Source organism: Euleptes europaea, chromosome 2, assembly GCF_029931775.1.
Source record: "Euleptes europaea isolate rEulEur1 chromosome 2, rEulEur1.hap1, whole genome shotgun sequence".
Taxonomy (NCBI): Eukaryota; Metazoa; Chordata; class Lepidosauria; order Squamata; family Sphaerodactylidae; genus Euleptes; species Euleptes europaea.
Window position 1 is genome coordinate 83,030,184 of NC_079313.1, and position 126,664 is coordinate 83,156,847.

A 126,664-nucleotide genomic window follows, 5' to 3' on the forward strand; every position below is an offset into this window, starting at 1 on the left:
TATGTTCCATATGTCACACTAATCCTTTGATCCTAAATATTTGTGTTGGAATAACTGGCTGTTTATCTAGTTATGTTCCACTCAAGCTAAAAAAGACCTCAAAATCTTCTTCAAGTTTTTCTTAATGTTAAGGAGAAAAATCTACTGTGATGGCTCATAGGAGAATGCCAGCTAGGGCTGTCGATTCGGTTCCATCCGAACTGGAAAACTGCCGTATTTCACCTGATCCGGCGGTTTTCAGTTCAGATGGAGCCGAACCGCAAAAAAGGCGGGAAACCCCAAACCTGCCTTTTCCCGCCTTTAAAGAGCTCTCTGGAAGGCAAGCTTGCGGGGGACAGGATCGCCTTCCCTCCCCCCCAATCTCCCCCCCCCAATCTCAGCAGAGCAGTTCAAAGCCCCCCTCGCCCCCCTTCCTGGGGCTCCCAGGAAAGCGGGCGGCTGGCTCTTCGAACTGCTCTGCGCTACCAGGCATGGCAGCATGGAGCAGTTCAAAGAGCCAGCTGCCCGCTTTCCCAGGAGCCCCAGGAAGGGGGGCGGTGGGGTGTTTAAACTGCTCCATGCTGCCAGCCCAGGCAGCGGGGAGCAGTTCAAAGACCTACCGCCCCCCTTCCAGGGAGTCCCGGGCTGGCAGCGTGGAGCAGTTTAAACACCCCACTGCTCCCCTTCCAGGGACTCCCTGGAAGGGGGAGGTGGGTTTTTGAACTGCTCCCCACTGCCTGGGCTGGCAGCACGTTGCAGTTCAAAGAGCCACCTGCCCGCTTTCCTGGGTGCCCCGGGAAGGGGGGCGGGTTATTCAGCCGAAATTTTCCCCCGAACTCAAATATCGTGCTGGATTCCATGGAACCGAAGCAGGGGAGTTCGGACATCAGCATTTCCTGGATCAAAACGGGATTTTGCCGGATCCGAATTGTACCGAATTTTTTCCCCCAACTGCAATTCCATCCCTCTCTCAGCTCCCAGGCAGCCTTTAGTGTCTTCTTAGGCAAAAATCAATCAGTTTTACCTAGTCTCTGTGGTACACCATAAGAGAAGTAGAAGTCCTAGAGCATCCAACTTCTGTACCCACTCTACGACTTCCATTTCTCCTGGACACTATGGTAAACTGCTATTTCTTAAAGCACTGATCTCTATAATCTGAAGAACAGTTGTAGTTCCAGGAAAACTCCAGGCTCCACTATGAGGTTGGTAACCCTATTGCCTTCCTTTTTTGTCTTAAATGCCCTTTGGTATTTCTACCAGGTTTCTTCAGTGTTGAAGGCCGGCAGAACTATCAGTCAACAAGTGCTAAGCCACAGAAAATGCCACCTACCTTAAGGGAACACTCCTGGTTCTCAGCTGCTTTATTTGCACAACGAGCCAGACTTAACCCACTAGCCCTGTGGCAACATCTGCTTGTGCACTGCTCACTCCGGAGACATAATTCTCCATTAGCCTATAACAAAAACACAGTTAAATTAGATGCAATCCATAGGAGAGGTGTGTGCGCGCGCCTTGCTTCTTTCATCTCCCAGGTGGATTTGTGAGATTGTTTTTAGTTAGTAGGAATGCCATCAACTGTTTTAATGTTTGGATGTAGCGACCAATTTATCAGCAGCATGCCATTACAGCAACTGTTGATATCCTGGTTTTAACACTTGGCATTTGGAAAGTTAGTTAATTTATTGTCATAATTCAATTATGTTTTATATAAAGGAAAACTTCTTGTTATATAACCCTTTGGCACCTCAGACCCAGGTGGGCCCTACTATTCCCCAAACTAGCTTTCACTTGCCCTTTTTAGGGCATCAGGATGCAAACCCCAACTGCTTTGAAATATAGTATAAGCAACCTTTCTTCAGGCTGTTAAGAGCTTCTTATACCCTGGGGAATCACAAGACTGGATACTAATTCCTTGTTTGCACTTTCTAGTTCCTTATTTGCAAATCCAACCACAAATATTGATCTTACTTAAAAGCTTGGCAGCTCCCAAATAAGCTTTGGCCTATCATAAATCATGCACCCCCAAATTCATGGGACTGTGTCCTACAAGGGGACTTGGGTTGTTCCACTGTCTAAAGCCTGGTTTTTGCTTTAACTGCTCCAAATTGGGGTGCTCCTAGGAGAAATTAAATTGGGGGAGCTGCTCCCCAAATAAACTTTGAAGCACCCCCAGTCATACAACCCAAGGCTCCCCAGACCAAAGCCTGGTTTGAGGGCGAAGGCCGGCCTTCATAGCTGAGTACCCCCAGCAGTTGTTTTTATTTGCATTGCTAAGACATCTTCTAAGAGTAGAGGAAATTCATAGAAACCCCAGTCCAGGAAACCGTGCCATCCTTGGGAAGATCTAAACTTCATTTGTGCCCCCTTCCAATGAAATAAATGGCTGGTGACCTTGTAACTCTCACTTGGTGCCAATGATGTCCTGAGTAAGGTAATACAATATATGTGCATACCGTTGCTAGCGTAGTGTGCTATTGTGCTGAAACTAATTTGATTCATAAATTGAACCACTAGTGTGTGTGGTTTGCCTTGATCCCATTAGAACTCTGACAAAACCCTTGGGGGTACTGTGATCTATTCAGGGCATTTGCACATTACAAAGTTCATTATGTCCCCTTCATTGATTTTTGACAGATGGGTTTTGGGAGTTTCCTGCTTGGAACTTAATTCCCATGCATGTGGGGGCTAATTCAACATACATGAACACATGAAGCTGCCTTCTACTGAATCAGACCCTTGGTCCACCAAAGTCAGTATTGTCTACTCAGATCAGCAGTGGCTCTCCAGGGTCTCAGGTAGAGGTCTTTTACATCACCTACTTGCCTAGTCCCTTTAACTGGTGATGCGGGGATTGAACCTGGGACCTTCTGCATGCCAAGCAGATGCTCTACCACTGAGCCACAGCCCCTCCCCAGGCCCAAAGCATACAGAAATAAAGGGCTTAAGCTGCCCCACCCTGTGCTGTTTTTTCAACCCGAAATGGCCCCAGGGAGCTGCTACTTGCTCCACTGGGGAAACTTATACATAGTGATGACTACACATTGGTTTCCCCAGTGGGGGGAATAGTGGCACCCTATGGGTTTAGCTTTTCCATCGTGTAGGAGTTGTGTCTAGTTTGTAAGCGAAGGAATAAATCTTTATGTTTAAGCTAACACTAGCATCTGTTATTATTTACTCTGCTAAATGTAATGTATAATAAACCAACACTCTGACATACTGATGTCTACATAAACTAGCTCTACAAATATTTTGTTTCCCCGTATAGCTAGAATTGTACCTTGTGCACCTTGTTTTTCATGTTGATACCCTTGAGCACTGCAAAGTTCCAAGCAAAATCCTCCTCCTTTTTGTTCGGGTCTCCTATTCCTGTAGCAAGCTGGAGTATCAAAATGTCTCTGAAAGAACGGTCTTTTTCTTTGGTCTATGTAATTTTTGTTATTGTTGTTTTGTTTTTGTTTTTTGGTCTATGTAATCTATGTATTGGTTTCCCCCCCCCCTTCTTAATTTCTGATGTTCCTGGGGTTTTTTGCACTTTCTAACTCAGGTCCATACAGTGGGCTTACTCCCAGCAAAACGTTCTTAGGATTGATTGCATGGTAATAGTTCTCTCTTACCAGATTGAAGATTAATCCCTTTTGGCTAGGAATGGGCTCTGCCAAGGCAAGTGGAAGCAGCAGCAAAATCAAAACCCTTTCCATGCTTTCTCAGGTGTCCACTGAATCAGTACATCTGATGCTCTCAGGAGAAGAATTATTGGTCTGCTGGAAACTTATAAAGATTGCCAGCAAAGTCACATGAACTCCGCCTTCCAATAGCATATGAACACATGTCCCGGTGATTACAAAAGTCAGGGTGAAAACAACCCTCTCAAGGTCATAAAAGAGCTTAAAAGGTAAGCAGCAGAAGTAATGCTTCTCATCCCATTGACTTCAACGGATTTGCAAAGGCCAGTGCTCCAGGTTTCATGCACACATACTTGGAAGCGCATCCCATTGAACTCAGTGGGAGTTTGGAGTGGAGATGGGTTGTGTTCAGCAGATGGTTCAATGGTGTGGTTGTTCCTATGCCTGCATCCTGCAACTCCCCCGCACCCACCCAACAACAACAACAGTGTAAAGCTGCTGAAACTAATTTATCCTTGCTAAGACTTCAGTGGCAGAGCAGGGAAATTCTACAGCCTGGCCTGTGCAGACACCCAAAGTTCAAGGGGAAATGTACTAGTGGAGTGTTCTAATATCCTGTATGTTACCCCAGCTTCCCCAATAGACAATGGGTACTATGCAAAGCTACATTCATTGAAGAGAATATACCTGACCGATTGCAAAAATGTTGCCAAATGTGGAAGTTCTCTGAATCTTTGTAAAGAAATCCACGGGCTGGAGATTACCAAGCACTATCATGGGAAGGGGGAGGTACTGCAAGGCAAGGCAGATTCTAGCTCCAGCTGCTGACTCCAGCATAAATCTAAGCAAGCTGGCTCAGCCTCTCCAGTCTCTCCTCCTGCTGTTCAGGTCCAGCATCCTACCTTCCAGTCCCCCATGTTCCAATCCAAGATGTCCCATTTCGTGACAACTCAGTGTAGCTTCCTCAGGAAGAGGCATGGGAGTCAGCATGCCTCCCATTTATTTTGGCACCACAGACTACTTGCAGCTTTTGAATCTTGTGTGTGTGTCCATGCAAAAGAACTGCGAGTCTCTGATCCTTTTCCTTAAGCTTTATCTTCTTGGAAAGAGTTAGAACAGGGGTGTCAGACTCAATTGTTGCGAGGGCCGGTATGATATAAATGTCACATGGTCAGGCCGGCCCATGCCTCACCAGCCCAGATTGAGTGTGGGTGTGGGTGTGTGGCTGCCTCGGTTGGTTCGCGGGCAGGATAAGAGCTCTCAAGGGGCCTTATGTTTGACACCCCTTAGTTAGAGGATTCATTCAGAGGGTATTACAAGCCCTCTCCTATCTTCTGAGGATGGGGGTGGCTTATACCACCAGATGCAAGGGTTATGTAGCTCTAAGTAAAAACAACAGAGTGTACTGGAGGATTTAGAATCTTTCCTCATTACTCATTTCACGGTGCTTTTATCCAACAAGTCTATCACGGCTGTCAACATCATGAAAAGTGGCTGAGTATAGCAGCAAGTGTTATATTCTTGCTCTTTCCCAGAGATGTTATGCAGACAGCCAGAGATAGGAGATGATCTTGAGCCAATAACAGGTGCAGTCTTTTGGAAGTTTCTCAGGACAAGAGTGTATCTCAGTAACACCACGATCTGCTTCGTGTACAAGGCCAGCGGCGGATGACCAGTGAGAGGACTCGCTGACTGAACACTCCTTGCAGCCCAATGAGTTTCAATGCAGATACTTTGTGTTCTTACCCCAGGCAGGGGAGGACTTGGGCAGCTTATTGGTAGTGCCTCAGTGCCCTCTTTCAGCAGTGCTTTTAAATGGAGTAAAAAGTGCTCTGATTCTCTGATGTTCAAAGCATGAGTCTCTCCACAAGGAAAGGTGAGAGTAAACATGTTTTAATTGATTAATAAATTAACTAAAACTCCCAATATAGCCCAGCCAGATGCCATTTTAGAAACTATTCATCTCACTTGTCTAAGAGGTAGTAATGCAACAATGGACCAAGTAATGTTTCTCAAGCCCTGACCAGACCCAATTAAAAGTGAACACATGAATACATGAAGCTGCCTTATACTGAATCAGACCCTAGGTCCATCAAAGTCAGTATTGTCTACTCAGACTGGCAGTGGCTCTCCAGGGTCTCAGACAGGGGTCTTGCACATCACCTACCTGCCTAGTCCCTTTAACTGGAGATGCCAGGGATTGAAGCTGGGACCTTCTGTGTGCCAAGCAGATGAGCCACTGAGCCACAGCCCCTCCCAAGTGAGATTGGGTATATGAAAAAACAAGAAACCACATTACCTTTGTGGGACATCATATGGCAGGCATCACATCCCAATCAAGTCCACTGTTCCTGCCAGAGATATGCAAAAGGGTTTTGGTCATTTGTCATTTTAGAAACTTAGGATTTGATCCCACAAATGGATATCCACTGATGCAAGGGGCTCTTCCGTCGGCAGATGGTGCCTGCCATTGGAAGGAAGTGGCATCGTTCCCATAACAGATCTGCAGGACGCAACCCCAAAGTTGAATTCTTTAATGTTGAATTCTAAGCTAGTTTTATAAGGAAATCAATCAGACAGTTATTTGTACTGGACTGAGAGGGAAACACAGCTTTTGGGTGTCACTCCCCCCATTGGATAAAATCCTTAGGAACTATACTCCTCACCCAAAAGACCCTCCCTCCCAAATTTCAAGCAGATAGAAAAGAGCATCCCTGTTCTCTGAGCAATTAAAATTTCACTTGCCAACACCAAGGCAGGCATGACAACATTGGCATATGCATGAGTGTTTCTTCCTTTCTGGGATTCTTAAATTGAGCGAGGGTGGTGTTTTTAGACAAGACAAGAGCCTGTGGGCAAAATAAATCCAACTCCCTTCTGCACCTGACCCTGGTGGGTGGTCCAGCGCTTTCTGCATTTTTCTCCCAGACCTGCTGACTTCCCTATTGCATCTTAAGCCCTTTGAAATCATCCTTCAAACACTGAATGCAGAAAGGTAAAAGGGGGCAGGATTAACTCTCCATCCCTATGAACCTGGCTTTGTTTAAAAACAGAACTTCCCATTTTTGAAATGGACATGTGAACACAGGAGTATGCCCCCCTTCCATGTCAGCAGCGTTTCTAAATGCAATAAAGGTATCTGCAAGATTTCAGACCCTAAATTGACAGTAGCCCTCTACACACACCCATCCCATGAGCTGACTGAGAGCCCAGAGAGTAGGCCCCACCTCCCACCTCCACATGACCGCTGGATCACGAGCACTGCACCTATACACAGAGGAAGCACCCACATGTATGCTCAGGAACCCCTGATCATGGGGGAGGGGAGCATCTGCTCCTGCTCTCTGTACATTCAGACATGTGGAGAAGTAGTATATAGAGGCCTATTGTTCTTTTGCATAGAGAGATGATCTGATCCTTCATCATTACTGATCTCTTTTGCATCTCCTAAATGTGTCTCTGTGTTTTCTTTTTCTTTTTACTGTTGTTGGCAGGGGACAGAGTTAAACCTCTATCCTGTACAAGTCTACAGAGTGGGAAGGCTGCCTTTCATTGCAGGGGGGGATAGCCTTTCCTCTATCTTTGCAGCACTGGCTACCTATCAGCCTGTGCAAAATAAACCCTTGGCTTCTTTCCTCTGCTACAGGTGAGCTTGCTATCACTGGGCAGGGGCCACCTGGATCCACACCATGGTAACATTGAGAATAGACTTCTGTAATGTTCTCTACATAGGTCTCCCCTTGAGGTCAGTCTAGAGACTCCAGTTGGTACATAGTGCTGCAGCTTCGTTATTATCAAGACCCCGATGGAGCGCACGCCGCACACATTACTCCCATTCTGCAGTCATTCCATTGGTTGCCCATCAGTTACCAGGTTCAATTTACGGTACTCGCTATCACATGCAAAGCCCTCCATACATGTCCTTGGTCCCTCACATCTGTGTGAATGCCTGTCCCTCCATGCTCTGCCATGAGAGCTTTGCTCATCTGAGCAGGGCCTTTAACTGGTGCCACCCTACAAATGGGCAAAATCAACAACTGCCTGCACATGTGCATTCTCTGTTGTGGCCCCTACCTTATAGAATGATCTGTTTGATGTCAGGAAGGCTCCCACACTCCTGGCTTTCTGCAAGCTATGCAAAGCTGAATTATTATGCTATTCTGTCTGAATTGTTGTGCTGAATTGTTGTGCTATTGTTGTGCTATTGTTGAATTGTGCTGAATTGTTGTGCTATTCTGTCCAAGGCCAGTCTATGCCCTGTGTTTAGTCTTCATAGATTCCCATACTGTGGGAATCGCCAAGTACTCCTTCCTGCCTCTGGGAGGGGGGTTGCCTGGGTTACCAGTTATCTCCTTTTGCTCTTCCATATATGCTGTGTACCTTGTTTTTGCCCCTTACTAGTGTCCTTTTGAATATGGCTTCTGAAACCTGTCGATTCTAACCAATAAAACTGCACTCGTGGATTTGTCGTCTGCTGAAATCTGTTTATGGGTTTGCCGCAGGGCTAGAGCTTACAGGAGGGCTTTTTACCCAGAAAATAGGGCTGCACTGTAACAATATGGTTCAGAAAGAAGCTTGGTGTAAAGGGTTAGGGGCTGTATATTTTGTACTGTTGCTGTAAGTAGGTTCCAACCATATAATTTTTGCTTTAAAGGCATCATGTTAATACTTATGCTTTACATCCCCTCTGGTCTGATGATTGTATTGATTTATTCTGTGTAATCCACCTTGAGTCCCAGTGAGAAAGGCAGACTATAAATAAGGTAAACATTAAATGAAGCCTGAGGCTAGGCCTCTCTGTCCTCCCTCCTTTGCCTTGCCTTAAACAGTGTCTGCAAACAGTGACTCTGCCCCTGCCTAGCAGGAACATCTCTAGATGACAAAATAGCTCATGCAAACATGGCCTGTACTTATGTAGAGTAAGAAACCCTCCCAGAGCTAATGAGATACCACACTGACTGGCAAAACATGGAAATGTTGTGCACAGAAATGCCAATCAGGGTGATTTTCTTTGATGGGAAGATGGGCTAATTTTTCTGGTTGGAAGAAGTCTCTGTCAGGCAAATCTCTCTCCCCAGCTGTCCTTCTCACCTCCCACCACCCAGGGAATTTGAAATCAGTCTGTGAAGCGCCAGAATAACCAGATTTCATGTTTCAGAAATAATTCTGTTTGAATTCAGAACACTTATAATATTTATGCATGAACACTGGGCTGGATTAGCACATTTCTGACCACATATCCCTAATTCATACACCTCCAGCATCAGCATGCTAGCATGGTATACATCTGGATCATGAATTCCCGTTTGCTATTGACTGCTGAAATACAACAGTGGCGAAAACCGTAGCACTGTGACTAAATGAAGTTTACAATGAAATACAATCAAGGAATCCATGAGCTATGAATCTTCTATACATGTTATACAGAATGAAATTACTGACAGGTTGCCGTGTGTTAGTTACAAAATTGTAAGAAGATTCATAGCTCATGGATTCTTTCATTTGTAATAATACCTCATTTTAGTAAAGGTTTGTAATTTTGACATTGCAAGCATAAAATATTTGATTGTATTTCAGTGTAAACTTCATTTAGTCACAGTGCTGTGGTTTTTGCTACCCTTCTATTTAGCACGAGGTTTCTCTTTTGAAATACAAGAGTGGACAACAGTGAAGTCTTCTGGCCATGTGTCAGTAGGATGGCACTAGAACCCACCTATATTTTTACAAGATTGATCGGAATGATTCTAAACCCACTGTTTCTCTGGGTTCTGGCGTTAGCAATGCTCAGCTGCTCATGTGTATCTTTTATTTGGCTGGCTGAGCACCTGGGTGCCAACACCGTATGAAAGTAGAAGTAAAAAAGAATTATTGCTGCCTTTGGAACAATTCAGTTAATGAAAATCTATAGATGCAGTTCAGAACTTCCATTCTGAATTGCACGGTTTGTCCAATGAACACCCAAGACAGCTGTATACTGCACTAGACCATTGCACTCTATTCCATTATTGCTTACTCTGCAACTCAGGCTCAGGCAGAGATAATTCTGAGGTCTTTTTGAATGGAGACGTTTGGGGTTGAACCTGCATGGAAAACCTGTGCTGTCATGGAAATGTGGCCTCTGCTCTGAAGCCATATTGGCCTGAATATTGTTTCTTTTCTTCAGATTTAGGTTTCTTCAACGTGGGGAAGAAATCCTGATTAATCTGCTCTGTTGTCGTCCCCCCCACATACAAACTACAGTTTTTATTTTTGTATGTTTTCACTGTAAAGCATGTCTTCGTTGGTGGCAATGGAATGTATACAAAGCTGCCTGGTAACAGCTGGAGTAAAGTGTGCTCTGTTTTGACACAGGAGCAGAAAACAAATTTCTTTTCAGTGAACAATATCCTAAGCAGATGCTGCTTAGGCAATAGTTATTTCACCAGCAGTTTGGTGAAACACAGTCTATAGAAATTTTGGGGAAGGCTTATTTATTTCCAGATCAGACCACCTGTTCCAAGGATCACTCCCTAGGAAAAACTAACCAGGAACTCCTGGGAGGCTGTTGAACAGGTGTGGAATTTCCCAATACACTCAGAGATCAAAGCAGAGGAAGGCTTTTGTCCTCAGACTGCTTAATCATTTACCTTTGCATTGAGAAGGAGGGGACATGGCTGTGTGGTAAAGCATATGTGTTGCATGCGGAAGGTCTGAGGTTCAATCTCTGTCAACTCCACAGGATCTCAGGAAAAGACCTTTCTCTGTCTGAGACTCAGGGAGCTGCTGAGCCAGATGGACCAATTTGTCTGATGTTCTATCACATTAAAGATGGTAATTGGGGAAGGGCCGTGACTCAATGGTACAGCATTTGCTGGGCATGCAGAAGGTCCCAGGTTCAGTCCCTGGCATCTCCAGTTAAAGAGACTAGGCAAGTAAGTGATGTGAAACACCTCTGCCTGAGACCCTGGAGAATGGCTGCCCGTCTGAGCAGACAATAATGACTTGCATGGACCAAGGGTCTGATTCAGTATGAGGCAGCTTCATGTGTTCATGGTTATATACATAAAGGAACACAAGCAAAACGACTGTCCAGCACTGCAGCAGATGAGTTTGGATCGCACGATGGAATCCTTGCTTTGATGAGCTGCCTCTTGAAGAGGGATTAATTTAAAGTAATAAATAAAATAATGGGTTAAGTGTATAAATTTAAGAAACTGCTTCGAAATACAAACTTAGAGAAAGCAGAACAGCTGCATATTTATGTAAGGGGTAATCATTAAAGGGAACTGAGACAAGATAAACAGAACTTTGATATTGCCAGGAGTAAATACTGGTAAGTCCTTTACTTTTGGGAAGATGTTAACCTAATGTCAGTTTAATCTCAATTTAATGTCACAGAAATCATATCATATCAGCATGTTCTTCTTGTTGGAATAATGATCTCATTTCATCATGTTATTCTTCTCAGCCTATAGTAAAAGGATACGTATTCTTAAAGAACTATATATTGTACTGATTCTGCCTGTATTCTTTGAGACATTAATCAGACCTCTCCATTTACCTTAGGTAAATAAATCTGTTGATTTGTTTTGCAAAATCTCTCTCTCTCTCTCTCTCTCTCTCTCTGTGTGTGTGTGTGTGTGTGTGTGTCCTAATCTCCAGTACAATGCTGTAATGAACTAAAGTGCAAACTCTCCCACTTCACTCTCCTTACTTAACTAAATTGGCGTGGTGGATTAGGAGCGAGGAGTGTGGCAGAATCCTGGGGAAGAGCACTGCATGTCCACCGTTTATTTGGTATTGAAAAGCTTCTGAAAAGATGACCTAATAAATGTTGTAATTATTGCTGAGACTAATGGATGTGAAGAGTTTGGAAGGCCCTAAAAGTGTTCACAATACTAAAGTTTTAAGTATTTAAAAGTCAGCTTGGAATGCTAAAATGGTAACGGGAATGTATGTCATCCTGACCTATTTGGACTGACAAGGCAATCAGTCTTAACTCCACAAGATTTTGAGTCCAGGAACAAAAATTCTAAGCTAGGAACGGCAGGAGCTCTTGCAAAATGCTTAACTGGTCTCCAGCAAGTCCCTGTCCCCATCGATTCCACATACACCCCAGGGCAGTTCTCTCCTGCCCTTTAACACCCCACGCAATGGAAACAGCCCCCACCATCTCCTCCCTGCTCCTCTCCCCTTTATTCTCAGTTCCCGGTTTCTCTGCCAGCAGCTATCCGTGGTGCTGAAACAGACCACACCGCCGAGGAAAGGAAACAGGCACAAGAAGTTGCTCTTCCCCAACACCCGCCCCCCTAATACTGGAGAAGGGATAAAGGCTTGTAGTGAAGCAAGAGGGGCTTTGTCTTGAAAGGGTGGTGGAGGAGGAGGAGGCGGCAGAAGCAGCTTCATGACAAGCGCCAGGGTCTGGGAGGAGGAGCCACGGCTAAGCACCCTCCAGGCTCTGGCTGCCTCTCAGGCAGCAGATCAGAATGCAAACAGACCAGCATTCTGGAGAGCCAACAGCTGAACCCGAGAGGCAGGTCTCAGAGCCTGGAGCTGCTCCCCATTACATCGGAGGCATCTGCCAAGATAAGTGTGGAGTACAGAATCCCCCCCTGCTCTCCAACTGTTGTTTCCCAGAACAGGGGAGAAGCCAGCGTTCTGACGACCGCCCCTGAACTCCTGCTGCTTGTGCTCAGCACTGAGCCTTGTCCCGTTCCCCTAAAGGATACAGCCTGGCCTTAGTGACATCATGGCGAAGATGATCCCAGCGCAGGAGGCGGCAAAAATCTACCACACTAACTATGTGAGGAATGCCCGAGCCATGGGGATCTTGTGGGCACTCTTCACTCTTTGCTTCGCTGTGATCATGATGGTGACTTTCATCCAGCCATATTGGATTGGAGACAGCATCGACACACCACAGGCTGGCTACTTTGGCCTTTACTCCTATTGCATCGGCAATGCCCTTACAGGGGAGCTCATCTGCAAAGGTAGCCCTCTGGACTTTGGCACCATCCCCTCGAGTGCCTTCAAATCAGCCATGTTCTTTGTGGGCATCTCCACATTCCTTATCATTGGCTGCATCATCTGTTTCAGCATGTTCTTCTTCTGTAATGCAGCCACCGTCTACAAAGTGTGTGCTTGGATGCAGCTGGCAGCAGGTGAGTTGCACAGAGGGAACCTAGGGGAGGGGTTGTGAAACCTACCTAAGAGTAACACCTGAATGATAATTACCTGAGGCCTAGGGTAATCTTTAAGGGGACAACGTTTGACTCTCACATATCTGAAGAAGCTTTTCTTGTTGTAATGAACCACCCTGGCCAACCTCAGCTCACTCTGAGCTTTGGCCTCTCTGATGGTTGACCTACAGTGCCTGGCAATCCTCTGATACTCTTATTTAGAGGTATGTCCTTCATTGCTGTTTTCTTTCTTAGCTCATCATGGAGTTCTATCTTCATCCATATTGGCTTCTTTGACCCCCTATTATGTTTCCATCTTGTTGGAATAGTGATGGCTTGAGCTTACAAGAGCTCTTCTTTTAAGAGAACTCACCCTTCCCTTGCTCCTTTCCCTTCCAGCATTCTTTCCCATGGAATGTTCATCATACCTATGAGTTCATTAAAGTCTGCCCTACTAAAATCTAATAGACATGTGTTTCTATGAACTTCCTTGGTCCTCCACTGCAAATGAAATTCTAGGAGGACATGGTCACTTCCCCCTAAGACCCCCACCATCTACCTCATCTACCAATTCTGGTCTGTTCATTAATATTAAGTCAAGTATGGCCATGCCCCTTGTAGCTTCCTCCAACATTTGAAAAAAGAACTTGTTGGCTGGGCAGGTCAAAAAGTTGCATGACTGGATGCTTAGCAGAGTGTCTCCCAGCACACATCAGGGAAACTACAAGGTCATGTTTCTTAGATACACTCTCAAACTGCTCAAGGAGGACAACATCCCCCTCCTCACCCTGGTCAGGCAGTCTCCAACCACAATACTCTTTGTTCTTCCTTCCATTATCCTCATCCAGATACTTTCCACTGGGCTTTCACTTGCCTTATCCAGTATTTCCTCACAAGCAACCATCTCCTGGTATACACTACCACTCCGCCTCCTTTCCAACCTTTTCGGTTTTTCTTGAACAACTCATGCGCATCCATTTCTACATTCCAGTCATGGGAATCATCCCATCAAGTCCCTGTAATACCTACTAAATCATATAGCTCTGTCTGCATTAGAAGTTTAAGGTCTTCCTTCTTATTGCCCAAATGTTGGGCATTGGTACATAGACATTTAAGCCTAGCACCTTCAGCTCCATTTGACCAAGCCCTCCCAGGTGGCCTCTACTGTTTGCTGTCCTTCATTGAAATCACTGTGTTGGTCATCTCCTTCCCCTTGTGGTGTCAGTTTAAAGCCCTCCTGATGAATTTCCCCAGGTTTCTGCCAAACACATTCTTCCCCAACCTTGATAGGTAAAGTTTATTGCATGCTAGTAGACCATCTTCCAGAAAACCTAGCCCATGTTCCCAGTATCCAAATAGCTCCTGCCAGAACCACCAACACAGACAGTAGTTCACCCCCATTATCTTCTGTTCTCACCACAATCCTCTTCCTCTAACAGGAAGGATGGAAGAGTCCACCACCTGTGCCCCCATTCCCTTCTGCTTCCTCCCAAGAGTTTCATAGTCTGCCTTAATGCTCACGATGGTGTTCAGGGCCATGTTGTTTTTATTCCCACAAGGACCATCACAAACAGGAAATGATCTGTAGGTTTGATCAGTTTGGGCATCCGGTCTGCAATATTTCTAATCTTTGTCCCTGACAAGCAACACACCTCTTGGGTTAGGGGGTCCAGTCTGCACACATGACATTGCATACCCCTCAGCAGACAGTTGCTGATGAGTATTACTTTCCTTTTCCTTCCAAAGCCTTTTCTTCATATCCCCAATGCCCTTCTCACTCTGTCTTTCTTGTCCTTGTGGTTCTTCCTCTGGCAGTGTTTCTGTCTCTGTTGCCACCGCAAAGGTTTGGAACTGATGCCTGAGTTCCAATGACACTGAGTGGCATCTCACTCAGTGCCTTCCAGATTGTGCTGTAGCACTCAGAGGAGGGTCATTAGGGAAGTCAACCACACCATTGTCCCTTTGGCCAGTCTCCCCATCCCTATGCAGGGCCTCGTGGCTTCTGTTAATGAAATCTCCCCCTCCTTGATCTCATCAAGCATCACAGTCCTTTCCTCCAGGTTCTGGACCTTCTCTTCTAAGAGCCCTATTAGCTTAAACTTTTGACAATTGATCTCCATCTTGTCCTCAAGAAGGAAAACAAACATGGCGCACTCCCTGAAGGTGACTGGAAATGGGCCTTGAGCATTCAAGGATCGTCACCTTCCAAAAATTTCACCCCAGAATTTCCTTTGTGTGTTGATATAGCCTGGAACTTACAGGCCTGACATAACATCTATCAGAACCAAAAGTGTAACACATATAGGATGTAAAAACTTCTTAGCATCTTATAGGGCCCTCAGGCCCTATCCCCAGGCTAAGACCACAGCCCAAAAGTCCTTTGGCTCTTGCCAAAGGCTCATGCCTGACAAGGAGGAGCCATAGAGTTCAAAGGCTCGGCAGCAACAGCAGAGGGTGAGACCAACAATCAAATCCAGGCAAACAGACCATTCTCAATCAGCAACAAATCAGACAAAAGAAACAAACAGAACCAAACTGAAACCCCTCTCCAGCGGGCTACATTCACCCACTCACCCTCACACTGTCCTCTCACACAGCAACCTTAGTTAATGCTCCCCAGCAGTTTAGGAAAGGCAAAAACACTCACTTCCCCAGCAGTTCCCTCTCCCAGCCCAGCCAACTCAGTTCTGACTCAATTGAGATTAAGAGGAGCGCATGGGATCAAGAGTGTAAACAGTGAAAGAAAAAACCTGCACAGGGTGCGCTAGGAAGCCACAACCTGAAACCCAGTTTGAAAACACTTAAACTTATAAGACTGTCCATTTCATAATGGCAAACTCATTTTAGGAGTTATTTCTCCCTCTGAAAGATAAATGTAAGTTATTTAATGTAAGCGATGATACAGTGGTACAGCCAATGTGGTGAGAGCCAATGTGGTGTTCTGATTGAGAGCAGTGGACTCTAATCTGAAGAACAGGGTTTGATTCCCCACTCCTCCACATGAGCGGTGGATGCTAATCTGGTTAACTGGGCTGGTTTCCCCACTCCTTCACATGAAGCCAGCTGGGTGACCTTGGGCCAGTCACAGTTCTCTCAGCCTCACAGGGTGTCTGTTGTGCGGAGAGGAAGGGAAGGAGATTATAAGCCAGTTTGATTCTTCTTAAAAGGTAGAGAAAATTGGCATATAAAAACCAACACTTCTTCTTTATAAGACCCAGATGTCCAGTTTATGTGGGAAAAAAAATCATGTTGAAATTAGTTCATTTGACATGTGACAATTTTCCATTTAGCCTAAGATATTCTATTTAAGTTGGGGCTTACATGATTAATAAGATTGACTTCCTCAGCCCTGTCCATAGTGGCAAAATTCTAAGACAAGGCACACAGCAAGGAGCTTGTGCAGTTTTTTTGAGCCCTGGGTCTATCTGGGAGGCCTGTGTGCTCCACAACAAGGTGATGTTGAAATCCAAGAGCCCTTTGAAATATTCATGTCAAAGAGAAAGATTATATTCCCAGCATTGTTCTGCTTCAGCAGGCGAAAAAGAAGTTGGTTGGGGCAAAAACTCCAGCCATATAAACTAAAAACGAGCGAAAGGGCAGCAGCATTAATTTGGCATTTTAAACAAATCTGGAACATGATAATTCCAGAAGGATAACTGTGCTTTTCTCTTGTAATAAATTAAACAGGAGTCCAGTAGCACCTTAAAGACTAACAAAATTATTCCAGTGTATGCTTTCAAGAGTCAGAGCTCACTCGATCAGATACATAGGAGTGCCCAACCACTCTTAAGTCCAGCTGGATCAAAAGAGCAAATGTAGTTTAGGCTAAGAGGCTTGAAAAAACCCTCACTGCCTAAGAGTGCAAATTCAGGAATGCTATATAGGGGCAGCTGACCAATGTGTATTCCATGATTTCTTGCAAGCAGAGGAAAGCCACAAAATTTGATGTGACCCACAGAATTCAGCATCCTGGGAATTACAGTGTTCTTTCCTACATGTTTCTAACAATTTCTGCCACAAAGATTTTTATTTTTAAATGCCTGGGCAAAGTTCTGAATGAAAAGGAGGGGCTTCACAGGTTTTTTAATAGACAGGTTTTTGTTCTTTTGCTTTGCACAGTAGGTAGTGTGCACTTCTCCCGCTGCATAAATATCAAAACTGTTCGGTCCCTCCCTTCAAATCAAAAGCTGTGTGTCATGTGACATGGGAAAGGTTTTGCCCAAAACTTCCTTGGGTGTGTAAAACTAGTTGTGCAAGTCTTTGTTTCCTGACAATAATGTAACTAGGGAACTTAGAAGGTTCTTATGGGTTTCATAAGCCTAAATAAAGGGGAAGACCACTAATATAGCTAAAGGAGCTTCTTCACTTCATGGTCTCTTCTCTCTTGTGTTTTCAGTGTCCTACCACTCTTTCCCCTCCCTTCAAGCCTAACTAGGGACACTGGTATTATTGTAGTCCCCTTTTGAACTGTTTGAGATATAGTGAAGAAATACCAATTATTACAGTCTCTCCCCATGTTTCTCTCTAGTCAATTTGCCTCTTAACAAGACAAAGGATTTATCTCATTAAGTTAAAAGGGTTGAGGTATGGCCCAGAGTGTTACCTTTCCCTTTCCTTACCTGTTTGTCAGGGTGAGATACCTGTGGCTAAAAGCTTAATGCCTTTCTAGCAACTGACAGGGTATAGGTAAAATCGCAAATAATCTCATTCTTGATGGTAGAACCTGATCATGCAAACTTTTTTATTGGGGAAAAAACCCTTTTCCCCTTAGGCCACTTCTTGAAATACTTTAGAGGTTGAAGTCAGCTGTAAGAGGATCAAGAATGCCAGGCAAGATCAGAAGTTCTTGGCTCACCTCTTTTCACCCTGATATAAATGATCACATGAGCAGTAGCTCAGGCAGGCAGATAATACATTTCCATAAAGACAAAAAATGACCTGTGAATAACTCAAAATGGACAGCAAAAGGTGTGAGAATCTATGAGAAACTGTGACCTTTCTTTCAGCAGGCAGTGGTTGTATCATATAACAACCCTGGCTGTTGTGTAAGCAAATTTGCATGCTGGGTTTAGATGGATGAATGGTGACCTGAAACAGTGTAACTAATACCTGGTGAAAGGGAGCTTATTACACTACACAAAGCAAGTATTGTGTTAACACAGAGACTAACAAGTAGATTACTCCAAGTGCCATCTCTCCAAAATTAGTTTTCCACAAGGCACAGACACCTTGAATAAACATTTCCTTTTCAAGGGATAATCGGTGTAGCACTAGGAACAGTGAACTATACTCTGAGATCATCTAACGAGTTCCACAGGTACTACTGAAAATACTAGCCTATTAACTCCCAAAGGCAGAACCTTGGACAGCGACACTCATCTAGTCATTGCTGGGGGCCTGAGACATCACTTCCAAAAAATCTTGCTGAAAAGATGTGGAAAGGAATGACTGAGCCACATCTACAAATCGGCATGCTATAGTGTTTAGGCTTACATGAATATTCAGCAATAACTATGTTTGTTTTAATTTGGGCTTGTTTGAATGTGACCTTTGTTAGGGGCAGATCTATATACTTTATTAAACAAACAGACCTATCCTGTTTAGAGTTTGCAGTCTGGCATAAAATGCCATCCCATTGAGACGGACACAACACATACACATCTTGGAGGGGAGAGAAAGTACAAAAACAGAAGTTACACCTTAGTCATGTGTCAAAATACCTATTTGTTTCAGTGGGGGGTACCAATGAAATATTCCACAGTTTAACACCTGTCCCTTCCACTCTGCACACTGTTTACGCACCAAACCATTTTAAGGGCTAGAATGGTGCAGTGGTTAAGAGTGGTGGACTCTAATCTGGAGCACCAGGTTTGATTCCCAGCTCCTCCACATGATTCCCCACTCTTTAGCCCTCCTAGTATCTCTGGTTCTATAAACAAAGCAACAGGTCCTCACCCTTGTTCTCCCCACCAGTGGTGACCCTATTCCTGCAAGAGTCCAGGCTGAATCCCAGAAGCCTAGGAAAGATGAGAATGCAAGCCTGTCTTCTGTGAAGGAAACTGCTAATGCAGGGGCCTGCTCCAGGAAGGAGGTATAGACTTCAAGCAGGAGTCCCACTAGTGAGGTTCTCGGCAGCAACAACAGGTGGCTGGATGACCTAGCTTAGCTGTATCAACAGAGGCATTGGCTGATAGCTACTTCACATATTATAAAAGGACATTTTAGATTTTAGATCTTGGGGGGGGGGAACCGTAATGAATAATAGGCATGAGCCCAAGGGAAGCCATTTTTGCAACCAAATTACTGTTGTATATTCATAGTGAAACTGGCAGGTGTTGCCAAGGCAACATCTAAGATATGCCATAGAGCCACTTCTAGCAACACAGGGGTCCCAGTAATCCAGGCTCTTTTGCTCTCAAGGGATGTTACACATGCCTCCCTTTTAGCTGGTATATAAGGCATAATGATCAGGAACGTAGCCCAAATAAGACAAAGCAGGACAGGCTGTGCTCCAGAAGAGCAAGAATTATGCTGAAGGGAGAATTCTGAGCTAGCAGCTTCCTCTCTAATCCCAGACAAATGCAGGTATGACTATGGGTACTCAGTAGTGAGAGAAGGGCTCTGCCCCTGAAAACAACTCTCTCTGGTCCAAAGCAAGGTGCACAATGTCAGGCCATCATCTGTCCAGCTAAACCGTGAAGCCTGAAGGCAGGGAAGGGGCCCGGTAATGACCCCCCGCCTCTTCAGTTTTTAGATCCAAAGGAATGAGGACATTGCAGCAGATGCTGTCCAAGCTGGCACAACATGGGCAAAACTCTCCACTTCCACTCTGCTATCTCACCCCCTCACCTGCTTGCATTGCTAAGGGCCCTCTAGCAAACCCAGAATTAACATACACAAACCTTTCTGTAATAAAGTGTCCCTTTACTGGACATCTGTCTTATATGAGACAAGATGCCACACTATAGTGTAACTGTCATATAGTCATGATATAATAATTGAACTGTAATCTTCTGCAGCTACAGGTTTGGCAATAGGTTGCATGCTTTACCCAGATGGCTGGGACTCCCCTGAGGTGAAACGCATGTGTGGCGAGAAGACCGACAAATACACATTGGGTGTGTGCACAGTACGCTGGGCGTACATCCTTTGCATCATCGGGATCCTCGACGCCCTCATCCTCTCTTTCTTGGCATTTGTGCTCGGCAACCGGCAAGACAACCTCCTTCCATCTGACTTCCAAGTAGACAACAAAGGTAATCTTTTTTTTGTGCATGAAACCTTGCTTGCTCTGTCTGGTCATACGGTGACTAAAGCTGAATGCCTGGTTATGTCCTCCACTGGTCCAGTTATCAGAATATTAGGTATGCACTGAGAACAGCAAGGACTGTGGGGCATGAGTTTGTATCACATTCAGCTCTTATAGCAGCATCCAGCTCTTATAGGTTCTATCTGCCTAGCTTGTTAATGTTCATATAGGACGAAGAGGTGAAACCCAAAATACTTTGGGAGGAGGTTGTGCTCAACTTTCTTTGTGCAATTTAGCATTGGCTACACAAAGATAAATTAAGTATTTAATGCACAAGTCTTACTTTCTGTAAGTGTGGTGTTCCCAGGTCTAAGAATCTGGATAATCACACATCACTGAAAACATCTACAGTGCAGTACTTCATTTAAGACTAAAAATCTGTGCATTTATTTTTAGACCAAATAAGTTTCAAGCACTTGTGATTATGACAAAGCATTCAAAGCCCTCTGTACAGTTTGCCAAAAGATAAAAAATGACATCTCTTCATTAGCACCAGGAATGTGACTAACCCACATCCTTCCCTCCTTTTCTAAAGCGACGATGACATTGGGCATCCACAGAATTAAGGGCCAGAATTAAGGGCCAGAATTAAGAATCAAGGGAGGCATAGTCTCAAAGCAAAAGTTGCTGGCAATACAAACATTAAATTGAATTGCCACCCTTAATTGGAAAATGCAAGGCACAAAAGGCTTTCACCATAAAACTGCAGCATAGGCTGTAATCCACCTCTTCATCCGTAGCAATCCATGCCCAATAGTGGCTTTCATTTTACCCTTGGAAAGCTCATGTGGTGTCACTCTAGGTTTTTTCTTCCCTTGCCAGTATTCTTCTCCATGTGTGTTATAAGGCATCATGATTTGTATTCTTGGTTATGACTGTGTGAGAGATTTTGCCATTAAATCACAGCTGACTTACAGCAACCCCACAGGGTTTTCAAGGCAAGAGACTTTCAGAGGTTTGCCATTGCCTGCCTCCGCATGGGCCAAGAGTTCTGAAAGAACTGTGACAGGCCCAAGGTCACTCAGCAGGCTTCATGTGGAGTGGGGAATTGAACCCAGTCCTCCAGATTGGAGTCCACTGCTCTTAACAGTCAGAGGCTAAATGGCAGCTGATCCCCAACAGCAGCCACATGGCCTAGGGCTACCAGAGAGTAACATAAAAGGTAAAGGTCCCCTGTGCAAGCACCAGGTCATTCCTGACCCATGGGGTGACATCACATCCCAAAGTTTACTAGGCAGACTTTATGGGGTGGTTTGCCAGTGCCTTCCCCAGTCATCTTCCCTTTACCCCCAGCAAGCTGGGTACTCATTTTACTGACCTCGGAAGGATGGAAGGCTGAATCAACCTTGAGCCGGCTACCTGAAACCAACTTCCGTTGGATCGAACTCAGGTTGTGAGCAGAGCTTGGACTGCAGTATTGCAGCTTACCACTCTGTGCCACGTGGCTCATAGAGAGTAACATACCTAGATTTTAATTGCAAACGTCACAATTTCAATGTGTTTTGTCTCACAGAAGGACTTGAATGAAGATGAAGACTGCAGAGCATGTATCAATTCTTCTACCATTTGGTTGAACTAAGTATACGCATGGCAACCAGCCTGGACTTAAGAAGACTGAGTGAAACATGGCTGTCAGGCATTATAGCACTGAAACCTGTAAAATATTTGATCATATATACACAAGAACAAAGAATAACAACAACAAGGGAGTTTAAAGGTAGAAGGATTCCTTTTGCAAAACTGATGTCCAGAAAGGCCTGGTTTCTTCAAAAAGACCATCTCCTTCGCTAAGAATGACGATATTCCATACAAGTACGGTAACAACGAGTTGAATCCTGTGCTGCACCCCTCCCCAGGACATGGAATCTTACTTTTGTTAGCAGCATGGATTCTAGTTCTGTGTGTTTCTGGAATTCTTTGAATTGGGATGCAGTCAAATGAAGATACAAAACCAGCATGGTTGTGGAAAATTGTAACAGGGAATACAAAAGTTGTTACCTATACATACTATTTTATGTATCAGGTTTTTCAGGATCAAATCCATTTGGCTATGTTTAATGTTTATGACAAACACTATGATGCATTTAAGTACTGTATGTGTAGCTATGCAAAGGATAATATATATCTAGGATTTTGTCAAAATAACTGGGGGGATCTATACAGTAAAATCTTGATTGCTATCTCTGAGTTCATCTTGTTAACCACAGAAGTATGTGATATTTTAAATAACAGAATGACTCTTTAAAATACAGGTACTCTGGCTGTTCTCAAATTAATAAATAGAACACTTGCTCATGTTGTGCCAGAATATTGGGGAGGAGGAAACACAGGTATCCTTTAGACCACAGTAATTGATTTCCTTCTTTGCACAAGACTACTGTATTCACTGAAAACTGATTTTGAAGCTCCCTGTACTTTTATATTAACATGCTCTGAATCAGATTTGAAAGTCTTATTCTGTTCCTGTGTTCACTTGTCTACTAAAGTTCCCACAAAGCAGAGATTAATAAAACCTGTATTCAAAACCATGCAGAAATACTGGTTCTCTACATCAACTGCTCTATTAGCCAGCCTCAGAACTTTACCATCCCTCCCTCTGCTTCTCCACTCTTGTGCAATGGCAGTTTGGATCATCAGGAAAAAACAACACGAAAGCAACGGGACAAATGGGATTTGCAAATATATAGCATCTCAGCAGACAGTATGGAAGGACATTTTCCATACATGGAAAAGCAGGCGACAGTATCAACTCAAATGCCCAGCCACCCTAGAGAAATTATTTACCTTCAATCTGGATATGAGTAGGGCTGCGCTTATGGGCAAGAGTCTAGGACAATTCTAACAATCACCTGAAAGATCTTCCTTCTTTTTAAGACAATGATTATACCAAGATGGAAGATGACATTTCCAAATTATTCCAGTAAAGTGCATTTAAGTGTCTTGGTTCTTATAATACAATATCTAAATAACAACTCATCAGGGTTTGCACTTCCAAGGATTAAGTCAACAACTTTCTACAGCATTACAAACATTAGAACCATTTGCTGAATTAGTCAGCAAAATTCTGAGTGCTTCTTCCCTGTGTGTGTGTTAAATGCCATCAAGTCGCTTCTGACACATGGCGACCCTATGAATCAATGTCCTCCAAAATGCCCTATCGTTAACAGCTTTGCTCAGGACTTGCAGAGGGTCGTGGCTTCCTTCATAGAATCAATCCATCGCATGTTGGCTCCTCCTCTTTTACCTGCTGCCTTCAACTTTTCCTAGCATTATTGTCTTTTCCAGTAACTCGTCTTCTCATAATGTGACCAAAGTAAGATAGCCTCAGTTTAGTAATTTTAGCTTCTAGGAACAGTTCAGGCTTGATTTCATCTAGAACCCACTGATTTTTCTTTTTGGCAGTCCATGGTATCCGTAAAACTATCCTCCAAAACCACATTCCAAAGGAATCTACTTACACTAAATAATCTTTTCTAGCTCTTTCATGGATGCCCTTCCCAGACTCAATTTCTTTCTGATGTCTTGGTTGCCTTTTGATTAATGATGGAGTCAAGGAAAAGAGTCTTCAACAATTTCAATTTTCTCATAGTCATCCTTAAAGTTAAGTAATTCCCCAGTAGTCATTACTTGTCTTCTTGATGTTCAGCTGCAGTCCTGCTTTGGCATTTTCTGCTTTAACTTCCACCAGTAGTCGCTTCAAGTCTCCACTATTTTCTGCCAGTAATGTGGTATCATCGGCATATCTCAGATTGTTAATGTTCCTCTCCCCAATTTTCACTCCACCTTCATCTAAATCTAATCCAGCTTTCTTTATAATATGCCCTCTGCATATAGGCTGAAGACATAGGGAGATAAAATACATCCTTGTCTGACCCCTTTGCCAACTGGAAAATTGTTTCTCCATATTCTGTCTTAACAGTAGCCTCTTGTCCAGAGTACAGGTTGTGCATCAAAACAATCAGATACACTCAGTTCCTTTAAAACTAGCCATAGCTTCTCATGATTCACACAGTCAAAAGCTTTGCTGTAATCTAGGAAACACAAACTGGTTTTCTTCTGAAATTCTCTTGTATGCTCCAGTATCCAACGTTAATTTGCAATATGATCTCGAGTGCCCCTTTTCTGAATCCAGCTTGAACATTAGGCATTTCTTGTTCCATATAGGGTCACAGTCTGTGTTGTTTTGGAGCAACACTTTACTCGTGTGAGAAATTAATGCAATGGTACGATAGCTGCTTCTTCCCTGCCAACAGGATAATTATATCACGTTATCCCCTCTCTCATATTTAATCTGAACTGCTTGCTATCCCCTCAGCCCATAAGAGGCACTACTATATAAAACCTATGGATGAACATAGACTGTGTATCAAAAAGTGCCTATGGATTTATTTAATAATTAGTTTATTGTGCTGCATTTACAAAGGAAAAAAAAGACGATGCACACAATAGAAAGAATAAAAATGTATTTTTTCCTTCAGGTTTTAGGCCAACAAAACAAGTACAAATCTGTTAGTGAGCACTTTATGGCAATTTGGAAGTTGAGTGAACCTGATGTGAGCACAAAATACTTAGGCAATCTTGACAAGTTCTCTTGTATTAACCTGAACTGCCCTTGTACTGTATCAAAGGCAGCAGCAGCCTTCTTCTGTGGAGGGGAACTTATATTTGAACCAAGAGATACAGATCCCCCCCCACCGCCCATGACGAGCTTTTTGCTCCATTTGGGTAGCCAAGATGTTGAAGCAAACAAGGTTGTGTTGACACCAGAAATTCAATTCTCCCTGCCAGCAAGTCTTCACAGTAATCAAACAGAAAGTATGTATTATACATTCTAGTCCCATCTTAAATCTCTCTATAGATAGGCACAGAAGTGCTTTTGGAGGTGAGGAAGACACTCCATATAACAGGAGAATCATTACACTTTGAACTTTTTTTTCCTTTTCACCTTAAGATTGTGCATAGAGAACTTTTCTTCAGATTTCTTAAATAGACATGCAGCGCAGATTCCACTAAAGGCCTAGTCAGGCATCAAACGACAGCATGGCCAGACTGGAAACGGGGGTAGGCTAGTAAACAAAACAGAACCAGATTTTTTTAAAAGGGGGGGGGAAATAAGGTTACCATAAATTGGGATTCCAAAACACACAAAAAACAGCAGCGTCACACTGCTGGCAGCTTTTGCAGTGGACTGCCTGGCACAGCACCAGCATGCCTCAGGCCTCCAACAGTTTATAGCCATGGAGAATTTTCACAATCTCAAAGGCCTATTTGGTCCATAGTCTGGAAGGGCCGCTGGAACTACCAACTTATCCCAAACCTTACATTAGAGCAGCAGGAAGGAGATTTTTAATAGCAGGGGGAAGCCTAAGAGATGCTCATTGTAAAACTACCAAGTATTACATACCTTTGACTTTATTTTTTTTAAAAACCAACAAGAGTCAGTGTCAGCTAACCCCTTTCCCTAGGAGTTTAAACATTTACATTTATATCTTGCTGAGCAACCAGGTTCGCATTGATTCTGAAAAAATGAAAAACAAAATTTGACACTTTTGTCTTTAAGGAGGAAGACAGAAATTACTCCATCCCCTGCATTATTTGCCCTGGTTTCATACCGACGAAAAGGAACTCTATTCAGAAAGGTAGAGTTGAGAGTCCAGCAACTCAGACAACTCAACAGGGCCAGCAACAGTCTTGAGAGATGTTGTGGCGGAAAGTCTCGGCATACAAGCACTGCTGGAAAGGCAGCCCTCAATTCCTTTTTACACTTACGGTTGGAAGGGTTAAAGATATATTTTGTTATTCTAAGAAAACTAACAGCTCTCTACTGAAAATACAATTTTACGCAAAGCTGACCTAGTGCTATGAAAGGCATAAGGCAGACCTGCATAAAGAGTGGCCTGCCAGATGCTGGTTAACTCCCCTTCTCTTGTGGCTTTGTTTGGGTGACAGAAACCCATATAATCATCCAGCACCTATTGACCCAAAATACATGGCTGGTCGGCCACGTTCTGCCCCAGGAAGTATGGCATAGAACACGGGGGGGGGGGGGGGGGGGAAATCTGGCTGCAACTCTACAGGCAACAAATGCTGAGGCCTGTCTCATATAGACTGTTGCTTCCACCAGTTGCTGTTGCTTTCGTCTCCCTTGCAAAATGTATTTCGAGTTCACATGCTGCAGCAAGGGACAGCAGCTTACATTACTGGACTCGGAAACTTTCCAGAATACTGTTGAACAAAAACTGCGGTACTAAAATCTATTTCATCAGGCTGTTTCCAAAAGATTCAAGGGCTAAAACTAGAGAAACGGTAAGTCCGGGGGAAAGGTGGGAAAAAGATTACCCAAGCAGCAGATCAGACACCTAAGGAATGAGTAGAGAATTTAGAGTTCAGTGCTCCACACGGAGCTACCATCTTGGTGCCATTTGCTACTTCTCCTCTTACTGTCAGCAACTGGATGTGCACTAGGAAAATGACTCCCGGAGTCAGTGAGCTAAGGAGGGATTCACAGCTCTTCACATCCCCCTTGGGATGACTGCAATATACTTAACGGAGTGTGTCCCAATGGAGATTTCCCCCACACTTTCAGGGTAAGGTACTTGAGCAAAGAAGAGTCAGGGGGTAATTTCACATTTCTGTAAAAACTCTTTGGCAAACCCCAACCACAGCACAACAAATTGGATGCCCACTGGCTGACAACGGTCCTGGCGGAGCCAAGTGCACAAGCTCACATGAACAGTTAAAGGTGTATCTAAAATCTCAAAAGCCCCCGAGGAGAAGCTTCGCTCTGAAAATCAACAAGGAAACAATTGACTTGGGGGCCATCTAGGTGTGTATATATTATGCTGCAAACCCCAACTTAGAGGGCCCTGGTGTCAGGCTGGAGCGTTTTAAGAGCTGAGCCAAGGGTGCCGGAGACACTGCGCCGCTGTAGCTCTCTTCTCAGGATTCAGCTCCAGCATGGGTAATAAGAAGTCTGTGAAAGCAGCTGCCTCGTCTTGGGACCACTCATATTTCTCCACGAGAACTTCAAGGAGACCCCAGGGCTTCAGTTTGGTGATGTGCTTCAAGTCACCTAGAAGCAAAGACAGGAAATCGAGCAGGGTGTCATTGACATGAGCAGGAAGGTTAACCACGTAGACTGCAGGGGCATCAGGGCAGTTTTATTCACTGATGTTGCTCAACAGAAAAAAAGAGCCCCCCCCCCACAGCTGCTTGCTTAAGGAGACTTTATCCAGAGCATCTGTTTAAACTCAAATTTTAGTATTTCCAGATAGAACTTTATAGCTCAGCACTCCTAGTCTGGATGTAATTGGACTAATTCAGGACCTCAAGCTGTTCTCAATTGTGATTTGGAGGTGAAAAATCCACACGAAGCGAAATCACCTCTTTTGATCATGAAGAAGAGTTGGTTTTTATATGCCGACTTTCTCTACCTTTTTTAAGGGAGAATCAAACCGGCTTACAATCTCCTTCCCTTCCTCTCCCCTCAATAGAAACCTTGTGAGGTAGGTGGGGCTGAGACAGTATGGCGACAACTGTGACTAGCCCAAGGTCACCCAGCTGGCTTCATGTGTAGGATTGAGGAAACCAACCCGATTCACCAGATTAGAGTCCACCGCTCAGAAACACTACACCACGCTGGCTCCTCTAGCTCCTCCTTACATGCTGCTACTTTAAACTCCCGAGGGCACTGAAAGGTTAAGGCTCATCTGAATTTGCTTTCAATCAATTAAACACAGGAGTAAATAAAAATGGTGTGATTTTGGTTCATCGTAATAAAATGTAAAACTCGGTTTATGTGTTCAGATTTTTCTTCGAACCAAAATTACTACCAAGGACCTCAACCACTAATGGGTGTCCCAGAAGCCTTTGATCAGATATATTAGAAAAGTAGAAAGGAACTCTCTTTTCAATAGCAAAGAACTAGATAGCGCCAAGCAAACCTCTGTATTGGAGCCCTCAGATTTTCAGCCTCAGACAACACAGACATACCTTTTTTGGTGAAAAACTCCTTGGAGTATTTTCCAGCCACAATCAGTTTGCGAGGTATTTTCCCCAGAAGTTCTATGATCAATGCAATGTGGTCTGCGTGCCCCAACAGAAAGAGAGAGAAGCAATGAACCCATGGCCCAAGGTCACTTTGAGAACTTGGATTTGATACACAGTTGTTGGAAATCTTGGGCTGTATCCAAACTTTGTCTTCACAAATGGAAGGAGGGCTGGCCAACCTTTGCCAGTTTCCCCTTCCCACTTTGCCCTCCATGCTGTTCCTGAAGATTTCATGCCCCCCTAGAAGCAACATTTTGCATCACTCACTAGACTGCAGTGGGAGGGAAGATGGAATTTTCTGTTCTGTTTGCACAGCTCCCCAACCTGTACTCTGAATTCAAGAACCTGCTGCTCTACAAAGCAATGCCACAAAAAAGATTTAGCCTCTCTGATACTGGGAGCTTTTATCACTGGACCTGTTGAAGCATGGTTCTCAAGAATCTGTCAGCGTGTTATGTGGCATGATTTTCATAGTGTTCCTATATTTTACTGATAGTATTTTAACTGGTATTATTTACTGGTTTCACTCTGTGAACGATTTTAATAGAAATACACAAAAATATACGCATGTGCAAACCAGGCACTATGGAAATTTAACCTGTCAGAGTGAATCAACTCAATTCATGCAGAAAACACTACTACCAAGTAGTGTGTTAGTATTATTTTTATTCTCTATAATAATGCCTTAACAGCACCAGAACAATTGGGAGGTTTAGCTTAGATCCATGGAGCTTCTTTCAATATTTAATATCCCAAAAGCTGCCTGGAAGGCAAAGGTGGTCTAAAAATATGGGCATAATCAACAGTGTTTAAAGCACATCAAACTCTGTGTTGGAACATAGACCTATGTTTTTCATAAAGACTAAAGGAAAACTAGAGTGGATACGCCTCACATCATGTGGAGCCCAATCTCTCTAACTGCTCTGAGAGGCAACACAAATGGTATGAAAATATCTTTTAACTCACAAACCCGCTATATGATACCTCAAAGCATTCAGGAAACCTAATTAGGCAAATGAAAACAATTTTCCCCCCATGAGAATGACGGGCCCCAAAAAACCCTAACCCTTTTGTAATGGCACTCACCTTCATCCCGTGAGTAGTCTTCACCAGAATGAGGCTCAAAGAGGTAATCACCTGTAGCCAGTTCAAAGGCCTGGGGAAAAATAGAATCAGACACTTTCAGGCACTACTACTTGGGAGTCTGGTGAAATCACCTTCCCTGTCCTCTTCATGAGCAGAAGTTCTTCCGGTGCAGGGGCAGTGGAAGCCTGGTTCCCATTTCTCAGTGCAGCCTCCTAAGATGCGTGACTTCCTGTCTATGAAAGTCCTACAGCTTCTTGCATCAGTGTATCGGACGTCTTGGGCAGGGGAAGGAACCAGGTTTACATGCATCCTTACACTCGTTCCGCAGGATCAAAGCCATATATTTTTTAATAAGTACCTAAAAGCCATTAGCACTTGCCTGAATAAATGAAAGCATCCTGTATCCCTTAGATCTATAGATTTGGGCTTTCTGTGTTCATGCGTGCCAAAGCTGGGGATCCTGCGGCAAGAATGCCTCTCTTTATATGCCCTTGCTGTTGAAGTACTATGCAAGGATCACCCCCCCAAGAGACTAAAGTTGGGCTTGCCACAGAGGCTGTAACGGACACTCTGTGTTTTTAACTTCTTAGCTAGCCAGGGTAAATGGTGCATCACAGATGTAATGTGCTCTGAAAGCCCCTCCCATTCCCAGGTGATCAGTGGCTGTCAGCACTGGTGGACAGTACTGAAAGATCTTCAAAGGCGGTTCTAGAGATAACATTGTTATGTTTTGAGGTTACAAAGTGAAAAGAAGAAGAAAAGTTGGTTTTGATATGCTAACTTTCTCTACCACTTAAGGGAGAATCATATCGGCTTACAATCACCTTCCCTTCTCCTCCCCACAACAGACACTCTGTGAGGTAGGTTGGGCTGAGAGAGCTATAAGACAGCTGTGACTAGCCCAAGGTCACCCAACTGGCTTCATGTGTAGGAGTGGGAAAACAAATTCAGTTCACCAGATTAGCCTCCGCCGCTCATGTGGAGGAGTGGGGAATCAAATCTGGTTATCCAGATTAGAGTCTACTACTCCAAACCACCACGTTGGCCATTACAGCCTTAGCTTATGGACAGTTAGTTACCATCTGAGCCAATGGATTTAAGTATCATCTCAATACTGAAAATGCAAGTGATCAGAAAACTGTCAATGGCCAGGGAACCAATTCCTGTTGGTTCACAGGGTCTGCCAACAGTCAGTCTGGTCTGCACTCCATTGTCTTGCTCTTAAAGGGTCCCCAACCATGGCCCGATACCCGGAAAGCAGAGGCCTCATTAGGAGTTACTTTGTTGTCCTTGTTTTAGCAAAACTCAAAATATACTGTGTACCGGCCCATTAAAAGTTCATTACTTTAGATATATTAATACATAAGTCCAAACCATCATTTAATTATTTTTTTTAGGTCTACTACAGAGGAATAGAAATTCCCAGACAATTTTGAAACCGAGAGTAATTATAATTCAGGCAACTTGGCTGAATTTACCATACAGGCTGTGCTCCAAATATCCGCTGGGGTGCTATAGCCTGCTCCGATCAGTACTTCTAAGGAGCGGTACTGCCGTGTCTGGATGTCCTCAGTGAAGTGTTTATGCTGCAGAAGAAAAGGATGTTGAGTTAAACTCGAGAGCAAGCAAGATTCCATGAACAGTAAAAGCCACCTACTGAAAAACATACATGGCACAATGGCTTTCTAGTCTTCGCACCCTAGTTCGAAAACTCATGCTTTGACAAACAAATGATAGTATTTATATACTTTGCAATATATCATTATAAAATAATATAGACAAACTGGTCTCCTAGACTTGAGTGAACTCTAAAGTTGTGACAGCATTACAGCCTGCTCTCTCTACACTTACCGGATTTACTGAGCAATCCTATGCACAGCTACTTCAGCCAAAACTCATTGAAATCAATGGGCTTAAAGGTAAAGGTAGTCCTCTGTGCAAGCACCAGGTCATTCCTGACCCATGGGGTGACGTCACATCCCGACATTTACTAGGCAGACTTTGTTTATGGGGTGGTTTTCCAGTGCCTTCCCCAGTCATTTCCCTTTATCCCCAGCAAGCTGGGTACTCATTTTACCTTAGGTGGCAATAATTCTGCACAGGACTGCATTAATTACATCTCACCCAAAAGGAGGCACAGGGTCTCATCCATCTCTCCCCAAAAATGATTCAGATGGGAAAAGGCATTCCAACATGCTCAATTCCCAGCCCATTTACAGTTTTACATAGGCCGTCAGCTAAACTGAATTGCACCCATAGCTGCACAAAAGCAGAACAATAAAGAATAGATTTAGAAAAATAATTATCGATAAAAGGAGAACCAACATGGAACCACAAATGAGAGGAAAGCTGCCCTTTAAAATAAGCCTAGTAGAAGAGAACAAACTAATGCAATCTAACAGAACACTGGAGTAGAACTAGATACCCAGGCTCTGATCCCTGTTCTGCCCTCACAGTTTACTGGCCCCAAGCTATCTCACAAATTGTGAGAATAAATCAGGGGATAACAAAGCGATGTACAACACCCTGCCCCAAGGGCAGAACAAAAATGTCACAAAAAAGCCCGTTTCAAAAGCTCTGAACTGTTCCAAAGACTAAGCTGAGAATTAGTGGTAATATTTCGGCAAGGGTACTAGTGGGCCTGAGCTTACACACTTAAATGGTGCCTATATTCACTCCAGCTAATTAAAGTGGGATTTGCATCTTGTGCCGCACAGCATGGAAAGGATTTTAAACTTACCACCCAGCAAGCATTGCCTAGGTCGGCTATCTTCACTTTGATCTTATCAGCATTGCTAGGCTCAAGAGGATTGAGAAGAAAATTCCCAGCTGCAGATTTTCCTAAATGAAGATGCATAATGGGTGGTTAATGACACATGGGCACAGCCACCATCCACCCTACAAATCCTAAAAAGCAGCCCTTGCCTTAGGTATAGTAGTCAGTCCCTTAGGTATAGTAGTAAAGCATTAATATACATCCAAAATCCACCACATAGCATCCAAAAATATTACACTACAGCCATGAATCCAAAATGTTTCCAACTGTGATTCTCCAAACAATGAAGGGAGAAAAAATGGGAGGAGGAAAACCTCAATAAGTACCAACACATTTCCAAGATTGTTACCAAGGGTCATGTTTATTGTAAAGACTATAAAAGAAAAGTTTAGTTTAAGAAGTTCAAATTTTCTTGCACAGCCTTTACAATAAACCTGCTCCTTGATCAACAAAACAAATCTCAAAACACATTAGGATTTGTCAAAATCCACTTCTGGGTACCTTTTAAGGATTTCCTCTTTAGTTTCTTAAAACAGTAGTTTCCCTTGATGTGCAGCGGGCACTTTTAAAACTCAAGGAAAACTTACGAATTTTAAATATTTTCTTCCAGCATCAAGCTTACATTCAGTCAAGCATCTTGCTCTCTGAATGCAGATATTTCAAATAAGAACAGATTAGTTTCTGAAGGAAAACAGAAGAATGGAGACACATATGCCCATGATCAACAGTGATCATAATTAAAATAGCACCAGGCTAATTAGCAACTAGACAATTAGCCTCTGACTTGGCTAATTAGCAACTGACAAAGGAAGACATAATGTCAGTCAGTTTTACACTTTGTAGTCCATCAGAGATTACCTGTTGATGTCAGATTACAAGGTATACAACAATATCATTTAAAAATCTGAACTGCAATATTAGTTTTGCTGGTGGAGGGTGCTTAGAATAAAGGGCAAAGCCCTGTGCCTTATACTAAGTGGCTGGCTAGTAAGTTCTAGTGTTAACGTATCTCCCACCCACCCCCGGCACCTCTTATCCATCCATTCCTTAATACCTTAAATACACAGGGGTAGGGGAAGGGAGAGACTAGAGCATGCCAGAAGAAAAGCCACCCCCTTACTGCTATGGTCTGGTCTGCCTGGCTCCCTCCCACCTCTGCATTCCAAAGCTACACAAAAAGCTAGATTGAAGCTGGGTGCACTATCAAGAGGAAATTCATCTGCCGTAGCTCCATTAAGTGGAAAGTCAAAAGGCTGTGAGGGTTCACACTCCTGCCTTCCTCTCTCCCTCCTGCCAAGCTGCTTCAAGTCTAGAGGGGAACAAGGAAGAAAGGAGCTTGGCCGCTCATGGGAGTTGACGAGATGTCAGTTACTGTCCCTTACATTATCTACAGTTTTGTTACAGTGCAGGACCCCATAAGGAGAAAACTGAAGTTATATTTGTTTAGAACCTTGGAAACTTATAATAGGAAAGATCTCACTGATGAATAAAGTAGGACACAGGTTAGCAAGTCAAGTCACCCTCTGCCAAATCTCATCTCAGCTTTGAACTTGCTTGAGGTGCCTTAGACAAGCCAACATCATTCAATCAGCTTCTGCTTTTTGGGGGCGGGGGAATTAATATGAACCTGCCTTATACAGATGTTGGAAGGACTACTGAAGGACTACTGAGTTCATTTTGAATACTTGGGGAAAGTTCTACATTTAAAAATTGGATTGGATCTAGGGTTGCCAGCTCCGGGAAATGCCTGTAGATTTTGGGGGTGGAGCCTGAGGAGGGCAGGGTTTGAAGAGGGGAGGGACTTCAATGCCACAGAGTCCAATTGCCAAAGCGGCCATTTTCTCCAGGGCAACTGATCTCTGTCACCTGGCGATCAGTTGTAATAGTGGGAGATCTCCAGCCACCACTTGGAGGTTGGCAACCCTAGTTGGATTCAATGTCTCTCTTTTGTTATGTGAGAAGCCTTGCAAACTGAAGGCAATGAATCCAACCCATTATTATTGTTACAGTTTTCTACAGCATAATTGTCCTCAAGATTTGAAGATCCAGTTCTTACACAGAGCCCCCAAAGTAGTACCTTTGCCGCTCTCAGATGTTCCACTGTTCTCATTCTCATCCTCTGAAGGTATTTCTGCCCTGATGCTCTCTTGCAAGTTGCTGATCTGCTGCTCATTGAAATACTGGTCTTCTCTTGAAGTTGCCTGGCATACCACTGAATCCAGAACCTCTGAAATTAAGGGTACACATGAATCTGAGATTGCTTCCTGTATCCGGTTCTCCGGGCCACCATTACTTTGGCTGTAAGTACAGCTCTCCTCCTCCTCCTTCTCCTGAGAGGGACTGCTGCAGTCGTTGGCATTATGAAGGTCCTCCTCACATCGCACTGACACTTGGTTGTTGGAGTCTGAGAAGGCATTCATTTGTACTACACCATTGCAATTGATTTCGGCTACACATTTTTCAACAACTCCCTCCATTAAGATAGTTTGCTCAGATACAAGTGAGATAGCATCTGGAGAAGGGGAGAGGGGAAAAAAACAGGTCAGAATGCTTATAGGGTGATGGAAGTCACACACATGAATATACATGAAGCTGTCTTATACTGAATCAGACCCTTGGTCCATTAAATTCAGTATTGTCTACTCAGACCGGCAGCAGCTCTCCAGGGTCTCAGGCAGAGGTCTTTCATATCACCTACTTGCCTAGTCTTTTTGACTGGCGATGCCAGGGATTGAACCTGGGACCTTCTGCGTGCCCAGCAGATGCTCTACCACTGAGCCACTGCCCCTCCCCCAAGTCTAGCCATGGGTGGAATACTAACCCAATCATATTTTAGTCAGTGATAATTGAATGTATCAGTGCAATCAGTACCCTGGGACTAGAAATGTTCTTGAAACTTGCTGACAGTGGCCTAAGCTTAGGCCTCCATTAAGACTGCTGAGAAAATGCTGAACTGGGGACCAGCTAGTTCTTATAATCATGTTAAATGAAATACAGAATACTCAGGTTTGTTGTATTCCACCTTTTGGAGATTTCTATTAATTCTATTTGTAAAATCTTGTCAGCTTGAAAAGATGGACATCCAAATCTGCACATTTTCTGAGAGACTAATACCTGTCTTCCCTGGCAGCCCTTCATCTGGGGGGCTCTCTTTTAAGAGTAATTCAAGTGGTCTTGGAATCTCTTGCTGCTCTTCCGACTGCACTTGCAGAGGGCTTCCTTCCTTCTCCATTTCCTCAATTTCTTGGATGCGTTTCTCCAGCAGCTCCGCTTGTCGTTTCTGCTTTTTTTTCAATTTCTTTTTCTTATTTTTGGACATTTTGTCAGCCTGTATGGCAATTGCAAAATACAGCACCTCTCAGGCATCTACTACAATCTACTACAGCAACAAATAATTCAGCAGGCATTGCTGCAGAATTTCTGGAAAAGGTCTTTAAATAGGAGGAACAAAGATCCCCATAAAGAAGATCAATCAGCCAGCAACCCTTCTCTAGTCCTTCAAGCATTGCAAACCAGTTAATAATTTTGTGACATGAGCAGTGTAGATGCATGAACAAACTTGTTCATGCACTGGGTAACCAAATATCTAATCAGCAAAAATTCCTGCCACTGTAGTGGTCAGAAAACAACCTGACTAGTCTCAGTATTACTGTAGCAAAGAAAGGCAGACCATTAACAGAAAGGAAGGAAACTACACTCATATTGCAACTAACCTAAATATGTTCAGAAATTATGGTAGGTTCCCCCCTCCAGTTTTAACAGGAGGCCTTCAATGTTACCAAACTGTTCTATTATGCAAAGATTATATACATATAAATGCAAAGAGTTAATTCAACTCTAAAGAGATAAATCCCCACACTTACTGGTTTTGGTACTGGTGCTGTACTCACTGTGAAAGAAGACAGAAACACAATTAGTGTATTTTGTAGTCTATACTGCAATAATGCTGTAGAACAGGGCTTGGCAAATCCCAGGCACAGGGTTGCCAAGGCACCCAGAAATTTAATTATGGCACCTATTATTTTCAGCAGTGATTTTACTGTAGTGTATCTTTGTGACCCTCAGTAGAGGAGCAAAGCTTATTTATCATTTCCTATCAGATTATTTGATGTATTATAGAAGAATGCACGTACACGTCATTGCTTGTTTTATATGTTAAATTCACTCCATTCAGTAGTGGTAGAGGAATTCATTTCTTAACCAGCTGCTTTCTATACTGGCTCCAATATTCAATTAAGAGGAACTTTTAAAATTAATAATGAAATTATGATAAATTGGGGAGAAGTCAGGTTTAAGATTAGAAGTTAGCTTTTTGTGGTGAACTAGGTCATGAAAATACAAAATTATGAAGGCTAAAAAAAGTGATCCTGGGACTGTTTTGGGCTGGTTTCCTAGAGCCAAAGAAAATTTATCAAGGCCTGCAGTAGAAGTAGCAGACTGCCAACAATAAAATTCTAGGTTATGGAAGAAGTTGCCTTATCAAGCTGACAAAAAATTCCATCCAGTTCACTGTCAAAGCCCTCAGAGCAATTAGGGAGTAGACAGCCACATTAGGAACATAAAAAGCTGCTGAACACTAAATGTTGTTCTTCTCACATAAGCAGAGAGAGCACATCACATCAATGTCAGATTTTTATACAGAACTGCAATTATGTTATCAGTCCTACGACCACTTAACTCTTCTGCTTTCAAAGAAGAGGCATAGTCTCCTGTCACAGAAAAGTTGACTGAGCATTAAGTTTGTCAGGGCTTAACAACTGGGATTATTCAAAGTTGATGATTCAAGATTGCTATCCTTAAGTAGCAACCCATATTTATATGGGCAAAAGGTTTTGGAAGGTTCAGCCACACAGCTGAGATCTCAGTACGACTTGTCACCTTCTGCAGAATGGCAATATTTACATTTGTTGTATCTAAATATGGCCCTGTGGCATTGTCACAATCGTTTGCTCCTGGAAGCTCTAATTGAATCAAGGCAGAAAACGAAACATACAGTATTTGTTTATAAACATTTGAAGTTGATTAATAAAAATGATATGCACAGTCTCACGAATGAATGGAATGAGCTAGATTGCCCTATTTTGCCGAAGCAATGAGATATGGCTTTAAAGTTTACACCTGCTCTCTCCATGGATCTTGGGACTTAGTCAGCAAAAAATTATGTTTAGGATACACTGGACACCACAACGACTCTTTAGCAAAGGACTGAGTAAAGTGTCTATTGCTGATGTTCTAACTCACAGGACACATCCCTTAAACATAAGCTTTGGGTTAACCTTGGAGGCTAACCAATGAATGGTCAATGGAAATGGACCATCTGTGCCCTTACTACAGCTAAAAGACTCAATGGATTGAAGACCTTAGAACTCTATCAATATTTGAACGTATGACATATAGATGGCAATTGCAAATGGATTGATTTTAGATATTTGGAAACCGTTTGTGTAGATCCGCCACCACTGTTGTTACATTGTTTTTACTTCATATATAGATATCCCCCCTTTTTTCTTTAAAAAAAATCTTATTTAGTTGCTAGATTTTAAGTTCCCCCCTTGTTCTTTTTTCAGTTTTTTTAAAGAAACAAATACAACAAAAATATTTAAAAAAACAAATGGAGATTGAATAAAAATGTGTACAGAATTTGGTCTGTACAAAAATTGTGCAGGGAAGCTAGCCACTATAGAACTCAACATATATTATCTATTGTTGTAATACCTCATTAACATTCATTAATTTAGGGGTTGCCATCTGTTGAGTCCAATTTATAACTTATTAGAGTAATCCTTTGCAGAGTTACTCTACGCTAAACTCACTGACATCAACAGGATTAGATTGAAGTAACTCTGCACAGGATTGCACTTTAAAACCACTTATCTAATTAATTCTATACCCATATAGAACATGTGCTAGAGATAATACGTGTCCTTTCTAGAGCCTACAGGGTATGATTTACCAATTCCAGAGAGGTAACTGAGTCAGTCTGCGGCAGTTAACAAAAGCATAAGCAAAAGCATAAGCTTTTGTGGGGAAAGTCCCCTTAGATGCATAGCCTCAGGGTTAACATTTCATGCACATGACAGAGTGGGCCTTGGCCCATGAAAGCCAGAGTAAATTTGTTAAGGTTATACAGAGTATATTCCAAGATTCACTGCATTACAAAGCCCTCCTAACTGGTGCTCCTAATTCTTTCGTGCAAAATGTTTAGCATTTCTAATAAGCTGTTTTTTCTTCACTTGAACTGAAATCTAAAGGAATACTAAAAAATGCATCAAGTGATGCTTTATATTCTGCTCACTAGCTTCTTGGGGAAACATACAGATAGCATTAGAAACAAGTTAAACACAGACACTCAGACTGATCTAGGCAGTTTGTACTCATTATAACCTAACTGATTATTTTGGGAAAATCCGAAGAGGGAAAAAAAAAAGCACCTGCAGAGCCAGAAGGAGGAGGGGCTCCAGATCTCTGCCACTCTGTTGCCTCTGCAGCCAGCCTGCGGATGTACTGGTCATTAACACACAGCAAGATGTTTTCTGGTTTAATATCAGTATGGATAATCCTACATTTTGAATGCAAATAATCCAGTCCCTGCAAAACCTGCAAAGAGCAAAACACAAAGACAACTGGCATTTAAATGGTCTGAAAATTCAGCATTGTAACCTAAAAATACTGAAAAGTACCTGAATTAAGTAGTTATGTGCATGTGACAATAGTCCTCAACTGAAATGTAGCAATCAACCCAAGGCTCATTTATGAAACTACCAATAAGCAGCTTGTGTTACTATGGAAACCACGGTAAAAGGGTTCCCCCTTCATTTGATCTTCAACTTGCTGTTGCATAAGCAATGACTCCCACTCCATTTAGAACTATTTCTTTACCTGAGACCTCCCACCACCCCATCCCCCAACTTATTTTCTCCTTTTCTTTAATAACCTACAACTCAGATCCCCCCTCGCAACAAAGCTCCCCATGTGAACTTGGGCTAGTCATTCTCTCTCAATCTCACAAAAACCCTGCAAGCAGGTTAGGATAAAATGAAGAGGAGAACCTTATGCACTGTCCAAAGCTCCTTAGAGGAAGTACAGGATAAAGATGCAAGAGACTGGTGCTACAAGGCACGAATAAGGCTCTCAAACTGCTTCAGCTGAAGTCAAGACAACTATTTATCTTAAACATTGTTTAAAGGAGGCTGTGTCTTCTTTCTTGGGATTTCAGAGCGACAATCTCCCCAAATGGATAATAAGCATGGTGAAAAATTAGGTTTATTCAATTTGGTAATATGAAGTTAACTGCCAAGAGAGGAAGCATCTCTAGCTGCACAAACACCAAACTAACTGAACACCACACATATCAAAACCCAAAGCCAAATGTCTGTCTGATTTAAGTAGCTTCTTACACCTGACAGCATGTTTTGTCATAATTAACCCGAGTGTAGTCAGATAGTAAGAGGAACATACCTGATGAATTATTCTTTTTACACAAAGCAGCGGAAGCCCCTGATAATTTGATTTGATGATCCATTTCAGGAGATGATGCCCTAAAACCTCAAACACCATACAAATATCTGTAAGTGAGTCAAGGGGGAATGTTCTAAGATGCCTAGAATCTGAAAAGTTCGCTCAAAATACAGTCACTACAAAATAAAATGGCATTTACCCTTACACATACCCTTCTATTCCAGACTTTCTGAATGTAGATTTCTGTAGCCCAACCAATGCTGATGTGCAACAGCATTACATCAGGTAAGTACAGGTGTAATTATTCCATGTATTAATAGCCCTACCCACTTCCACCAGAAATTCTAGCCACACTGTGATAAGGGAAACCTCACGTGGCAGCACAGGTGAACCCAGAGCAGAACCATTTCAGCCAAATACATGGTTTGTGGAAAACCAAACAAAGCACCATTTTTTTTCACAGATATCTTGCCGCCCACAAGTAAATAGTAGCACTTCTTGTGGATTGTTTTGTGCTAATATGACTAAAGGAAATTGAAACATATCATAACATATTGTGGAAAACTATATTTCACACAGGACCAGAATCCCTCATTGTGCAGTGGTTTATGCTTTATTCTAAATTTTACTAAATGTTACATTTAGATGGAAGATCACAGTGTCATATACATGAAGGATCAACATTCTTTCTAACCATCACCCTCAAGAACAACAGAATGTATTTTGTACACAGTGACAAAGTTATGATCTTATTCCCTGCAGACAACCAAAGCCCCAAGAGAAATGGCAGGTTTTTATTACAGATTTGTTGTGGATCATAAATAGACTACAGGGACTAATTTTCATCTCTCATTGCAATTACACTGTCAACTGTGTATGCTTTTATATTTAAAAGCTCTGCCCTTGTGGCCTGTTGTATGAAAAGGATACGGGAACCATTCACTCCTGAGATTTTGAAATCATCTAATAGCTGAACCACCCTCTCTCTGTTTGGGTCATCTGGGTCACTGTCCCGGATCTACGTAGAAGAAAAAGAAATCAAACAATAAACTGATTACAATCTATTTTAAGAAATTTAACAATCAAATAATAACTACTGCACAGCAGTCAAATTTATATGTTCAAAATAATATAGTTTTACTTTCCCCATGAAAAACATATTTTTTCATTCATTCTTATACTTAAGCTGTAATGCCACAGAAACCATATGAATGCTGATTCATCTTGTTTTTCTGTTTTCCCTGCTTTAGTTTAGAGCCAGTGGGTGTATAGTTAAGCCAGCGGTTAAGAGCAGTGGTTTGGAGTGGTGGACTCTAATCTGGAGAACCGGGTTTCATTCCCCACTCCTCCACATGAGCAGCAGATGCTAATCTGGTGAACGGGGTTAGTTTCCCAACTCCTACACATGAAGCCATCTGGATGACCTTGGGCTAGTCACAGCTCTCTTACAGCTCTCTCAGCCCCATCTGCCTCACAGGGTGTCTGTTGTGGGGAGGGGAAGGGAAGGTGATTGTAAGCCGGTTTGATTTGTCCTTAAGTGGTAGAGAAAGTCGGCATTTAAAAACCAACTCTTCTTATTTAAAAACATATTATTGGATATATGAAAGTAAAGATTACCAACTAACCTAACAAGACACCCTTGGTTAGTGATTTGCAAAGCAGGATCAAACCTGAAAGGAATCACCTACATTCAAGGACTGCAGTAGCCTGCCAGCTCTTAATATGCTCTGGAAACTAAGAAGTGGAATTTACCCTTTGCAAAGTAACAGCTATAACGTGCCTACCATCAGCAGACCATCCTTCATATCCACCATGGAATAACAGATTTGGCAGAGCCATTTCTTAATATTTTAAAAGGATATACAGTGTAAAGATGCATAACCATCTGCTTGTACTTTACTCACAGATTTCAGCAGCTTAATTTCATCCAGTGCTGTTTCTGTATAGTGTTCAGCACTTTTTACAACCTTCATTGCCACAAACCTCTTCCCCCTAAATGGACAAGAAATTTAGTGCAAAAATTTCCTCCAATAATAGGATAGTACTAACAGCTAAGTATCAGAGTAATTGCCAGTAACAACAGAAGCAGGTTCTGGATCACCCCTGAACAAAATAGTGGTTTATAAACACTGTGCAAAAATTAACTGAAAGAAACTGAATGTATAGATACAAGAAACAATAAGGATCAAACTGCAGTGTACAATCTGGCCATACATTACCATCATTCTATTTATAGAAGGCATGAAAACTTACTGGATATCCCAAGATAACCATACTGTAGAGAAGTGTCCCCATCCCAACTTTCGAATGACATGGTATCTTCCATTGAACAGATCTCCTATTTTGACAAGATGGTAGCCCCCTGGAAACAAAAAAGAGTTATTAGGTTAGGGTACAGTACTGATAGCCCTGACCTGGATGGCTCAGGCTAGCCTGATCTCATCAGATCTCAGAAGCTAAGCAGGGTCAGCCCTGGTTAGTATTTGGATGGGAGACCACCAAGGAATGCCAGGGTTGCTGTGCAGAGGAAGGCACTGGCAAACCACCTCTGTTAGTCTCTTGCCATGAAAACCCCAAAAAGGGGTCGCCATAAGTCGGCTGCGACTTGACGGCACTTCACACACACACACACACACACACACAGAGTACTGATATTCTGGTACTCATAGGTATGCCCCTGTATTTTTCTTAGCTTTGAGCTCAAACCAGTTTTACAATAAATTGCTACTGGCAGAATCACAATATCTTCATTTTGGGTATTGTGCAAAGAAACCTAAATAAGCTTTTCAGATAATAAAAAAATGGATTAACAAGCAAATTTCCTTTATCCACTGCTGCAGACATAATAGCCTTAGAGTATTCTGCTCTTTTCTGCAGACTGGCTGTAGAAAGAAGAAGAAGACTTAACTTTTCTGAGATTTTGCTTTCGCGGTCTCCTGCGATCGTACAATAAATAATTCAACAGCTCTGGAAATTCTTTTAGTGCCTTTCTTCGACAAATTGGTGACAAGTTTAGGATTTAGCAACACAGCTCCAACTTGTTTGCAACCTCTGAGGCAACTGGCCATTCCAGTATGCATAGTGGGAGACTACTTCTAGCTAGGGGGAAGGCCTCTTTCACAGAGGGCAGGGATTAGAAGAGCTAAATCGATCAAGCCCCTTTGTGATCTGGTCTGTTGCTGAATTCTTCTCTTGTTCTTGGTTCTGGTAGTGGCTACCAACAGTGACTGACTCCGTGTTTTACCTTTGAATTAATTTTCCTTAAATCCCTTTCCCTTTCTGGTTCTAGTCTGGTGCTGGTATGGGTTCAAGTCAGTCTAAAAGTTCCCTCTGAGGGAACCCCAGGCCAATACATGCAAAATAAGTATGGGCCTTAGCATTGGAGAATGGGATGGTTATAAATCTCCATTTTCCCCTGGAAGGTCCCTTTCAATTCGATTTCAACGCCTCAGGGAAATATTAGTCTACTCACCCTCATCAACTGGGTGCCTGGTATTAGTGGGAGGATGAGGGTGAACAATGGCATTCCAAATCCCTTGTGGCTGGCCACACCAATATCCAAGAAGAATTGCAAAAACAAACCAAGGACCTTGAAGCTAAATTGGGGGAGCATAAACATCCACCATTGTCTGAATCACCTATGATGCCCAATGTTCCACTCGCCCCTCTTGCCTCCAGCTACACTAGAAACAGTAATTAAGTGACTATTGACCTGGCTCAGGCTCCTCTCCTTCCAGTTTGTCTGAGATAAGATCTTTAAGTCCTGAGGAGGTTAAATGTTTATGACCAAATGGTACTTTTAAAGGTACAATCTTTACTGAAATAACCTAAATGTATATTTGCCCTGAAATGTGAAACCAAAACCCTGGAAATGGAATATGAACGAAATCTTCCAACAGATCACATACAGCAGGTCCAGATGTGAGCTACGTGCTCTCGGAAAAGATTTCCCGAAGAAAATGAGGAGCCTAATAAATACCAAGAAAATTTTCATTCTATCTTATAATTAACTCCACAGGCTCACATTGGCTGATGACCAGTTTAGAAAAAGAAAAAAAAACCAGTTAAAGCTAATAGGCCTAAAGAAGCAATCCAGAGGGGGGAAAGAGAAACCAGGAGATACCGATTATGATGCAACTTTACAAACTTTAACAGGAATTCTTATTGATATCCTGAACAGAAAATGCTGAACAGAAATTATAGTCCTCAACTTCACCCCTCCCAGTTTTGCTGCCTCAACGTGGATCTCTGTTCTGCCTTTTCTCTATTCCATTCCACCCCAATTCCCAATATTTGTTTCCCTCCTCTTCTGTTTTGGTCCAGTATGCTGGTGATTTGTTGTCGTGTTCTAATTCTTTAGATTCCTGTAAACAAGATTCTCTAATTCTCTTTATTACACTCACTGAGAAAGACCATAAAGCAAATAAGGAAAAATTGCAACTTTGTCTGCCTCCACTCCATTCTCTGGGACAAGAGATCTCTTAAGGCCAACAGCCCATTTCCACAAACATGATTTCAGCTATATATTCCACCACTTCTGTTCTCCTACGGTGAACTTTTGCACAAGTCTTTCTTCATTCTCTCAAGCAGGGTTTTATTTATAATGCCCTGTTCTGGGCATTTCTGACTACCATATATACTCGGGTATAAGCCGACACGAGTATAAGCCGACCCCCCAAATTTGAGGCCAGAAAAGGGAATTTCTTATTGACCCGCGTATAAGCCGAGGGTCAATAAGAAATTCCCTTTACCGGCAATGCTGCGCTCTAAAATGGCGGCCGCCATTTTAGAGCGCAGGGCCCCTGCCCCAGGTCGCCCTCCCGCCGGCCTCCGGGCCCTCCCAACCCACCCCAACCCACCCCGACCCCAGTGCCATCCAAGGGGGGGAGGGGGAAGAGCCCCTGAACCCCCTACTTACCTGAAGAGGCGGCGAATCGGCGGCGGTGCGGCCTTCCTGGGCTGGCAGGAGGCCCCTGCCGGCCGGAGGAAGGCGCCCAGGCGCGTGGTCGGCGGTGGCGCGGCCGGCGGGGGCCTCCTGCCTGCGCAGGCAGGCCCCTCCCGGCCAGAGGGAGGCGGCCAGGCGCGCGGCCGGTGGCGGCGCGGCCGGCGGGGGCCTTCGCAAGGCCCCTCCCGGCCAGAGGGAGGCGGCCAGGCGCGCGGCCGGCGGCGCCGCGGCCGGCAGGGGCCTTCGTAAGGCCCCTCCCGGCCAGAGGGAGGCGGCCAGGCGCACAGCCAGCGGCGACGTGGCCGGCGGGGGCATCCTGCCTGCGCAGGCAGGCCCCTCCCGGCCAGAGGAAGGAGCCTGGGCCCGGCGGCGGCGGTGATGGAGGTAAGTTCCCCCCTCCCTCCTCCCTCCTTCCCCCTCTACCGTATTGACCCGCGTATAAGCCGAGTTCGGCTTTTTCAGCCCTTTTTTTTGGCTGAAAAACTCGGCTTATACGCGAGTATATACGGTATTCTTTCATTTGTTCTGCCATGAGCAGGATAGGTCTACTCTGGGAGTTTAACTCAATCCCCTGGCAAGAAGCACAGATGGGCTGACAATTTCTTAGTTTCCCTGTAGCTCAGGAGTCTCAGTACAATAGTCTGAAACTTTTGTTCTTTTCCTCCACTGTTTTTCCATGTTCCACATGCAGGTTCAACCTCCTTGCTGAAAACTTAAAGACTCAGCATCTTTGCACCTAGCTAAACACAAACTTTTCTTATGGCAGCTCATCACATCCCCCCGGTGCAACATTCTTGCTATACTGATGCCAGAGGCCTCCAACAAAGAGCCCCGTGATTGTGTTGCCCGGACTAATGCCTTGTTGTATTGTTTCACTTTTGTCGAGTTTTTGTTGGAAGGAGCAGCTGTGTTTTGTATTTGCATGCATGCCCCCCTCATCAGTGATAGCACAGACGTCCTCCTCTTCTAGACAGCTGTGCTTACCTCCTCCCGATCTGTGCCTTGACCAAAATGACCTGGCCCTAGACATCCTCTCTAAAACACAGCCTTAATAAATGACATTCCTCTTTTGTCACTGTAAGTTAATTTATTGTATGTACATTTAAATTTGTGTTGGAATTTTTCTTTCTTTCTTGGGACTAGTTTCTCATCACAGTTTGTGCCATATTACTGACCTAGAATTAAAGAGGTGACTGTGGGTTAACAGCAACCCATTCCATGTTACCTTGTAAATATCTGGAGGCATTATTTATTTCTCCACTGAAGTTGCCTGATGTTGTAAAAATTCCACAAAAATGCCTGAAAGCTTCACAGATGGCACTGTGTATCCAACACTTAGTAAGATGGTTGCATTTCCATTATTTTTGCAAATTCATCAGAAAAAAAATTGCCCTTTTGTATATTTTTTCCAGAACAATTTTTAATCTCTAAAAATTCCTCCTATTCCCAAAACAGATTCCAGGTGCTCATATGAAACAAATATTCTTTGGAACTTTTTCACATTTTGTTTCTGGAACATAAGCTGTGGCTAAGAGGAAGGCACTGGCAAACCACCTCTGATAGTCTCTTGCCATGAAAACCCCAAAAAGGGGTCACCATAAATCGGCTGCGACTTGACGGCACTTTACACACATACACAAGTGAAATAAAGGGAAAACAGAAGAGAGCCTGAATGAGCCGGAATTTCTCAGTATTCAACATAACTCCCACAGGAAGGTAAGCTGTCAAGGTCCCTTGTCATATGATGGGGACAAAGCACCAATCAGTAAAACATGGAACCTGAGGTTGCAAAAAGGTGTTGCCCTCACAGACTCAGCTGCTAGAGCAACTGTGCTACCTTCTCCTCCAGCTGCTGCCATTTTTCTATTTCAAATTCTGCAGAAGCCTGCGCCACTGCTCTCCCTACGGGAACTGGCAGACCTCCTCCAAGCATCTGTCCCCAATTATAAAAAGTCACATGGGGCAAGGACAAGAAAGACGGATAGGGATACAAATAAATGGCAGTGGAGGAAAAGGAAAGTGTTGGACTTCAGTTGAGGGGTATGGAATGTCATGTGTCCAGGCTGAACCCCCTAGCTAGCCCAAGAGGTGTGTTGCTTGCCAGTTAGTTACCATAATAAGTTTCTTAGAATCTCAGGGGAGATTAGAGGGAGTAATGGAGGAAAAGAAGGTGGTCAAAAGCTGGAATGTAACCTCCATACACTAAGGCTGTGTACTTTGGAATGCCAGTTGTTTGGGGTTCATACTAGGGGCAGCTGCACCCTTTCAGCAATGTTTGTTGGTTTCTCAGAAACATCTGGTTGGCCACTAATGCTGGACTAGATGGGTGCCAAAGTCATAGTTTGCCTAGAGCGACAAAAAGAAATCTTGGGCTAGCCCTGTATGGGTCACCATACCTAGTAAATTTGGACTTGTGAGTCACCATACTGAAAAGGCTGGGAACCACTGATGTAGGTGAAAAAGAAACATGCTGTGTTGAAGAGATAGCACAGTGGTGAGTATAAAAGAAAGGACTGGTTTGATGCAGCCCATAAGCCAGACTGAGAAAGTTAGCAAAAAGTCTGCCAGGAATGGAAAATGTTACTTTTAGGTTTGAGTTTTGCATGCCCTTGTACAAGAAGTATAAAATGGGCTTGGAGGCTGTAACTTTTTTGAGATTCTTCTTTTGCAGTCTCTGGTGATGGTACAATAAAGAATTCAACAGCTTTGGAAATTATTTTAGTGTCTTTGACACTAGTCTATTGACTTTCCTGCTAAAAATACTGCCTAAGAGAATAAGAATAACTGGAAAAAACCTGAAAGTTTAAAAAGCAAAACTTCCAGGTTACACTAGCTGATCTTTGACCAGTAACAAGAAAATCTGTAGATAATCCATCTGCTCCCTGTCTTCTTAAGGGAAACTATGTGACTGTGGGATAGACTGTGGGATAGACTGTGGGATAGACTTATCTGTAAAACAAGCCTGCTGAAAGAGGATTATGGCCTGTAAAGCCCAATCAATCAGTTTAGAGGACCAGGAGGCTATTCTGCAAGTTTCTTCATAAAGTGCTATGAAATGCTGAGCTCAAGAAACAGCAGAGCTACTTTTGATAAAGCACACCATGTTTGTAAGAGCATGGATCTACCAGATCTGTAAGCTTTCTACCAAGAATTACCATAGGCATCAAAAAAGTGAAGATACAGTGGATTGTTCAGTATTATCTGCAGAAGCTAAATTATGTAAAATTTGTAAACCACAAATAACATATGGAGGTTGTATACATAATTGACATTACCTTCATTAACAATACTAACACCAAGGCAAAGAGACAAAGGGGGAGCATGCATCAAATCCCAGCTTTTGTTCTAAGAGCCTGGTTGATATTCAGAGAGAATAAGATATCCAAAACAGAGACAAACATGGTGGGATGGACTGCATGGCAGTGAATTATGAAGGCCACTGCTGTTGAATTAATCTCCCTGGCAGAAAAAGCTGTAACATGTGTCTATGCAGCCCAATTAAAAACAATTCCATAAGAAACTCTGTTGGACATTCCAGCCATATTCTTATACTGCCTTTGTGGTGGGTTGTCACCATCATGATCATTCTATCTCAAACAGGAACTTCTTCACAGATGTGTAGTTTAGACCCCACATAATTGGGCATGATGGCTACATTCGTTTTGCAAACGTAACGTGAAATCTTGCCCTGACCTGGATGGCCCTGGGTAGCTTGATCTCGTCAGATCTCAGAAGCAGGGTCGGCCCTGGCCAGTAAGTGGATGGGAGACCACAGAATACCAGGATTGTTATGCAGAGGAAGGTAATGGCAAACCACCTCTGTTAATCCCTTGTCATGAAACCCCTATTGGATTGCCATAAATCGGCTGCAACTTGATGGCACTTTACACATACACAACATGAAGCCTCAAAGATAATATGAGGCCACCCTTGCTAGCTTCAAGTCTAAAAGTCTGCCATTATATACAAAAGGTATGGCAGTTCTGCTCCACATAGTGAGCAGCTAGCCAGTATTTAGACTTGATCTCACTAGAAAATGACCAACACCCTTGTCATAGGGAAACAGTCATAATTGATTAGCAGGACACGTGGGAAGTACCAATAAATGTATTGTCCACACAGAGATGCTGACACATCACTGTAGTTAAGCCACAGCAATAGTCACATCTAGCTCTCCTGTCCAAAATTGGGTGCAAGGGGAGGGGTGAAGATGAACACCAGTCCCCAGGGACTGAAGCCACACAGTTTTGTAAGTAAGGTTAAAGATATTCCAAGTATGATAAAGGTTCATCAGGAAAAGGACTTTTGCTACTCTACCAGCCCCCAACACCCATCCCCATGCCATCCAGGTCTTCCAATTACTTCCCCACAGGCAGACAATAAATTCAGAAGTGTTTCAAAAGAGCAGCTTCCACCAAAAACTCAATGTGTCTTATATTTGCTTCAGCCAAAAACAAAGAGTTTGATGCAGGACTATTATCCCTACAGAAAATGAGAAACAGTCTTAGCAGCACAAATCAGCTTTCTATTTAACAGATTATGACTCAACATTTATTCTTCAAATGATTTTGGCAATTTTAGAATCACCTGGAACTTACTATTCATACAAAATTGATTTCTTCACAGTGTGGGAAAATATCCATACAAATATGACTAATATCTCATCAGTACCACAACAGCATTACATACTAATCAGAACTACTTCTGAAGGTCAATTTTTCCTTGCTGCACAATCAAGAGTGCCTCCTGTGTGTGCGCACTCAAATGCATCTACACCCATACGACTACTTCTGACATGCTTGCCTGGAAAGTTGCCCATTAAGTTTTATGATTTTAGAGTAACACATGCAATCGCCGGCATCTGCTAGATCTACAAACAATATACTTATTTAAATTTTAGTTATTGAATACATTTCTAAGCTTGCCTCTCTGATAACTTCTCTGCCAATAACTGGGACCCAAGGCAGGTGATAATAAAATCAGTAAAAACATCATTCTAACAACAGAATGAAAACCAGCCTTTAAAAAAAAAAAAAAAACACACAATCGAGACCACTGTCTTCCAATACACTAACAAAATAATTGCCTTGAGTAATCAAAGGCCCTTTAAAAGCCTTCCAAATACGCAACAGAGTTGTAGGTATGAGGAAGGCTTGCTGTAAAGAGGCCATAAAAATCCTATGAACAAACAGAATACCCTTGCAGAGGTCGCAACAACCAAAAGGCACTGCTGTGCAATTCTGTACTGTTTGCAGATAGATTCCCTTTTATACCAAAGATTTTCTTTGTCTTTAATATTACTGCACTTTTGGCTCTACTTTTTACTAACAGTTATGGTAAATAAAGGGTAATACTTTTCGCAATACAAAAAAAGCATGTAACATATTTAAGGTCATATGTTAAAGGCGGCAAGAGCAAAGGATGAGAGTGACCAAAACACCCACACCTTTGGCAATGCACTAGAAGTGACAGGAGCAGCAACACCATAAGCTCTCTCCCCCTGCCCCCACCCAGGCAGAACAACATCTATAAAACTGGACAGGCGGGATAAACATCAATGATTTTTTTAATTGGATTTTAAAATTTGAAATTGGATTTTTTTAAAAATGTAAAGCAGATTTTGCTTGATAGAAAATTATCTTTCGATAAATTTTTCCACAAAAAGCATTCTATTTACAATATATTATAGACCAAAGGTTTTTCATCATGAAATAAGGATTAATTTTAAATTATGGAGTTTGAGATTGTATATTCAAGCAATGTTTTTAAAAGTTTGTAAATGAATTCAATTAATTCATTCATTAGGGCCCCAATGTCATGCTCTCCCAGAGGTTTCCATAAGATTATTTTGGGTAATTTTTCTATCTAGAAGATACCATCTCAAACGCTTGGTTCTGCAGCTCTCAAAACTGTGAATTTGTGTCTACAGAGATAACATGTCTCTTCTTAACAGCAAAAATGTTTCTAAAGGAACAGACAGAGTTGAGAAAGAACTCAATCCTATTGTTCCTCTGCAAATCTATGTACACTGAATGAACCCCTTACCACTTAAGTGCTAAATTTAAAGAAGTTCAATAAATAGAAGATTGTTCGAAGTGGAATATATCTGGATAAGGAGATGTTGAGAGCTAAGCATGAGGAGGCAGGGGCAAGCAGTTGAAATGAAAGTGAAACTTTTTGAGCAGAGTACTCCAGAAATCCTGAGATCTTTGTGAGTGCAGCCGGAGATTTATGATATTATTATCTTCCTTGAAGAGAAAACCTATAATGGCAGCAGACTATAAAAGAGACCAAATTTGCAAATATTTTCATTAAGTTCCTCTACCTATGGGTAAGGCAGGCATGTGTGCAAAGTGCAAACAGTGCAACAAAGAAATGCAAGGCCTGGTGGCCCAAATGAAACAATATCAGGAAAAGTGTTCCTTCACAGGTAAAAGTTGTGATTAACATGACAAAAGGAAATGTCTGAAGATGCAAGATCTTCAGGCTGGAAACTTTAATTTCATCATATTTCTTTAAGACTGCCTTGAGGAACTGTCATGTTTGAGCAAAAATATATTTGTTACTGTTACTGTCATTTTTGATACAGTTTTTATAAAGAAAAAAAGTTGAAACATTCAGATCTTCCTTTTTCAGGCAGTAGTGGCAGTGAATACAATGAGTTATACTAAATATGCAGAAATTGTATAAATAATGAAATTACAGCATTGACTATTTTGTTTAGGGGAATCCATCATCAACAAACAGGATTCTAGAAACTATCCACCTTCAGGATCCCCATCCTCTTGTTCTAGTTTCAGTTATCTGTCCAAGACAGTGTTCCAGTCACATCACATATATCACATATTCCCAGCACATCACCCAAAAGGAAAAAAAAATCCACCATCCAGGAACCAACACAGATAAATCTGTGGTAAGAACCAGATTATAAAAAGAGTCAACTGATGTAAAAATTGCCCAGTCTGTTTACCCGACAAACTCATCTTTCTGCCTTATCGAAAACCCGCACTTCATTAATATGATTCAGTCATTAAGACCAGGATACAGTCCACCCAGCAGAGCAGAAGCTGCAGGAAAACTGCTGGATAAAGTGTATGAAAAAGAAATGGAGCAGTACGTTTAACAAATCTAGAGGGTAAAATTGTTAATCTAAGTCTTGATGGGTGGAACAATGTCCACAATGATCCTATTGTATGTGCTTATATAACAGAAGAAAGGAATTATCTTCCTTGCTGAAACAATTGATATGTCAGGAAATGTATACAGAGCAGAATACTTACAAGTAGTACTAGCAATGTGAACAAAAATTCAAATGTCTAGTACTCAGCTTGGTCACAGACAATGCTGCAAATGAATCTAAGATGAGAATTTAGAAGAGAATGAATACCAAGCTAATACCATAATAACATATGGTTGCAGTGGTCATTTGATGTACCTCCTAGCCAAAGTCTTTGGTGTTTCAAAAACAAAGGCTAATGTTGAAATTACTAAATACTTCTGTCACAATCACTTTGCAGCAGCTGCTCTGAAAAGAATGGGTAGAACCAAGCTAACTTCCCCACAAGATGTTAGATGTAACTCTGTAGTGGACTGTTTTGAGCAGTATATCAAGAACTGGCCTATTCTGAACAAAACTGAGATAAAATAGATGGCACTGCCATGGCCAAAATTCTCAACACTGGACTTAAGAGAAATGTTGAACATATGCTGAGCATCTTGAAACCCATTTCTGAAGCTTTAAACAAAATACAGAAAAATAGCGGTTTTATTACTGATGCTGTTGAAATTTGGCAGGAACTGAGTGAGCACTTAAAACCAGAACTATGCAATGGCAGAATTAAATTGCAAGGCATTAAAAACAACAACGGGACAAGCACTTTCTCCAGTCCCTTTTCTCACAAATAGTGTCAATCTCTGGTACCAGGGGCAAACCTTAAGTGCTGAAGAAGAGTACGTTATGACATGGGTATCCAGCAATCATCCATCTGTAATGCCTTCTATAATAAACTTTATAGCTAAGGGGGAACTATACAAGAAATATATGATTCCTGATGATGTTTTAAAGAAAGTCACACCAGCGAACTGGTGGAAGTCACTTAAGCACTTGGATTTAGAGATTGTTGAAGTAATGACTTCACTTTTAACAGCAGCAACTTCTTCTGCTGGCGTAGCAAGAATATCCTCTTCCTTTTGACTCATTAATTCTAAATTGAGAAATTGTTTGGGACCTGATAAAGTGGGAAAGCTTGTTTTTCTTTTCCAGATTGTGAACAAACAAGAAAATGAAAATGAAGGCGAGTGCGCTGAGACAGTATTTTAAGTTTTTCATATTGACCTGGCAGGTTTTTTTAAAGATATTTTAAGCACATTAGTTCACAAACATGGATGATTAAATATAAAAATGCATATGCTATATAGGGTTTTTTTAGTTAAATAAAACAATTTAAACAGCTATTGTTATTGTTGATTATTTTTCTCCTTCCAAGAAAGCACAGCAGAAAAGTTGTTCCAATGTGAATGATTAACCTATTAAACAAGCGATAATTATGAAATCACTGCGAGGTGAACTATTTCAAATGGTAAATAACTGAACAATCATTAATTTTCTGATCTAACTGTAAAAGTAACCTGAAAAGTTATTATTCTAAAAGTGAAACCTTCATCTGGGTTGTAAATATTAAGGTTATAACAGCCAGCAAAAATAAGCCTTTATGTAGAAAATCATGATTTACATTGAGTCTTAGTGACTAGTGATTTAAATCAATTTGAATCCACCCTGAGATGCCATAGCTTATTCTTGCCAGGGTCCTGAACCAAAGTAAGTAAGCTAAAGGCAACTGTTTGACCCCCACAACTGTACATCACAGGCTTGCAGAAAATAGGATCAACATTATCTTTGATTCTGCTTTCTGTTAAGGTAACTTTCAAAGCAGCAGGAGCCTTGCCAGACCAAGAGTGTTAGCAGCCCCGTTTGTACGATTAGCCACCAGACCCTCCGTTCCTAATGCTGCTCAATAAATGTGAGATCTATGCCAACCTCATGGTATTTACTAATTTCAGCTGTCTTCAACATGGAAATACCAGGAATGGGCAGAAAGGGTCTTCCATTGTCTGCACAACTGTGGTCTAGAAAAGAGGAGGAACAGATTCCTTCATGTTCACAATCCTCCAGAGCACTACTGATGTGTGATAAACTGTGTGTGAACATGCTCCTAAAGATTTGGAACCATCCATTCTCTCTCCCCACCTGTTCTACCACAAAGTTTGCAGCCTTAATTTTCAATCCCATATGTGTACAGCAAAACTCTGAGCAATGATTTCTCACCTTTGCAGTAATCATTAGGATCTTCCTGCTCATCATCATCTGATCCCAGGATTTCTTCTTCTTGGTCAGGGAGATCATTCTCTGAATGGGAAGCAGGGCCTCGATGTTGAATTTCAGGTCTGATATAGATCACAAAATGCATAAATTTAAGCTTTCTACTATAGATGCAAGTATTCAGACCAAAGAAGGTAAAAAAATGTGAATACAAAAAATGCTGTTTGAGAATAGACAGTGAAAGGTCCAAACTAGTTCTGATTTTTAAAACAAGCCCTTAAATGCAGATATACATAATCTGTCTTGAGTTACTATGGATTTAAGTGGGTTAGAAATACCTCACCACAAATTCTTCAAAGGCACAATCCAATGGGTTCTGTGGTAAACACAGTGGCCTGACTCCATGACTCTAGGATTTCCATCCATGGACAGCAACATTTGTGTCTTCCCTCTTCCACTGCAGTCCCAAATGCTCCTCGGAACAGCTTTTCAGGGAGACATTTAGGGTTGCATCAGAAGGGGGGAAGCAAGAAAGTCACAATCCATGGTGGAAATCCTGTCTGTGGAAATGCTCCAGTGGATCCAAGCCTGCAGATGCAGCAAGCCTTCTGAAGCCCCATTTCTGAAAACAGAAGGTTGCATCTGTCAAGAAGCAGATTCCAAAATTTGGGAAATCTTCAGGGTGGCCTCTATACAGCACAAAAAGTAGGATCATAGGCCCAATGCAGACTTAACACTGCCTCATTGTCTAACCAGCTTAGAAAGTAATGAGGGCTTGGGTACCCCTCCCCCATTCTGGTCATAAGGAATTCCCCCCAACTTTCAGTTTCTGAGCTAAGCAAAGATATCGTTACATGTGAATACTGTTTTACTAGTCACTCATAGCACAAGTATGTTTGCATACTGTGGTTCAGGCTAACGACACCTGTAAACTGTGGTTAGGAACTAATGCTAATACATATATAAGGTAAAGCATAATTAATTATTATATTCCAAAAGTAGACAAAGTGTGAGAGATCCCCTCTCTCTGAGTTTACTTCTCCAAATCAAATGTTCAGACGTTGATAAAGAAACAAAGGATTTATTGAAGACATCAGGAGATGAGACAGGCACAGGTAGAAAGTTGCAAGTGAGGGGCTATTCGGGTTTACAGAATATATTGACTCCAGGGCACTGGGGCACTGGGGTTCACACTTATTGTTATGGGAAGTTACAAGCTTGGCATAATACAAAACATCAGACGAGTCCCAGGAAGTCTGGTGAAGCTATCACACTTCCAAGGCCGCATCGGCCTGAGGGAGTACTGACAGGAAGAACAGCGGGGGGGAAGATACTAGGGGCAATCAGGCCTGGCGCCTGAGACCAGAAGGTGTGAACTGCTTTTACGAGTTCACTGATAACAAGGCAGGTGATGGGAAGCAGAGACACATAGACAGAGACCCTCACATTCTGCCCCCCTTAAGGCCCCCCTCCAGGGTCCTCGAGAGGGCGAGGCTTATCGGGATAAGCGAGGTGGAATTCTCGGATCAAGCGAGGGGCCGCCATGTGGGGTGCGGCCACCCACTCGTCGTGAGCGGACCCAAGGTTTTTCCAACGAACAAAGTAAAACAGTTTCCCTTTCTTCCATTTGGAATCTAAAACCTTGGATATTTCCAAATGGGTATCCCCCCCTACCACGGTAGGAATCTCGTGTGCGGGAGGGGGGTGGAACTGGGGAGCTGGCACATAAGGTTTGAGGAGGCTTATATGAAAGACTGGATGGACCCCCTTGAGGGTCTTTGGGAGTTCCAGTTCCACGGTAACCTCGTTGATTACTCTGGTAATGGGGAAAGGTCCCACATAACGGTCGCTCAATTTTTTGCAGGGACGCAGAGAGCGGAGGTTTTTAGTGGACAGATAGACTTGCTCTCCCACCTTAAGTTCCCATCCCGGAGACCGGTGTTTGTCTGCCTGTTCCTTGTACTTGCTTTTTGCCCTCTCAAGATTCTTGAGCAGCCATGGCCAGGTAGATTTGACTACCTGAATCCACTCCTGAAGATCAGGGGTGGACTGGAGCTCTGGCGTGACGGGAGCGGAACCGAAAGGACCGAATTCCATCCCGTATATTACTTGGAAGGGACTAAAGCCGGTAGAGGAATGAGGCGCATTGTTGTACGCATATTCGGCAAATGGCAGCAGGTCGACCCAGTCGTCCTGGTGGAAATTTACATAGCAACGCAAATAACATTCTACCACCGCGTTTACTCGTTCAGTTTGACCATCCGTCTGGGGGTGATAGGCGGAAGAAAGGCCCTGTTCCTCCACCCCCATTAGCTTTAGGAAGGCTCGCCAAAATTTGGCAACAAACTGGACCCCCCGGTCGGAGAGGACCTTCCTCGGGATCGAGTGTAGCCTGAGGACGTGTGTGACGAACAGTTTAGCCAAGCCCTGGGCTGAAGGAAGACCTGCACATGGAACGAAATGGACCTGTTTGGAAAAGAGGTCCGTGATTACCCAGAGAACCGTCTTTCCCCGACTTGGAGGTAGGTCGGTGATAAAATCCATGGCGACGACTTCCCAGGGACGGGAGGGGTTCTCAAGCGGTTTGAGAAGCCCTGGGGGTTTTCCCATCCGTCTTTTAGCTGTGGCGCAAGTGGGGCAGCTGCGCACGTACAGCTCTACATCGGATCTCATACCGGGCCACCAAAACTGCCTCCGTACCAGGTGAAGAGTTTTTATGAAACCAAAATGACCCGCCAACCTGGCACCATGTACAAGTCCCAATACCTCTTTACGAAGGGAGGATGGGACATATAGTTTTCCCCCTTGCACCCACCAGGTGTTGGTTCGTTCCAAGCCAGTGGGGAGGAGATGGTGCTCCTCCTCCTGTAAGGAGGCGTCCCGGAGCCGCTGTTGGAAGGCTTCCGGGATACCTTTGAGCGTAGGGGGGGTGTCTGGTTGTTGGGCTTGGGACCGGGTAGTGACGGCTAAGCTAGGAACCTCCCCTCGCTGCTCGGGAGTGAACAGGGAGTCGACTGGGCGATCGAAATCGTTGCGATACTGGGGAAGTCGTGACAAAGCGTCGGCTAGGGCATTCTCTTTGCCAGGGACATGCTTGAGGGTGAACCGGAATTTTGCGAAGAATTGGGCCCACCGAATTTGTTTGGCGTTGAGCTTTCTAGCTCCCTTGAGAGCCTCGAGATTCTTGTGATCGGTACACACTTCAAACGGCAGCTCGGCACCTTCTAAAAAGTGCCTCCATATGGTGAGGGCATGTTTGACCGCCGCCGCCTCCTTCTCCCAAATAGCCCAGTTGATTTCGGACTGGGAAAACTTCTTGGAGAAGTAGGCGCATGGTCTCAACCGCCCCCCTTCATCCCTCTGCAATAGGGCCCCGCCCATGGCCACATCCGAGGCATCCACTTGCACCACAAAAGGCTTGGTGCAATCCGGGTGAGCCAAAACGGGTTCGGATGAAAAAAGCAGCTTTAAACGTTCAAAAGCTTGCTGGCACTGGGGGGACCATTGCAAACGGGCTGAGGGAAGCGCGGCGCTAGCCCCCTTGTCCTTGGTACGCAACAGGGCAGTGAGGGGAAGCGCAACTTGGGCAAAGTTGGGAATGAAGTTGCGGTAAAAGTTAGCGAATCCCAAGAACTGCTGAAGCTGGCGGCGGGTAGTGGGGGGTTCCCAATCCCGCACCGCCTGGACCTTTGTGGGGTCCATTTCTAACCCTTGGTGGGAAATCACGTACCCAAGAAATGTAATGGAAGGTTGGTGGAACTCACATTTGGACACCTTAGCATATAGTTTGTGCTCCCGCAGCCGCTGGAGCACTTCTCGCACTAGGCGCACATGTTCTTCCATGGTTTCAGAGTAAATAAGGATGTCATCGAGAAATACCACCACCCCCCGAAACAGCAAATCATGTAAAACCTCATTAATTAATTGCATAAACACACTGGGAGCCCCCGAAAGTCCGAAAGGCATGACTAGGTATTCAAACATTCCAAAACAGCTGGAAAAGGCTGTTTTGGGTTCGTCTCCTTCTTTAATGCGAATGCGGTGGTATGCTTCCACTAAGTCCAGTTTGGTGAAGATTCGGCCCTCCTTCAATTGTGCTAGAAGGTCGGGAATAAGAGGGAGAGGGTAAGCGTTAGACTGGGTGACGGCGTTTAGCCTACGAAAGTCAATGCACAGTCTTAAATCTCCCGTCTTTTTCTTCACAAAGAAGGCTGGGGCCGAATAAGGAGCCTTGGAAGGGCGTATGAAACCCCTCGCCAAGTTGGCATCCAGATAGTCCCGTAACACCGCCTTTTCACTAGGGCTCATGGGGTATACCTTCCCTTTAGACAGTTTGCCTTCCCCCACAATTTCGATGGCGCAGTCCGTCTCTCTGTGGGGGGGTAGTTCGTCACATTCCCTAACATCAAAGACGTCCGCAAACTGCAAGTATTCAGTGGGCAGTTGAGGAGGAACGGTGGCTGGGGGGGGGGACCCTACCACAGCGGCGGCCGGAGACCGGACAACCCGTTCCTTGTCATGTAATCCACAGGGGTTTTCGGGAAACGAGAGCACCCGTTCAACCCAGTCGATGGACGGGTTGTGTCCCCGTAGCCAGTTCATCCCTAACACCACAGGGGTTACTATAGGGGCGATGGTAAAATACAAGCGTTCCCAATGTTCCCCCACGGACATAATCACGGCTGCAGTTCTGTGGGTCACCGGGCCCCGTTTAAAATCACTCCCGTCCATTTGGGAAAAGCGGAGGGGTCCCGGAAGCCGCTTGCGCCGGACTCCCAGTTTCTTGGCAGTGTCCTCGCTAATCATGGTGCGGGCACACCCCGAGTCAACCAAAGCGGGGAATTCTAAACTGGGACCCCCTTTTGGTAGGGAAAGGTGAACACGCACATATACATTGTCCTCTTGGGCGCTTACCATCGGTGGAGCTCCTTGCACAACAACAGGGGCGGTCTGCTGCGGAGCCCCCTCTACAGCAGACCGACGGCGTTTTTTGCCGGCTGTTCCCACTCCTCCTCCTCACTGGAAGAGGGGGAAGGAGTGGTGGCGGTCGGGGACCCGTCTGAATCAAAAGTAGTACTTGTAATCCGGGACCCCGTTGGGCCAGTAGAAGTGGAGACCCCGTCCTGGGGGCGCGCATGGAGAGCGGAGGGCGCGCCGGAACGTCGGCCCGGTGGTCCGCTCCTGCGGCGGGGCTGGTCCTCGGCGGCCGCCTTCTGTGGTTCGGTCGGGGCTTGGCGTGGGGGGTTGGGACGGCCCGAACGAGAGGGGCATTGCGACGCAAAGTGTCCCTTACCTCCGCAGGTCAGGCAGACACCGGTCTCAAAACGCTTGCGGCGTTCAGCGGCCGAGGGACCCCCGCTGCCCCCCAGTCGGAAGTCTCGGCCCCGGTCGCTCCGGGGTCTCGGGTCTCGTCCAATGCGTTGTTTGGACAAGGTCAAAAGTTGTTTGCGATTCTCGATGTCGGCAGCGTGGCGAACCCAACCTTCCACATCCGGGGGGTTCCCTTGCATAAAGGCCCAATGTTGGAGGTCCGGGTTGAGGCCCTCCCTGAAACACTGTACCAAAGTGGCCTCACTCCAGTCCAGGATTCGGCTGGCCAGTGACTGGAACTCACTTGCATACTGCGCCACCGACTTGGTCCCTTGACGCAGTTGCATCAGGGAGGCTTTAGCCCGCTCACCCAGAGTCGGGTCCTCAAAGCGGTTTCGGAGTGCTACCATAAACTCGTCCAGGGTTCGCAGCACCGGCGAGCGGAGTTCATACTGAAACACCATCCAGGCGGCCGCCTCCCCTTGCAGTAAGGAAGCCACGTACTGCACCCGGGACTCCTCGGAAGTGAAGGTTCGGCCTTGTTCTCGCATAAAAATGTCCACTTGGACCATGAAAAAGGTCAACTGGTCCCCTGAACCGTCATACGTGACTTTCAGGTCCCGACGGGACGGGAGGCTAGGAGGCGCGGGAGGGGCTGCCGGTGCTCCGTCCGGGAGATTGCCGGCGGGCGGTTGCACTTTCAGCGCGTCCAGGGCCGCTGCCATCTCACCCATCACACGCTGCATGGTCTCCATCTGCTCCTGCATAGCTTGGCGATCCTCCTGCCACTGCTTGCGTTCCTCCTCCATCAGGGCCTCCTTGCGTGCCGGGTCCCCTTCAAGTCCCGTGCTGGGGAAGGCCAACCGGCGATCCTTCGCCGCGGTTCGGGAGAGAGACCAACCCTTGGGGGAGTCCAGCCAATTGTTAAAAAGTCCTCGGGGACGTCCGTCCCGGCCTTGGTCGGGGATGGGATCCCTAGGCTTCTTTGGCTTGGCACCCTCCTCCTTGGGGTCCGGTTTCTCCGGCACCACCGGTTCATTCGGTGCGTCAGGGGTAGTAGGGGTGTTTTCCTCGTCGCCTTGCATTCTGTCCCAAAAGGTACAGCAGCAGTCCGAGAGGCAAAGACTTGCAACTTAATGTGAGAGATCCCCTCTCTCTGAGTTTACTTCTCCAAATCAAATGTTCAGACGTTGATAAAGAAACAAAGGATTTATTGAAGACATCAGGAGATGAGACAGGCACAGGTAGAAAGTTGCAAGTGAGGGGCTATTCGGGTTTACAGAATATATTGACTCCAGGGCACTGGGGCACTGGGGTTCACACTTATTGTTATGGGAAGTTACAAGCTTGGCATAATACAAAACATCAGACGAGTCCCAGGAAGTCTGGTGAAGCTATCACACTTCCAAGGCCGCATCGGCCTGAGGGAGTACTGACAGGAAGAACAGCGGGGGGGAAGATACTAGGGGCAATCAGGCCTGGCGCCTGAGACCAGAAGGTGTGAACTGCTTTTACGAGTTCACTGATAACAAGGCAGGTGATGGGAAGCAGAGACACATAGACAGAGACCCTCACACAAAGTAAAGCTTGTAGCCATATTAGTCCAAAGCAAAATACAAACATAAAAGGTATTACATAGCTTTTTTTCTTAAAGACTAACCAAAATAACACAATGTGTTGTGTTATTTTGGCTGACCCTAATAAACGTTATTATGTGGCTTTTGTTCATAGCTCTGAAAATTCAAGGGGGGCTCTGTAATAGCGGATGATGGAGGAGCTCATGTCTGTGAGACGCTCTTGACTACAAAACTGATTCACAGTGAAGTTGTAATAATTTCTTGCCACTTCAAGAAATGTGTGAAAAGTCGGTAGGTAATACATGTTAATTCTTGCCTCAATTTCATTTTAAACAATCTCAAGCAGAACAAAGAGAATTCTTCAAGCTGCTTTACATCTTGTAATTTTAAGCATCCACCTAAGATTTTTAAAGCACAAATGCAATCATGGCTGTACATTTGCTTGAAAGCCAAGACTGGCTAAAGCTTTCAACTGAGTATGCATTTGGTGGCAAACCCAGATTTGCTGCTGCTTCATGTGTGAAAATGGCTCTCTCTAGTCACTACATGAAACTCTTCATAATAATACGCAAACTATTTAAGAAATTTCCCAAATTATACCAATTCCTAGACTATTTGCCACGAATGATCTCAATTTGCACAAAAATAGTATCCTAATCACCACGAACATACCAGATAAGTCGATAATGGGAGTGCAGTGCAGCCCCACTATCTACAGGTAGCACTGCGCTTCAAAGAACATCCTGTCTTTACTACAAAGATCAGCAACTACAGGCCTCTGAGCCAAACCCCTCCACTTAAATGGCCAGTCATAACCCTTCAATTGTTAAATTAACATGCAGCATGGAGGAAGTTTCAACGGTAGTATCAGGAGCCACTGAGCCACTGTAAGGCAAGTGAGGGGCACTGTTGGGGGCTTTGGCTTGCACGCCATTCCTAGTGAAGCCCTTCAAAAACGATTTGTTAACTAGGGTTACAGTACAGACTCTTTCACGTTGTTCAGTTGCAACAACATAGGACAGTTCATACTTTAGGTATACGTGGAGATGGCTCACAGAACTTGAACAGAAAGTATGAATGGAAATTTCTAGGGTGTCTTCACATGAGCAAATGTGATGAGTATCTCCATCACAAGAGGATTCATCTTATACTTACAGGCATTCCAGCCTTGTGAATGGCTCAGCATGCTACCGGACAGTGGGCCAACACAAAAGGAGCATTTGATGTGGATGAATGGCATATGGTAAATGAAAACAAGCAACCTTTGCGGAGAGAAAAAATGGCTGTGCAGCCTGAGAATATATAATTTCAGCCTGGGCTGTAGTGGTTTTATGGCTTCAGATCATAACAATGGCCCAAGTGCTGCTGTGAATTTTGGATAATGACCGACCAAAGCTAGCTTAGGTGTTTAAAAAACAAAAAAGGGTTCCATGGTTTTATTCACTTGCAGGAAATTACAGATGTGATCCTTTTGTAAACAAAAGACTGAATAGTGATATGTGACAGTTTATATCCATTTTCTGAAATATCAGGTTTCAAAACCCATCCATTAAGGGGTTTGATAGGTGAGCGGTGAAATTGAAAAATCTGACGTACATGTAGCAACATGGTAAATGTATTTTGATCTGAGAATGCCTCTGCCCCAAATACCATGCAAAATTTACCTTAATTATACACACATTTCTTTAGAAAAAGCTAAAATCATAAACCTAATTAGAATACAACACAGATAGGCATAAACACAAAGCCACACTATGGTTACAGGGATTAATACAAGCCTTGAGAGCTGTGGGTAACAATAAAAAATTAAAATGCTAATTAATAAATGCTAAACCTCGAGAGGAGACAGTGGGCAAAATAAATATTAGACCATCTCAAAGCCACACCCATCACAGCAAAGCTTTTTTAAAAAAATAATTACATCATTAATATCAGAATGCTGAATTGTTAAGGCATGCTAAATTGTACTTTACATATTGCCGTAGGGAAGATGCAGAACAAGGAACTGGATTTAAGTAAGCTCCCCAGTGACAAAGATCATATGAATGCTACGCTATGAAGATTCTGCAATCATTCCTCCTCTACAAGTGCAATTTCCCTGCAGCAAGGAAGTTACTAGAAAATCTCCATAAAGCTTTTGAGAACTGCCCCTATCCTCCATCCAAACTGTCATACCACTGATGGGTAGCACAAAGATCCAGAGAGTTCAGCATCTTTACAGTTAAGCCTCTTTAACTCCTTATACTTTCAAAATGACAGTTTGCTATTTTTTGCAGACAATGTAAGAGGCCACATGTTAGCATTTTTTGCAAGGATTTCAAAGGCATTGCTGTCTCCTGTCACTGGGAACACACATGCACTTTTACTATGAAATTCCTTAAAATATTCAATGCAGCTCTCCCCACTGTCCCTGCCCCACCCTCCTAAAATGTTCTCTCAATCATTATGGGGACAGGCCAGAATTGTAAAGCATACAAGGGCTGTACAAAGACATTAGAACCATTCATCGGTAGACTCCCAGCAAGGGTTTATACAAGCAAATTGTTAAATAGAAGACGAAGAAACCTGCAAGCCTCTTTCCTATCTGTTTGTTCTGTTCAAGCAGTACAGAAGCCAGCTTGCAAGCAGGGACAAAAGGCTGATGAGAGTGCCACAATCTGGATTTCTACGAACAGGAACAGACAGCTGTCAAAATGCTACATTGCTAGAAATAAGTGAAATGCTAACAGAAGCCTTGAAATAACCCATTTTAATACATCAAACACTTCATTGCCCCAAGAAGCACCTAGGGCTTCTCAAAGTCTGTCTTTGCAGGATAACTTCACTAAATTTGTTCTCAAGGCAGCTGCCTGATGAGACTACATACCGAGGGGGAAGGGGAGAGACAGAAAAAAAGAACTGCAGTGTTCTCTGACATTTATATGTTTTCATGGAATCCAGAAAAGTCTGAGGGAATCAAATTCCATTTATTCCTGATGAAACAAAAGGAAAAGGATAACTTACCTGCATGAAGCACGGACTCCCATTGATGAAGGTATCTCTGAAGACAGACCCACTGTTTTTGAAAGAGCCATCAAAAATCAGATGGCACACTGGTCCTAGTAAGAGGGGTGCATAAATTGCAAGGAGGGTGCTGGCTGTTCCTGAATCTAACACAGCTTTATGCAGAAGCAAGAGAGAAAAGAAATTTGCCTCCACCACCTAGCTGCAGATGCTTAGCACTGCATTGCAGGTAATCCGCTTGCAGCATTACTGGAGGGGTTTGCTATCAGCTGATTTGCTTCTTGCAAATTTAGTCACACTCTGAACTGACTAGACATTTTATCATATTCCCCTGATGTTTATCAACTTCCCAGATCTTCCCTGGTATACTCATTTTGGGATCCAATGTTCCTTTTTCTGCACTAAGTAACCCCTTTTTTCAAGACATCCAAGAAAACTAGTATCACAGCAACTACTGACAGTCTTATTTTGACTACAGGAGCCCAAGGTGTGTGGGGGGAAATAACAGATCCAAACTTATGAGGTTCCAGCAGCAAATTTTTAGGTACCAAGAACTTTTCCAGCTATGCCTGAGGGAAATCCTATAGTCATGTCATCCCAGTCTTAATAGATTTTCTTCATCTCAGGTTTGCACAAAGAGATAAGAAAGGTGGACAGCTGCAGAGAAGTGCCAACAATACTCTTGGCTACCCAATAGGACTTGTGCCAAATAGCACTGCTTTTGCTTCATTCTAGCATCATGTTGGTACTCTGCAGAGTTAAACTCTACATGCTAGCTGTGAAAACCAAACTGCAAACACATGGCTCTGTAAGCAACAGCAAAGAGCCGAAAAGACAGAAAAAGGCATTAACAGAAACCAAATGAATGCAGATGTGTCCTCCTGGACATTGAAGCTCACTCCAGCACCTGGATCTTATTTGTAGTTATCACAAGGCACACTGACTTTGTGTGAGGAAGAAACCAGACTCCAGTTCTACCCTGACATTTCACACAGCTACTTGCAGTTATTCCTGTAAGTCACATCTACCTGCCAGGAAGAAATGCAACATTCTATGTGAAGAACCAGACTGGGTCCTTTTAGTGACAGGAGAACTACATGCAAGGAATTGCTGTAACACCACACTGAATATACAATTCCTAGGCTGTTCTAGGTAGGTGTGGAAAGCACATGTCAAGAATGGCACAAGTACCTGGGCAAAGAAAGACAAATGTGAAGGGCTCTCAGATCTTCACCATACAAAAATCAACTGGTACAGATACAGTTTATGGTTTGGGTAAGACTCATGATGCAACTACTTGAAGAGGGATAACAATTTGGGAAGTGGAAGCATCAGCTCTTTCCAACCTCTTGCCAATGCATGTCATGCCTGGGCCAGGAGGCAAAGTATTAACCCCACTGCAAGCTCCCTACATTATTCGCTAGACATCTCAATTACACTGATATCCTGCCCCTTAGCTCTCTCTATATGTATCGTAGAGACAAAAGTTACAAGCTGGAATCTAGCAACTTCTACAGTCAAGGGTCTGCTACTCTATATTGTGACCTTTCACCCTCGGTGCTGGACCTGTCCAGGACACTTAAAAATCTGATCATCACTGGATGCAGCCCGTGAAGAAGATGCATGGTCTGGGAAGGGAATCTCACCACTGCTATCTATTGTATGCTATGTAACACACAAGACAAATTGTTGAACACAAATGCCCATATCTTCTCTGGCAAAAGAACAATGTGCAAGTTAACAAGAGTCTTGGAACTAGGGCTCTTGCTATGGGATTTCTTTCAGAATGAGCCAAAGGACTGAAGGGTTTTTTCCTCCCCCCAGGTAGAGTGGGACTGAGATGTTTCACAATAATAAACAACATTAAAAGCGCCTCACACATGCCGAATAATGCACTTTCAATCAACTTTCAATGCACTTTGCAAATAGATCTTACTGTGTGATATCGCAAAATCTACTTGCAAACGATTGTTAAAGTGGATTGAAAGTGCATTATTCAGGATGTGCAAAAGTGCCCTAAGTTTGCAGTACAAATAAATAAGTGTATCTAATAAAGTATTGTGAAGAACAAAGTGGAGACACATCATGTGGACACACCTGCAACATTCTGCTGAGAAAAACAAGGATGTCATTTTGGGACACACCCTATGAGGCAGAAAGGGCTAGTAGCTACACACAGGAGAATAAAAGGTACTCATGATCCTCCGGAAATCAGAACAAAACCCACTGTTGACAAATCTGAGAAGACTGGGAATTATACATAACATTTGTTTCATTGCTCACCCAGAAAGTCTCATTTTAGAACTGTTTTAATATGTTTATTATGATGTAGCTCTTAATTAAAAGCCTATCCCAGAGTACCGAATTTGGGGCAACAAATTGCAACTAATTTAGCCCCACCCAAGAGGATTTGAGGGGCTTGAGTTTCCTAGATGGTAACCCCTACCCCCATATCAAATACCGCAACAGTTTGACACAAAGGGAACTTTCAAAAACAACCTGTGATATGGCGGGGGCGGCGGGGGGGGGAGAATCTACTGTTTGAGGAGGGGGAAGTCAAGAACTCCAGAGGTACATGGAAGTAGGTTTTGGGATGCTGGGCTTGATTATATATGCAATCCACATACCCAACAGTCGTTAATGTCAGCTACCTCCAACACTCTTGGTTATCTGAATCACCAGTCTAAATAAGATGTGCTTCTGGTGGTATTTTAAAAACATATTTACAAGATATGCCATTGTGTCACTTTACAAAAAGCATTCTTATGCTTTTCTTATCTATGTTCTGAATATTTGAAAGAATAGAGGGTTCAGTCTAACAGAGCCTGTGAAGAAAAATTACCTCAGTTCTTATTTCTAAAAGTAAAAATTAATAAAACTCTTCCTTTCTTCCTCACAGATGTACGAGCAGATTTTATTGTCCACCTTATTCAAAAATAGGAATATGCCAATTATAATATTTTGGAGCTGAAAAATTATACAGCTTCTATTACTGAAAGCCATTTCCACAATTATTTATTCTATTTTTCATGCTGTACTTTGCTTATCCTAGCAGAACACATACCAGAGTATGCTGTTCATTACTTCTGCAGGCTTTCATTCTTAGGCTGAATCAAACTGCACATTATACCAGTAACAACATCTAAGTACATGACTATACTTCCCTATATATTCTATAACAATTGTCTTACTAAGAATTTCTCTTACAAATCAGATTAAAACAGTAATTGTTATTTCATTTTACCACAGCGTAATTTAAAAAACAAATTATTTCATTATCAACAATCTGTGAATGCATACGTGATGTTTTTCAAAAGACTGGGAATCACTGTGATCATCTAAATCCTGCATGCAGGAATTTGGGGTTTAAGGACTCTCCCACTTGTTCCTTTAGATGTTATAAGGAAGATAGCTATTAGAAGCAGGAAAGCCAAACACTGCGGCAGAAGGCCAGGAGTCTACTCTCCCTACATAGGTACGTTCTCACAGTTTCCCCAGTATAATGACGATGGCAGAAGAACAGAACATACAAACCCCATATATAGAAGTAGCTTAAGATAAGTCAATGAATATTCCAGGAAAGATCCATATTCCAGCAATAATAAAGCTATCAATGATTTAGCGATCAGAAACCCGGATGGGAGACCACTGGAAGCCCCGTAGAAAACACAGTATGTAAGTAATAAGTAAATATTCAGGCACACTGTGATGCGGTGGCTGGAGTGCCAGACTAGAACTGTTCAAATCCCCACTCTGTGAAGAAGCTCCCTGAATGGCCTTGTGTCAGTCACACTCTTAGCCTAACCTACCTCACAGGATAGTTGTCAACATAAAATTGGGTGAGGGAGAAAAATACACACTACCCTGGACTCCTTGGGAAAAGGATGGGATAAAAATCGAATTAGTGGCATTAATGCTTAATGTAAGCCCTTGGCCCGAGGAATCCCCAAAAGCAACAACCCAGACAGGTAGTCCTAAGGCAAGTTGACTTTATTGGAAAAATCAAACGGGTTAACAGTGCTTGCAAACTAACTAAGCCAAGAATGGCTGGCTGGCGCAAATCAGTAATATATAATAGCATAGCTGATATGGCAGGTTGGCATAGTAACTCAGTTTCCCACGGGAGAGGAATGCACGAGATAAAGTGTTTGTTAGAACAACAAAGCAAGGCAGCTGCGAGAAGCCGCGAGAAAGTCATAACACCTCTGTGGAGCCGAGGAGCCGAACAGGCCCGCTCCTGACAGCATGGTCAGTCCTTGAACCTGCCACAAAACTGCTGTATGGTACAGGAAAACGAATCAGGAATATCAGGAATAAATGTTCACAGACTTTTTATATATAGGTTTTCACTTTCTTCCTTATGGACAAAGAGAGTAAGTTGAGTGAAAGAACACAGAAATAATATGTTTCATAGGGCAGCCACGTTGGGCTGCAGTAGAACAGTTAGATTTGAGTCCTGTAGCACCCTAGAGATCAACAAGAGTTTCACAATAAATGAAACATCTTAACAGTCTCTAAGGTGCTACTGGATTCAAATCTAACATAAATAATATGATTTTCCTATTATTCTTCAAAGGTCATAGATGGCCACATTCTTCCGATATCCTAGAAACAACTTCCATAGAGAATAGCTTCACAAAGACACAAATGCAAGGAAAATGGGGGGGAATAGCAATCCAGAGCAATAGATCTCAACCCACCCTCCTCTATCTATACCTCATCGCCCATCCTAGTCACAGTTCTTCAAAGCCTTCCTCCAAACCCACTCCACTGCCTGCCTAGGAAGGGCAATAACCTGGCTTTTTGACGGCTTCCTGTGACAGATAAGAACCACCCTGACCCAGACCGGCCCAATCCACTTAAATACTATTTGTGGCAACCACCTTATATATGACCCTTTTCCTCCTAAGTCAAGGGACTCTAAGAAAACTGAACTGCTCTGGAGGAAGAAATGCATACATCCCAAATCCATGGTGGATAAGGCTTTTTTTTTTTTTTGGTAAAGATTTTATGGATAAGGCTTTCTTTATGCTCTTGCTAAGACCAAATACTCTGGTCTTGCAGCAAGACTCATGGGGAGGTTTTTCTGAGTTACAAGTTCACCAGTGTGATTCAGACTAACTGAACAGTTTATGGAAGAAGAAAGAAGGATTCAAAAGAAAATACGGTAATCAGAATGTCCAGGCACCTTGCCTACTACACACTTGAAACAGCCTACACCCTCACATCACATGAGGGACAGCCTCGTAGGGTCCAAAGGCACTGAGATTTTCCCTCATCCACCATGAAGCACATTTTCTGTGAATTATGGACCACATCCAATTCACAGGCCCCAACTTCCTGCTGGATAATACCAGGCCAACACATATAACAGTTCTGTGAGATCCAAACAAAAGGAGAAGATGCCAATCCCGTTATCTGTTGGGAGGAAATTTTATCTCACTAGCTGACAACACCATTTTATGTCAGATTCAGGTTATGTATACAGCCAATAAAGCTAATAGAATGAATACAAATAGGTTACATATGATAAATTAACAAAACTTTAATACATTACAGTTTAAACATCATTAATGAGAACAACTCTTGATTAGATTTGATGCTGCAGTTAACTTAACTCTTGAGTTATTACACCAGGGCACCCAGAGCCATTTTGCAAATTAAAGAGCTCTAAACCCAAGTTTGTCAACAAGCCAGGCCAATCCAAGCATATCCATAGGATATACGTATTTTCAAACAGCTACCATTTTATATTATTAGGTATACATCTTGAAACATGTGTATGATGAGATTCTCTGAGCATGCACACTGCAAAATGCCACCTGTGTATAAACATGTGTGTGCTCTGGTTGCGCATTCTGGCTGCAGTCCCATAAATTTAAATAGACACATACATTTGCATTGATCACTTGTTCTTTGCTTTCGTGCTCATTCCCCTCCTCTTTCTTTTGGAGTACAAGCTTTTGGCTGAGATTTGATATTTGCTGTTTTCAGATACTACACACATTATTGCAGTTTATCAATAACCATTTGCTTTATAATCTGCAATAAGAATTGCCTCCAGGCAGGAAGCTTTATGAAAGCAGATTCTTTTTTGTTTTACAGGACAGATGATTAATACAGGAACATGTGGGAAGGCGGGTTAGTAAAATCTTCTGTAAGCTTTTGCACACTTATATACAAGTAAGCATTATTTAAATATTGTTATCCTACATCATCAGTCCCCTTGAAACATCTTATAACAAATTACAGATAATTCTGAATACACACTAATGCAGCTATCTCATTTCATAAAAGGAGATGCCATTTGAAGCCAATTACACTAGGGTTAAATGACGCAAGCACACTTCTTGATCAAAACCATAGCCATTACTCTTCCTTGCGGAAACAGCCTGCACATGGAAGCATTTCCTTATTTCTGCTCTCCCCTTCAGTGAGAATGCAGATGGAGACATAGGTGCAGAACAGGGGCTCTACTGGGATTCAAGAGGCACACACAGATCTCCTGCTCCCCATAATTAACCATTTATTACACTTTTATCCTATCCTTCCCCCAAAGAACCACAGCCATGTACATGATTTCACACACACTTTACACTGACAACAGCCCTATGCAATAGATTAGAGTGAGTGACCAGCCCAAGGTCAGCGAGGAAACTGCATGCTCAAGCGGCAGTTTGAATGTGCATCTCGCAAGGCCTAATTTGACATACTAACCACTAGACTACCTTGCTGTGCTTCTTTTGAGTATGACAAATGTGTGGGGGAACTGGAAAAAAAACTGATATTTACTGAGTCCTATGAGAATTCTTCTTCCAAGGAAAGCTTATGCTCTGTGATGTCTGCTTTTGTCTGATAAATCTGGATGATATAGTAAGTTTAACTGTAACTTCTGTACTGCATCTCTCCCCACAGTTGCTTTATCTTAAGAAATACCCCTGGCTTTTTTTAAGGTTCTTCAAACTTTTAAAACATTAAACAGATATGAAAATGGACCATGTATGACTATATCTACTGTCTAAACAGAAGTAAACTAGCTCCTGACTTTCTCTTAAGAACATGTTTGGCTGTTCTTCTGTTCCATGTATCTGTCAAACAGGAAATTTCCTAGTAACTTATCAGTAAACAAAAAGATACCTTGTTTAGATTAACATGCTGTAAAAGCCATTGCACTCAAGACACTAAATTTATTAACAATGCTGTTAAGGCTAGAGTTGATTAATATTTTTGGCTTGCCCTGACACAGCAGTAAATCTTTGAATCGACAGTGATAATCCACCACAGAAACCTTAAAAAGTCAGATCAAGGCAGAATCAAATATTGAACAGTCACAAAGCTGAGATGTGAGATAAGGCCATGTTGAAAACAATTCTATGGCTAATTGTTAATGCCATAATAATATTCCTTCCAACTCAAATTTGCTATGAAACTGCTCAAAAGAGAGAGATGTCACATGCTCATGAAAGAGAAGACAGCCAGCATGGTGTAGTGGTTAAGAGCAGCAGACTCCAATTTGGAGAACCGGGCTTGATTCCCCACTTCTTCACATGAATCCTGCTGGGTGACCTTGGGCCAGTCAGTTTTCTGAGAACTGTCTCAGCCCACGTGGAGGCAGGCAATGGCAAACCACCTCCGAATGTCTCTTGCCTTGAAAACCTTACAGGGTTGCCATAAATCAGCTGTGACTTGACTGCACTTTCCACCATCAATGAAATAGTAAATTGAATGAGAAATGAGCAAAAGAGGGAATAAGCAAAAAATATTGGCATTTGTATTGGTAGTGGTCCTCCACAGTCTAAGGACAAAGATATTTCCCAGCACTGCTACCTAGGATCCTTTAAGAGCAGATTCCATAAACTGAACCTGCTGCTGTGAAGGACTTTGCCACAGAGCTAAGTCTCCTCTTCAATTGGTGTCAGGCCCGTGTCTCCATCTTGGCCTGCCTTTGCTCCAGGCCTGTCTGACAAGGCCCCAGTCACGTGCCTTTTGGTTCTCATGCTTTGTACAGTATATCTCTCTGCCTACTGGAGTGGTATGTGCGCCCATCCTGTTTATCACAGTTGCGCTCTTGTTATGCCTTGTTATGACTTTCTAACCTGAGAACGCTTATCATAGATTCTACTGGCCTGCCTGACACTATGCAATGAATTTTAACCCTGTATTCTAACCATATTCTCCATTAGTCGCCTTCCTCTGCTGGAGTGGCAGCCAACTTCTGATTTTGTCCAATCTTGATCCCAAATAAAGCCTAACATGTTTTAGAGTCTTGCCTGAGCGAGTTTTGCTTGAAGGGACACTGAGGACAAAACCCTTAGTCTGACAATTGGTATCCCAGAGACTGAACATGAAGTCTTTATTTACACAAGCATGAGCTCTGCCGCTTCCTTCACTATCAGAAACAAAGAAACTGGGTGGGGGAAAAAGAACAAACAAGCAGGAAAGGGCAGAACAGGATTAAGATGTAGATGAACAAGTTAGCTCTGCGCCTGCCCATTATGTCAACTGCAAGTAGGAAATAGATAAATGTATTGGAATATCTGCAGACATAGGTTCTAGAAGCCTTTGAAAAGTTCCCAGAAATATCACTGAAGAGAGTAAGTTATACAATTAAGCATCCAAAATCAGCATGAATTAACGTGAAAGTTACGAGTACTGTATAGTCAAAACCATTGAAAAAAAGCAAGCCCATAGTAACAGTGTGGATATGGAAAAACATCTCTTCTCTAGCTGGTCAACAAACTGTTTAAAGTAATTTCTGCTCTTTAGTTTACTTGCAAATTAAGATTTTTGTTCTACCATTTGAAACTTTCTGAAGTATTTTTTTTCAAGCTCTTTGGTTTCAAGATGCATAAATGACTTGCTGAACAACAATCCCAAGCAAATATTGCATGAAATCTAAGGCTGGCCAAAAGAACCCACTATAACAGCCAAATCTAAGCCTCAAAATTTTTAGCATGTTGTATCCCATCATTCATGACTACACTGAGTTAAACTATGCATGTGCAATGTTTATTATTCACATCAAAGACATTAAGTGAATGTATAAACAAAATCATGGTCCACTCAATCTATAAACCTGCGTACTGTTTTAAATCAACACATTTGCCTTGAAAAGGATAATAGTTGAGATGAAGTCTGCCAACACCACCAGCAAATTTTCTAAGGTGCAAACATCACTCTCAGAGAAGTCACAGTATATATGAAGCTGTCTTCAGGAACGACTAAGTAGTAAGGAGCCAAGTAAAGGTGGAAGGTGTGAGAGAGTTTCTACCTTGTTCAACACAAAGCCCACCAGACTGGCTTCCACACATGAGCTCAGGCTGTGATCACTGCCTGTAACACCACCTCATCCTGATTTGAAATGCCAGTAGGACCACACTTACTTCCTCTGGGCTTTTTCCTTCTTAGCTTTGGTCCGCTTCTTCCGAGCTTGCAACGCTAGAACTGGGGTATAATGGGCAACAGAAGAAAGAGAAGCATTAGGAAGTTCAGATATGGAAAGAGAAAGGTACACAGCATCAAACCTATCAGGTTTTATAACAATCATCTTCCCCTACTTGTTATATATATGTTAGATTTAATTGAGAATTAGATAAGGTTGAAAGGCAATGTTAATTGATTGTATGGAATGTATGAAAAAACAATAAAAATTTTTAAAAAAAACCTATCAGGTTTTCCTGGCTTTAAAGGATTCGTTCTCAGGCAACGCTGATTAAACTCATATGCTTATCCTAGAATATTTTACCCGCATTTTTAAAGCCAATTAAGGCAGTCTACGGCGTCACCCTTCTTTTTAACTCTTCTTCATCTCCTACTTACGGCGGGGGCGGGTTTTGTCAGGACACCTAAAGAACAGTTATTCTCAATAGGAAGTCTAGGAGTAACAAACAAGATTCAACATGAGAGAAAAGTCTGTTCGTGTGAACTGGGAAAAGGCTGGGGCCATGGGGGTCACGAACCCCGAAAGCGCGGAAACAGAAGGAGGTGAAGCCTGGCGGTGGGGGGGGGGGGGGAGGGGAGATCTCGAAAGACCAAGCGCGCTCACCTTTCCTCTCCATGGCGGCCAGAGACGGCAGCCGCTCGCGCGTGCGCTCTAAGGAAGTCCCCCGCGCCTGCGCCGGGCGCGGGCGAGCCGGTCGGCGCGTGCGCACGACGGGTATCTTCACGCGCCGCTGCGCGCGCCACCAAATGTCCTCGACGCTGCCGGTGTCACTTCCGTCCGAACTGGGGCTGGTCTGGAAGGCCGCTCCTCCCCGTGGCTCTTCTACCCGCGAGGGGCACCGCCCTCGGCTCTGCGTTTGCGGCTGGGGCGGGAGGCGCGCATCGGGCGCCTCTCCGGATTCACCCTGGCCCATGTGCACAGCGCACGCGCCGCCTCCTGCCGACGGGTTGGTCCCGCTTGCTCCCGAGGTTTAGCCGGGCTTGCTGCGACGAGGCGAGGGGGGCGGCGAAAACCCCGCGCAAAGCAATGGCGCGCGGCCTCTGGAGAAGCGATTGTGATGTCGGTGTCGTGTCGGCCTTTATGACTCTGGGCGAGCTTTGAACTCACAAAAGCGGACTTGGGGGGTCAGCGGGCAACAGGCCCTGTAGACGTTTCCTTACAAAACGAAGCAGCGCGTCTGGGTGGATTGGGTTTTGTTACGCGTGTGTGTTAAGTGCCGTCAAGTCGCTTCCGACTCATGGCGACCCTATGAATCAGTGTCCTCCAAAATGTCCCGCCTTTGACAGCCTTGCTCAGATCTTGCAAACGGAGGGCTGTGGCTTCCTTTATTGAGTCCATCCATCTCTTGTTGGGTCTTCCTCTTTTCCTAGCATGACTGTGTTTTCTAGTGACTCTTGTCTTCTCATAATGTGACCAAAATACAATAGTCTCAGTTTAGTCATTTTAGCTTCTGGGGTCAATTCAGGCTTGCTTGGATTTAGAACCCACTGATTTGTTTTTTTGGCAGTCCACAGTAGCCATAACGCTCTTCTCCAACACCACATTTCAAAGGAATCTACTTTCTTCCTATCAGCTTTCTTTAATTTCCAGCTTTCATACCCATACATAGTAATAGGGAATATGATGGTTTTGTTATGGGGGTGTACTAAAACAAATGAGGGGCTGCTCTGGAAGCAATGGGAGAGGCTGGACAGCCCATTGGAGATAAAGGGAGCCAGGATTGCCAATTGATTTGCATGGGCTCCATTGAAATACATTAAAGGACAAAACGAGTTGCAAAGAAAATGTGGAATGGATTTTCCGTTGAGGTCTCAGCCCTGATACACTACTCTGGGACTGGAATAATAGCCCCCAGAGTGGAATGACAGCCCCAGGACAAGTAGAAGTGTTTGGGGACTGGAATGAAAGCCCCCAGGGTGAAATGACGGTCCCTGAAACCCGCAGAAGTATTCTGGGACTGGAATGACAGCCCCTGGGACTAGCAGAAGTGCCATAAGGTGGTTTCATGTGCGCGTGTGCATCTGTGTGCCAGAGAAAGCTGCAGTACTTTCTGTAGTAAGGCTGTTAAAAGTTGTACAGCCTCTAAGAAAGTAAGATTCTCTCTTGTCCTTTCACGTTTCTGACATTCCTATAAAGTCAACAGGACTATGTTATGATGTTCAAGGACTATATTTAACAAGGTGATTTTGTAAAGGGAACCAGACTAGGATGCGCTACTGTGTATAGCATATATTTCCTGTTTGCTGTATGATCTTGGTCTCACTACACTTATCTACCAATGTAATTCCACCTTTTGGCACAGTTAACATATCATATGCTGTTCTCAGATATCTGTAGTCTTAGTCTTATTATATTGCTTATCAAATGTCTTATTCTTTTGATGGCACTGACTTACATTGTGTAAGATGGACTATAAATAGCTGAAATAAGTTTTTAAAAGCACATGGTCTAACAAAGTCAGTACTGTCTATTCTGACGGACAATGGTTCTCTGGAGTCTCAGGTCCCTGTGCAATGATGGGATGTGACAGAAATCCTAAAACTTGCTAAGGCTCAAGAGTGCCACCTGCAGTGTGTGAGATCTTGGACCCCTAGAGATTCTATTAGAATGAGCTATTCACTTCCATTCCACAGTGGACTATCTTGGCAGACTTAATCCCTTTTGGACAAAGGACAGTCCAGTTTGGACCAGACCATGTGTTTGTCATGGAGGTTCAGAGCCATTACCAGGTGCTTGACAGAGGTGGGACTGCATTGTATATGCCTCTGATTTGTAAAAGTAGCCTCTGACATCAGATTTGCATGGGATTGGAGAAATCCACTTGTAATTCTTACAAAGGAGGCTGACTTAGTTCAACTCCATTTAGTATAAATATCTGGACATTTGGGGTTTTCCCTTGGGTCCACAGGAAGTTGGGTAGGGTTTAAAAACTCCTTCAACTTCATGTTACGACAAGCAACTCTGCACATGCTCTGAGGAACCTGTTACAGCATAAGTAACGTGCATTTGGCTTAGTTACTTCAACTATATTGCTTTTTATTTACATAACTCTGTGCTGGTGTTGCTGTGTGCTTTCCCCTGTATTTTGTTTTGCCTTTTCCACCTTTTTTTGAATCCAGCCACCCTTTTTCTTTTTTTCTTTTACAATAAACCTTTTTACAATTAACCTTTTACAGTAAACAGTTAAAGGGAGACAAGATAGAGGTCTGTAAATTATGCATGGTATGGAGGGAGTAGACAGGGAGAAGCTTTTCTCCCTCTCATAATACTAGAACGCTGGGTCATCTGCTGAAGCTGGAGGATGAGAGATTGAAAATAGATAAAAGGAAGTATTTCTTCACACAACACATAGTTAACTTGTGGAACTCCCTGCCAAAGGATGTGATGAGGTTGGCCAACTTCGAAGGCTTTACGAGGGGAGTGGACATGTTCATGGAGGATAGGGCTATCCATTGCTACTAGTCAAAATGGATGCTAGTCATGATGCATACCTATTATCTCCAGAATCAGAGGAGCATGCCTGTTATAGGTGCTGTGGAACACATGCAGGATAACTGCTGAAGTTGTCTTGTTTGTGGGCTTCCTAGAGGTACCTGGGTTTGGCACTGTGTGAACAGACTGCTGGACTTGATTGACCTAGGTCTAATTCAGCATGGTTTTTATGTTCTTATAAGGACATTTTTTGGCTTCACTTGGTACAATCTATTCTCTGTGGTATTTCTCTTAATCTCTTCATGTGCTAGTCTGCACGGATGCTACTAAATTGGTTATAAGTTATTTTGTTATTACTCCAGTAGCGCCCTGGAGGACTATCTTCTCAGCAGGGCAGGGTAGAGGTTCTCAAAAGGTCCTGAGCAGTGGCAGCTGGTTATCAGGTCTATAAAATTATGCATGGTATGGAGAGTGGACAAGGAGCAGCTTTTCTCTGGATTCCAGAAACCCCTTGATCTAAGGGAATTTCCCAGCAAGGAAAGGCACCATTTCCCCCTTCTTCCTGTAACAGGATAATAGCAAATCAGATTTAATGCAAAGAGGGATCACTGCAAGGTGTTAGCTATCCCCTTACAAAGGCCTTAAAGGCACCAGGCCCACATACCTGCAGGATCACCTTTTCTACTGTTCTGTTAGGGCAGCTCCACTCATCTGAGCAAAGCCTTCTGAAAGAGCCACCCTGCAAATGTGTAAAATCAGCAACTGCCTGTTCACATGCATTCTGTGGTGGCTTCTACATTGTGGAGTAATCTGACTGAGGCTATTAAGAAGTCCCCGCCCCTTCTTTTTGTAAAATGTGCAAAACAGTTATTCAAGAGGGCTTTTTGTAGAAGGACAAAGCTGAAGTGAAGCTCAGGAGGTTGCCTTCAACAGGTATTTTTGCATTCATTGTTTGAGTTTCCCCTCTGTTCTACAATCCCAGATCAACTACAATTTTTGTCTTTATAGGAATCTTTGCTGTTAAGATTCAAATGTTACCATATCTTGTAATCTACCTACTGGTTAACTGAAATTTTTTGTCATGCTTGTAATCTTCTTTGTGTTCTAATGAGAAAGGCAGACTATAAATGAAAATAATAAATAAATATGTACAAAAAACTAGTATGTGTGTGTCAGTTACCAGAATTTATGGAACCTAGGAATATAATTTAGCTTAGTTTTTGATTAAATGGACTGTCGTAAAACTATCACAATGAATATGGGATTCTTATTGTAAACAATTCACAGTGGGTAGCCGTGTTAGTCTGTCTGCAGTAGTAGAAAAGGGCAAGAGTCCAGTAGCACCTTTTAATATTTTTGTTAGTCTTTAAGGTGCTACTGGACTCTTGCCCTTTTCTATTATTGTAAACAGCAATTGTAAAAACAAACCAGTTTACATTTTGGGGAAAAGCATGTTAGCCTGTGACAGCAAAACAAAATCTCTTGTAGAACCATAAAAATAGCTTTACTGTAGCATAAGCTTTCATGAGCTACAGGCTTCTTTCATACACGTAGAGTGCCCTGAGTTGGGGGATATATACTTTAAAGTGAAGATAAATGTAAACCGTAAATTCAAGGCAATGAAATAGGTATATACTCTTGACATTGCTATGCTATGCTCAGCTGTATACAATGTAGTAGTCAAAAAGGGCAAGAGTCTTGAAGAAGTGAGCTGTGGCTCACGAAAGCTCATACCCTACCAGAAAATATTTTTGTTAGTCTTTAAGGTGCTACTGGACTCTTGCCCTTTTTGACTACTGCAAACAGACTAACATGGCGACCCACTGTGAATTGTATACAATGTAGACAGTGTGACCATCCATCCACGATTGCAATAAGACGACTCTACAATCTTCCTAGTTTAGCTAAGCCCCTGCAGCACACGTGGCGTGAACGAAATACTTCTGCACGTTGAAACGACAATTGTGGGTCCCCGCCTCCCGTACGGAACGTGGTAGTGCGGATTCACGAAGATTTAGAAGTTGGCACTCCTTTGCGCCATTGCAGAGAAATGCGCTTCAACGGGCTTTTACAGGCCTACGCTTCAATCCTACGCCGAGCGATTCCATTCATTGCATCGGTTTCAGACGGGGGCCAACCTGCACAACCCAGCACCGTCCGTCCCTCGCGCCACTGAAGCAACCCTGCCGTACGCGGAACTCCGCCTCCTCTTCTTGCCCCCTCTCCAATTCTCGCGAGATAATCCTCTCGCGGGCCGAGTTCTAGAGCCAGGTTCCATATTGGGGCATCGCCTCGGGCTTTTCCGCGTCTCGCGAGACCTGAGCGATCGATTGGTCGGGGATCTAGGAAGAGGTCGGGAGAAGTCAGACAGTGGCGAGTCGTCGTCATTGCTTGCCTGCTCGTCTCTCTCTCTCCCCCCCCCCACCTTCCCAGTATAAGCTGTGCCTCCTCAAAGACCCCGCGTCGCACCTGTTGACCCGTCCCTTAGGCGACAACGCGGGTGACTGAGGGGGCGACCCCTCCAGGAAACCAGAAGCCGCGGCCCCTTCCATCCCCTCCTTGACGGGAGCCGGGGCTTGAGGCGCTCCGGCCAGCCTGCCGTCCCCGTCTGCGGCGGCCCCGGGGCTCGAGAGAATCCCGCCCGGCCCTCCGCCCTCCAGGCAAGAAGCCCCCTTTCTCCGAAGGGGGAGGAGCCATCGGTCCCCTGCCTCAGTCTCCCCCTCCCGGCCGCGCTGGGTGGGGCGGGCTCGGGCTCGAGATGACCCAGGAGCGGCCCAAGTTCTACCGGCAGGAGCTGAACAAGACCATCTGGGAGGTGCCCGAGCGGTACCAGAACCTCTCGCCTGTGGGCTCGGGGGCTTATGGCTCCGTCTGGTGAGTCGCTAGGGACATTTGGCTCATGGGCAGTCTTGGCTGATGGCCACATGTGCATGCATCGTCCTGACCTCTCCCCCCCCCCCATCCCATCCCATCCCATCCTGATTCCTATCCCTGCCACTGTTCGGAGTCGAGGAGTAGCTCCACGATCCTGTTCCCAGAGCCTCTCACAGTGAAAGGGCGGGCAGTGGTTGTGCTTCATTCGCTGTGGTTGGAGGTACTCTCACCGACTTCAGAAGGCGGAAGCTTTCCTCCTTTGGGAAGCTTGTTAGGTGTGGGGTTTTTTTTTTAAGGGGGGGGGCTTTTAAGGACTCCGACTTTGACGGCAGGTGGAGCCCCGTAGGTTGGTACTGGCCTCGTAAATGACACGCGTTTTATACACAGTCGCTTTGCTTGCCGCAGTATTCTGCATCTTCATTCCTGCCTGCAGTTGTTTTTTTTCTTCTTAAAATTCACTTTCCTTCTATCTCGACAATTCACAGTGGGTCGCCGTGTTAGTCTGTTTGCAGTAGTCAAAAAGGGCAAGAGTCCAGTAGCACCTTAAAGACTAACAAAAATATTTTCTGGTAGGGTAGGAGCTTTCTGAAGAAGTGAGCTGTGGCTCACGAAAGCTCCTACCCTACCAGAAAATATTTTTGTTAGTCTTTAAGGTGCTACTGGACTCTGGCCCTTTTTTCCTTCTATCTGAACATGCGTAACGCTGTGGTCTTGCCTTTTCAGTGCCTAGATAACACATGTTGAAAGAAAGGGGTGCTTGATGGTTCTTATTCAGTTTCGCTTGGCCGTTTTAAGGAGGTTTGGCCCTTTTGTTTTAAGGAAGAGCTTGAGTGGGTGGCTTGGTAACGTTTCCAGTAAGGGGTTGTTTGCTTTTGTGGTATTCTTTTATTCATATCATGTGTGGTATCTGCATAAAAGAAGGGATTGGGGTCATTATTATTATATATTGCGCTTATACTCTTCCCTTCCTCCAAGGAGCTCAAAGCAATGTATGTGGTACTACCCCTTAGTTTTATTCTCACAGCAGGCTGGAATAAAAATGTGGCTGACCCATGGTCACCCAGTGAGCCTCATGGTTTCCTAGGGCTTTAAAAGTTGGTCTCCCTGAGGAGCTTTTCAGTTTTCCCAATGGAAAAATTAGTCAGTTCGCGGTAGCACTGAAGAAAATCTCCTGGGAAATATTTTCTTTTTTTCCAGTGAGAAAAACCTCATCTTGCAAAGCATTTCACTCATTCTAAATGTACAGCTTGAAAAATTCTGATGACTTTCTGATTTTCTCCAATTGGGAAATTTGGGGGAACACTGAAAAAACCTTCTACACTGTGTGCGTGTTCTAAGTGCTGCCAAGTTGCTTCCAAACTATATAGGGGGTTACCGCATTATGTATTCCCAGCGATGTATTAAGAGTTAGAAAATGTTATAAGAAACATCGCTTTAAAAGGGTTTTTGGATACCACGGCTAAAAAATGGTTGGAAAACGTCTTCACAGCTAAAGGGGCCAAACAAAGTGCGAACAGTATTTTTTATAACATTTTCAAACTCTTAATACATCGATGGGAATACATAGAAAGTGCGAACAGTATTTTTTATAATGTTTTCAAACTCTTAATACATCCCTGGGAATACATAATGCGGTAATGCCATGGCTTCTTTTATAGAGTTAATCCAGCTCATGTTGGGTCTTCCTCTTTTCCTGCTGCCTTCAACTTTTCCTAGCATTGTTGCCTTTTACACTGTAGACATATACAATATATGTTTAAAATAAGTACCCAGCTTGCTGGGAGTAAAGTGTAGATGACTGGGGAAAGCAATGGCAAACCACCCCGTAGACAGAGTTTGCCTAGTGAACGTTGTGATGTGAGGTCACCCCATGGGTCAGTGATGACCCAGTGCTTGCACAGGGGACTACCTTGACCTTTAAAATTTAGCTTACTGTCCAAATGTGCTGGCAGTCCTACCAATAGTGACTCCTTGAGAAGGTTTCTTTCTAAATGATATATTTCCTTTCATTTGCTACAAAATTTTTCCACCTTCAGCATTTATTTTTTCCTACCTCTCAGATGGCAAAAATTAAAGGTAGATGTGCTATGGTAACACATTCAGTTGTTTATAATCATTTCTCAAGAATTGGCTATTAGTTGTAGTTTTTCTTATAGAAAATGAAGATATTTAAATATGCTAAATTGTTTAATTTTTATGCTGACTGAGTTATAAATAATGCATTTCATGTTGTTAAATCAGTAAAAGAAGTTTTGGTTTGATAGGCAATTAAATATTGCATATATTTTAAAATGTCCTTGTCTGGAAAAAAATTTAATTTTCCATGGCTTCAAAATTTCAAGAAATCTTACTTTTCTAGTGTGTGTGTGTATGGGGGGGGGAGGCTTAAAATTAGCAGGATATTCAGAGTGGCATTGGTAAACATGAAAGGGATTTGTGCTGTGCCTCCTAGAAATATTACAAGCACCATGTAATAAGTGTTTGTGCCATTAGTACAACCTTCTTACACACAGCAAAAATAGAAGCCTTAAGAACCCTGAATTTTATTTATGTTACCATGGCTACAGATGACTCTGCAAGAGGAAATCCAGAGGTGTGTATGATGCTACATAGATATAAAGAAAATAAAGCAAGTCTTTATTTTAGATAATGAAGTATGATATGCCTGATTACTCTTCAGCCTGAAGAACCCACTAGTACCAATCAGCAGGCAAGATGTGTCTGCATATTAATGCACTTCTATCACACTGGGTGGAGGCAGAAGATATTCTCCTGCTGTTTCTTGGTAATCTCTGGGCCTTTCCAGAAGCTGCAGTTTACCTGTTAAAACTGCACAGCCATTGCTGAGTCACCTAGATGACACTGCCTCAGCAAGTGCATACATTGTGGGGAGGGGGGATTCTGTTTCCCAGCATTCAGTCAGTATCCTAGCTTCCTGATACGCTGTTATTCCAGAGTATGCTGCACATTGATTATCGCAAAGCTTGATATTCATATATGTTTTAAATAGGATTTGGGTCAGATGCCTAAACTGGATTAAATTAGGCTGAACTCAAGCTAACATATTGTACTGGGTGTTTCTGGTACAAGTAATTCTAAAAGATACCAAATTCTGTGTACAGTTATACACCATCCTGAGGATAGATGCAGCGGCTTTGGGTAGTACTGGTGTAGGTTATGCTGTATTGTATTTTCTACCATGCTAGTACTATGCTTCAACAAAGTGTGTACATACTGTTATGTACAAGAGCTAACAGGTGTCTAGTACTCATCCCTGAGGCGAATATAAAGTACTAGCAGCCTTGCATATAATTAACCAGCATCAATTTTAAGCCTTTCCCAACTTTATCCTCTGTATTACATCCTATGTATAGGAGCTGGTTAGTTAAGAATAATTGGAATTCTGTGTAAACAAAGTGATCTATGTTACTGTGCACTTGGTTAAGATGATGCAGAGATTTGAAGTGGTTTGTACTGCTTAACTGAAGACGGAAGAAGAGTATAAGAAGTAGTTTGTGCAGTTTGTAATGGACCATTTTATATGGCGTGCTGTGGTATTGTTCAGATTAATTAAAAAAGGCATCAGTGGAAGTTTTAAAGCTCAGAGAAACATTGGGAGAATTTTAATTGGTATGTTTTCTGCATTCTCTTCTAGAGTGAAAGGAATATTGAAATGTCATTTGAAGAGGTGGGGGCCCTCTGGAGTAAATGCAGTAAATATATTTGCATCTTTCAGAAAACGTGTACTGGAAAAATGAGCAGTACAATGAGCAGTTCATATTCTGTAACTTGTGGAAAGATCAATTTACAAGCATAGATAAGGAAGAGTAGTGTAATGTTTAGTCCTGACATTGTGGAATTGGGAAAAAGATGACCTCAGAGTTGTGTTAAAGTAATATGGCTGAATTTAAAGTTCATTTTCTGCCAGCAGGTTATTGTTAACAAGGGGGAGTGGGAGTTTTTGCTGATTTCCACCCTGCCACTGAAGACCTCTATATCACATTTCCACAGCTGCCTGAGGGGTTCCTTTAATCCCTGGGGTTGGTATTTTGAGGTTGGGTGAAGTGGGCTGCAGCCAGAGGGGAGGAGATGGGCAAGTTCCATTTTTGAGTTGAGCTATGCTCACTGTACTCTAGATCCAATTCTATATGGCTGGTAATCCTTGTTAGGCAAAACCCTGGTAGATGCTACTCCATGTACATAAACAATTGCAAATAGAACTCATTTTAGTAGTGATTAAAATGATGCCTAGCTTGGTCTATTAAATCTTGAGCATGGATAATATCTTATTACAAATAATTTAGTTTATTCAAATCACAGTTCTGTCAGTTGGCAAACCATGTTGGTTTAAGTGAAACTCAGATTATTTCCAACTGAAGAGTTAACCTTTATCAAATGTATCAGTCCTGCTATCTAGCTCTTTGAGGACTGATACATTGTGCTGTTCATACCTCTTTGTAACTTTGGTGATTATCAAAGACTTAGTCTGGTTGTGTTAAATTGTTTAGTGCTAGTTTGAATATATTAATTGTACTGTTTCTATCATGCCGTCATTATCTTTACAATAATTTTGAATATTGGGTTTCTTTCTGTAATACTTTGTCAGGCAGAACTTGATTTAGATGTGCTGGAGAAACAAGCAGAAGTGGAATAGGGTTGCTTTTAGCTTGAAGTATTTTCTGGTTCTTGCAACACAGAAAGCAATTACAGTGCATTCCTGAGCGGAATGCCTGCGCCGAGCTTAGGAGGCAACGGCCCCGCAAAAATCTTCTCCCGGCGCCAAAAATCCATGCCCGTCAGTGTCCTGGGGCGGCGCTGCTGCGGTAGTGACCAGTGTCCGGGCTTTCCTGCCAGCGCTGGGGCCACTAACGCCGGCGTAAGTTGCCCAGACGCCGGTGCGTCCCCGGCCTCCTAAAGGGCTTTTGTCCTGAACACAGGCGGGCCTCAGGAATGCACTGTTAAAGTATTACAAGGCAGACTGCAGAGTAGGGGTCCATCTGTAGGCTAAAATAAAATACTTTATTTAAATCAATGACTTCAGGAAAATAAAATTTTATAGAAGCAAATACAGATGTCTGATAACTTCCATTTTATATTTTGGGTGCCAGATGTAGTTTTAACTGAAAATAAATCCATAACCTACAGAGTCATTTTTCTATAAACCTGAGTTTTTCTCTTTATACCACTAGCCTTGATCTAGCATGGAAAGCTTGATACAATAATAGAATTAATGGAGGAGCCTCAATGCAGGACAGAAAGCCTGTTTACTCTTTTTTCATGATTTCTTAATTGTAGCTGCCTTGGCGTATTTCCCCAAAAGTCATTGGGGTGGTAAAATTGGCTATACTGAATTACAGGCAACTTCTGGTCTGATTAATCTCACTCTTCTGGGAAGTTTTGCGCTATCCAATCCATTCTTTTACATTCTGAGAAACCAAACGGTTTAAAATTTAAGAACAATCCCCAAACTGGCCTGGGCTATAATGGGTAGTGCTCATTATCAGCACTACTCAACATTGGCAATGACACCAGTATGTACAATTCCAGCCTTATTGGTTGCACTTTGGGAAGAGTGGGTTAGTGCTGGCTTTCCAGCACACAGCTTGAAGTGTAACAAATCTGCAAAGCCAATTGAACTGGAGAGCATGGCAGGCCACAGAAAACGAGCATATGTACTATGGGCAGAGACAGCTCCACTGTTTCTCTTCCAAGTTCTTGAAAAACTATCATGACAAATTGCTGAGTTCTAGAAATGAGGGTGGTATTTGAAGCTGTAATTCCACAAACAACCTGTGTGATGAGATAGGTAACATATTTCTGCAGCTTCCTTACAGTGCAATCCTCAAGAGAATTACTCCCTTCTAAGCCCATTAAAATGAGTGGGCTTAAACTGGAGTGATTCTCTTGAGGATTGCACTGTTAGTGCAGTAAGCACCAGCTTCTGTAATGTCACAAAAGGCACTTTTTGAGGTTGAAGTACTTAAAGCTACAGGAAGTCATTGCTCTATGTCTTCTTCTATCACTGAACGATTGCAAAATTTACCATTCTTCATTCTTCACTACAGTCAACAATAGCCATGCAGATTAGCTTTGGATTTCACACATTAACAGATCACTTCAGGATACAATGGTTCCATATTAACATACCACACCCTCATCAGCACATTATCTTGATACTTACAGGACAATGGTTAGCACATTACCTTTGTTACTCTTTGCAGGACAATGATTCAGCTCAAACCCAACCCCTTTCTGACTATATATTACTCTTCCTACACACTTGACACTGAGAGACACTGTCCTTCAGTGTTACTCCTCTGAAGATGCCTGCCACAGCTGCTGGCGAAACGTCAGGAAAGAAAATACCAAGACCACTGTTACACAACCCGGATAACCTACAAGAACCAATTACCATTCTTCCTTTGTAAATGTAGTCCTAGTTCCCAAATTAGCAGATACATTTTAAAACAGTTCTGATTTTGCATGTATAGTTCTGAACACTGGAGTGAGTGTCTTCATTCTTGTTTCCAAAGTGCTCTGGGACAGATCTTAAGCTTGTTGTCCGTTCCTTCTTAAACACAGATTAGAACCTGTCAATGGGCATGAGGTAACCTGTTAGTCATTTTCACTGAGAACCTAGAAATTGTAGTTCGGTATTTATATGCATTCCTAATACTGATTATGAAACTATTGTTTTGTAGCTCTGCCTTTGACAACAAAACTGCCCAGCGAGTGGCTGTAAAGAAATTGTCCAGACCATTTCAGTCCATCATACATGCCAAAAGGACCTACCGTGAACTGCGTCTGCTTAAACATATGAAACATGAAAATGTAAGTTTGGGGGTGGGAACAGAAGTGTGGGTTTCTGTTCTGAATACTATGTTAGGTGCAAAGCCAGGGTTAATGTCAGGGTAACTTTTGGTAAAGGCAAAACACCACATCTTGGTGAAGAGCAGAAGATATTTTATGCTTGAGAAACGGAGAGTCGGGGAGAGAATACATTCCTAATCTCTTTATTCATCGTTAATAGATGAGGAAAGATTACATCTGCACGAGTCCCAAAAGTAATATTTTGATTATGTCCAGACCAGTTCAGGTTGTCTTTAAAGTGTTTCACAAAGATTTTTGGGGCGGGAGGGTGATTATATTATGTTTATGAATGAGTCCTGTGCAATTCCAATTTTATGGTACACTTTAATGTTAGCTTAATGTTGGATTGTTTCCTCTGAGTGTTTTGTAGCTGTGGGCATTTTGGGGGGAAATGGTGTATACATCTAAGTTTGTTCAAGATTTTCTTATGGGTTGTACTGTACTGATTTAGAGGGCAGACTGCCGGGAAATAATGCCTCAGTGCTCAGCTGTAGGAACTGTTGCAAAAGACCTTATAGTTCCAGGGTGTTTCTGGAGCGGTAAAGATGTTGCAAAAATATTCCTTCCCTCAAAATGGTTACATTCACGGAAGTTTGCAATACTGATGTGTGTGCCTTGACCACAGCACTTGAAATCTATACTATTGGGCCACTCTAACCCCTGCAGATTCTCCAGTTGCTGAATACTTTTATAATGCTTTCTGATAGCACTGTGATGCAATGTGTTTGTCTTTAAATATTCCAGTCATACCAGCAAACATGAGAGGTATAAATAGATCTGATGGATTATTCAAACTGAGGCTGTGTGAAGGAAGCTGTACTCGAACTATCAGCTGTTTGAATCATAATATCTGAAACCTCTATACCAGTGTGTTGCTTCAGGTCTTGTTTCTAAGTGATGCATTCTCTATCAGAGCATTACCAGGCTTCATTAGTTTACAGATGGTCTGACAGTTCCTGAGTGAAGAACAGTCTCTTAAATGGAATGGTTGATTTTAGCAAAATATTTGAATGGCAGAATTACTAAGGTTTCTGGCACAGGTGTCTAGATGTTTTGTATTACCTTTAGGCCTAGCAAAAAGCAACTTTCATTGTGTAAGCCTGTAAGTCACTACCATTCATATGGTAGCATTGTGGTACTTATTGTGGATACATTAAAGAAACAGGGCTGTATTCCACCAACATGCCAAAAAAAAGGAGGAAAAATAGTCCAGGATGGCAGAAAACCAGGATTAAGACTGCAGTCCTAAGAACACTTTCCCAGGAATAAGCCCCATTAACATAAGAACATAAGAAAGGCCCTGCTGGATCAGACCAATGCCCATCAAGTCCAGCTGTCTGTTCACACAGTGGCCAACCAGGTGCCTCCAGGAAGCCACCAACAAGACTACAGCAGCACCATCCTGCCTTTTATTTTCCCATTTTATTTAGCCATTGAATTAAAAGGGATTTATTTCTGAGTAGATTCGTTTAGGGTTGCTCTCTATGGTTCTTTTCTCCTTTAACAAAAATTAATAAACATAGGATTATGCACCCTTTAGTTTTCCCCCCTTTATTTACTTAGTATTATCACTGTCTTCTGTGTGCAGTGAAATGTTCACTCCATCACTATTGATCTTTCTATAAGGATAAAACAAGCTAAGGTTCTTAACTTATAACAAAAACAAATTTTGAAAGAAGTCCATAATATAATTATATCGTCGATCCTGAACGTACTTTCTTAGCAGCCTGACTGTGTTTTTGCTACAAAATTGATTAATTATGTGACCTTTAACCGGGGAGGGTCCTGAATTCAGAATGTCTTGGGTGGGGACAAAAAGAGAGGTGGGAAATAAGAAAGTACTGTGGCAAGTGAGGGACAGCTAGAAATCATGGAGAGGGGCAAAAAACCATATACTGGAAGCCCTTCCTATATCTCTATGTATGTGTGTATAAAGTGCCGTCAAGTCGCAGCCGAATTATGGCGACCCTATAGGGTTTTCAAGGCAAGAGACTTACAGAGGTAGTTTGCCATTGCCTTCCTCTGCATAGTGACCCTAGGATTCCTTGGTGGTCCCCCATCCAATTACTAACCAGGGCTGACCCTTCTGAGATCTGACAAGATCAGGCTGTCTGGGCCATCCAGGTCACTACACAAACAGCCCCTTTAGGGCTTGATTCTTCTGTGGATTTTGCCTGTGTGTTTTAGTGCAATCATGAGGGCATGTGTCTGGATGGGAACCCTCATATTTTTCCAAACTGCATTTTTCTCCTTGCATGGAATTTTTTCTGTATTTAAGGGGAAAGACCATTTTTATCAGTTAAAAAAATAGGCTGGCAAGGTTTTAAACGCATAGCAACATTAGGATTTACTGGATTGAAAAAAATAGATATGCTTGCATCTAACACGTGTTTTCTGCTGATGGAAGAACACATATGCTGTTAGAGCGGGGGAGTTTTGCCAGGTTTTCCTTCCACTGCAGGGCCCTGCTTCATATCCAACAGTGTTCCTGGGGCATCCCCTGAACCTTGGGAGAATATTTCAGGGAGAAAGTAGGCTGCAGCAGGAGCGGTGAGGTCAGAAAGTCCTATCTTACAGCTGGAAGAGTTTTATTATTCTGCAGAGTTTTATTATTATTATTATTTATATGCATGTAATACAGTCCACTTAAAATTCACCAGAACGTACAACTGGAAATGCTAGACAAATACCAAACACAACATCATAGTCACTTTTACTCAGGCCAAACTTGAATTTACTTGTAAACATGTGTAACAGTATCCTGATGACCTCTTTTTTTGTAATAGTAAATAGCTGTTATATAGGAGTAGTTATTGGTCATGTGTACTCACTCAAGGAGGGATTTGCAGCTTTTCTGCTTGCACTGCAGTCCACAATGATCCCAAGCATTCCCATACCCTCAGGAGCTTGCCAGTGACTTAGGGAACTGCAGAAGAGGAAAGAAGAATCAGTTTTTCCAGTGGAGCTCTGATCACAGTTCTTTGTATCCAGCCTAGTTTTGCTTAAATGTTCTGTGCATTAATGGGCACATTCAAAGTGAGGGTATTTCTTGATGTGCCTGGTTTATATGAGAAGTCTACCTTTTGGAGCATAACCAGACTATTATGCACCTACCCACCCTGATCCTACTAACTTGGCTGCATGTGCGTGTGTTGCGTTTATACCTCACAGTGATTCTGCACAGTAGTGGTCGTCTATTTCTGCTGGAGAAAATGCTGTTTCCTATATAGAAGGTCACTTAAAAGGGTGTGATCTCTCTCATTTCTGTAACCAGATTTGAAGTATCTTCCTGTTCTGGGCTATTGTGATAGCCATTGTATTCCCCTGAATACAACATCAGTAGTGGTTTACCTAATGTACATTGTTATAGATAGGTAGACATCCATGAACTTCAGCAATTTTACTAAGAGTAACAGTGGGAAGCCAAGCAAAGAGTCAGTCCTGTATGTAAGCTAGTAAAACTGTTCATAGCAATCAGTAACTACATTATCAGTCACACATTAATTTACCTTTTCCCCTTAGAGTAATGCTTCTTAAATACCAATTAAACTTAAGGTACTTTGTTCAGGAGTAGCCAGTGTGATGGTTTGCTGGCAGGAATTACCAGTTGTCACTGCAGAGCAGTTTAGTGGAAATGGGAAAGCACAACCATTCCAGTAAGTGTTGGAAGTCAACAGTGGGTATAGGGGTGGCTCAGTGCAAGCGTGCCATTATGAATGGGCTAACAACTCCCAGTCAGCACGGTGCAGAGTTGCCAGAAGTTTTGTTGAGATCAGTTGTGCTTAAAAGCATGCAGAAATTTTATCATATGTCATTGTAACATTTATAAAAGGTATTAGCATTGAGTTACTTGATTTGCTAATTCCCCTTTTTAAATTACTTGGTATTTGAAATAAAAATAACAACTCTGTCTTTTAAAGAGATTTCTAGTAAGGAAAGAGTTTACATTGAAAACAATGACTTGATGTTGGAGATGAAGCCTCAGGAGACGGTGCATGCTCTTTGATTTTCCTCCCCTGCAGCTCACCCCTTCCACTTCGGAAATGATCCGATTTGCTGAGTTTGAAGAAGTTGTATTCATCTTCATGTGTGTTGAGAAGTTGTATTCATCTTCATGTGTGTGGAGATCAGAATGAAGCCCTGCTCATGGGAAAATCATTTGTATACCTAATAAATTTGCATGCTTGAATTGAGAGAGCAGGTTAATGAAGTGCGGGGGGGTTTCACACTATTCTTTTGTTTTGTTTTAACAGGTTATTGGACTTCTGGATGTATTTACACCTGCAAAGTCACTAGAGGAATTCAGTGATGTGTAGGTAACACTTAGAAACTTCACCACAAATGGTCTGGCTGCTTTCCAAATTCAAATTTCATTTCTTGGTACAGGAACAAGCTTGCAGGCTCAAGCCTTGTTGATAAGGAGAGTTAATAAGATGGTTATGATAGAACTGAAAACTGCTTTAGAGATGATTTTATGTTGCTATTTGCCAGGGATTATAGACATGGTAGTACAAATAAGTGAAGTCTTACCTCTTATTACACACAGACTCTTCAGTTATAATAATTTTTTGTAACTGTTTTAGTGCCATGAGTGACTTGTGGAGATGTAGGTACCTTTTTAGTTGAAGACGAATATTGTTGCTTTTTAAAAATCTGTAAGTGAGGTTAGCGTCCATAGGAGAAATAATGATCTCTTTAAATGGTCACCAGGAAGGGGGAGTCATGAGATCTAGACTGAAGGAAGTACTTTAGTTGGATGGATTTTGATTTGAACTTGTAGTCACTAGGTTCTTAGAGAGAGCTACTAATGTTAGTAAAGAAACCAGTAATATTTCTGCTCATCATGTGAATTGTTCAGTCAGTTGCAGTCACAGATGTCTGGTTTCATTAACCCTTACTTGTCTCAGAGCTGACTTACAGATACCTGTGGTTATGTTATGAGACTAGTGGATTATCAAATGGCAACTGTCCTAAATAGCTGTGTTGAAAACCTGTTGGGCATGTATGTAATAGCTTCAGAATACATGTTGAGACAGGTTTCTTGTTTTAATAAGACTGTGTAGAAGTATTTCGTTAATAGATACTTAATGGTGCCGTACATTTCATACGCCCTGTACACACCTTCTTCCACTTTCCTACTTCAGTGGGAAGACTGAATCAGTGAAGAGCATTAGTAATTGGGTCTCTGTTGAATGGGAATGTAAATGCAATGAAACTGACTAACTTTTAAAGTCTCATGCTCCAAGAGTGTCCTGTCAGAATATAAATTTAAACAACTTCTGCTTTTTCCTGGGGCTGGTTCATGCATGGCTCTATCCTGTTACTAGGGAGTGCATGCCGATCTCTACGCAAGTAGGCCCTGTTCTTGCAATTCAGCTTGCATGAAAAAGGGTGCAGGGGCTGTGTAAGTGGGGTGCTATCACATAGGTGTTCGCATTCAGGTTTCTGCAGAGGAGGGTACAAAGGCAAAATGTGATGCTTTCCTATCCACCAGTACAGCCTAAAAACCAGTTCCCTATATGAAATAGCCAAAGGATTCCTTTCATTAATTATCCATTTCCTGTTTTTGCTTGGGGACTCTCTGTGACCCACCAATATATCTATGTATAACTGGGTTATTTAACCTGAACCCACTGGATAAAGCAATCTGTGATAAGGCAGTCAGAGCCAGTGTGGGGTAGTGGTTAGAGTATCAAATTAGGATCTGGGAGACCAAGGTTCAAATCCCCACTCTGCTGTGGAAGTTTGCTGGGTGACCTTGGGCCAGCCACACACTCACCCTAACCTATCTCGCAGGGTTGTTGTGAGAATAAAGTGGAGGAAAGGAGAACAGTGTAAGCAGCTTTGTGGAGAAAGGTGGGGTATAAATGAAGTAAATAAAATTTTCTTATCCTTTTGAGTTAATAACATTGATTTCTTAGTTAAATTACACTAGAATGTTCAGCCTATACTTGTTACTTGGATTTATCTTTTTAAAAAGGGTGAATTCTAAGTAGAAATGTGTGGGGTTGTAGGCGTGATAACTGTACAGCTTCAAAATACAGAACTACCAAATTGTAGATAGCTTTACACAATGAGTACAGTGTGTTGCACTGGGAACACAAGTCTGTCTTAAGCCTCTGAACCATTTACATTCTTCTTAACATGTTTAAGTAGATGAAGACCTTTTTTTTTTTTTATTTAGCAGACTCATCACTTTGGGTGGATGACAAATGAAATTACAGTGTTTTCCCCCTAAATATCACACACAGTATGTTAGTCGCTGACATTTTACCAAAGCCTGGTTCTTTATCCGAGTACCTTGGTTTGCTCAGTTCTTTCACTTTTATTTGTGACATTCATAGATCACCTATCTCCTGAAAGCTCTCAAGGCAGGTGATGAAGGAAGATACCATTCACTTTTCTTTACTTTTGTTCTCTAGATACCTTGTAACCCATCTTATGGGAGCAGATCTCAACAATATTGTGAAATGTCAGAAGCTTACAGATGATCATGTACAGTTTCTTATCTATCAAATTCTTCGTGGTTTAAAGGTATGTACATCATTCCCTTTAATATAGCAACTCTTGCTACATGACAAAATGGGAACTGTAATAGAAAATACCACAGTCCCTTCTCTTTCAGAGAGAATAACTTGAATGGCTTATGTTCATTCTTTTAACTTTTGATGTGGTGATCCTTTTCAATTGTAGAAAGAGGTCTAGAAGTAATACTGTTTGATGAAACAGGGTAGCTACATTTCTTTGTACCTAACTAAAATCTGCATCAGCCAGGCACCTGGTGATCTGAAAGACAGGCTATCCCATCACAATATGGCATTTAAGGCAGACAAAGCAGGGCCTCTAAAGATGGCCCAAGTGGTCAGGTAGTTTCATATGGGAATAGGCAGTCCTTAGGTTATGTCAGGCCCGAGCAATATAGATCTTTAAAGGTCAGTATCAGCACCTGAAAAAGAGCCTGGAAGCAAATTTGGGAGCCTTGTTCACCCTGAAAATGTTCATTGGTGAACATTCAGCGCACTATTAGAAGTCTGTGTTTAAAAAAAAAAATCTCAAATGTCTCAGAACTTCTATTTATGCTAGCCGTTTTTTTAAACTGTACTTTAAAGGACCCTTAAAATTGAATTATAGATGATTAGGGCTGCAATCCTAAAGGGAGGAGGACTCCATAGGAGCCGGCGTGACCCTGTGGCGATGCAAGTGCTCATTTAACCTGGGATAAGGAGCACTTACGGTGTCATGAGTGGCTTCCACACTGGCAGCAGGGCCCAATGCAGCGGGGCTCAGGCGCCAGTGCTGGCTCCTGTCAGCGTTCCAGTGGCACAAGTCCCTGTGCTGGTGTCCTGGGAGGCATTCCTGGGGGCAGAGCTGCGGCAGCTTCCTAACCCCTGTTGCCCCAGGAACGTCCCCTCACGCAGGGGCATTCCTTATTCCACCTTTTTTGGTGACATAGCCTCGCTGAATTCAGTGGGCCCATTTTCATTTTTTTTTTGTTTTTTTAATTTCCCCCCGCATTTATTTTTCTTTTTTGCGGCTGGGGAGCCTCTGAGGAGTAGGCGTGGCTATGCTGCTCCCAGCCTCGGCAGATCTACCCCCACCCCAGGATTGCACTGCCCAACAGCTAAAAATGGTTTTCAAATGGTCATTTTCCATGGGCATAAGGTACATAGTTTCCATTTCCCACTGCAGGCCCCACTTTACTCCACCTCCACAATGTTCAAGATGGTCCTGTCTCCCAGGAGCAGCATTTCAGGGGTGGAGGGGGCGGTTGTTCCACTAGTGTAGTTTAGTTGACAGTACCTCAGATCTGGCCCTTTTGTAATTAAGAGACAGAAGATGGTGCTCTCAGACTAATTTTCAAAATATCTTATCTTGCAGTATATCCATTCAGCTGACATTATACACAGAGTAAGTATTCTCTTTGACATAACTTAAAACCAATTTCAATGCATTTTAATCAGAAGACAGCAAAACAGCTGCAGAATTGGCCGGAAAATTGTTGATGTATCTATTGCAATAGAGGTTTGAGTTAAAGTTATAGGAAAGAAAGACTCTAGATTGTGTTTGTTTTTGGTTCACTTTGTCACAGTGGTTGCTTTATGCATTTTTACATTCTTCCTTTTTTAACACATGGCTTCGTAACATAGCTGGTTTTCATTTGTATGTATGTGGCAGATATTTGTGGGGTGATTTTTAAATTTGTGCTGCTCCTACATAAGGTGGTTATGGGCTGCTGGAAAATTCAGAAAGTTGTGGATTGTGATGAAATTGTTTTAAAATACAAGGAATGCCTATTAGCTACTATCAACACTAAATTTCAGAATTGGTAAAGAAACTTTGTGTTATGATGCTGTTTTTTTCTTTTTCTGTTTTAGGATTTAAAACCTAGTAACCTAGCTGTGAATGAGGACTGTGAACTAAAGGTAATTAGGGGTTAGTGAGCATAGCTGTGGCTTGTGGATAACCTAGTGCAGTGATGGCGAACCTTTTAGAGACCGAGTGCCCAAACTGCAACCCAAAACCCACTTATTTATTGCAAAGTGCCAACACGGCAATTTAACCTGAATACTGAGGTTTTAGTTTAGAAAAAACAACTTCCCTGGACTCCCTGCTGGGCAGCGAGGAGTCCAGGGAAGGGGGCAGGGCCTTTGAACTGCTCCATGCTGCCTGCAAAAACTGCATTAGAACAAAAACTGCATTAGACCTAATATAGCTGGGAACCAGACATCCATAGTGGTACCTTCACATTCAGAGGCAGTCTACCAGTTGTGGGAGGGCTGTATTCTCCATTCTTGAGGAAGTCCTAGAGAGACCTAGCAGGCATTTGCTGGAATCAGGAAAGTTTTCAGGGAGGGACGGAGGGAGGAAAAGGAAAGGAAGAAAGGAAGGAAGAGCTTTCTGGTCAGGGAAGGAAGGAGGCTTCTGGGCTGGTGAGTAGGGCAGCAGCCACCTCGTGCGCCAAGGAAAGGGAGTTTTGGTGGGGAAGGGGGCTTCTGGGCCAGCATGAGAGGCAGCTGCAGCCTCTCAAGCTGAGGAAAGGGGCTTCTGGCGGGGGGGGGGGGAGAATGAGGCTTCTGGGCCAGCGCGCTGCCACCTTGCGCGCCCAGGAAAGGGGTATTGGAGGGAGAGGGGAAAGGGGGCTGCAGGGCAGCTGCCTTGCGACCCAGGAAAAAGGTTTTTGCCCATGGAAGGCACCGAGGGAGAAAGGGAAGGGGGCTGGAGGGCCGGCTCGCGAGGCTGCAGCCGCCTCGTGCGCTCTTCAAAGGGTTTTTTGGCCGGGGAGGGGGGGGAGGGAAAGGGAGAAGGGGGCTGGAGGACGACAGCCGCCTCGTGCGCCCTGCAAAAGGGGTTTTGGCTGGGGGAGGGAGAGGGAGAAGGGGGCTGGAGGGCAGCAGCCGCCTTGTGCGCCCTGCAAAAGGGGTTTTGGCTGGGAGAGGGAGAAGGGGGCTGGAGGGCGGCAGCCGCCTCGTGCGCCCTTCAAAAGGGGTTTTGGCTGGGGGAGGGAGAGGGAGAAGGGGGCTGGAGGGCGGCAGCCGTCTCGAGCGCCCTTCAAAAGGGGTTTTGGCCAGGCAGGGGGGGGAGGGCGGGAGGGAGAGAAGGGGGCTGGAGGACGGCAGCCTCCTCGTGCGCCCTGCAAAAGGGTTTTTGGCTGGGGGAGGGGGAGGGGGAGGGAGGCTGGAAGACGGAGCCGCCTCGTGTGCCCTGCAAAGGGTTTTTTGGCCGGGGGAGGGAGAGGGAGAAGGGGGCTGGAGGGCGGCAGCCGCCTCTGCGCTCTGCAAAGGGGTTTTTGGCCGGGAAGAAGGGGAGGGAAAGGGAGAAGGGGGCTGGAGGGCGGCAGCCACCTCGTGCACCCCGCAAACGGGTTTTTGGCCGGGGAGGGGGGGAGGGGAAAGGCTGGGCGGCGGAGAGTGCAGGGAGGGGGGTGGGGCCTTTGAACTGCTCCGCGCTGCCTGCAGGCAGCGCAGAGCAGTTCAAAGCTGGCGGCGGGGAGTCCAGGGGCGGGGGCCCGCCGCCCAGCTGAGCCTGCGTGCCAGCAGAGAGGGCGACGCGTGCCGGAGTCGGCACGCGTGCCATAGGTTCGCCAACACGGACCTAGTGATTGGTCCTCTTCATGTAGGTCCAAACCTAAATAGTTTATTAAGAAAATCCAAGAACGTATGCAAGTTTGATCGCCCACATCCATAATTTTCAAAATGTGCAGATCTCTGTCTGCTTCCAGATATTTAATAAAAGTGCCAACTTAACTCTTTTGGAGTTACATAAATATTGTATAGTGGGATTGCAGTGGTACTGCTCTTGGCTGAAGTTGGGCACACAAGGACGTAGCAACTTCAGGTTGGCAAGTCTAGCTTACACCATATCTATTTCTTAAACTTCCTTCAGTCTTTCCTTACATTCGGTTATAGTGCTTCCCAATTGTAGTTGGTCAAATGAGAAGCCCATAGTTTTTAAATTGTACAATGGAGTGCCTGCCTGTGTTGTTGTACAGATTCTGGATTTTGGGTTGGCTCGACACACAGATGATGAGATGACGGGGTATGTTGCAACCAGGTGGTACAGAGCTCCGGAGATCATGCTGAACTGGATGCATTACAATCAAACAGGTATTGCTTTACTAATCTTCCCATAGAGATTGGCTTGGATCCTGTGCGACAGGCAGAAAGCCTTCCACCTTTGGAGGGCAATTTTCTTGCCTCCCCTCTCCTGCTTCAGCCCCACATGCTGTTCCAAAGTGGTAGGGGACATCCTAGAACATCCAAAGTGGTAGGGGACATCCTAGCTCGGGGCCATTTGGGGATATAGCTGGAGGAGCATGCATGTGACAGAGAGTCTCAGCTTGTGGGCAGAAATCCTTCTCACATAAACGCTGCACTGGAACTGTCCTCTGCTACCGGATGTTCAGTTCTTAAAGTATTATTGCAAAATGCTACTCCTTTGAAAATAAATTGGTTCCATAGTTAAGACAAAATAGCATGTTGATTAAAATTGTATGCCCTAGAACTGTTAATCAATTTTCCTGCAAGAAGCCCAATTTGAATTTGTATGTGTATGGTTAAATGTTTGTAATTTTTTAAAAATGTGTTAATAAAATACATTTTTAAAAATATGGAAAAAAAAAGAAAATAGATCTTTTCTGCATCTGAACTTAATCATATGGGTCTAGAAAGTACAAAAGTGTGTTCCCTGCTCTTATATTAAAGCTAAGCACTTTTGTTCAGACTGCTATTCTATTTATTTATTTGTAATCATCAAAATGCTGAAATGTCTGTGTGGCTATGGAAAATCATTGGCTTCTAACTACTTTTTTTCTTACCGGTAGTTGATATTTGGTCAGTTGGATGTATTATGGCTGAGCTGTTGACTGGAAGAACACTGTTCCCTGGTACGGACCGTATCCTTTAAAAGAATTTAATATGAATGTGCTTCATTTTTGTACGCTGTAACGTATTGCACCAGGAGTGTTTTATGAACTATTTTTTAGATCCTATGCCCTTCTCTAGTTTTGATGAACTCCTTGTGCACATAAATATAATCCCATTTTTGTCAAAATATGTAGTAATAAGAACTACTGGATCTGTGTGACAGTTAAAATGCAGTATTAAGCCTTTTTTTTTTTTTTTAAGAAAAGGGTTAGTGGCACAGTCTCTAACCTGCCTTTAAACATTCCTTTAAAAAATAGCCTTCACAAGAAAATGCAGTAAAATGCAGTTGAAGTTCTCTGAGATTAGTCTGCCAGTTCCCGCAATCCAGATTTCCTTTCAGTTTTTTAAACATTTTGATACTGGGTTGATATGAGCAGATGGACATTTGCAATTTATTAAAAGTAAGAGAAAATGAATGTATTGTCAAATATGCCTCTGAGCTTGAAAGAATGAAGAATGGGTAGAAACTATTCTCAGATCTACTTAGTGTAAGTCCTATATATGTTTTCCCCCTTTCTTTTCACTTCCTGTGTAAATGTACCACCTACAGATACTGAGTGCCACACACAGGCATATCACTAGAGTTGTGTTCACATTGAATTTTCTATAAAGAATATATGATTACTGTAATTATTTTGGTATCAGATATATACAGTCATAGTCTCCCAGCACAGTTGAGAGACAGGCATTCAGATTTGACACTAAAGTATTTGGAGCTCTACATGTGTGCATATATATATGTATATATATGGAGAGAGAGAAGAGATTGTTGTAATCATTTGATCAGGAGTTCTTAAGGTAAACATTTTGTCATGCAAATACTTATGTGAGATAAGTGACACACCTCTCTCACACACACTTGCCCTGCAAACCTAATTTCAAATGGGGCGTAGCAAACTGATGTCTCTTCCAAAAATATCAGAAAATAGCTCTGTCTGCTGGATTCTGCATTCCCAGTGACCTCAGAAATGCAGCAGGATTGGAGCCCTAAACCCCAACCCTTGCCTGTGAGCCTCCCACTTACTTAGCCTGACTGTGACAGCAGGGAAAAGAAGAAGAGTTGGTTTTTATATGCTGACTTGCTCTACCACTTAAGGGAGAATCAAACCGGCTTACAATCACCTTCCCTTCCCCTCCCCACAACAGACATCCTGTGAGGTAGGTGGAGCTGAGAGAGCTCTAAGAGAGCAGTGACTAGCCCAAGGTCACCCAGCTGGCTTCTTGTGTAGGAGTGGGGAAACCAACACAGTTCACCAGCTTGGAGTCCACTGCACTTAACCACACCACACCACGCTGGCTCATGCTGTGTGGTTCTCCTTTTCTCCCTGGCATTTGTTAGAATGCTGATATGGCAGCATCTAAGGTAGCCTAGGAGGAAGTGTTCCAAGGGATCTAGTGTCCTTTGTATGGATATCAGTGGCCCTGGGTAAACCATGCTTCCCCAGTTCACTGGTTCATGAGATACTAAAGAAGGGAGGTCTTCCTGTTGCCTCTGTAGCAAGCAGGTGAGGGTATGGGGGAGAAGGAGTACTGCCCTCATTTCTGATTATAGTCTGAGCCAGAGAAGAGCTCTTTAGTCCTAATACTTACCTCAGAATTACTGAGGTATGTGTTCAAAAGCAGGAGATTTCAAATTTTGGCAAGGTTTTATGGGATCTGTCAGCTTAGTCTTCTGAAGCAATAAAGCTACCTATTTTGTTAACTAGCACAATAAAAAGCTGCTTCTTGTTCAGACTAACTGCGCAATCCTAAGGGGGGTGGGTGGTTAAGAAGTGCCCGGGGACAGTGCAGCCACACTGCCTCCTGAGCGGCATCCCCGATCAAAAAAGGAAGGCAAAAAGGTAATTTAACAAAACCCCGTGAAACTCCTCCACAGGCTTTCATGGGGCTATGCCTGCCTTGTTGCAGGCGTAACTCAGCACTGGCTGAAGGGGGTGCTCCCAGGCTGAAAGGGCTTTGGGAGCTGACTAAAGCCAGCCCTGCCCCTGAGAACTCCCCCTTTGACACCAGCACGAGCCCTTGCGCCAGGAAAATGCTGCCGGCGAAGCTGTGCCGGCACCCGCAGCTCATGCTGCCGCACTGCTCCCCGGAGCCAGCATAAATGGTCCCGCACGTCGTTAGTGCCAGTTTAGCAGGCACAAGTGGCACTAATGCTGGCGCTGGGTTCACATCGGCTCCTAAACTGATCCCCCCCCCCAGTTAGGATTGGGCTGTCCATTACCTACATTTTAAATATCTTCTGGAAGAAAAGGCTAAATCCTGCTGCGGTCACTTCTCCAACTTTTACACAGTTGAGGCTGGTTTTTACCCAAATGTTTTGATTTTCTAAATTTATAATAATTTGTACAGTCTCTTAAATGTATCCTAATGTTTTGCTTATCTCACTTTCAAAAGTTAAGAGAAGATTTTAAAAAAGTCATTCATAGCTATTTCCTAGAATTTTCCTTTCTCTTCCTTACTTGTTAAATTTCTTCCTTTCTCTTAATGTCTCGTTTTCTAGTATCTTTGCAGTGGATTTCCTCCATTCCTGAGGTATGAAGAAATAGTTGTCTTGCCATACAGAGCAAAACAGGCAAATTTCCTGTTCAAGTTGGATTCCACTGTCATTTTCATTGTGTAAATACTGTACTTTTTTCTTCTCTGCTACATGTTTCTTCTCTTTGTCTTGCTGACTAAGTATCAGTGTGCTTTTCACAAATATAATGGCCTCCATATACAGTGAGGGGTTCAGAGCGAGAGTGGGGAGTGGGTACCAGACCTTAAGGTTGCTTTGTATTTATCAGGCATAGTGAAGCCATGCAGTCAAGTACCAATATGGCGTTCTCTTGGGAATGCTAACCGTATGTGGAGTATACCAAATGTGTACCCAGTGATACCTGTAACTTGTAACATGTGTCTCATTGGAACTACGCTTGCAGTGGTGCTTGATCCTCAGTGGTGCCTTGGAGTCCACTAAAAATAAGGAATGGCTTATGATTTCTTGATCATTCCTGTAACTGCAGTTATTGAAAATCAATTGTATCCAGGCCAAAATTTGTACTGCACATGTAATGTTAACTGACTGCACAAAGTTGTTTCATGTGTTTCTAAAGTTTAGATGAAACAAATGCACACTTACTTGGGTGGAACTGAGTATAATCCAATATAGTAATTACTAAGAAAACTTCAATTTTCATTTCTTCCAACCTGTTGTAGATTGTGGTGGTCTCTAGTTTTGTAAATTGTGGGGAACAATGATCTTTATCTGTTACATCTTGATTACCCTGTTGTAAGGGAGCTTCTGTCTAATTCTTTTCAACCTGAACATGGTATAAGAAACTGAGGTAACTAATTCAAGAACTGTGGTGAAGAATTACTGTGTCGACAATGTTCTAAGCCAAGGAGGCTTGTTTTCAAAAAAATAATCCTTTCAGAACAAAATGTGCTCTTTATGCTACTTTCCTTGTATACCCACTCAAACCTTGCATCTGCCTTTAACATTATCTGAATAAACTGCTGAGGCTTTTGCAATACTTGCTGCAAAGGGTTGATGGAACATGCGAGTCCCCACCCCCCTCCATAGAATCTTTGGGATTTGCCAGTCTTCGATGATTCTCCTCTGAGATCTGCATGCTTTTCTTTCCACACATTCTTCCCTTTGAGTTTGCTTTTGCTTTATGTGCTTGCTTACAACATCTTGAGTTTGCTTAACTGTTTGCAGTTGGCAGCATAGCCACAGTGAGCATTCTGTTAGCATTGATAGACCTAATGTTAGATGCCTTGTTCTAGCTTGCAGGTATATTTCCATTTTCTCAATATGCTGGTCAGATGCTGATCTACATGGGAAGTTACGATGCCCAGTGGCTTTTACTTGTTCCCTAGAAATAGGGTTTGTAGCACTAGTGACGTAATGTGAACACTATGCCCACATTTGCAGAAATGCATTAAGGGGGGGAGTATTTGGACAGCAGATGTTTCTGTTCTTGCACTCAAATATGTTTCATCTTCAATAAGGTTAGCCAGAAGTTGGCTGGTTTAAGCAGTAGTCTGGGTCAAAGGAAGGCAACATTTTTGAATACTCTGGTTGCCTGACTGTGTTGTGTTCTGAGATATTGTTTCAGGGCTTTGCTTAGTTTTTATATAATTAACATTTCAAAGATATAAGAACTTATGGCTTATGGGTGAAACACAGATTTGAACTAGATATTTTGTTTTAAAGGTGAGCTGAATCAATCTGCAGATTAGAAACTGAATTTTAGGAGAGACTTCAGTTCAATCCAGTCTTCAATTCACTAAACAGCTTTTATTTTTATTTTTTTCAAATTTGTAGCCTGCCCTCCCCAGCAATTTGCTGATAAAGGCCAAGGCTCAGTATTAAAAAAGTAACCTTTTAATAAATCCTCACAACTGTATATGTTCACTAAACACAAGCGGAATACCAGTGTTGCAGTGCTGTCATTAAACTGTATCTTAATATTTCTTATCACATGAAAAATTTTCCCTTTGAAAAAAGGGGGTTGAGGTTGGCTGTTAATCTCCATAAAGTATTCTTTTGAGATTTTAATAGCATGATCCTAACAATGTTTACTTGAAAGCAAGGCCCACTGATTTCATTGGGATTTTCTTGTAAATATTTGTGGAGTTGCAGTTTTGATATCTAGAGACTGAAATTGAAAGTCTTGCTTAATGTCCTTCAGAAACACTTGACAATGTATAGAAGATAATATGAAGATATTTGCCAGGGGTTGTCTTGAATTTAATGAGCTTTTCTCAAAACTCTAGTATTTAGCTGAAATAGCTTCCCCTTCCTTTTACATTAGCAAGGTGCTGTTATTGAGGTATATAATATGCCATTGATAACACCACAGTGCAATCCTGTAATGAGCCATTTTGGATAACTTGATCAAATATACCTGTTTCATGTTGATTTTAATTCATCATCAAGCAGGGGACTATACTTACAGTCTATTCCTGAAAGGGGGGTGAATCCGCAGCAGCTGGGAGCAGGGGAAAATGCCCCATAGCAAGCAGTCAGGCTGTACCACCGAAAAAGGTGGTGCAGACCTGCTGCCGCTCAAGGGGGCACTCCTGGGGTGAAAGGGTTGTGGAAGCTGCCAGCACAGGCTTTCCCTTCCAGAAATGCCCTGCCGGTGTGGCTGTGCTGGTGGCAAAAGCTGGCGGCACCTGAACACCAGTGTGCTTGCCCCCATGTCAGCGTAGGTGCCACCTTATTCCATGATAAGATGGCACCTATGCCAGCGCAGGCTCCTGCCAGCTCCTAAGGAGCTTTGCCCCCCCCCCTTTCAGGCATGGGCTCTAAATCTCCAAGGGCAAGGGGAGAAGCCCCTTCCCAGTTTCCAAATCAGTGTTTACTTTTCCTTGTGGTGGGGGAAGAAAACCTAATCCCAGTCTTACCCTGGGAAACAATCCAAATTAAGAAAGAATACATGGTCAGGCCACTAATGAGTTTGTAGCTGAGATAAGAGTTGGACTTTTTGGCTCTCATACTTACTATGCTATATGAACCCTCTGTCTTCAGAAATAAACAGTAGGGTAGCAGAGATGTGCAAAGCTAGTTTTAAGGTAGGTTTCAGTAAGAAAGCTAGGACTTTTTTTATTCTGTGAAAGTTATGATAAATTCTCAGATGAATTTAGTGACATGGGCTATCTGTTGTAATTAGTAATGTAAGTAATTACAGAATTAGAGTTGAAAGTAAACTGTTATTTGCTTGCAGTTCTGCTTGGGGTACCTTAAGTGCAGAAGGTTGAAATTTAGATAGCACATGTGATATTCAGATTTGCCTCAAAGGTGCTGATTGTCTAATCTTTAAATGTTCAGCAACAGTAATTCTTACTGTTCACTATCATTTGTGCATGCCAGTCTTTCGCCATCTTGCTTCTGTTACTAATTCTTAATCTTACTAATCACTGGGAGTCTATAAATCTAAAGCAAACATAGAGCTCTAATTTGCAGATTGCATAGTTTTGTATTCTGCGTGTTAAATGTGCATGTTTGCCAGAATTGGAGGTTGTTTGGAAACGTGGGGGAGTGAGAATGAGATGCACCGAGTACTAGTAATGTACACAAAGTAAAGGTGATAGTACTAGGTAGAGCAATAAAGCTAAGTCATTTGAACATAGAGACTCAACCAAGCTCTCTTCAATAATCTTTTTAGTAGAAGCTTGACTACGTTATTACTATGTTGAGGACAAAATACGTTTTGGAATATAAAACTAAAGATTTTGAAAAAGCAGCTAGATTTCTTGGGGAAGTCATACTGTTTAGCATTGGGTATTATCTCGTGGCTGTGAGCAGTAAAATTACTGCTTGCAAAAGATCAGTGGGAGTTCACCTTTCCGCTGTTAACGCTGCTCGCATGAATATTCACATGTGATGTGAGTTACACACACCTCGTGTGAGTAATCATTTGCATATGTTAGATATTTACCCTAGTGGTTGCACTAGATCTTAATATTCCAGATTTGATTGAGCATGTATTATTATTTTTATTCAGGATTTTCAGCTCACGGGTATATGTGGGTTATATATGCTTTTATACATAAGATGTTCAAATCTTAACAGCTATTGCGATCAAGGCATTTGGTTTACTTTTTCCCCTTCCGCTTTATTGGGCTGCTGCTATTCATTTTATTTGTCCCAGCATTTTCCTTTATGGTCCACTGTTAGATATTGATCAGTTGAAGCTCATTTTGAGACTCGTTGGAACCCCAGGCCCTGAGCTTTTGAAGAAAATCTCTTCAGAGTCTGTGAGTTTAAAACTTGATTGTAATGTCTACCCTTCTGGCATTTTGTATGTTTTTACCTTTTGCTTTGCCATCTTGTAGATTGGCTCTATCTTGTTCTTCTTTAGTTTATTTTCCCTATTCTTCAGTTTGTTCTTCCCGGCTCTGCTTGAATTTTCATTCTTTTTTTTTTTTTTTTTGTACTACTCACTGTGTAATTGTTTCCTCCCATCTTGCTTATTTTTCCCTTGTGTGTCTTTAGGCTGTACTAAGCTTAGCTACTATATGCTATTATTGTAGACTGTTGGTCACATGTTTGGTAGGTGTGCCTGTGTGTGCTCTCTTGTTAATGGGGAAGTGCATTTCTTAGGAATGGGTTTTTGAGATGTACTGAATGTTCTCCCAGGTCTGGCAGACCAAAGAGAGTTCCAGAAGGAAAAATTATCTGTTTAGGACTGAGTATTACAACTGAGAGTCACTTTCATAGCTGCACAGTGAGCTTCAGTTGCTACTAGTGCTTACAGTGTCTTTAGAGCATAAAATCCACCTTGTGATAAAAGTGATGAGCTGTGAAGACGGTGATCATGGAATCAGTGAAGAGCAGAATCCGTATGCAGGATGGCTCAGCATTCAATGGAAAACATACTTTGCCCTTCTACAGGGATTGGTTTTTATTAGTATAAATGCTTTGATTAGAAACTCATTTAAAATCAAACTGAGGTATTATACACACTGTAGAGATTAAAACTTGTTCAGAAATTAGAGCAAAGGTGACATGAAAGGAGTTATGATTCAGCATATTAGTACTTAGTGTTTTTGGACATATTTAAAGCAAGCTCTTGGGTCATCATAAGAAAGTAAGTATCATCAACATGATGAAAAATTGCTCTGGCTTCTATGGAATGTTGAATATAGGTAGAGGAAATAGACGAGCAACAGAATGGAACTCAAGAGAGGCTTGTAGTAATATCGGTTTGGATCCACTGGAACATTTCAACAGGCTTAAGGATTGCCGCCTGCAGAGCATGACATTTTCATTGAACCCCCACCCCCTCAGCAGCTCCAAATGCCCCCTGAAATCCTGTTCCTGGAAGTCCCTTTTCCCCCAGGAATTGGATTTCAGAGGGCTTTTGGGGCTGTTGCAGGGTGGGGGAGCAATGAGAAACTTGTGCTCCAGGGACGGAAATCCTTGCACTGGCAGAAAAGCACCAGAGGATCTAAGTCTCTGTAATTACCATCGCCGTGGAAGATGAAAACAAAAGTTCTGAAACCATGCTTCAGGATATAGTCAACGGGGTCATGGTAGGAGTGGGGAATTTAATAGAAGCGGTTATGGTTAGGGTGGGGGGAAAACTGACCCCTAAAAAGGAAGATGTGTTGGCAATTTGCTGTTCCTCATTATGTTCTTGGAAGGCCTATTTTCTGTATTTATGTGTATCGATTGTAGAAACAGCCTGAAATATTACCATCTCCTTAACGGTGTTGATGGAAAGTGCCATCAAGTCCAGCTGACTTGCGGTGACCCCGTAGGGTTTTCAAGGCAAGAGATGAACAAAGGTGGTTTGTCATTGCCTCCCTCTGCATAGCGACCCTGGACTTCCTTGGAGGTCTCCCATTCAAGTACTAACCAGGGCCGACTCTGCTTGGCTTCCAAGATCTGATGATACTGGGCTAGCCTGGGCCATCTAGGTCTAGGTATCTCCTTAATAACCTATCTAAATTAGGATAGCTCTCAGGATAAAAATCTTACACGGTAGATTGTTTCATACTTACATCTGATCGTATCTTTCTGATCTGCAGTTTCACTCCCATTCTGTATGTGCTTAGCAGCCATTCTTGGCCCAGATATCATCCAGAAAACAGAATGTTGAGTGGTGAAAAAATGCAGAATTAAATGGCAGTGTACACTCAAAGCAGCCTGCCATCTTAAGTGGCTTCATACCAATCTTGAGAAGGAACGGCAGACGGAAGATTCAGTTTAACCTCCTACCAAGTTATCATTATAACACTATGGTATGAGATATTGATCAGGTGCAATCTTGACTGGTTGCAAATTAGGTATCAAAAGTGCATAAACTTTTGTTACCAGTTTGAAATATAGCATGATTGATTGCCAACTGCTAACTAAAGGTGTAAAATGACTATGCTGAAGAATGAGGAATTCTTAATATTAGACAGAGATTTGAAATCGGGCCCCTCAGCTTGGACTGTGTGTGTTTCAGAAACAAATCGTCTCCCTGTTCTGCAACTGTGAGTCTGTGGATTTTAAATCAAAGTAAGATACACTTTTCTGCTTTGAAGACCATGTGTTCACTGCAGGTCTTCCAATACAGTGGCACTTCTTTAAATGGGAACTTTAAAGGGTAAGATTTTCTAGAGAAAATAGGTTGTGATATACTAGCACTGTAGTTTATTTCCCTAAATAGGTTTAGTTTGATTCTGGTTACAGTTTCAACAAAAGCAGACAGCATATAGGTCAATATCTGTTGACTACATCCTTCCCCATACATCAGACTAAAGTACAGTCAGTTCTTTTCACCTGTATAAATTGCTAATATCATGCTAACTTGACTGTTCCGTGCATGGTTTGCAGAAGCTTGGATTGCTTTAGTTGCCATTAAAATAGCTTTAATTTGTTTTTTGTCAATTAACAAGTCAATTAACTTTTTGTGCATTGCCAATAACATTCTAACATTGCATGTTGCTCTGCTCATGTTTATGCCTATTGAAAGAAAATAAACATTTTGTAGGCTGCAGCTTGGTAACATATTATCTTATGCTGCAGAAGGGTGAAAGCTAAGCTTTGTACGGCCAGATAGGAAAAGGATAACATCACATTTCTATAGCAACCTTATCAGTTGACTAACTGCCCTGTTTAAGGGGACTCTTGATTTTAAGTTTAAAGGCAGCACTATCCAGGCTAAGGTTGCTTATTCACGATAACCAATGGGCTAGTGTTTGGCTAAGGTTTCTTAACAGTGATTTTCTAATATTAAACTGCTTTACATTGTAGTCCACATTCCTGTGCTTAAAGGTCATATGACACATGGAGTGCTTCCTGCCTGTTGTGTGCAGACTAGATGTTTTGTATGCAGTCTTAATTGTGTGATATTGTAATATTAACAAAGCCCTTGACTAGGCACCTAAGATATTAACCAGCTTCAGCAGATCATGCGTCTGACGGGGACACCCCCTGCATATCTCATTAACAGGATGCCCAGCCACGAGGTGAGACCTGACAAGGTGTGCATGATTGATCTGCACTCAATGTTCCTTTATTAGGAGACTTTTAGTGTAATTACATAGTTTCAGGTAGGACAATTAACTTTATCCCACCACCACCACCCCAAACCAAAGAATGAATGAGGGAGAACCAGATTTGAATGAAGTGGAGCAAACTGCCACCGGACCTTGGTATTGTGTCAACTCACATGTGATACTTCCAGCCTGTTGCATTTTGTAAGATTTGTATTGAATCAGTGCTCAAAGGTACAAAGGTACAAAGGCAATCTGGATGCTGTGGCTGCCTTACAGAAAGTTGTAACTTGTAGCACGCTTTACTGTGTAATGGATGATGCTCTTCCAGTTTTGCGCAAGTTATAAAAACCAGAATTTAGCACTTGTTGTTAATAGAGCCAGTTGTGTGGGTAAGAGCGCTAAAACAAGTAGCTAAATGGGAACTTGCAGTAACAAACAGTAGACACATCTACACATACTTTTTTGCTTATTGGTGATAGGAGGTACTATTTAATATGTTTTATTTTCTCCCAGGCAAGAAACTACATACAGTCCTTATCTTACATGCCGAAGATGAATTTTGAAAATGTATTTATTGGTGCCAATCCGCAGGGTAAGACATGTAGCACTTCCATTACAGTAGGGGATATAATATACAGATGCTGAGGTGATGGTTCCTTTGGGGCAGCATGGTAAGCTGATGTCTTAATGTGGTGGTGGATTTTTATTTTTTATTTTGGCATAGAAGGTAGAAATAATTCAGGCCTTTTCTCTGAGGTGCTAAAAATTTTCTATAACTGCTGCCTGTTTTTGCATCTTTTTGGAGACTGATGATGTTTTTAGATCTCAGCCTTTGAAATTTAGTGGTATGAAATGTTTATCATGTTTATCATGGTTAGATAAACCATCTTGGTATCATTGAACAATTTGCCTCTAATGAAGAGCAGCTTCTTGTTACGAATATTGCTTCTTTGAGATCATTTAGTTCAAGAGAGGGAAAAACATTAATACAACTTAATTTCCTGTTTAAAGTAGAATCCACGGCTGTCCATTCTTTTCTGTCAGGCCTTCCTTACAAAACAGAAAGATATCATGCTGGGTATGTTTTGACATAAGTGCCCATTCCCAACTGTGGTTTAAAGTATTGCTTGGGAGAAAACTGTTGAATGTTATTCCTCGTTAGGGGATAGGATCCTGATCATGTATAGCTTTAAGTGGAGCTGTTAAGAAATGTTGTACATTAAACTTTCCCTCCCCCCCTCTCTTGGGGTTATGAAGCTGTGGACTTACTGGAGAAGATGCTGGTGCTGGACACAGACAAACGAATCACTGCTGCTGAAGCGCTTGCCCATGCCTATTTCGCTCAGTATCATGACCCCGATGACGAGCCAGTTGCAGATCCTTATGACCAGTCCTTTGAAAGCAGAGAACTTGATATTGAGGAATGGAAAAGTAAGTTTGCTGGAAGACTGATTCATTGACACTGCAATCCCGAGCAAAGTTTCATACTTCTAAGCCCATTTAGGATTGTGCTGTAAGCTATGTGTCATTCACCATTATTCCAAACATTCCTGTGGTGAGAGCAATTCTTGTCAGGAGATGAGGGATGTTGGATGCAAATTCTGCATAGACTGGGAAAAAGTTAGTACAGTTCTGGTGGTGTGTTGCCAGATGAACAATTCAGTCATTTGCCAACTAGTTTTGATATCAAATCAGGGCTGTGCCCAATTTTTGTCAATTAACTTTCAAGGCAAAAGCGGATGGCTGGGAGTAAAGTTTCACCAAAGCCCCACTCCTCTCATGTGATGTTTAGCCCAGGCTGTTAGCAAACTGCTTCATTGTCATTTATTTAAACAAACTCTGTGTGATCCATTTAGGCTGCTTAGTCTGTTCACCATTTAGGTGAACATTTAGGCAGCTTCGTCAGTTCACGCAGCCAGTGAGATTCGGCTGCGTGATGTCACACAACAAATTGGATGGAGTGCATGCGTGGCCCTCAGTTGGGTGTACATTTTCATTTGATTTTGCAACTCTCTTCTTCCAGTTGTCAAAGCAGGGGAACTGGGGTGCATTTTATAAGAGGCAAAGTTTTCCACATGTGCACCGACAAGTGCTAAATTATAACTCCAGTAAATTATAAACTAAGTACATAAATATCTTTAATTACAGTAAGTATATTGGCAAAACCACTTTATATTACCATTAGAAGCATATCAATTTGATTAATGCTAAAAAATCTTCCAGATACTTAAAAACTCCTGAGGAATAAGCCTATACCTTGTTAAGAGTTAGTCTGAATGGACTAAATTAAAAAAGACATGGTGACTACTTGCATTGAGATAGGGGCTAAATTTTCACATTAGGACTTTGCTGGGTGTGGCCCTACAAGATATGCACAATTTTAATTCCAGGTATATTGTATGGATTAGTTTGGATTCTGCACATTTTCAACATATGAATCAACACTATCTTAGGGGGAAATGTTATGGTTGAACACGGAAGATAGCTTTGTTGAAAAGTTTTCAGTCTTTCATGACAATAAGAGTTTTATGTTTATGACCATTTTGTTACACTTTTTGTATATTCAAGGATGTTTATGTATTTAGTTTAGAATTTGATTTATAACTTAGCGTACATATATGCTATAAATTATAAATCAAATTCTAAAATACCTAAATATTCTTTAATATACAATAAGTGTGACAAACCTAAAACTAACCTATTTATATCAACTTCTGTTGTTCTTTTGGGTTGATTTCAAGGTTTTTTTCTCCCTCATTTTTGTGCCTTGAAATTCCCTCTAGAATAAGACTCTTACCAGTCTTCTAAAGATACATAATAGGCCAGCTTCTCTAGGCAAAAAATAAATAAATCTCAACTCAGATCGGAGAGTCCTAAACGTTGTGTCCACCCAGCACACTTCTGACACTGCTACAAGGTTTCTTTTGGAAGGTATAAAAATACAAAAGGGAATACATGGGAGAAAGTATTCCTTCAGGTAGCCATGGCTTAGAACTTTAAAGATTAAATAATTCCTTGAACTGTATGCAGAAACTGACTGGTAACTAGTGAATCTCTTTAAGAACAGATATAAAATTGTCTCTTTATCCAGTCCCTCCAATCCAATCACATTCTGAACCAGCTGTAACTTCCAAGCAGTGTTCAAAAACAGCCCCTTGAGGAACATGTTGCTATAATTTAATCTAATGGTAATCAAGACCAATATGACAGTCAGTCCCATCTTTGAGAAGAGGGAACAGGTGGCACAAGAAGTGAATATAGATAAAATGCTGCTTGTTGTTGCAGTTGCCCTGATTTTTAAAATAGTAAAGCTGTATCCAGACATGATCTACTGGTATTCTGTCTGGGGGAACATGACCTTCTCTTCTCCCTTCCTTCCCACATAAACTGTTTTATCTGAATTAAATTTGTTATCCATAATCCAGCCACTTTGTGACCCCCGGCATTTATTTATTTACCTCATTTATACCCTACCTTTCTCCCCAATGGGAACCCAGAGCAGCTTAAGTCATTCTCATCTTCTTCATTTACCTCACAGCAACTTGTGAGGTAAGTTAGACTAAAAATGTGTGACTGGCCCCAAGATGAGCCAGCAAGGTACCTTAGCAGAGTGGGGATTTGAGTCTGAGTCTCCCAGATCCTAGTTCAGTACTCTCTAGTTAGGGATTCTACTGCTCTAGAGCTTGTTGAAAAAGAAGGCAACAGTGTGTCAACCTACTTGAACCATAAAGCTCTTGACAACCTCTTGTCAATGAGTGCCTATAGATGTTAAATAGCTTGTGGGGAGGGGAGAGTAAATGGACTCTTGGGGTACCCAGAGATATAATTCTCATAGGCTAGAGCAGAGTTGTCTGGCTCTACCATCTAGAGCTTACCAGACAAGTAGAAGTGGAATCATTGCAAATTAGTGGCATCAACTCCCAGTCTTTGTGTGGTAGTTCAGAAGGATATCATGGTTAATGGTATCAAAGACTGTGGAGAGGTCCAAGAGAATCAATAAGGGCCTAATTCTGCCCTCCACATCCAGGCAAAAGTCCTTTACCAACATGACTAAGGCAGTTTCTGTCCTTAAGCCAAGTTGGAAGTCAGGTTGAAATGGGTCTAGATAAAGAAGAGAAACTGGAGTTGACCAGCTGTCCCCTGTTCTATCACCTTGCCCCAAAAGGTAGATTGGAGTAACTTGGCCAAAATTATCTGGAAGCACTAGGCCCTTGTTCTAATGTAATATGTCCCCTCCCTTCCTTTGCACCTTTCGATGGATGACTCTGAGAGTGAAATAACTTTGAGTGGTTCCTCATCTTGGGTGGGCTGGGGGACTTAGCCACCAGCTACACTAACGTCTTTATCTTCATCTGTTTCTCCCCCAGGCCTGACATATGATGAAGTAGTTAGCTTTGTGCCACCACCGCTTGACCAAGAAGAGATGGAGTCCTGAGAATCTGTTTCTCTCTCTTTGTCCCATATCACTGTGAGGGGAAGGCCTTTTTCATAGGGATTCTCCAAATATCATTCAAGTGCCTCTTGCCGTGAAGATTCTCCTTGGTGGAGGGGTTTTGTGTGTGTGTTTGTGTATTGAATGGGGGAGGGGGGATTTGGAGGAAAGTATTTATACAGTTACTATGTAATGCTGCATGTTCTCTTGTATTTTTGTATACAGCCTGGGACATGCTTCTGAAGGCCTGTTCAATTGCTTTTTAGCCCGTATGGTTGGTAACCAGCTTTCACTGCTCTGGGGCAAGGCAGATATTATGCAGGGAAGCTGAGACCTCAAATTCTCAGTCGCAATTCTTGCCATTAAATGGCTGTCCTATTAAGAAAAAAAGACTTAGATAATGGAAGTTGAACTGTTACTTGAACTGTGCCCTCTGCTTTCCGTGTGAGAGAAAGGAGGGTGAGGGGTGTGTTTCCATCCCTGTGCCGGGCGGCTGTTTTGCACCCAAAGCCTCTTCCCAGTATTGTGAACAGTGGAAGGGCTGTTCAGGATTTTTTTTGCCTGAAACAGTTAAAAACAAAAAAGTGCCTTAAATGAATGAGGAAATTAGGCCTGGGTTGCTGCTTTCTTAATAGCGGTTGGAATTTTGAGCTTGCTGCTTTCCAGGGTGTGAGCCACAAGGCAGCCCATATGTGACTACTATGCCCTGGGTACAAATCGTCTAATAGAGGGTGTGTCCCTCATTAATTGAATTTGGTCATATCCCTTTCCTTGCCCTGCCCTTATCCTAAGACATCTCAGCAGTAGCTCTGTCATGATGCCTGCACACTTTGGGTATATTCTTAAGATTGTGGGGGAAGGGCAGAATGTATGTGCATACCTAGGCTTATTTGTGTTACCTTGGAGGAGGCACTGGGATGGTAAATCAGCCAATAAATCACTTTATTCAGTACTCACAGTCAGAGCCATAAAGAACTGCAGCATCCATCTAACCTCGTGCAATTCACTGTTGACATTCTGGGCACTTTCTATATGAAAAAGGGACATGTGAACATGCACATTTCTTTGTTCTTCCTTTCTGTGGCTTTAAAAATGTTTTCCTTTATCAGTCTCAACGTGCCAGAACACTTGGTTAAGTTAATTGTATTAATATGTCACAGAAATCAAATAAGTGAAGTTCCCTGTGTAGAGACTAAGTGGGGGGCATTGGTTCAAGTATTTTGTGTTCATTGGGTATTCTGGGTATCTTGAGATCCTATTTTTAAAGTATTTTTCCAAAATTTGTATAATGCAGGTATCATGCATGGATTATATGCCTGCATCATGGAAAGAGTTGTAGCTTTGCAGTATTTTTGTTTTCTGACGGATCTGGGATTTTTGTGTATTATTCCCTTTGTACAGAGAAGCCACAAAATGATGGTATGTGGATAATGAAGCCATCAGATCCTTCCTTTGTAGTTATCTCCCTTCAGGTCAGACTCTCTGTAGAGAACTTGGATTTGGGGTCCAGAGAGCAGCACTCCTTCATGCTTCTGGTTCAGAGGCCTCCTTAAGACCAAAACAAAATCGACTCCCTATGCTGGACCTGCAGTCTGGATATTCAGATGGAAATGTAGATACATTCTGTAAAACACACAGAGACTATTTTTATCAGACATTTTATGTGTAGATGCTACAGTGTGACTTTACATGCAGAAATACTACGAAAGAATTTTAAAAGTGTATAGGTATTTGTGTGTGAGTGGGAATATTTCAGAGCTGATATTCTCCGTGGGAGCCCCTGTGGAGCCCAGTAGTGTGGTGCTGTTCTACTGCCTGAATTCTGGATGGAAAGTACACACTTTATAGAGGAATTCTGCAATTTTGTTCATATCCAGGAACTTTGCTCTAACTGGTTATGCCATATAGGATATCACACAAAGCCACTGGTTTAAAATAAAACCTATTTTTCAGAGTTAATGGGCTGTTGGTCCTTTTAAAAACTATACTTAATGTAACTCTTGATGGAATAAAGTGGTGCTGAGCAGAGATTTTATTGGGTTGCATTTTTGGCCTTGTGGAAGGAAGGGAGAATGGCAGCCTCCAATAAAAAATATAAAAGCCAATAGTAGATTAAATGTCCCCTAACAACAGACAGAACTCACAAACCCCTTAAAAGGCTGAGAGCTGAGGAAAAACATCCTTATATCAAGAAACTGAAAATCAATTTAGACGATGAACTAACTAAGGAACCAAACTGAAGAAGAAGAGTTGGGTTTTTTTAAATGCCAACTTTCTCTACCACTTAAGGAAGAATCAAACCGGCTGACAATCACCTTCCCTTTCCCTCCCCACAACAGACGCCCTGTGAGGTAGGTGGGGCTGAGAGAGTGTGACTAGCCCAAGGTCACCCAGCTGACTTCATGTGTAGGAGTGGGGAAACAAATCCAATTCACCAGAGTAATATTACCCACTGGTGGTGCACAGGAAACCCCACAAGCACAAGCACTTCTTGGGTCATTTTCTTTCAGTTGAAGAATCATCCTCTATTTGCTAGACTTTGATATTTCCAAAATGCCTCAGTCCTATTCCAATGGTAAAGGCCACAATTTTATCACCAGCATGATACTGGCTACTGGAAAACACAAGCTATAATAAAAACCTTTGAAGACTTGAAGACCCTTACATATACATTGTAAGTTATGTCAACTGAAAATGGGTTTAATAAGCTCTAAGAAACAGAAGCACCACTGAAATGTTTGAACATGGTATTGTAATACCTGTGGAGCTGTACTGTTGCAGGTGAACATTTCCACATTGGGTATCTGCCCCAGATTCAATGCTGTTGGGAACGGGTTTCTTTCTGCATCCTCACAGCACTATAGTGCATTCACGTTACCTCCCATGGTTTCTCCATTTTTTTCTGATCTTTTCTCAAAGCTGGGTTTTTCCACTCACATGGCAGCCATTTTCCCCTGACATTCTCCCCCCAGCAGACATTCTCCCCCCATCATTAAGGGGCTTATTTTTTTAATTGGTACCAGAATATCATTATAGCAATACACCATTGTAACAGTATGCATAACTGTTCCCTGAATTCCCAGTTTCTGTTAAAAACTTAAAGTCTTGAACCCTTTCTGTTGGAGGTACAAGGGGGGGGGAGGCATATCTCCACAACGGAAGGGGGATAGAGGGCTGTTTTTTTAATGAAAAAGTGGGAATGCAGAGGACCTGTTATCCCTATTGTTAAATGTTATATTGATATAAACATACTCTAGTGCTGATTTAAAAAAAGATTTTTTTTCAAAAGCTCAGTTGTCTGCTGCCGGAGTTCTGGGCCAGGGAAATGGGAAAACTACCATGTGGAATCCCGGTTACAGCTACACTTCACCAGCAGCTGAACTAACTGGGTGAAAACCACATAATCCTTTCCCCCCCAGTGGAAACACAATCACAGTCATTGTAGGCCGTTAAGTCTCTAAGATGATATAAATTGTGCTTATACACAAACATGAGCACTGCCAATTTATATGCTACCTTTGTGGTACGGCACCGAAAGCTGTTTACAATTCAAATTTTATATCTATAATATAATAGCAAAATACAAGGAAGAGGAAAGCAAGTAAATTAAGGTATAATTCATATAACTGATAGAAGCATCTGGAGAGGCCAAATGGCAGTTGTTCTCAAGCAGGCCAGGGAAGAAGGATTCGTTTTCACCTCTCCCTCTAATACACCCAAATTGTAGGATAAATGCCTATCTGAACACACAAAGCTGCCTTTTGTTGAACTAGACCTTTGGTCTATCAAGCACTGTCCACTCTGACTGGCCGCAGTTGTCCAGGGGTCTCCGAGGTCTTCACATCATCTGCCTATTGTAAAAGTATAGCAAAGCATGATGCAGTTAATAAAGGGTTAATATTTGGGGTGAGGCCTTCTGCCTCAGGTGTCTGAGATGAAGGAGGAGTTGGTTGTTATGGTTGTCAAGGTGGCTGCTGGAATTGCTGCAATTAAGGCCTCTAGGCTAAAGTTACATAATATTTTTAAAAGCCTCTTGTGTTTCTTATTACGTGGCTGGGATCCATTCCTGAGGAAGCTGAAGGATCTTTCCAAGTCCTCGTTATAACACTCCCTGATCTTTTTAACAGGAGGTGCTGAGGACTGAACCTGGAACCTTCTACAAATAAAACATGCTCTACCACTGAGCCACTGGCCCCTACTTAAATCAAAGTTCTTGCCAGAGATAAATATTTGTGTATCTAAATCATATGGGTTCACAAATATAAAATGTACAGAGTTGGATCCAAAGGTTTCCTCTTGCACATGGAAGGAAACTTTTCCTCGTGGTAAAGCAATTTTTATCTTGCATGAGAATATTGTGTAAAGAAAAGTGAAACTTAATCAACAGATGTTATTCCACACGGGTTTGGGAATCTTGCAGAAGCACAAGAATGCTTTAGAAGGTACCTGTTACGGCACAGTGCAACTCTCATTCAGCTATTCATAATAGGACCAGATAGAATCATAGAGTTGGAAGGGACCACCAGGCTCATCTAGTCCAACCCCCTGCACAATGAAGGAAATTCACAACTACCTCACCCCCCACACCCCCAGTGACCCATACTCCATGCCCAGAAGATAGCCAAGATGCCCTCCCTCTCATGATCTGCCTAAGGTCACAGAATCAGCATTGCTGTCAGATGGCCATCTATAGCCAATGCTTAAAAACCTTCAAAGAAGGAGAGCCCACCACCAAGGAAGCCTGTTCCACTGAGGAACCGCTCTAACTGTTGGAAAGGTCTTCCTAATGTTTAGCCGGAAACTCTTTTGATTTAATTTCAACCCATTGGTTCTGGTCCGACCTTCTGGGGCAACAAAAAACAACTCGGCACCATCGTCTATATGACAGCCCGTCAAGTACTTGAAGATGGTTATCATATCCCCTCTCAGTCTTCTCCTCTTCAGGCTAAACATACCCAGCTCTTTCAACCTTTCCTCATAGGACTTGGTCTCCAGACCCCTCATCATCTTTGTTGCCCTCCTCTGGACATGTTCCAGCTTGTCTATATCTTTCTTAAATTGCGGTGCCCAAAACTGAACACAGTATTCTAGGTGACATCTAACCAGAGCAGAGTAAAGTGATACCAGCACTTCGCGTGATCTGGACACACTGCTGACTCATGTTCAGTGTTTGGTCTACTAAGATAATTTTCTTCCACTTAAATTCTTTGGAATCTAACCTATAGAAATTTTATAAATAAGCAATTCTGAAGATTCAACCATCAGAATTCATTCGTGATTAAAATGCTGTGCATGTTCTCAGTGTTAAGAGTATTTTGCTACTCCTAAAGCCAGGCACCTGACCTATGGGGAAATTGATGGAGGAAGACGGAAAGGGGATAAGAGAAACGGTATGTGTCAGGGCTCATCCTCTGGATAGCAAAAGATGGAGGACTCTGAACCTCAACTTGGTAAAATGGTTGGATCTTCTGAAGGCATTTATCCTTTTTTTTAAAAAAAAATGAGATGTTCATCATACCTAAGCTTCTGAGAAAGCTGCTACTTTTAAATCATGAGCTAATCACGACTTGGGCCAAAATATTTCCATGGCTACCAGTTATATATTGCATGCATGCGGATGTTATAAACACACAAGTGGGTGTCCAAATCATTTAGTGGATATTTTAATAGCTCAATAGAACAGGCAAGTTCCACTGAGGTCAACAGAACCTTCTCCCAAGTAGGTTCCATTGTATATGTATGCATTTTTGTGGTGATATGCATCAAACTTCTCCCCAAAGAATCTTCAGTGTAATGGCTAGAGACATCCTGTTGTCTGTCATAGCATTACTGAATGCTGCATATGGCACTGTAAGCATCCACTTCAAATGCAAGAACAACTGCTCGGCCAATTTTATTCTTGTGAAAGCAAGAAATGAATACAAGTTCTTTCAGATACCATTGGTAGATGTGTCTAAGTTGCCCCATAAAGACAGGAGAGGTGGGGCTGCATGAGATAGTAAACTAGCTGTTAACGATTAGAACAACTGACCCATATATAATTCAAGAAAAACAAAAACATTTCAATAAATGAGCTTCCATGTCATCCTGCCCTAAATTTCTGAACAGCCAGTGTGGATCTGTATGCAATAAATTTAATCTGATTGGAATGGAGATGCATAATGTCTGGATGAATCATTAGCATTTTGCAACAGAATTAATATTCTAAAACATTCTAGGAATATAAGGACAGTAGAACACAGTGGCAAACTCTTTGCATTTTGTGCTCCCCAAGTCATTGCAATGGGACTTTTAAATAGATACTTTGTGAGTAGGTGTTGTATACACACTGAAGATGTCATCGTTTTTTAAAAAAAGCTATCCAGCCTGATTCCCCCTTATCAAACAGGACAATTGAGGGTACCTTCTCTTAAGTCTGTAAGGTAAGTCCCGCCAGATTTCCTGCTGGAACAAGAAACAGGAAGTGTAATTCTTGTTTCTTGTGGCTTTTGCACATGTGGGTTCTGACATCCATGGCATGATTTTTTCAGGGTCCAAACATGTCCCTCCTTCCTGTATCAGTGGAGAAGCCAGTAGGATCCAATGCTGTACTTTGAATCTCATCATTAATGGTTTTGTGAATTGGAGTAAGACCTCCAGATCAAAGCACAAAAGAGTGTTGTGAAAATGATGAGCAATAAGTAATGTTGGAAAAAAGGGCTTAAATTAGGTGAGAGTACATGAGATCACCTTTGCCTGTGTGAAATTTTAAGAAACAGCATAATGCCAGAAAATCCAATAGTTTTTTTTACAGCAATGAGTAAATACTGAATTGAAGTATGCCCCCCATAACATTTTATTTTGGTATCATTTTCTTTTGACTATCCTAAAGTGGTTATTAAATGTATAAAATATCTGAGTTATGTCCTAGTAAGATTCCAGAATACATTACAGATGAATTAAGAAATGCAAGGGCAGCTGTGATCTCAAAATTTTAAAGCTATCATTAAAATAACTTCTCATTTTAGAGATTGTAAACAAACACACACCTAGTAGTGGAAATTAGGGCTGTTGAAAAAAAAATTCGGTATAGTTCGGATTTGGCCGAATTCGGCCCGTCTGGATTTGGGATATGCCGAAGTCCGAACTCCCCCGCTTCGGGTCTGTGCAATTCAGCACGAATTCAAAGTTCGGGGGAAAATTCAGCCGAATAAAGCCATTAAAAACACAACCGGGCCTTTCCGCGGCTCCGGGGGGGCATTTTTGGGGGTAGATGTCCCAAACTTTCAGCGGAGCTTCAAAGGACCCTTTTTGCAAGACCCCCCAAGTTTTGTAAAGATTAGGTCAGGGGGGGGGCTAAGATATGGGCCCCGAAAGGGGTCCCCCCACCCTTAATGTGGATCTTTGAGCAGAGATCCAGTTAAACAATACTTTATTTCTACAAGGCACAAACTCAAGGTATTGCAAAATTCAGGCGCATTAAGGGAAATAAATATAAAGGCAGAATCTAACTACAGTACTTGCAATCCAGGTTGTATCTGAACTGAGTTGATGCAGGATGCCGATGCCTTGGTGCATCATTTGCGTCATTCCCCTCAGCCACCCCTCATGGCAAACACTCCCCAGAGTACCCAACCAAGAGGTAGCCAAGAAGGAAAAACCCCAAAGGAACAGTTCCCCTTTTTAGACCTCACCCCCATGTGTGTTTGGGGGTCTTCAGCCAATCTGGGGCTAAGCTGTGGGCCTCCAGCCCACCAAAACCTGTACCCTCCAGTCAAGAGGTGTTAACACATCAAAAGGCTGGTGTGTGACCTCTTCAGCTGCAAAGGATGACCTGTTCAGGCAAAGAGTATCTTTCTCCCTTGCTAGCCATGAAGACACCTGCACCTTGTTCTATCACCATAAGAGAGCCAGCGTGGTGTAGTGTTTAAGAGCGGTGAACTATAATCTGGAGAACCGAGTTTGATTCCCCACTCCTCCACACAAGCAGCGGACTCTAATCTGGTGAACTGGGTTGGTTTCCCTACTCCTACACATGAAGGCAGCTGGGTGACCTTGGCCTAGTCACAGTTCTCTCTGAACTTTCTCAGCCCCACCTACCTCACAAGGTGTCTGTTGTGGGGAGGGGAAGGGAAAGAGATAGTAAACTGGCTTGGTTCTCCTTTTAAAAAGGTAGAGAAAAGAGGGGTGTAAAAACCAACTCTTCTTCTAATTGTCGAGGCATCTCTGCCCCCCATGTCACTATAATGACTTTCAGAGACACCCCCCAGTCACTCTCAATTGACTACCACAAGCAAGCTCCACACAGAAAAGAAACCACTAGTGCAAGGCAAAATGAGATTCTGCTGCCCATTGATGCTCTAGTGTAGATGCAAAAGCTCTCCTCACCAACACTCTCCTCATGACCTACTCATGCTATTTCTAGCACAAGGTGTGCCTTGTGCAAAGCATCAGATGTCCTCATCATGAGCAGGGAGATTAAAACAAACAGTCCTTAAACATGACAAATGAATCCATAATCATTATTCTGTGCAAGAGCCTATTATCTACTGATACAATTTCTCGCTGTGACTAAACCTCTGGCCTACCATGATGAGGCAATGCATTAATTTATTAATCACATTGCAAAGTGTAGCAATCAGCATATGATACTGTTGGGCTCAAAATGATTTAAAACAGCTCAAGGAATTGCCCAGCAGCGGAAGCCAAACTGGGAAACACCAAGCTCATCGCCAGGATAGCAATCACCCATCAGATCGCGGCTACTATTGCGCTAAAATGCATGAACTTTCTGTCTTTGTCTACAATGCCTTAACAAGCTTCCATTGTAACTGGAGCATAAGCCAATGACAGGAGCATGCTCAATGGAGTTGCTTAAGAATAACTCTAGAGTAAATTAATTGTAGTGGATAATGGTTGGATGCATTTAGTGAGTAATATTCTGACGTCAACAACTTTGTTGTGATACAAACTGGCAATTTGCCGGTTAAAGATTGCTTACCAGCTATTTGGTTCCTCTTTTTTTGAGGTCTGAGTTTCCCCCTTGTAAATCAACTTTTACTTTCTCATTCTGTTTGAAGACAAGTTCTGGAACCTGAAAATTGTACACTCATCAACAAACACATTTCCCTGGGGCAGCTGGGTTGTGGTCACAGTAAAGAAGGCCTCATTGCCTTCCATATTTGAGGTACGGAAGGAATTTTCACCCACTCTGGCTAGTGACCTGAGGCTGTATTCCTATCACATATGGTTAGGCTTGTGGGTTGAGTCATTTGTATCAGCTCTTCTGCTCATCTGGTACACACACCTGTTTTTCTTATGGCATATTAGAGGTAGAAGTAGATCTTGGCAAGATTAATTTTTTAGGGGAGGGGCTGTGGCTCAGTGGTAGAACATCTGCTTGGCATGCAGAAGGTACCAGGTTCAATCTCTGGCATTTCCAGATAGGGACTAGGCAAGTAGATGATGTGAAAGACCTCTACCTTGAGACCCTAGAGAGCCACTGCCAGTCTCAGTAGACAATACTGACTTTGATGAACCCTGGGCACCAGTATAAGGCAGCTTCATGTGTTCGTGTGTGTGTGTGATTAATCCTGCAATGCTTCTAGGAATCATGAATTCCTGGTCACATCCCACTTTTGGGTCAAATTAAAAAAAAAACTCCCTAGTATTGCATCTAGGGTTCAATACAGCAATAATATTGTCTTTTATACTGATGTCTTTGTGGCAAGCCCCTGAGTATGTTGATTCTTTAGCTATGAAACTGGATAATTTCTTAAATCAATTCTCAATTGGCAGATCTTAAAATAAATGGCAAGAACATGACTAAATAGGGAGTGTGAGTCCTGAGAGTATTGTATGGTCCTCTGCATAATTAGAATTACAATTTCATTTAATTTCATGGCTCTGTAGTTACTTTCACAGTGGCACCTCGGGCCAGCCTTAAGATAGTTTGCTGGCTGCTAGGTATACACACAGATGTTTTAGGTGGGGCCTTTTTGGTCTTTAATTTTTTGTATTTTTTAAAATTATAGTTATTACACCCAGTTGGATTTCTTTCCATTTTTAAAATTACTCCATTGGTTTGAGTGGGAAAGATAAGTCCACCTATAATATTTTTACTTTCCAGCCAATAGGGGTGGACATTTAATGGATTGTTCACCTCACCAAAATAATCCTCCCTGCCAAATTTCAGGAAGGTGGTAGAAAGCATCCCTATCTTAGAGGCAATTTAAATTCTCACATGGGCCCTGTACTGGCCGGGCAGGCAGGCAGGGCTGCGGCTGCAGCACGGTGCAGGGAGAGCTGAGGAAGCGTGTGGCAGGTCGCTGAGGGGGAGGAAACTGAAGCTGCTGCTGCTTTTGCAGCTGGCTGGCTGCACCGTGTGGGAGAGATAGTGGGGAAAGCACAAGTCAAGTCCAGTCTAGAAGTCAAGCCGGGAGAGTACTTATCAGGAGCAAGGCAATAGCGTCATTGAGTAGGCAGTCCGTGTTCAAGGTCATTAGCAAGGCGGTCCATAGTTCTAAGTCCAGGCTGAAGTCAAAAGCAGGCAAGGCAATCCGAAGTGGAGTGTCTGATGCCAGAGATCAGTACCATAAGTTGCTTCCACAAACCGCGTCTGTCTTCCTGTTCCATAAATCAGGCCGGTTTCCAGAACGAGGCGGGTGTGGCAATTAATCACTGTCCTCTTCTGCAGCTGTTAACTCTCACCGCCTCGCTTGGAGGCGTGCTGACCTGCGTCGGTCGCTCATTAGATGCCTTATCTTCCTCCGTCTTTGTTCTCCCGGAGAACATTCTTCCGAGGGGACCTGCAACCTGACAGCTTTGTTGTTTCCATCGGCTCTTTCTCCTCATCTGCTGCTTCAAGAGGTTTGGCCACTGCAGTCTCCGGAGAGACTGCTAATTGTTCTGATTCTTCCTCGGACGTGACGGAGCCTGGGGCCATGACAGGCCCAATGTGTCATCTGAGGGACCTGTTACAGTGCTGAAGCTAAGCAAGTCTGTATCTGGCCAATGAGAGGATGGCAGGCCACCTGGAAATCTTATGTAAGACAAACCACCTTGAGTTCCTATGATGGAAGAAAAGTAGGACAAAATGTCATTAATAAATAACATTAAAGTAACGTATGCATTAGCATGTGCTTTCCTCCCCTCCTTTCCTAAGATCCTCAAGTGTGGGTAGGAGTTATTTTAAATAAAAAATGGAGCACACAGATGCCCCCTTACATTGCTGTGCTTTGTTGATTCAGCATTTTTTTTCACACTTCTGGTACTGAGCTGACTTTCTGGTATTGAGCTGGGCTGGGAGAAAAATGCTTTAAATATCAGACTAAAATGGAGAAGGGGGCAGGGCCCATGAGACAGATGAACTGCAGATGAGCAGCATGGACCTCCGCTTCTGTTGCTCCCAATCTTCACAGTCCTGTTTACCTGCCAGCAGGTACAAGCAAAGCTTTGCCACTGCCTGGCAGGCATAGTCCTCGATAACAAAATACCACATACAAATAGGATACTTGATTATGCAGAATCAGAAAGTTTGTCTGAGATGATGCAGTGATCAGTGGGAAGTGGGAAGGTAGGGCATAGAAATGCCAATAAGGATGATTCTGCTCAGCAGGAATGTATGCTATCTCTTCTGGTTGGATGATATTCCTGCCAGGCACATATCTTCTGAGTCACTCTGTTTCTTAACTGTCTGCAAAACACAAACCGGCCAGTGAGGCACCAGAAAATAATTCCTATCATTGCTGAACTGGAAATTATTGTGGTCAAATTAGATACATTGATAGAGTTCTCAGTGTGGCCCCGTACTTAAATACAGAGATGGGAGCCATGAATAGAAGACAGATCTTTCTACAAACCTGAGAAAAGCCCTTGGTTTGCCAAAAACCCTAAAATCTAAAACACACACACAAAACATTATAGGGTTAAAAAAAAACCAAAATAATAGAAGTAGCGCCTGTAGCTTTGCGAAATGAATGCCCTCAGAGGCTGTTGTTAGACAAGCACAATAACAGTGCCAGCCTTCAAACCTTGTTTCTGTCAGTAAAAGGTCAGGGATCTTTCTGGGCTGTTTTGGCCTTAGAGGGAGTACTCCTCAGGGTCAGGCCTGGCAGCAACCACTGGGCAACTTGCTACCACCATACTTGCATGACTCACCCAAGCCTGGCTGTTCACTACTGTTCAGCAGCACCCATCCCATGAAAGCCCGGGTGGCATAGTGGTTACAGTTACAGTTTTAGACTAGGATCTGAAAGACCCAGATTTGAATCCCTGTACTTCTATGGAACCTCAATGGGTGACTTTGCGCTCGTCACACATTCTCAGCCTAACCTGCCTCACAGGGTTGCTGTGAAGATAAAATGGAGGAGAGGAGAATGATGCAAGCTGCTTTTGATCCCCGTTGGGGAGAAAGGGTATAAATAAAGTAAATTAATTAGCTGTGTAGCAGTTCTTATGGTTTTATTGCAATGGAAGGGCAAACCCTCATTGCTGATAATATTGTCATAACGATTTCTGGGTCTCATCTCTGGATATATACTGTCCAAAGTCTACTGACTATATAGTGATATAGTGACCTAATGACCTCAGTGGAGCAATCTTAAAGGGATTAGCTTAATCCACTCATTGCAAGGTGCTAGACAGCCAGATGTTTGCTTTAAGGAGGATGACTCCAAGAGATAGAATATATCATTGTCTTCGCTATGCCTTGATCTTGTTAATCATTAATCGTGGTATGTATTGCTTAAATTCCATTGTCTAAAAGTATTGATCAACCTTGCTATTCATTATGTGTCTTTCTTAATAAAAACCTGAGAGCTCCACTCAGATGGCAGAGCTGGTTCTCTCACAAATCAAGATACACTTGTGTGTGTTTTGTGTGCCAGTAGGGGAAGATGACATCACTCCTGTGAACGTATACCATTAGCAGGATTGGATCGAAACCATTGTACTTGAACCTAAGGTTGCCTACTTCCAGGTTGCTAGCTGGCAATCTCCTGCTATTACAATTTATCTCCAGCCGATAGAGCTCAATTCCCCTGGAGAAAATAGCCGCTTTGGCAATTGGACTCTCCCCTCTCCAAACCCCGCCCTCTTCAGGCTCCACCCCAAAAACCTCCCACTGGTAGCGAAGAGGGACCTGGCAACCCTACCTGAATCAGGTACTCTTGGAGAAGAAACTGGAGAAGTCCTGATGATCAGAAATGTGCTTGTACATACATACAGCAATTTTGGGATTCCCACCTTAATATATGTTTCCACTATGGCCTGTGTACAATTAAACCTAAAGTTAATGCCTCAAAGTCTAATACATTAATTCAGAATAAACTGGAAGTTTCTTTAATGCTTGTCAATCCAAAATATAGTAATTTCACTTGAAAAGTATTGATTTTCTGCTTCTTATCCAAACTCACACATTCATATATGATTATTGTAATCTACAGTTTTACAGTAATTTCTGTATGCTTGATTATCTTAACGTATTTCCAGCATCTTTTCTAAGCTATTGTGCCTGTGACAACCACACTGTAAAACTTTTGTATAAGTGTAGTAATATTATGGGATCTAATCTAGACTTAAAATTTCTTGCATCATTTTACAGATATCAATATAACTTCTTCTTTTTTGGCTTGTGAATATTTTAACCATAGAATGCAGGAGATCAAAAACAAAATTACAAACCATCTCAGCATAAATGTTAGATAACAAAACCAAGATAAAATTGTTACCAGTGTGAATTCTCTGCCTTCATTTTGTTAATGGGTTAGCTGGGTCTGCTGCCCAGACATTTAAATACAGAACAATTTTCATTAGCATGTCTATTATTATCTTGTGTTAATATATATATCGGTAGGTATGAAGGTGCTTCTGACTGTAGGCTTGATTATATTCAACTCCCTGCTTAAAACTGGTACGTTGGATTTCTTTCTATTTTTCTTGTTTTCTGTGTTCTGTTACTTGTCTATGTTAACACTCCCACATACCGATTTTTCTTGTAATTGTAAAATACTAAAAGAATCTCCAAGCTGTTAAAAAAAATTCAATGTAGAAAATACCCTCTTTTGCCTCTGAACATATACAGCTTTGTTCACAAAGATGTCCAACATTTTAAATACTGGTTACACATTCTCAGCGTAATTTATCTCACATGGCAGTTGTGGGGATAAAATGGAGGAGAGGAGATTGATGTAAGCTGCTTTGGGTCCCCATTGTGGAGAAGACAAGGTGTAAATGAAGTAAATGAATAGTAAATATAGCTGAAGATGGGGGGAAGGTAAAAGGTTGGTGGGTGGGTGGGAAGGAGAGAAGGAAGCAGGGAAAGGTGAGGCTATGGCGGTTGCCAGTAGGAGAGAAAGAATAAATAGTGCAGAGAAGGGCATTCAGGGGGGAATGAGGAGCCCCCCACAAATCCTTGTGGGTCCCATGCTTGTATATGTCTTATTTTTCTCCCCAACTGAGAAAAATGACACCATCAACATCATCAACCAAGTCTTTATTGCATTACCAAAAATATCCATAGCAATAATACAGAATAAGGTGGAAATTCCTCCAAAATAAAACCAATAACATTAAAAATAGTAACATTAAAACAGTAACATAATTTAACATAAGTTTAAAAAGTTCAGTGAGAAGGGAGG

At 42.8% G+C, this 126,664-nt stretch overlaps 4 protein-coding genes across 5 annotated transcripts in view; 2 read left to right on the top strand and 2 right to left on the bottom strand.

Annotated features, from left to right (window-relative positions):
* The window catches only part of CLPS (colipase), a 4,383-nt gene extending 706 nt beyond the window's left edge, over window positions 1–3,677 (bottom strand). Inside the window, exons 1-2 of the mRNA XM_056844811.1 lie at window positions 3,594–3,677; window positions 1,310–1,432 (exon numbers count right to left, since the gene is read on the bottom strand). Of these exons, the coding sequence (XP_056700789.1) occupies window positions 1,310–1,432; window positions 3,594–3,677 (207 nt within the window). The remainder of the gene's footprint in view (window positions 1–1,309; window positions 1,433–3,593) is intronic.
* Window positions 3,678–12,303: 8,626 nt separating this feature from the next.
* On the top strand, window positions 12,304–22,993 carry LHFPL5 (LHFPL tetraspan subfamily member 5). Its single transcript, XM_056844813.1, has 3 exons — window positions 12,304–12,742; window positions 19,780–20,016; window positions 22,944–22,993. Exons 1-3 carry the CDS (start codon window positions 12,331–12,333, stop codon window positions 22,991–22,993), a joined length of 699 nt encoding a protein of 232 aa, XP_056700791.1. The 5' UTR covers window positions 12,304–12,330.
* A 3,955-nt stretch (window positions 22,994–26,948) lies between these two features.
* SRPK1 (SRSF protein kinase 1) lies at window positions 26,949–73,962 on the bottom strand. Its single transcript, XM_056867649.1, has 16 exons — window positions 73,638–73,962; window positions 72,976–73,036; window positions 53,709–53,827; window positions 41,692–41,800; window positions 41,343–41,430; window positions 40,369–40,456; window positions 39,439–39,545; window positions 38,412–38,577; window positions 35,844–35,869; window positions 35,095–35,308; window positions 34,058–34,492; window positions 31,945–32,045; window positions 30,683–30,790; window positions 29,205–29,274; window positions 28,062–28,154; window positions 26,949–27,141 (listed from the first exon to the last, which is right to left on the bottom strand). The coding sequence occupies exons 1-16, from the start codon at window positions 73,945–73,947 to the stop codon at window positions 26,957–26,959; spliced, it is 2,280 nt and encodes a 759-aa protein (XP_056723627.1). The 5' UTR covers window positions 73,948–73,962; the 3' UTR covers window positions 26,949–26,956.
* A 5,183-nt stretch (window positions 73,963–79,145) lies between these two features.
* On the top strand, window positions 79,146–112,469 carry MAPK14 (mitogen-activated protein kinase 14). Of its 2 annotated transcripts, none has more exons than XM_056844301.1 (12): window positions 79,146–79,340; window positions 86,042–86,171; window positions 90,464–90,522; window positions 92,633–92,744; window positions 94,089–94,118; window positions 94,586–94,633; window positions 96,700–96,814; window positions 97,531–97,602; window positions 104,301–104,380; window positions 108,128–108,206; window positions 108,872–109,045; window positions 111,982–112,469. In XM_056844301.1, exons 1-12 carry the CDS (start codon window positions 79,225–79,227, stop codon window positions 112,047–112,049), a joined length of 1,083 nt encoding a protein of 360 aa, XP_056700279.1. In that variant the 5' UTR covers window positions 79,146–79,224; the 3' UTR covers window positions 112,050–112,469. The 2 variants fall into 2 exon arrangements, with proteins under 2 accessions (XP_056700279.1, XP_056700278.1); XM_056844300.1 differs by lacking the exon at window positions 104,301–104,380 and adding an exon at window positions 107,505–107,584 and having other exon boundaries at window positions 79,158–79,340.
* Window positions 112,470–126,664: the final 14,195 nt, after the last annotated feature.

Coding starts and splice junctions, on each gene's coding strand:
- LHFPL5 (XM_056844813.1), top strand. CDS start 12,331: ATGGCGAAGATGATCCCAGCGCAGGAGGCGGCAAAAATCTACCACACT. Junction 12,743..19,779: donor TTGGATGCAGCTGGCAGCAG/GTGAGTTGCACA, acceptor AATCTTCTGCAG/CTACAGGTTTGGCAATAGGT. Junction 20,017..22,943: donor CTTCCAAGTAGACAACAAAG/GTAATCTTTTTT, acceptor CTTCTTTTTAAG/ACAATGATTATACCAAGATG.
- SRPK1 (XM_056867649.1), bottom strand. CDS start 73,947: ATGGGCCAGGGTGAATCCGGAGAGGCGCCCGATGCGCGCCTCCCGCCC. Junction 41,431..41,691: donor TGGTTATCTTGGGATATCCA/GTAAGTTTTCAT, acceptor TTGTCCATTTAG/GGGGAAGAGGTTTGTGGCAA. Junction 30,791..31,944: donor TAGGCAATGCTTGCTGGGTG/GTAAGTTTAAAA, acceptor TTTCTTCTGCAG/CATAAACACTTCACTGAGGA.
- MAPK14 (XM_056844301.1), top strand. CDS start 79,225: ATGACCCAGGAGCGGCCCAAGTTCTACCGGCAGGAGCTGAACAAGACC. Junction 94,119..94,585: donor CAGCTGACATTATACACAGA/GTAAGTATTCTC, acceptor TTTCTGTTTTAG/GATTTAAAACCTAGTAACCT. Junction 94,634..96,699: donor ATGAGGACTGTGAACTAAAG/GTAATTAGGGGT, acceptor GTTGTTGTACAG/ATTCTGGATTTTGGGTTGGC.